We start from the raw sequence: 144,179 nt of genomic DNA on the forward strand, positions 1-144,179 counted from the left end.
GATGATGATACTCACCAAATATTCCAACTTTTCACTGACATTCTGAGCTGCACTGGGAAGTCATATGTCTATTTCTGGCCAATGGAATGTGGGCAGAAATGCCATGTGACATTAGCAGGTGAACATATTTATAAACTGGCAAAGGAACCTTCATTTCCTAGGTAATGAGCCTAGAAGGCAGCATAAATTCTTTTAGCCTTAACCTCTGAATGGGCACCTTTACTTCTACCAGACAAGCACTTTAGATGAAAATAAGGTTTTTTTGGTGGTTAAGAAACTGGGATCTATGAGTTAATTTTTAACTTTAGTGTGTCCAAGTTTATTTTGATAAATAAGAACACCATGAGTAACTTTCTCCAAAAAGGAAAGCATGTAAAATCATAACTTTACCTGAGAATGTAAAGACCCAAATAGTACATTTTAAAAAGCAAAGCAAAAAAGAGGTGTTGGAGAGCATTAAAAAGAAAATTTTAATCCAATAGGAGAATCAGCAAGTATTTCACATAGGAATTAGCATCTGAACTAAATTTAAAAGCATATTCCATTTGACACTTAAGATATCAGAAGCCCAGAATTGCCCCTAATTATTCACTCAATGGCAGCAGCGTAAAGGCCAATTCTTGGGTCTCTTTACAGACTGCCACTATTTAGCACTTTTTAAAAATTTTGTTAATAATCTATTCACTTAAATATTTTTGATTAAACAAACATCAAATGGACCCTTTACAAGTCTTGAAGATGTCAAGAAATGGGAGGAAATAGCTATTTGAAGAAATTCCTTAATGTGTGTAAAACACTGTCCTCATCTTGACTTCAGAAGATTATTCCCAGGATCTTTGAGTCAGATATTCTGACAGTACTTCTCAATTTCATCACTGAAGTATCAAAGAAAATAAATGAATATATATTTATATAACTTATAAATATATATATGAGAACTTTATCAGAAAATTTAGATAATCTACTTTTTAAAAAGCATTTCTCTCATTTATTATTTTCTTTTAGATATGGTCTAAAAAGCACAGCATAGAGACTCTATATTCAGCATCAATAAATGGGCTCTTAAAATTGGATTCAGTCCACCAAACAGCTCCAGTAATGACCTCTCTCCTATATAATTGTAATTTTTTTGTAATTGTCCTGTTAGAACTGTTATTTACTTTCCCAAAAAAAGAGACTATCCTGTGAATGAAAGAATTGGCAGAGGCTTTTGGTATTAACTCCCTGTGTCAGTAAAAAATTTCCCCAACAAACATTTCTGGAAATGTTTTATATGTATTTGTGATAATATTGTAAAATGATTATTAGTACATGGAATTTTTAAAAAGATTTAATTATATCATGAAATTTAACATGACATTAAATATACATTTTAATTCCTGGCTGGGTAGCTCAGTTGGTTAGAGCATCATCCCAATACACCAAGGTTGTGGGTTCAATCTCTGGTCAGGCACATAAAAGGAGGAATCGATGAATGCATAAATAAGTGGAACAACGAATTGATGTTTCTCTTTCTCTCTCTCTCACCCTCTCTCTATATAAAATGAATAAATAAAAAAATAAAAATTTATATATTTAAAATATTAGTATAAAAATGCCTTATAAGTACATATAAAAATGTATAACCTTCCAGACTAAATAGATTCTGACCTCATATTCCCAGGACAGGCTTGTGAAATTCCTAGAGTCCTGACAGACTTTGTGGACCCAATTGTATGTATGGAAGTCTGCATATGGGACCATGATGAAAGTTCTGTTTAGGTAGCACTAAACATCTCATTGAAGGCAAGAGTGCAGTCTGAAATGCAGCCCACTGTCAGTTCACCAAGCCTTCGGCCCCAGTTAAGCTATCCTCAGTGAGATGAAAGGGCAGTTAGTTCGGCACAACCATAGGCTGTCCTGCTGGGAGGGTAAACGTCCCCCGATTTGTATACCAACTTGATATAGTTAGCAGTGGCCTTTTCTGTACCTTTAGAGACTCTCCATGACAGTTTACAAGTGGTGGGGAATATCACACCCTATCAGCCCTTGACTTGGAATAAAATTTTTCAAACCAATCCAAGTCCTATCAACAAAGAAGACAAAGAGAGGAGGGGGAGAGGTAACAGACACACCTGACACAGTTAACCGAATTAGACATCAACGTAATTCTGATTTATATGCTAAAAAATATTTTACCAAGCTTAAAAACCATTTAAAATGAAATAAAATGGAAAGCCTGGAACTAATATATAAATATTAGTTAGTAACTAAAATTAGGATATTAACAAATGTGTTTAATAGCTGAAAGGTGGCACTAAAGGAGAGGATTTGTAAACAAGAAGAAAATTCAGTAAGAAATACTCAGAGTTAAAGCACAGAAGAAAAAAGAGAAAAAAATAAAAAAATACAGAATACGGCATAAAATGACGTAAAAGTCATGTTGAAAAATCTAACACACATGTTATTAGAGTCACAAATGGGAAGGAAAGAATGAGGTAAAAGTAATACAATACCCAGCGATACTAACAGAATTTTTAAAACTAGTGATAGACATCAAGTCACATATTCCCTTATACTCATAAACTCTAACCACAATAAATACCAGGAACAAACTAATAAATTTTTTAAAAGAAAAAAACATACACATGTAGCCACTTAAGAGTCAAACTGCAGAAAGCCAGTGACAGGAGTTGGTCTTACTTAAAAGTCATATTATCCTCAAAGAAGCAACAAGAAGACTGCAACTGTCCTCTCAAAAGAAGCAGAAAGCTAGGGAGCAATGCACGCAAAGAAAATAAAAAGGAGTGCTGACTAGAAGTCTATAATCAGCAAAACGTTTCTAAAAAATGAAAGTAAAATGGGACAATTTTCAGACAAGAGAAAAAGAATATAATTTTGGCAAAACCACTTTAAAGTGATATCTTCAGGCAGAAATAAAATTAACCCAAATGGGGGAAAATTAAGAATAAAAAGCTAAAAAACACCCTAGCTGGTTTGGCTCAGAGGATAGAGCGTCGACCTGCAGATTCAAGGGTCCTGGGTTCAATTCCAGTCAAGGGCACATGTCCAGGTTGTGGGCTCCATCCCCAGTGCAGGGCGTGCAGGAGGCAGCCAATCAATGATTCTCTTTCATCATTGATGTTTCTATCTCTCTCTCCCTCTCCTTCCCTCTCTGAAATCAATAAAAATATTTTTTTAAAAAGCTAAAAAACAAAAATATAAAAATTTTGGTAAATCTACATGGCAATCTTACCTAATAATAGAGAAACATGTAAATTGACCGTACCTCCGCTAGGCCCACAGCCAATCAGAGTGAGTTTGCAAATTAACCCAACAAAGATGGCGGATAATTTGCATACATACCTGGGTCCCGGGAAACCCTCGGCACCCAGGTCACTCCCAACCAGCCATCGGGCGGAGGCTTTAGGCTTGGGAAGGGGCTGAGCCTGTGATTGGAGGGTTGGGGGGTAACCCTTTCCCAAGCCTAAAGCCTGGGGAGGAGGCTTTAGGCTTGGGAAGGGGCGGAGCCCATGATCCGAGATGCCAGGGGGGAACCCCTTCCCAAGCCTTAAGCCTGGGGCGGAGCTTTAGGCTTGGGAAGGGGCTGAGCCTGCGATCTTAGGGAAGGGGATAAAATCAATGGAAACATATCCTCAGGTGAGGATAAAAAGAAAAATAAAGAAAGGTCTTATCCTATGAAAGACATATCTTGAAAATGCTTAAAGAAAGTTGTCATTTTTTCATGGTGAAGGGACTGGAGTCCATGTTGATTAAAATACCTTGGCAGCTGCGGTGACTGGCAGGAGCTGCAGCAGCTGGGTGATGGGGCTGGCACCTTCCCCTGATCAGCCAGGTCACCTCCCACAAAGGGAGGCCAGACTGCAGCTTAGGTCCGCTCCCAACGGGGAGCAGGACTAAGCCATCGTAGGACATCCCCTGAGTGCTCCCAGTATGTGAGAGGAGGCAGGCTGGGCTGAGGGACCCCTTCCCAGTGCACAAATTTTGTGCACCGGGCCCCTAGTTGACTATACAAAACAATAATAGCAATAACGCAGTCTTACAAAATGTAAATATACATAGATTTAATATTCATAAAAAATAATGGGAAGAGGGTAAATGAATGAAAAGATTTTTAAAATCTTGCTTTGGAATATGACAGAAATACTAATTTACATTTAACTGTATTAAATCAGAGAAGCAAGCTTAATGTATTGATATTGATATTCACTAAGTAATAGTAATCTCTCTCTCTATATATATAAAGAGGTAATATGCAAATTAGGCCGGGATGCCATAATGGGTCGACCCGACAAAAGGAGGTTGTGCGTGCAGCATCGGGGGTAGGGCGGCAGGGGCCTCCCCGGCCTGCGCTGAGGGAAGGCCTGATCAGCAGTGCCCGTGGCTGCTTCAAAGATGGGAGAGGGAGGCAGGGCCGGACCAGCAGGCTGCAGGGTCCAGGGATCGAGGCAGGGCAGGACCAGCAGGCTGTGGGGCCTGGGGAGCAAGGCAGGGCCAGAGCAGGGCCTGGAGAATGAGGCAGGGCCGGACTGGCAGCGGTGCAGGGGCTGCTGCGCTGAGGGCCCAGGTCAGGGCTCATGCAGGAGGCAACTAATCGATGTGTCCCTCTCACATTGATGTTTCTCTTTGTCATTCCCTCTCTCTTCCATGCTCTCTAAAAATCAATGGGAAAATATCCCGAGGCGACTTGAGGGTGGGCGGCACTGCGCGACTTCGAATCACGCTGCTGGACTTCTAGTGTATCTAACAAAAGGGGAAAGTTACATAATAATACCCCTTCACATATGAGAAAAAAATAACTAAATGGACAACTAAACACAAAATAAGGAAAAATAAGGAAAATGAAGTAAAATACAACTGTGGCATATACTTCTTAGCTCAGTGATAAATAATATTTTTAAATTAAAAACTATAATTACCTAATATGAGTCTGGTCACAAGAAATCTATGGAATTAAATATTTCACATTAGAAAGCTATTCAAGCATATCTAAAATGGAAACATTACAGCAGATGTGGTACATACATAAATGGAATACTACTCAGATATATGAAAAGATAAAATACTGCCATTTGTGACAACATGGGTGGAACTTCAAAATATCATGCTAAGCAAATAAAGCAGACAGGAAAAGTTAAGAACCATTTGATTTCATTCGAATGTGGGATATGAAACTAAAAGCAACAAATAAACAAACAAAGAAGAAACGGAAACAAACAAAACCTTGTAGGCACAGAAGTGTGGTGCTTACCAGAGGGAGGGGGCTGGAGGACTAGAAAAGGGTAAAGAGGTTCAAATATATGGGGATGGAAAATGATTTGACTTTGGGTGGTGGGCACACGATGCAATATGAAGATCATGTGTCACAGAAATGTACACTTGAAAATTATATAATCTTTTTTTGAAACATATATAATCTATTAACCAATGACAGCACAATAAATGTAATTTTAAAAAAGAAAAAATGGGAACATTAAGAAAATAGAGTATAAAAATAAAAAAATAACAATGATATAAAAATACAAATGTAAAAACCATGAGAAATAGCTAAAATGTTAAAAAAACACACATTGTCTCTGATATCAGTGTGAAGGCAGAAAGAACAAGGTAAGGGTGATTTCTCATTGTAAGACTGATTTCACTTTGGTTAAGTGAAAATATCAAATTAAAATAAAAAGAAATGTGGGAAAATTTTATCCTTGGATGAGTACTCAAAAGAACATAGACATTTAAGTAGCTCAGGCAATTAAAAACAGGAAAGGTTAATGAAATTCCGTATTAGGTTAGTATAAGAAATTAAATGGCTCCTTCATTGGGAATTGTTGACATGATTTCAACATATGATGAAGAAAAAGAACAATTATTGACTTGAAATTTAATTCTCTCTTTTAAGGCCAACATATGTTTCTTCAAACTAGAAATGTTAGAATATTTTTATTTGTATCTTATAAGAAAAGAAGAGACAGTTTAACTCCTCCAGAATCACTGAGAAAATCCATTCAGAGAAAAGTCATTGAACCTTGTAGGAGGCTAGATTACACGGCTCTCAAAGAGAAAAAACAAGTGTATTGTGAAAATTGTAGATTGTTTGATAGATTTCCCCAAAATCTTAGATAATTTGTGAATATTTTGAAAATATATGATCACAAATAAATAACATAGTTTTGTTAAGGACAACTGTGCACTGCTCAGGCAAAGGCGGGCAAAGCAGTGGAAGAGAGGTTTGTCCATGCTTTTTCAACAAGAGCAACTCTTTATAAAGTAGTTTTGGAGCTAGTTCCTAATATTTATGTGAAGGAAGATTTCAATGACTATGAAGAATTGAACATCATTGGGAAGAACATCATTGCCATTTACAACAACATGGCTGAAATGTCAAAACATTGTGCTAAGCAAAAAAAAGTAGACAGGAAAGTAAAGAACCATCAGAGGTCAGGAAACTACAGCTCATGGGTTCCATTTGGTTTGCTATACATTTTTGTAAACAAAGTTGTATTAAAACAGCCACACTCTGGTCAATGGTTGTTTTTCTCTATAGCAACAGAGCTAAATAGTTGCAATAGGCCATCTGTCTTGCAAAGTCTAAAGTATTTACTTATAGCTCTTTATAGAAAAAAAAAATTTGCTGACACCTGGGTTATATAAAACTCAATGCAATTAATATTTTATTGAACAACCATACTCCTTATTATTCAACAATTACATCCATGATTTGGATTAAGAAGGTGTCATTGAAAATATTTTTGACAGCAAATAATAGAGCTGAACTGACAATGACTTAATTAACTCTACAGGAAATTATCCTTTATGAATAAAATCAGGTCTAAATATAGTCATCTTGGGATGGCAGCTGTTTACAGATGTCAGCCAAGACCCAGCCTCCTTCTAACTTCTTGCTTTGACTTATTATTATTATTTTTTTAATCTTCATTTTCATGGTCGCGAGACGTTGTATCTTCAAGAATCACATCCTCATTCAGATAGGACAAAGGGCAAAAGGCTTTTTTCTGTGAGGTTTTTTTTTTTTTTGTTTGTTTGTTTTTTTTTTTCCTTTTCACTTGGGTGGCAAAGACATCCACAAAACTTTTGCCTATATTTCATTTGTCATAGTGGATTATTTATTTATCCAACAGTTATTTATTTTTTGTTTTTTTTTTTTTCAATTTTTTTTCAATTACAGTTTACATTTTTATTAGTTTCACATGTACAGCACACTTTACAAAGAGTTCCTCCAAATATTTCCAGTACCCACTGGCACCATGCATAGTTATCACAATATTATTGACTATATTCCTACTAGAGGCCCAGTGCACGAAATTTGTGCATGGGGGGGGGTGTCCCTCAGCTCAGCCTGCACCCTCTCCAATCTGGGATCCCTCTCACAATCCAGGATTGCTGGCTCCCAACTGCTCACCTGCCTGCCTTCCTGATTGCCCCTAACCACTTCTGCCTGCCAGCCTGATCACCCCCTAACCACTGCCCTGCCAGCCTGATTGATTTCTAACTGCTCCCCTGCCAGTCTGTTTGCCCCCAACTTCCCTCCTCTGCCAACCTGGTCGCCCCTAACTGCCCTCCCCTTCAGGCTTGATTACTCCCAACTGCCCTCCATTGCAGGCCATCTTGTGGTGGCCATCTTGTGTCCACATGGGGACAGGATCTTTGACCACATGGGGGCAGCTATCTTGACCTTGTGTATTGGAGTGATGGTCAACCTGCATATTACTCTTTTATTAGATAGGATAGAGGCCTGATGCATGGGTGGGGGCCAGCTGGTTTGCCCCAAAGGGTGTCCCGGATCAGGGTGGTGGTTCCCTTGGGGCATGGGGCGGCCTGCATGAGGGGCCTGTGGTGATTTGCAGGCTGGCCATGCCCCCCGGCGACCCAAGTGGAGGCCCTGGTATCTGGGATATATTTATCTTCTACAATTGAAACTTTGTAGCCTGGAGTGAAGCCAAGCCTTCTGCTCGCTCCGTGGCATGGCAGCAGCCATTTCTGTTGGAATTTATGTGTCTTCTATAATTGAAACTTTCTAGCCTGGAGTGGAGGTCTAGGCCAGCCAGGGCAGGTGGAAAGCTTGGCTTCTTCCATCGCCGGGGGCAACCCTAGTCTGCTCTCTCCAGCTCTGTGGCTGCCGCCATTTTTCTTGGGATTTATCTTCTATAATTGAAACTTTGTAGCCTTGAGTGGGGGCCTGGGCTGGCCAGGGTGTGTGTAAAGCTTGGCTTCCTCCATTGCAGGGGAAACCCAAGCCTCCCTCCTGCTCTCTGCGGTGGCAGCCATCTTGGTTGGGGTTAATTTGCATACTAAATCTGATGGGCCGGTGGGCGTGGCTGGTGGGTGTAGCAGAGTGATGGTTGATTTGCATATTACTCTTTTATTAGGTAGGATGCTGTGCTTTACTATTACTATTTTTTAACTACCCATCTGTACTCTTTAATCCCTTTTCTATTTTTTAACTACCTATCTGTATTCTTTAATCCCTTCACTCTCACCTAGTCCTCAAGCCCCTCCCCTCTGGCAACCATCAGTCTGTTCTCTATCTATGAGTCTGTTTCTGCTTTGTTTGTTTGTTTGTTTATATTGTTCTTTAGATTCCAAATACAAGTGAAATCATATGGTATTATTGACTGTCCATCAAACTAAGCATAATGCAAGGTACTAATGGGATAATAGTGAGTAAACATAAACAAGCTGAGCGATTAATGAGATCAAAACCTACAAATAAAGGCAGATGGTTAAATAAATAATTATAATGAAAAGTAACAGATTTTATTATATTGATGTATGCAGTAAGAAATAGTTCCCAGAGGAACTGAAGTCCAAATCAACTCTGAAGAATGAATAAGAACAAACTTGTACTGGACAAAGAAAAGTCATATGCTATGTCCCTGAGGTGAGATGAATATAACGTATCTGAAAAAAAATCCAAGAAATTTACTATTTCCAGAGTGTAAAATGGGCATAGGGTGGAGGTCCCTGGAGATGAGACATGAGAGGTCATTAGAGGCTCAGGGTGGATAAGACAACTCCAATTATGGAGGTTACCCACAGAGCACTTCCCTCCTTGCCTGAAGTTACCTAAAGGGCACTGGCAAGCTCCTGCAGTGGTGGGGGGATTTGATAGGAAGAGCACTTTAGAATGATCACTGGCCACAATGTGGAAAATGAATTGAAGGCTGATAGCACATGGCAGGGCAGATACCCAGAGGAGGTCATGGGAATAATTCAGACAAAAGGGTTGCCAAATGGGTGATGCAACAGAGGGATGAGAAGGAAGTAGACAGATTCAGGAGGTCCTTAGGAAGTGACTCCAAACTACTTGATGAGCCTTGGCTGGGTGGCTGAGTTGGTTGGAGTATCATCCTGTATACCAAAAAAGTTGCGGGTTCAATTCCCGGTCAGGGCAACATACCTGGGTTGCAAATTCCATGCCCCTATGGGAGGCAACGGATTGATAGTCTCTCTCTCTCTCTCTCTCTCTCTCTCTCTCTCTCTCTCTCTCTCTCTCAAAATCAATAAACATTTTCTTGAGATTTTTTTTTAAAAGTGCTTGATGACTGATTACTCTGGAATGAGATGCTGGTATCTGTCCTGGTATCTGGTGGCTGATCACTTGATAGAGAGCACAGAGGACACACACGCTGAGAGGGGACCATCATGAATTCAGTCTGGGCCACATGAAGTCTGAGAGCCCTGTAATCTGTATAGGTCTATATAACCAGGTTGGGAAATTAGTAGACACCTGGACATCAGCTTTGAAAACTGAGTAGTTAGAGAGTTTTGGGAATCTTCAGGTTCTAGCTAGAAGGCACAGTAGTAAGTGAAATCTTAAGGCACAGTAGTAAGTGAAGTCTCTCGGGGGGGCTTGTGGGATGAGGACAGGCCCAAGTCTATGTGCGTAGCTGGTAAATACTAACTGAGGCAGAGATTCTCAAAGGATTGGCAGACAAGATCAAATTGATGCTTTTTAAAACTACAAAAGGAGAATTTCTTATGGCTAAGCCATGTAATTTTTAATCATATTAAAGCTTAGGAACCAGTGATCTGAGGCTTTGCCAAAGGAAAAATGTCAAGAAGGAGGTTTTACAGGGAACAGTTGAAAAATTTAAGGAAATACAACAGAGGGTGAAATTGTTTCAAAGAAGAAATAGTGGTCAATAGTGACAAATGTGTTTAAAAGTTTGAGTAAATTGAATTGCCATTGTGTCCAACGCAGACATTTTGTTGGTATCCTTGAGAAATGCTATTTCAATGGGGTCAGGAAATCAGGAGATAGATTTCCCTAAGTAAAATGTGAGGCTGGTATAGGAGGGACGAAGGTGGTTAGAGGAAAATATACACATGTACACATAGTGGTTAGAAGACATATAGACACAAGAAGCATGACAGGGCAATGTGAACCAGGTACAGAGGGGAGAGCAAACAGGGAACCCTTTTCCAAGATGGAAGAGACTTGAGTATTAATAGGAAAAGGAGAGAAAGGAGTTAAATGAATTGGAGCTGTGACTGATGAAGTGATTGGTTTCAGAGATGAAGAGCAACAGCCTTTCTATTATGATGAGGGGAGGAAGGTGTGTTGGACCCTCTAGCATTCGAAAATTTCATGGCAAGATTTTCCATAGCTCTCTTCAATCAGATTCGTCTACAATTATTCTGCCATTTTTCTTCTCTCTCACTGATTTAGTGACTTTTTGGTATATGTGGTATTTAAGTTTCGGTATTCAAGATCTGAATTGGGTAGCTTCTCAAAAATCAATCCAGTAGTTTAAAAATATTTTTCCATTGCTTTAGAATAAATTATGTAGAATGAAAATTATCTTTTTGTTTGTTTGTTTTTTGTCCCTTTGTTTTTTAAGTTGACTACCAGACAGAATATTTTTGCATTGCTTTTTTTTTAATCAATTTTTAAAATATTTATGATAATCTACTTTGTTTTAAAAGAAAATGTCAATCTCTGGCAGAGAGCAGACGCTCAATAGACATTTTAAATTAGTAAAAAAAAAAACAAATAAACCTCATGCCTTTCAAATCTTCCACCAAATACAGCCCACCTTTTGTATTTACAGTTCAGATTCCACCCAGGGAGCTCAGGAGCCACATAAACAATTAGTATTAATTGAATTCCTTTTATTGGCCAGATACTCTACTAAGTCCTATATTTTTAAGAAAATTTTATATTGTTCCCAACTCACCTCTCACTCCTGATCTATTTCTAATACCTGTGGTTCTGATCCTACCCATACACCCCTGGATTCCTGTCTTTCCTGGCTGTCCTCTCCGGTGTTGCTTTAGTCCTCTGATGGTTTCTCACCTAGACACCTAAGAAGCCTCCCACCTGAGCCCCCTGCTGTCAGTCTCTCTCCACTCCTTCCACCTTTAACATTTCTATTAAAGTGATCCATCAAAAAGTCCAACTCAATCACATCACTGACCTGAATTTCTTAGCTGATCTATCCTTATTTTAACCTACACTTCCCTGTGTCTTTGCCTCTATTTAGAATGCCCTATCTACCTTCTTCTTCTCACAAATCACTGCCCATCCTGTAAAATCCAGATCAAATGTCATCTTTTTCATGGAACTGCTCTCATGTTTCCAAGCATTATTACATCGTATTTTTTGTAATGTCACTCATCATAGTGCATTCTTATTTGCCTGTATAATGAATCAAGTTGTTCCTCAAAGCAAGGAGACCTGCTCTACCCACACCCCACTCCACCTGGGTTTTTCCATAATCTAGAAAAGTGTCACATTCAATCTTGTGTTAATTTGCTATGCTACCATAACAAAGTATCACAAACTGGTGGCTTAAATAATGAACATTTATTGTCTCACTGTTCTGGAGGCTGGATGTCTGAGATCAAGATCTCAGCAAGTTGGCTTTGTCCCAGGCCTCTCCTTGGCTTGTAGATGGCCATCTTCTCCTTATGCCTCTTCACATCATCGTCCATCTGCATGTATCTTTCTGTCCAAATCCCCCTTTTATAAGGACACCAATTATATTGGAGTAAGGGCTCCCCTTATTCAGTATGACCTGACCTCAGCTGATTACATCTACAAGGGCCCGTTTCTGAGTAAGTTTATAATCTAAAGTACTGATGGGCTAGGACTTTAACATATGAATTTGGGGGTGACATGTTAATCCATAACAAATGTGCTAAATAAACATGTGTTGAATTACTGAAAAAATTAATGAAATGTTGTTACTTTGTTTTTGAAATATATCTCACATTTTTCTTTCCTTCCCTATCCCACCTACTATTTTCTTCACTCTTACTCAAATAAGTTGCCATTGATAACTGCCCTAATGCTCAATTCTCCAATCTACTCTTAATATTGCTGCTACTTTATTCTTTTTAAATGCTATTTACATCAACTCAAGGTTTTTGAGGTTCTATCAGGGCTTACTTTCCTATACTTTATCAAACACAAAATTACCTTCTTTTAAGAACTACCACAATCTCAATCTATCTTATTTATTATATCTTAGCAATGTATAAACTTGGCCTGTATGAATAACAACACTAGAATGGGGGAATCTTGAAAGAAACCAGCATCCAATATTTGACGCATATTTTTAGACAGCTAAAATCTAGACTTAAGCTTTGGGAGTTGCTGGGAACCAACAGGCAGAACAGCATGACCAAAAATTTTGAAAATAAATGAGCAGGCAAATGCAAACATAGCATCAGGAGGTCTAGAAAAAGTAGCAATGGGTTCCAACAGGTGGACAGCACCCAGCAAGAGGAAATCTAAGGACAGGTGATATTCTGACCTGGCAGTGGGCAGGTCACAGAGGAAAGTTCATCAGTGGATTGGAAAACATGAGCCACAGGGCAGAAGTTCAGGAAGAGGTTCCAGGTTTTCTGGCTTGAGCTCCTGCGTCCACGAAAATTAGCAAAACAGAACTAGTGCTGGGAGGATGGAGAACCAAGGAGCCAAGGTAAGAGTGACAGGGGCATCAGGATGAAATGAGTCGGCCCAGCCCATTCCAACTGGTAACAAGAATGCTACTGAAAGGCTACGCTTGGGTAATCAATCTCCCAACAAAAAAAGATAGCCCTAGCTGGTTTTCCTCAGTAGATAGAGCATAGGCCTGCTGACCAAAGGGTTCCAGGTTCAATTCCAATCAAGAGCATGTACCTTGGTTTCAAGCTCTTCCCTGGCCCGGGCCCTGATCAGGGCTCGTGCAGGAGGCAGCCAATCCATGTGTTTCTCTCACGTCGATGTTTTTCTCTGTCTTTCCCTCTCTCTTCCACTCTCTCTAAAAGATCAATTGAAAAATATCCTCGGGTGAGGATTAACAAAACAAACAAAACAAAAGACATACAAATAAAAATGTTATTGTTTATAGAGAAATTTGAAGAGGGCCACATGGGCTTTTGTTCTTAAACATTTGTGATAAAGGGTGAATGTTGCCTAAAATGTCAGTATTTTCCTCAATGAACCATCATTGCAGATTGAGAAGTAGCGTAGCAGACTAAGAGAAGCGGACACCGATTCTGAGACTCACTTCCAGTTGCTTATGTGCTATTTACCCTCTGAATGCCTTAGTGTCTCCTCCATAACAAAGGTGACGGTTCCTGAGCCTGTTTTACTCTTACCTTCTGGAGTCGTCTTAAGAACCAAATGAAACAGCATGTGAAAATGTCCATGTTGACTGGGTGCCTTTCAAAAGGGTGGCACCATGTCACCATCCCGGACAGTAGCATAGAAGTGGATAATGTGATACGATGGTAAAATACTAGTGGCATGAAGGCTAGGATTGCAAGGCTTTGCTGCTTACAGGAACACGTGGTCTGGCCAAGGTGAGCTTGTCTGCCATTCTTCACTGGCTGATGCAGATTTGGCCTTCATCCCAGTTGGCAGCAGCTTTAGACTGAGACTGAGGAGAACAAAGGGCGGGAGGTGCTGCAGAAGACAGTGCAAGCAGTGAGGACACTCTCCCTCCCCTGGCTGCCCCCATTCCCTCCCCCGCGGTGCCTCCCTGCCAGTATGACAGTGACAATATGAGATATCGCCTCTGACGGAGCACAGCCAAATATTTGATTTGGACGATTATGCCTCATCACAACTGTGGTGCCCAGATTACCAACTCCTTGCTCTTGGCTTCCGTACACTTTGCAGTGAGTACCAACTGCACAGAAGAGCTCATTACAACACTGATGGAAGGGATCCCAAATGGCTGATGTGCCGTGTCTTGTTTGGGGAAGAGTTCACTGATGAGGAACAAGCTGAGGAGGCAAGATGCTGTTGTTTTTCCTGTCAAGGCAAATGGTACGAAGAACATGGCAAGCGTGTTTTACATCTTTTTTTTTTTTTCCTTTCTATCTTGGTTTCAGAAATTCTTGGCAAAGAGAAAGCAATTGCTTTCCAGGGAGATTACAGAGGAAGAGTCCCAATGATGCTTACCCTCCTGTCTTTGGCATAATTGTCCCCATTTAGGTTAGCATCCATGATTAAATTACAGATCTGTAAAAAACCTGGCTGTAGCTGTTTCTTACCCCCTCCCCCAGTCTTAGCTATTTCTAATTCACAAAAATGTGCATGTTTCAATTTGACTGAAACATAAATTAAACCATTATGCCTAATTAACACAAAGGATATTATCTTTATATTCTATTCCACAAGTGATATATTTTGAACTTTATGCAGAAATCCTTAAAGATTCTAAAGAAGAAAGGAAACTAGAACTTCAGCTATCCCTACATTTGCTTGTGAAATGAAAGGCACACTGTGTTTTTATTTTAAATGTATAAAAGGTAATGCCTCATTCTAAAGTATTCAATGTTTCTGTCATTAAAATTCAGTGGCAATAGTAGTGATTACAAAGTCCAGGAAGTTCACTGAAATGCAAGATCAGTTGTGCCTTGATCATTCCACATGTGTACACACACACACACACATACATACATTGATTATATGACAACAGAAATAGATGTGTATGTATCGATGCATATGTATAATGAGGCCCATATTCTATACCTATGAATGTTTGTATTTTAATGTATTCACATACATATCCACATGTCTACAAACACAAATCACATGCCAACTTGTATACAGATTAAATCAAAGTCTTTAAAATGATCTAGGAAAAGGAATATTATACCGCAATAAAAAGAATGAAATCTTGCCATTTGTGGCAACATGGATGGACCTAGAAGGTATTATCTAGAAGGTATTATGCTGAGTGAAGTCAGACAAAGACAAATGCAACATGATCTCATTTGTATGTAGAATCTAAAAATAAAAACAAAACAAGTGAACAGAACTAAACAAAAATAGACTTGTAGAAACAGAGACCAAAGGGATGTTACCAGAAAGGAGGGAGTGGTGTGATGGGGAAAAAGGCGAATGTAGTCAATTGTATTATAAGTTTTTATGGTGACAGATAGTTCTAGAATTAGTGGGATGGGTAATCCCAGTGTAAGGTATAAAAATGTTGAATTACTATATTATACACCTGCAACTAATATAACTAGTATACCAACTATAGTTAAATAAAAAAACACATAAAGCTAAAAATGCTTATGTTATAATCTTAAGAGTAATAGGCACGATATGAAATTCTATAGTAAAAAAATGGAAAAAGAGCCCAGCTGGTGTGGCTTAGTGACTGAGTGTCGAACAGGAACCAAGAGGTCACTGGTTTGATTCCCAGTCAGGGCATATGCCCAGGTTGTGGACTCCATCCCCAGTAGGGAGTGTGCAGGAGGCAGCCAATCAATGATGTTTCTCTCACTGATGTTTCTATCTCTCTATCTTTCTCCCTTCCTCTATCTAAAAATCAATAAAAAAAAGATTAAAGTGATTAAATATGCATGTATTTTAATAGACTTCCATTTTCTGATTTTCATAGTCTGTCCTGAAAAACAAAACAAAACAAACAAACAAAACAACAACCATATGAGAGGAACCTGGATAACATGCTTATGCTATTGAATTAGTTTGTTAGCCCTGAGTAACATGACAGGTCACAGGTTCTGTCCCTAAGCAGGCCGCTTACATTTGCTGTGCTCCTACGCACCAGGCTGCACTTCCAACTCCACATCAGCATGAGATGAATGCACTGCAAAGGGGTGGGGTTCAGAATGGAGCTCTGCGATTAGACTCCTTGGATTTAAAGCCCAGCTATCCATTCCTAGAAACGTAATGTCAACAAGTCCCTCACCCTAAGCTTCTATGTCCTCTCTGTAAAGTTAGGATAACAGTTGTATTTATCTCATCAGACTGTCCTGGAAACTAAATGAGAATACATATAGCACAGGGTAAGTGCTTAATAAACAAGGATTGGTGTGGGTGGAGGCCTGGACAAGGTAGACATGGTGCTAACAGTCATAACTTAAATGAAGGGGAACTAAGAAGTTATGTTGAGTGGGTAATTCATATAAATTTCATCTAGCGATCAAAACCAGTACCATATTTGAAAACCAGTGTTTAGAATTTGAAGAATTTGTCTCTAGAAATTCAAAAGTAATGGAACAATAACTGGTTTATTACCCAACTTTCTAATCCCTGATTATTATTTGAGAGGTTCACAAAATGGATTCATAATTAGGCTTAAAGCTTAATTAAACCTTTTGTAAAAAAGTAAAAAAAATACATAATATTAATTTCAAAAAATATGTAGCCAACTTGTCAAAGAGAAATGTATGCACGGTAGAAAGTTCATTAACTGTGTTCTCTATGAACCCTCCTTAACTGCTTGTCACTGAGTGCTTCCCACTGGCATTGCTCTGGAACTGCTCTGAGGCCCACAGCAGAGCTCACAGTAGAAGACAGGGTCAGATTTAATTATCTCATCTAACACCCTCATTCATCAGAACTCTGTTTACACTAAACGTGAGAAACGATGTGGTCTGCCAAATGTGTTCCGTGTGGTAATTCACCTGACATCACTACAGGAGAGGCTAGGCTGATGTTTGCTTGGAAAGGTACTATGAGTCCCAGACTATCCTAATTTTTCTGTGTTCACAGTTGCCACAATTTATTCTCACGGTATTAGTTTGTATTGCTTCTTTAGATTAATTTTTCTATATTTCAACATATTATCCAGAGAAACCAAGGTCACATGTAAACAATACCTCAACTTGTTAAAAAGTAGGAAAAATTAAACTAATCATTTGTCACTCTTTTCCATTTTCATATTTGTTTCTCATAGACAGGTAATCATTAAAATAAATTCAACCTGTAATATGGAAATGGTCCATTTTATAATTTCTTGTAACATAATCTAAAACTTGCAAAATCATTTTATGGGAACTCTAAACTTTCTGGGCCATTTGGAAGAAATCCTCTTTAGCACCAGAATCCTCTCACAGAGACTATACAATTGTTGTGTGTCTCCATAAAACTCGATCCAATTTAAAATACATTCAGATTACTGATTCATCTTACCATCCTATCTAATACAAGAGTAATATGCAAATTAACCATCACTCCATGACAAAATGGCGGCGCCCATGTCCACAAGATGGCTGCGCCCAGTCCTCTCATCCCCGCCTGAGTCCCCCACTCTGCCCAGCCTTGGCAGCGCAGGTTGTCCAGCTCAAAGGTGACCGCGCCCTACACCACGATCCCCGACAAGCGGCGGCAGCCTGGGGTGTCAGACTGGGAGGCGCCCGCACCCCGACACCGTGATCCCCACCCAGCGGCGGCAGCCTGGCCTGGGGTCTCAGCCTGCGAGGGGTGCGCACCCCAACAGCGCAATCCCCCTCCCAGCAGCCTTAGCCTGGGCTGAGTCTAAGCCAGCGAGGGGCGTGCACCCCAACGGCCTTAGCCTGGGCTGGGGTCTCAGCGTGCGAGGGGCAGGCACCCCCACGGTGCGATCCCCCTCCCAGCGGCCATAGCCTGGGCTGAGTCTAAGTCTGCAAGGAGCGTGCACCCCAACAGCGCAATCCCCCTCCCAGCGGCCGCAGCCTGGGCTGAGTTTAAGCCTGTGAGAGGCACGCACCCCCATGGCACAATCCCCCTCCCAGCGGCCGCAGCCTGGGCTGGGGTCTCAGCCTGCAGAGGGTGTGATCCCCCTCCCAGCAGCCATAGCCTGGGCTGAGTCTAAACCGGTGAGGGGCGTGCACCCCAACAGCCTTAGCCTGGGCTGGGGTCTCAGCGTGCGAAGGGCATGCACCCCCACAGTGTGATCCCCCTCCCAGCAGCCGTACCCTGAGCTGAGTCTAAGTCTGCGAGGGGCGTGCACCCCCACAGCGCGATCCCCCTCCCAGCGGCCATACCCTGGGCTGAGTCTAAGTCTGTGAGGGGCATGCACCCCAACATCCTTAGCCTGGGCTGGGGTCTCAGCTTGCGAGGGGCACACACCCACAAGGCGCGATCCCCCTCCCAGCGGCCGCAGCCTGGGTTGGGGTCTCAGCCTGCGAAGGGCACGATCCCACTCCCAGCGGCTGTAGCCTGGGCTGAGTCTAAGCCTGCGAGGGGTGTGCACCCCCATGGCACGAGGCCCCTCCCAGTGGCGGCAACCTGTGGTCTCAACCACTGAGTCACACCAGCCAGGCAGATATGGAGAAGTCTTAAATGTTTCTTTTTTTTTGTTACATATATTTTATTGATTTTTTACAGAGAGGAAGGGGAAGGGATAGAGAGCTAGAAACTTCTATGAGAGAGAAACATTGATCAGCTGCCTCCTGCACACTCCCCACTGGGTATGCACTCCTAACCAAGGTACATGCCCTTGACCAGAATCGAACCTGGGACCCTTGAGTTTGCAGGCTGATGCTCCAGCCACTGAGCCAAACCAGTTAGGGCTGTCCAATATGTTAAAGAAAAAACCCTATCTAATAAAGAGGGAATATGGCCGAGACCGGTTTGGCTCAGTGGATAGAGCGTCGGCCTGCGGACTGAAGGGTCCCAGGTTCGATTCCGGTCAAGGGCATATACCTTGGTTGCGGGCACATCTGTGCAGGAGGCAGCTGATCGATGTTTCTCTCACATCGATGTTTCTGACTCTATCTCTCTCCCTTCCTCTCTGAAAAAAATCAATAAAATATATTAAAGAAAAAAAAAGAAAAAAAAAGAGGGAATATGCAGGGGTGGGCATTTGGGGGTAACCAGGTTGTCAGGGGAGGGCAGTTGGGGATGATCGGGCTGGCAGGGGAGCAGTTAGGCATTGATCAGGCTTGCAGGGGAGTGGTTAGCGGGTGATCAGGTTTGCAGGCAGAAGCGGTGAGGGGCAATTAGGCAGGCAGGCAAGCAGTTGGGAGCCAGCAGTTCTGGATTGTGAAAGGGATCCCAGATTAGAGAGGGTGCAGGTTGGGCTGAAGGACACCCCCTCCCCCCAGTGCATGAATTTTGTCTAGTCCTATCTAATAAAGGAGTAATATGCAAATTGACCATCACTCCAACACACAAGATAGCTGCCCCCATGTAAACACAAGATGGCCACCATAAGATGGCCGGCAGGGGAGGGCAGTTGGGGGGGTCCAGGCCTGCAAAGAAGGGCAGTTAGGAGTGACCAGGCCAGCAGGGGAGGGCAGTTGTGTGGGACCAGTCCAGCAGGGGAGGGCAGTTAGGGGTGACCAGGCTGGCAAGGGAAGGCAGTTAGGGGTTACCAAGCCAGCAGGAGAGGGCAGTTGGGGGCAACAAGGCCTGCAGGGGAGGGCAGTTAGGGGTGACCAGGCCAGCAGGGGAGGGCAGTTAGGGACAATCAGGCCAGCAGGGGAGCAGTTAGGTTTTGATCAGGCTGGCAGGGGAGTGGTTAGGGGGTTATCAGGCTGGCAGGCAGAAGCAGTTAGAGGCCTGCAGGGTTGATCAGGCTGGCAAGGGAGTGGTTAGGGGGAAATCAGTCAGGCAAGCAGGTGAGTGGTTGGGAGCCAGCAGTCCTGGATTGTGAGAGGGATGTCTGACTTCCCATATAGGCCTGATCCCCAGTGGGATTGTGCCTAAACAGCAGTCAGACATCCCTTGAGGGTTCCCAGATTGGAGAATGTGCAGGCTGGGCTGAGAGACACACCTCTCCCAACCCCCGTGCACGAATTTCATGAACCGGGCCTCTAGTCCTATATAATAAAAGAGAAACATGTAAATTGACCATACCTCCGCTACACTCACCAGCCAAACAGGAGTGAGTATGCAAATTAACCCGACAAAGATGGCGGGTTAACTTGCATACGCAGGCACTGAGCAGCCTGGGTCCCGGGAACATCCTCGGGACTGAGGCCACTCCTAGCCTGTAGGCCTGCATGTAGGCCCTGAGCAGCCGGGGTCCCAGAATGCCCCCAGCCACTCCAGGCCTATGGGCGCAGGTGCCAAGTGGATGTTCCCGCCCTGCAGCCACTTGCACGAGTGCTGGTGCTAAGCGGCGGCCCAGGTCCACGCCCCCCAGCCCGGTGCCCACAACGTGGGGCTGCCAGCCTGGGGGGAATGCCCCCTAGGCCGTGGGAACACACCTCTAGCCCAGTGGACACAACGCAGGGGGTCCTTTGCACATGAGCTGCAGAGGAAACACCTTTTATTTTCTTTTTTTAAAATATATTTTATTGATTTTTTACAGAGGAGAGGGGAGAGGGATAGACAGTTGGAAACATCAATGAGAGAGAAACATTGATCAGCTGCCTCCTGCACACTCCCTACTGGGGATCTGCCCCAAACCAAGGTACATGCCCTTAACAGGAATCAAACCTGGGACCCTTCAGTCTGCAGTCCGGCGCTCTATCCACTGAGCAAAACCAGTTTGAACATAAAGACCTTTTCTGACCACGCATTGGCTAAGCTCCCTGTATGCCACCACTTGCAGTGTTCTTGATAACTTGGGTTATAAGAATCCAAGAAGGTGATCTAGGGTTTTTCTACCACACTCCTGGAGGAAAAAACGAAGGTCCGCTCCTGGAGGGCTAAGAAATGTCATATCCTTCCCTAGCCGGTTTGACTCAGTGGATAGAGCCTTGGCCTGCCAACTGCAGGGTCCAGGTTTGATTCTGATCAAGGGCATGTACCTAAGTTGCAGGCTCCTCCCTGGCTGGGGCCCAGGTAAGGGCTCATGCAGGAGGCAACCAATCAAAGTGTCCCTCTCACATTGATGTTTCTCTCTGTCTCTCCCTCTCTCTTCCATACTCCCTAAAAATCAATGGAAACATATCCTCATGTGAGGATAAAAAAAAAGAAAGAAAGAAATGTCATATCCTATGAAAGACACATCTTGAAAATGCCTAAAGAAAGTTGTCATTTTTTTCATGGTGAAGGGACTGGAGTCCGTGTTGATGAAAACACCTGGCAGCTGTGGTGGCTGGCAGTGGCTGCAGCAGCAGGGTGATGGGGCTGGCGCCTTCCCCTGATCAGCCTGGTCGCCTCCCGCAGAGGGAGGCCAGACTGTGGCTTAGGCCCCCTCCCCATGGGGAGCGGGCCTAAGCCATCAGTAGGACATCCTCTGAAGGTTCCCAGTCTGTAAGAGGGGACAGGCTGGGCTGAGAGACCCCCCCACCCCCAGTGCACGAATTTCATGCACTGGGCCCCTAGTTTGTATCTAAATTTCTGTTTGTTTATTCTAACTCTTTCCTTCCTAGAGCAAAATAAAATTAGAATACTTAAAATTTTTAAATCAGAATTTTAAAAACTACTCACTCTATATTTATTGAATCCAAACAATATAGTTTTGCTTTAACCATTTCTTCACCTGGTACTGATATATTCACATCTTCAGATCAGGCTACAAACAGCATTTATGAAAGGTTAGCACTTACGCTGAATTCAGAATATTATCCCTTACACTGCTCATTGATATAACATAATTACCATTTTTCTGGGGCTGTATAAATGAGAAAAAATCCCAAATAGGTTCATCTGTATGTTTAATAGTAAAAAGGCATAAATAAAGCTACTATGAGATGTTTACTGAGATGCTGGTTATTCCTGTTGGGAGTTTCTCTGACAGTTTAATGAGGCCTCCTGAAAAGAGTGTCTGGCCCAGAGATTTACACTGACCCCACAGGAGAGCAAGAACAACATACCTCAGGGTGGGTAGGTAGGGCCAATGCTTCCCTATTTTCCCCATGGTACTCTGCTAAAGCTTCCTAGGCTGGCCTGTAGGCTGGCCAGCACCCAGCAGCTGTGCTCTGAGCACTAGAAAGGAATCTAAGCAGAGCCTTTTCCCTGAAGGGAGCCCACAAAGGATGCTGAGAATGTGAAGATGTCCTCTTGTATCCCAGAGGCCCCAGCAGGCCCTCCCTCCTGCCTTGTTTGGTTAAGGCACCATGATTTCAGTTTATTCTTCCCAGCTAGGCTCAGTCTGATCTGCCAGCTTTGACACATTTCAAGGTCAGAAATATACCAAAAGAATATTTTCAAAAAGAGCAATCTGATATTATTTTAGATAACTGAACAAGAAGGAATCCAGCACGAATCAGGATCCTTTTCAGTGGCACCTTTCAGTCATGGGCCAAGGTTATAAAACAGAAGTATTACTTGTAACAACCATAAAGTAGATTATTTTCTGGTTTCATAGATTAATTTTTTACCCATAAATGTTGCTCATGGCAAAAAGGAATAAATAAATAGTATTCAGTGATGAATAATAACCCAGGGAGAACATAAAGCTACAGAAAGGTGATAAAGCTTCTCATAAGACTTGATGAGTGCTGGAAGTGGATTCTAAATACACACAGAGAGAAGGTATTACAGGAGCAAGAGCTGCTGAGGAGATGTTTTCTGCATCATCCATGGCTGAAGTGGCTTTGTATGTCTTCCCTGCTATACAGTGCCTGCTATATTGTGATGCTCTATAAATATTAATGGAAGATAAAAAATGCATGAAGAGACAGACTGGAGCCTAGTGTCAGAAGGAAGGAGGTTGAGAACTCGAGAATGCTTTTACTCCCATTTTAATCTGAGTAAATATAAGGACTTGAAGGAGCACTAGGAAATCCTCAAAACTGGCAGGAAAGAAAAGGGGGAAGGAAAGTGAGAATGATTTTTAATTATCTAAACCTGCTTATTACCACTTCATATCTTGAAAAAAATTCATAATGACATTTCTTTTAACAAGAGGAGGAATAAGATACATACATAAAAGGGAAACAGAAGTTTAAAATTGTTGAACAACAAGAAGTTCAGCTTCGGGAACATGTAATTAAGAAAGGAAAAAAGGAGATACAAGATGGTGGCAGAGTAGATGGAAGTTACAATCACCTCCTCCCGGGACCAAACTGGAATTACAACTAGGTTATAGAACAATCAATCTGAATCACCACCTGAGGACTAGCTAAAGAGAAGTCTTATAACCAAGATTTTACAGAGAAGCCACATGGAGACTCGTAGGAATGGCAGGGCCTGAGGAAAACTAACAACTGACACCAACCAAATACAAAGACTTATAAGAAAATATTACAAACTAGTAGCCCGTTTGCACGAAGATTCGTGCAATAGACCTTCATTCACCTGGCTGCCTGCACCAGTTTTCTGCCGGCACCAGGGACCCAAGCCTTGGCTGTGGCCACTGCCTTCTACCTTCTTTCAGGGTCCCAGCTTGGCCCTGGGCGGTGGCCTTGGGCTCAGCTGCACCCAGCGTCCCTGCGACCCGATTGCAGGAGCAGACCCCCAGGTCGGCTCGCTCCTGCCATCGGAGCAGGCATCCGGCTGGCGCCCAAGGCTTTCCGGTCCATGGGCTCCGCCGCACCCCAGCTGGGTCCTTGCTCCGATCGCAGGCACCCGGCTGGCGCCCAAGGCCCGGAAAGCCCCGGGCGGCTTTCCGGTCCATGGGCTCCGCCGCACCGCACCCCAGCCGGGTCCCTGCTCCGATCCGGCTGGCACCCAAGGCCCGGAAAGCCCCGGGCGGCTTTCCGGTCCATGGGCTCCGCCGCACCGCACCCCAGCCGGGTCCCTGTGATCGGAGCAGGCACCCGGCTGGCGCCCAAGGCCCGGAAAGCCCCGGGCGGCTTTCCGGTCCATGGGCTCCGCCGCACCGCACCCCAGCCGGGTCCCTGCTCCGATCGCAGGCACCCGGCTGGCGCCCAAGGCCCGGAAAGCCCCGGGCGGCTTTCCGGTCCATGGGCTCCGCCGCACCGCACCCCAGCCGGGTCCCTGCTCCGATCCGGCTGGCGCCCAAGGCCTGGAAAGTCCCGGGCGGCTTTCCGGTCCTTGGGCTCCGCCGCACCGCACCCCAGCCGGGTCCCTGCTCCGATCGCAGGCACCCGGCTGGCGCCCAAGGCCCGGAAAGCCCCGGGCGGCTTTCCGGTCCTTGGGCTCCGCCGCACCGCACTCCAGCATCCCAGCCGGGTCCCTGCGATCGGAGCAGGCACCCGGCTGGCGCCCAAGGCCCGGAAAGCCCCGGGCGGCTTTCCGGTCCTTGGCCTCCGCCGCACCGCACCCAAGCCAGGTCCCTGGGATCGGAGCAGGCACCCGGCTGGCGCCCAAGGCCCGATAAGCCACGGGCCCCAGCAACCCTGCAACGGTTTCCTGGTGGGCGTGGTTGATGGGCGTGGCTTGGTTGGTGGGCGTGGCTTGGGCGTAGCGAAGGTGCGGTCAATTTGCATATTTGTCTATTATAAGGTAAGATAACTATATGCCAGCCAATTTGATAATCGAGAAGAAACATATAATCTTCCAAAACTAAATCAGGAAAACTGCAAAACTGAAGGGCCTGATTACAATTAATTATTTTATGAAGTGAGCATGATCCTAATTCCAAAACCAGATAAGAAAATTATAGGCTAATATCCCCGATGAACATAAATGCTAAAATCCTCAAAAATATTAGAATATCAAACCCAGCAATATATTAAAAAAATCATAAACTATGTCCATGTGGGATATATTCTGGGGATGCAATGTTGGTACAATAAATATAAATCAATAAATGTGATACACCATATATACAAAATCAAGGATAAAAATCACATAATCATATCAATAGATGCATAAAAAACATTTGATAAAATCTAGCACCCATTTATGATGCAAACTCTCAGCAAAGTGGGAATTGCAAGGAAATATCTCAATGTGATAAAGGCATATATAACAAACTTAAGCCAACATTATACTCAATGGGGAAAAACTAAAAGCTGTTTCCTTTAAGTAGGGAATCAAGAGAGAAATGTCCGCTTTCACCACTTTTATTCCACATAGCACTGGAAGTCCTAGCCACAGCAATTAGACAAGAAGAAGAAATAAAAGGCATCCAAGTTGGAAAAGAAGAAGTAAAACCATCATTAGTTGTAGATGACATGATACTATATGTAGAGAACCCTAAAGAATCCACCAAAAATACTAGAACTGATAAATTAATTCAGTAAAGTAGCAGGATACAAAATAAATATCCAGAAATGATGCACATTTACACAGCAATAGTGAACTCCCAGAAAGGGAAGCTAAGAAAACAACCCCATTTACAATCGCATAAAAAAATATCTAGGACTAAATTTAACTGAAGATATAAAAGACCTGTACTCAGAAAAGTATAAGACACTGAAGAAAGAAATTGAAGAAGATACAAATAAGTAGAAACATACACTGATTTCATGGATAAGAAGAATTAATATCATTAAAATGTTCATATTACCCAAAATAATCTATGGTTTCAGTGCACTTTCTATAAAGATACCAATGGTGTATTTCACAGAACTAGAATAAATATTCAAAAAATTTATATGAAACCACTAAAGACCCTAAATAGCCATTGCAATCTTGAGAAAGAATAATAGAGTAGAAGGAATCATGCTACCTGATATCAAACTATACTACAAGGCTATATTAACCAAAAGAGCATGGTACTGGAATTAAAACAGACATGCAGATTAATGGAACAGAAAACAGTGCCCAGAAATAAACTTACTCCTTGATCCTGTTCAACTACACTGACTGTGTGGTGTACAAGTCCTCCTCTGCTAGGAACTGGACCTTTACAGATGCTGGGGAATATGAACCATCATAGGCATATAGGAGAGTCTTTATTGTAGAACATGTAGCCATTGCTAACAAGGAGCCATTAGACAAAACAGTTATTCAAAATAGCTTTACAAAGTAGCTACATAAAGTAGCCCTTGCTAATACAGTAGTAAATACAGGAGCCATACCAAGCAGTCGCACACTGACTGGTCTACAACACATCTTTATACCAATTCAGACAAAAGAGGCTTCTTGCCAAATAGTGACATCAATATTTGGATTATAGAAAAGTATGTTTGTGCAGTGCATATAGTACAATCGCTGTGTCCTTGATTATGTACCTGTATATGGCAACTTGGCTTTATCAACTTGGCCTTGATCATCTGGTGTACTCTGGACAGGGCCCCCGCACTCAAATGATCTGGCATACTTTGAATAGGGTTCCCATAATGGTCAATTAATATTTGAAAAAGAGGGCAAGAACATACAATGGGGTAAACATAGTCTATTCAATAAATAGGGATGGGAATACTGGACAGATACATGCAAAAAATGAAACTTGACCACCTTCTTACATTACACACAAGAAAAACTCAAAATGGGTTAAAGTCTTAAATGCAAGACTTGAAACCATAAAAATCCTAGAAGAAAACATCGGTAGTAAAATCTCAGACATTTCTCATAGCAATATTTTTTCTAATTTATTTCCTCATGCAAGGGAAACAAAATTAAAAAGTCAACAAATAAACTACATAAAAATAAAAAGTTTTGGTGTCCCAACAAAATAAAAATACAATCCACTGAATGAGAGAACATTTACGAATGATGCATCTGATAAGGTTTTAATGTTCAAAATTTATAAAGAATTTATACAATTCAGGATAAAAAAAAAAAAAAAAAAAAAAACCACAAACAATCCAATTAAAAGTGGCAAAGGGCATCCTATATAATAAAATCCTAATATGCTATGTGTCTGGTTGTCCAGTTGTCCGTTCAGCCAATCAAAGTATAATATGTTAATGATATGATAAGGCCGCTCAACCTCTCATTATGACGTGCAGTGACCACCAGGGGGCAGATGCTCCAACCTGTAGGTTAGCTTGCTGCTGGGGTCTGGCCAATTGGGACTGAGCGAGATGGTCTGGATATGCCCTGGAGCCCTCCCGCAGTCCCTCCCCAGCTGGCCAACCTCCCATGTACCTCCCTGGCCCTGATTGTGCACCGGTAGGGTCCCTCCACCTGGCCTGTGCCCTCTTGCAATCCAAGACCCCTCGGGGGATGTTGAAGAGACAGTTTCAGCCTGATCCCACAGGTCAGGCCGAGGGACCCCACTGGTGCATGAATTCATGAACCGGGCCTCTAGTGAATAGATAATGCTCTAAAAAAAAAAAATACAGATGGGCAACAGATCTATGAAAAGATGCTCAAAATCACTAATCACCAGAGAAATGCAAATTAAAACCACAGTGAGATATTACCTCACACCTGTCAGAATAGCTATCATTAATAAATCAAATCCTTGTTGGTAAGGATGTGGAGAAAAGGGAAATCTTGTACATTGTTTGTGAGAATACACATTGGTACAGCCAATGTGGAAAGCAGTATGAAGTTACCTCAAAATATTAAAGATGGAACTGCCTTATGACCCATTAATTCTACTTCTGGGAAAACATCCAAAGAAACCCCAAACACTAAATTGAAAGAACATATGCACCCTTATATTTATTACCGTGTTATTTACAACTAGAGGCCCGGTGCACAAAATTTGTGCATGGGGCGGGGTGTCCTTCAGCCAGCCAGCACCCTCTCCAATCTGGGCCCCCACAGAGGACATCCCTCTCATAATCTTGGACTGCTAGCTCCTAACTGCTCCCCTGCTGGCCTGATCGCCCCCAACTGCCCTCTTCTGCCACAACCCTCCCCCTCTGCCAGGATCCACCTTCTCCACGTGAGGCAGCGGAGACACCGAGACCAGCCTCCTCTACACTGCGCAGAGCTGTGGGACCCCCAGGCCTCACTACGCAGAGCAGCAACAGGGCCCTGCCTCCACTGTGTGCATGACCATCTTGTGGTGGCCATCTTTGTGGCAGCCATCTTTGTGGCGGCCATCTTGTGGTGGCCATCTTGTGATGATGTCACACATGAGGACCACGTAGGCTTTTATTAGTATAAATAGCCAAGATTTGGAACAGTCCAAATGCCTATCAGTAGATGAGTAGGTAAAAAAAAAGCTATGGTACATTTATATAAGGGAATAGTACTCAGCCATTAAAAAGGAACTCTTACCTTTTGAGGCAGCATAAATGGACCTGGAGAGTATTATGCTAAGCCAGTCAGATAAAGGCAAATACTATATGATTTCACTTATACATGGAATTTAATGGACATAGATACGAGTATGTGGAACAGACTGACAGCTGTCAGATGGAAAGAGTGTTGGGGAGCTGGATAAAAAAGGTGAAGAGATTCAGCAAGAAAAAACACAACCTTACATACATACAACAGTATGGTGGTTACAGAGGGAAAAGGGGTAGGGGGGAGGTAGGAGAGGGTAAAATGGACATAAATGGTGATGGAAGGAGACTTGACAGGGTGGTGAACACACAGTACAATATACAAATGATGTATTATAGAATTTTACACCTGAAACCTATATAATTTTATTAATAAATTTAATATATGAATCAGGAAATAAAGAAAAGAGAAAAAGAAAATAAAGTGCATAAAATAGTTAGCATGATAAATAAGATTTAAGTTGCAAACACCAAATTAATGAAAGAGAATATGGAACAAAGAAAGAAGTTTGCTTTCAGTTTTTATTTTGATTTTTCAATTGGTATTAAAGGCCATCGTTAATGAGATTTTTTTGCTGGGACAAGAAAAGATGTTTACTGCCATTTCAAGTAATAGGATATTGTACATGGGATGATGTTTCTTTCAACCAATCACTGCATCATGTGTTGGCATTCTGAAGCTCAGGGGGTTCTGACACTCTGGCTGATGTTGAAGCCAATAGGAGAGCAGGTGCTTGAGGTGGTAAAGTATGTACATTAGGAATTCATGGATAAATGTTCTTTTCTTGAGAAGTTCTCTTTTCTTGGGTATGTTTATTTCTTTTTAATAGGATTTTTTTTAGCAAGGAAAAGTTACTACACATTGAATATAGGTAGAAAAAGGGAAGAAGAGTATAGAAAACACAGATAGTTTTGAATGGTTACAAAAGTAAAACAATAAATTCCTTATTTTTGTTGGACAATTGTTGGGATGATGATGATAATTATGATAATAAAATGCAAAAAATATTATTTATTGTTATAATTTGTAATGATCATTAGGCCTAGTATGTCCAACCACAACTACTTCCCCATCTTTTACTTGTCTTATGTGCAACAACCAGCACAGCGAGGGATCAGGATCTGAAGAAGGGGCCAACGCACAAATGAAAACACTAGACAAGAAATATGAATTATTAAAGGGTGGGGGCCAGGTGGTAACCTCCCTCTTGGAGAGGCACACTGAAACGTGTCCTTGTCCGCTTTTATTCAATTTTAGATACACATCTTGCCCTCAGTAAAGCACAGCAAACAGGTAGCAGACAGACCATCTCAAAGGTCAGTAAAGATCAGTGAGGTTTAGTAAACATTTACTTTGAGACTATTAGGTCAGGAAATTGCTTCGAGCCATCACTATCCTACCTAATAAAAGAGTAATATGCAAATTGACCCTAACTCCGCTACACTCACAAGCCATGCCCACAAGTCACGCTCACCAGCCAATCAGGAGCAAATATGCAAATAAACCCAACCAAGATGGCTATAGCCACAGAGTGTGGGAGGGAGGCTTGGGTTTCCCAGGCAACAGAGGAAGCCAAGCTTGCCAGCCTAAGCCTCCACTCAAGGCTACAAAGTTTCAATTATAGAAGGTAAACAAATCCAAACAGAAATGGCGGCACCTATGGAGCTGGCAAGAGTAGGAGGCAAGGGTTTCCCCCAGCAATGGAGGAAGCCAAGCTTTCCACCTGCCCTGGCCAGCCTAGGCCTCCGCTCCAGGCTACAAAGTTTCAATTATAGAAGGTACACAAACCCCAAAAGAAATGGCTGCCAGCCACAGAGCGAGCAGGAGTCTTGGCTCCACTCCAGGCTACAAAGTTTCAATTGTAGAAGGAAAATAAATTCCAGATACCAGGGCCTCCTCTTGGGTCGCCAGGGTGTGTGGCTGGCCTGCAAACCACCAAAGGCCCCTCGCTCAGGCCACCCCACGCCCCAAGGGAACCCTCACCCTGATCTGGGACACTCTTCAGGGAAAACCAGCTGGCCCCCACCCATGCACCAGGCCTCTCTCCTATCTAATAAAAGAGTAATATGCAGATTGACCATCACTCCAACACACAATATGGCTGCCCCCATGTGGTCAAAGATCCTGCCCCAATGTGGACACAAGATGGCCACCACAAGATGGCCAGCAGGGGAGGGCAGTTGGGAGGGACCAGGCCTGCAAGGGAGGGCAGTTGAGAGGGACCAGGCCTGCAAGGGAGGGAAGTTGGAGGCGATCAACCCTGCAGGGGAGGGCAGTTAGGGGTGACCAGGCCAGCAGAGGAGGGAAGTTGGGGGCAAACAGGCTGGCACGGAGCAGTTAGGCATCAATCAGACTGGCAGCAGAGTGGTTAGGGGGTGATCAGGCTGGCAGGCAGAAGCAGTTAGGGTCAATCAGGAAGGCAGGCAGACGAGTGGTTGGGAGCCAGCAGTCCTGGATTGTGAGAGGGATGTCAACTGCCCATTTAGGCCTGATCCCACCGGTGGAATCAGGCCTAAACTGGCAGTTGGACATCCCTCGAGGGGTCCCAGATTGGAGAGGGTGCAGGCTAGGCTGAGGGACACACCCCCTCCGTGCACGAATTTTGTGCACCGGGCCTCTAGTCTCCACATGACAATGGTGCATTGGCCCTGCCAAAGCTCAAGGTCCATTGGCCTTCCACATTCCTTGATGCACTCTTATGATAGTATCAACAGTGGATGGCTACCCACACTTATGATGTATTTAATAAAAGCTAATTTGGTTATTTGAGTTAATTAATTAATTAATTAATTGATGATGATAATTTATTTTTTAAATAATGCCAATGATGATTATTTTAATGCCTATATTAAAATTAAAAGGTCACAGAGTATGTGGTGGTTGCTGATGTGAAGAATAGGAAAATGTCAACAACAAAGATTCTCTAATATCAAAAATACTTACCAAGGAAGTTTTGTGAATAAAGAGAGTATCCTATATAATAAAAGGCTAATATGCAAATTTCTCCCTCCACCAGGAGTTCAACCATGGGGTGGGGCCAGTCGGCCAACTGCCTGCAGCCCCTCCCCTCGACTGGCCCCACCCCATTATTTCACTCTGATGGGGGTGGGTCTGACCTCACTGGTGCACAAATTCATGCAGTGGGCTTTTAGCATTTCCATAAAAGCATGGCTTCTCAAGACTCCAGACTCTCTCCAGTCTCACACAGCTGTAGGTCATGCCTCTGCGGGACAGGGCATTCACCTGGCATCAGAGGCTTCCTTTGGTAATCTTTCTGCTATCCTCAATTTTCCCTAGCCCTTGAATATTTTTTCTATTTTAACTAAGTCTACTTTCTAAGTACAAAATAAAATGTTGTCTAAAAAATTCCCAACACTCTCCTGAGTATTTCATCTGAGATTGAGTACAGGGGAGACCAGTTTAACAGATCCAGTTTTTAGACATATTTGAAATAGATTCCTTAAAATATAGGCATACTTTGCTTGATTTTTATAGAGATTTTAAAAGATAACAATTTGCCATATGACTAAATAAATCTAAGCATATTAATGAAATATTACATATAATCTTCAATATAGAGCTGACAGTACAAAAAAGAAGTGAGAATCCACTGACTCACAACACAGAGAAACTGAGAATCAGTGATAACTAGGTACTAATGCTTCAACATCATGATGGCATTGGCTTGTTCATGTAACCAAGTAGTGCCTGTTTCAATGGCTACAAAGTAAAGAAAACAAGGTGAAGAGATGAAGCTGAAATATTATCCTAAAACTTGGTCAGAGTCACCTTAGACATAAAGATAGTTTAGGAAAAACAATCCCTCATCTAACAAAACAAGAGGATGAATAAAACTTGTCATGGTCTAGGCTTTGCCTGGAAACAAATTATCTTCTGTGAATTTGTAACCATAGCACTACCTTCACTTAAGCTTGGAGTTTGAATTTACATGATTTGTAAGGTCCAGAAAACCTTAAATTGAGAAGTTAATATAATAATCCATCCCCAATTGTAACAGAATCAAGAAATATATAAACCCCCACTCAAGAAGTAAAGATAATGGAACAATCAGACATAAATTCTACAATAATTATGTTTAAAATAATAAAAGAAATAAGGTTCAGATAGGTTCAAAACTTGAGCAAGAAAAAGGAGACATATGTAATACTTTAAACAATAAAGAATTAAATTTTAAGAAGAAAACAGGGAAGCAAAGAAAGCATCTATTAATAAAAAGTATTTCATTAAATTTAAACACTTAATGACTGAGTTAAACAGCACATTAAACACAGATGAAGAGAAAATTGGTTTACCAACAGACAGATTTTTATGGAGGCACAATGTTCTAAGCAATTCAAAACCACTTGAAAGAAGAACAAGTTAGAGTGCCTACCCTACCAGATAACAAGCTCTTTTTACAAAGCAAGAGCAATTACAATAGAATGATATTGGTTCAGGTATAAACAGATAGTGTAATGGGGAAAATAATGCTCAAAGTCAGACTCACACAATATATGCAAACCAGACATATGAGATGGTAAATCGGCTGGATCAGGATGCATACTTCTGGAACAACTGGTTACACACATGGAGAAAAAAATGAAGTAGTTTCGCATACTCACAACTGTAAACCTACTTTTGCCCCACACTGTACATTCAGGTATTTTATCAAAAGGATGTGGAAGTTATATCCTTAATTTTATTCTTACTGCAAGTCGAAGTTCTAATGGACCTTCTTGCTCAAGACTGCCTCAGTTTTACCTTTCACTCACTGGGGGTAAACATCCCCTTTGATTCCTGGAAGGCCTTCCGTTTCTGGTATCTCTTCATTCCCTTTCACTCTGTTTCAAATTGACCAGTTCCTTTATGAATTCATCTCTCTCTTGTGCTAACCAATTAAAGCAGCTAATAGTTACCAACACATGGTACTAGCATCCTGTTTTCCAACTTCTTCTATGAGAGCTAAAATACATTTGGTCACATATCTCTCCCAAGAAAAGAGAGACAATGGGTTTTAACCAACAGTTTGTATGTCACCATCTTCCAGCCTTCACCACACTTAATCTGTGATAGAAATTGCACTAAACATTTTCCTTACATTATTCTATTGGACATTTGTCAATTTTATTATATGAAGTCTAGTGACCTGGTGCACCAAATTCATGCACATTAAAAGGGAATTAATTAGAGGAAATATTTTAATATTGCTATTTGCCCTTTTTCTATAATAGAAGTGTCAGAAATGAAAGAAAATTAGTAAAATGTATATGAAAATCTCCTCCTGTCAGAGTCTGGGGCGTGCCACAGGACCCAGAGTCAAGTCCCCCGACCACCTGCGCACACCTCAAAATCTTGCGAGACCCAGACCCGGCTGGCCCCATCTGATGTTGAGTAGGTTTGATATACTAAATGCATTTCTGACATGATATTTTCAACTTACAATAGGTTTATTGGTATATAACTTCCATTGTAAGCTGAGAAGCATTCGTATTCTGGAAAAAAAACACACCTTAATATAGGGTGGGGCAAAAGTAGATTTATAGTATTTCTATAGAAAATAATACTATCCTATATAATAAAAGCATAATATACAAATAGACCGAATGGTGGAATAACTGGTCAGCATGGGGTGGGGCTGGCGAGCAGGCAGCATCAGGCCAGCCAAGGCATGTGCCAGTGGGCAGAGGGAGGGGACAGCGATTGGGTAAGGGGTGGCCACCAGTGGTGGTAGAGGGACGATCAGGGAGGTAGGGCCAGCTGGCCGTCCCCTGATCAGTCTGCCCGGTTGCCTCCTGTAGCGGGAGACTACTGGTGATGAAGGTGTCAGTGGTGGGAGCAGGCCTAAGCCGTCAGTCAGACATCCCCTGAGGGCTCCTGGACTGCAAGAGGGTGCAGGCTGGGCTGAGGGACCCTACCCACCTATGTGCACAAATTTTTGTGCACCGGGCCTCTAATATATATATACTAGCGGCCCGGTGCACAAAATTCGTGCACGGAGGGGCATTGTCCCTCAGCCCAGCCTGTATCCTCTCCAATATGGGAGCCCTCAAGGGATGTCTGACTGCCCGTTTAGGCCCGTGGGATTGGGCCTAAATGGGCAGTCGGACATCCCTCTCACAATACAGGACTGCTGGCTCCCAACTGCTTGCCTACCTGCCTTCCTGATTGCCCCTAACCGCTTCTGCCTGCCAGCCTGATCACCCCTTAACCACTCTGCTGCCAGCCTGTTTGCCCCCAACTTCCCTCCTCTGCCGGCCTGGTCACCCTTAACTGCCCTCTCCTGCAGGGTTGATCACCTCCAACTGCCCTCCCTTGCAGGCCTGGTCCTTCTCAACTGCCCTCCCTTGCAGGCCTGGTCCCTCCCAACTGCCCTCTCCTGCTGGCCATCTTGTGGTGGCCATCTTGTGTCCACATGAGGGCAGGATCTTTGACCACATGGGGGCAGCTATATTGTGTGTTGCAGTGATGATCAATCTGCATATTACTCTTTTATTAGATAGGATAGAGGCCTGGTACAGGGGTAGGGGCCAGCTGGTTTGCCCTGAAGGGCATCCTGGATCAGGTGGGGGTTCCCTTGGGGTGTGGGGCAGCCTGAGCGAGAGGCCTGTGGTGATTTGCAGGCCGGCCACGCCCCCTGGCAACCCAAGAGGAGGTCCTGGTATCTGGAATTTATTTTCCTTCTACAATTGAAACTTTGTAGCCTGGAGCGGAGCCAAGCCTGGGGCTCCCTCCGAGGCCTGCAGCCATTTGTGTTGGGGTTATAATTGAAACTTTGTTGCCTTAAGCGGGTGGGCCCGGCCAGGGTATGCGGAAAGCTTTGCTTCCCCTGTTGCCGGCGGCAACCCTGGCCTGCTCTCTCAGGCTCCATTCTGCCGCCATTTGTTTGAATTTGTTTACCTTCTATAATTGAAACTTTGTAGCTTGAGTGGAGGCTTAGGCCTGGCAAGGGCAGGGGGAAAGCTTGGCTTCCTCTGTTACCTAGGAAACCTTGCTCTCTGTGGCTGTAGCCATCTTGGTTTGGGTTAATTTGCATACTCGCTCTGATTAGATGGTGGGCGTGGCTTGTGGGTGTGGCTTGTGGGTGTGTTGGAGGTATGGTCAATTTGCATATTCATCTATTATTAGATAGGATATATCTCCTATATAATAAGAGAATAATATGCAAATTGACCATCACTCCAACACACAAGATGGCCACCACCATGTGGTCAAAGATGGCTGTCCCCATGTAGACACAAGATGGCTGCCACAAGATGGCCTGCAGAGGAAGGCAGTTGTGGGCAATCAGGCCTGCAGGGGAGGACAGTTGTGGGGACCAGGCCTGCAGGGGAGGCCAGTAGGGGGGGACCAGGCCTGCAGGGGAGGGCAGTTGGCGGGGGCCAGGCCAGCAGGGGAGGGCAGTTATGGGTGACCGGGCCAGCAGAGGAGGTCAGTTGGGGGAGACCAGGCCAGCAGAGGAGGGCAGTTGGGAGGAACCAGGCCTGCAAGGGAGGGCAGTTGGGGGCAATAAGGCTGCAGGAGAGGACAGTTAGGGGTGACCAGGCCTGCAGGGGATGGCAGTTGGGGGCGACAATGCCTGAAGGGGAGGGCAGTTGTGGGCAACCAGGCCTGTAAGGGAGGACAGTTAAGGGTGACCAGGCTGGCAGGGGAGGGCAGTTATGGGTGACCAGACTGGCAGGAGAGGGCAGTTAGGGGCAATTGGGCTGGCAGGGGAGCAGTTAGGATTCGATCAGGCTGGCAGGCGAGCGGTTGGGAGCCAGCAGTCCACAATCGGAGCTAAATGGGCAGTCAGACATCCCTCGAGGGGTCCCAGATTAGAGAGAGTGCAGGCTGGGCTGAGGGACAACCATCCCCGCCCCCGTGCACAAATTTCATGCACTGGGCCTCTAGTATATATATAAAAGCATTATGACCGAATGACCAGAATGACCAGAACAACCAGTCGACCAGTCACTATGACATGCACTGACCAACACGGGGCAGACACTCAATAGAGAAATTGCCCCCTGGAGGTCAGTTTGCTCCCACAGTGGGAGTGCCGTTCAGCCAGAAGCCGGGCTCATGGCTGGCCAGGACAACTGCAGCAGCGGGAGCCTCTCCCACCTCCAGGGCAGCACTACCAGGTGTCAGTGGTGGCAGCAGTGGCAGCGGCAGCAGCAGAGCTGCTCCTGGCCCCAGTTGGGGCTCTTCCCTGGCCACCTGCTGCTTAGGCACTGCTACATCCCCTGAGGGGTCCTGGATTGCCAGAAGGTGCAGGCCAGGCTGAAGGAGGATTTCCATGCAGGAATCCATGCACTGGGCCTCTAGTAATTAATAAAGAATAATATAAAGGAGGGGAAGGTGGTGGAGGAGTAGGCAGACCTTTCTTGCATCTACTCCTAGGGCCAGACTGGAAATAAAACTAAGTTGGGGAACATCCACCCAGAATTATTATCTGAGGTCTAACTGAGGAGGAGACATAACAAGGAAGGGCAGAAAACACCTAGAAAACAGTAGGAAGGGCAAGGTCATGAGAGGGGCTGACCCAGCATCCATGGGAGGCAGGATGAGAGTGAGGAGGCCTGGACCACAAACTAGGCTCCTCAGTCTGGAGCACCAGAGCAAACAACAGCCCATGTAACATCCACCTGTAAAAGCCACTGGAGAGACTGGAGCCAGTCAGAGATAAAGCCAGGTTTTGTGTGTTTTTTAAAACCCAGAGCACAGGATTTTACTTTGCAGCTACTGGAGTTGCCTGAGGAGAGGCTGGGGTGGGGAGCATTGTGGGGAGACATGGAAACATGGCAGCTGGCAAACCTGCAATTGGCGGTACCCCCGCAAACCAAAGCAGCTATGTTTCTTGAGAGGCACAGGCCCTTCCCAGAAGCCACAGCTCAGGAAAAGGCAAATACTGCACCATAGGGGATACCTGCATCTTGACCCCTGCCAAAGAGGCAGCAGCAGAGGCCAAGCCTATGGGTTTGAACAGTCTCAGGGAGCATCAATGACTGGCTTGGGTTAGGGGTTATCCACCCCTCTGTTCTGGGAACCTGACTGGTGCTCCCTTGTGATCGAAGAGCTGATCTCCAGCAGATCCCACAGGACTGCAGATGAGTATCTCTACCCAGCTGAAGACAGGGAAATATTCTGGGACACTCTCAGAGGAGTAGCTCTGGAAGGGGAAACACACCCACCACTTTCCCTGCAATCTGAACAGCACCTCCTTTTCACAGGAGACCCAGAGAACTGATACCCTCCATTTTGCCAAAAGCCCTTTCAGAAACAGCCTTCACAGTGATTTAGACTGACAGCTGGCAGCAGGTGAAGGCAGGCAGAGGTGGAGCCTGGGGAACCTGGGGAAGTTTGCTGACCCAGCCCTGGGCCCTGTGCTGCTAACAAGCTGGACTTAGAATCCACAAACTGTGGATTGCTTGTTAGACACAAACTTCTAACAGGTTGCTGAAAGCCCAAGGAGGGCTATTTCTGACAGGCACTAGCACCGAAGTACCTTCTGCTAGGCCAAGAATCAGCAGACTACACAGGCAGCCTCAGTCAAAAGAAGCTCAGGATCCAAAGGTAGCTATCAGGAGGCACTAAACTCTACTGAGATGAATGCCACTTCACTTTTTTTGTCATTATCTTCTTTATTTTTCTTCTTTGTTGCTTTATAATTTTAGTCTCTCTTTTTTCTTGCATATTTCTAATTTTTCTTTTTTCTTTTCTTACTGTATTTCTCCTTTTTCCTTCTCAGAATTGTTTTCTTCCTCTTTTCTTTTATACCACTTTTCTTTCCCTATTCTTTATTCTGATTTTCTTTCTTTCCCTTCTGTCCTTTCATATTCCTTTTCCTCTCCCCCCCTTTTTTTTCCTTCTTGTATTTTTTTCTGTTATTCTTTTTTTAAGTATATATGTTTGTAATTTTAGATGGAAATAGACACAGAAAAATCAAAATAATTGTTTCAATGAGGTAGAAAAATGACAAAATTTGTTCATTCAAATTTAAACACTATATAGCAAATATATATAATTTTATTTTTAAGTTTTATTTTATTGTTTAAACTATTACAAATAGTAGTACATATGTCTCCTTTTTTCCATTGACCTTCCCCCGGCCTCCCCTACCCCCTGACACATGCCCTCACAACCCCTCCCACCAGTGTCTTATGTCCATTGGTTGTGCTTATATGCATGCATCAAGTCCTTTGGTTGATCTCTTACCTCCCCACCGCCAACCCTCCCCAGCCTTCCCACTGTAGTTTGACAGTCTGTTCAATGCTTCTCTGCCTCTGTATCTATTTTTGTTCATCAGTTTATAATGTTCTTTATTATCCATAAATGAGTGAGATCATCTAATATTTTTCTTTCACTGACTGGCTTATTTCACTTAGCATAATGCTCTCCAGTTCTATCCATGCTGTTGCAAATGGTAAGAATTCCTTCTTTTTTAATAGTGGTGTAGTATTCCATTGTGTAGATGTACCATAGTTTTCTAATCCACTCATCTGCTGATGGGCACTTAGGCTGTTTCCAAATCTTAGCTATTGTAAATTGTGCTGCATATATCCTTTCTAACTGGTGTTTCTGTTTTCTTGGGGTATATTCTTAGTCTGTTATTATTCTTGTTCTCTTTTGTGGTTGCTTTTGTTGTCATTGTAGGGGACTTTTGTATGTTTTTGTTTTGTCTTGCTGTATTTTGTTCTTTTAGCACCTGCACAATAGCTTGCGTGATGTCGTCAGGAGTGTGCTTCACAGTCACAGAGGAGATCCCACTCATGAATGGGACAACAATCGAGACCCAGTGATAAGAGAGGAGCCCAAATAACCCACACAAGAGGCATTTCTAGAGCATTCAGCTCAGGAGATCAAAGAGACTGTGCCACTGGGTCTCACAGAACACTTACTATATAAGGCCACCCCATGAAGACTGGAAAGCACAGTAGTTTAATCAAATACATTGAAACAAATATAAAAAGTACAGCACAAAGGGGGAGACAAGGAAACAATCCCTAAATGAAATAAAAGGAGGAAACTTCAGCAAAAGAGCTGAACAGAATAGAGGCTAAGCAAAATAGAGCAGCAAAAAAGAAAAATAAATAATTTTAAAAAGCAGGATAATAGTTTAAGGAAACTTTGGGACAACAATAAATGTAACAACATCCACATCATAGGGGTACCAAAAAGGTAAGACAATGAACAAGAATAGAAGATGTTTAAAGCGGTGATGGGCAACCTTTTGAGCTTGGTGTGTCAAACTTCGCCAAAAAACTGAGCATAACTCGGGCAGTGTGTCACTTTGAGGAAAAAACATTATTTCGCAAATGTTTCATCCTCAGGAGCAGCAAATGTTTCATCCTCGGCATGCGGCCGCCTCAGCGGCTGCGTGTCATCCGAAATGGCTACGCGTGTCAGTGCTGACACGCGTGTCATAGGTTCACCATCACTGGTTTAAAGAAACAATGAAAGAAATCTTCCTTAACTGGTTGAAGGAAAAAGTCATACAAATTCAGGAAGCACAGAGCATTCCAATCAAGATGAATTCAAAGAGACCCACTCTAAGACATATCATAATTAAAATGGCAAATGGCAATATTTTAAAGACAAAGAAAGAATCTTAGAGGCAGCAAGATAAAGACAGAAAGTTACCTATAAGAAAGTACCTATTAGAATGTCATCTGATTTCTTAATAGTAACACTTAAAGCTAGAAGGGATTGGCGTGAAGGTTTCAATATAATGAAAAGTAAGGGCATGGGCCCAAGACTACTCTATCCAACAAGGTTATCATTCAAAATAGATGGTGAAATAAAGAACTTCCCAGACCAAAAAGTAATGGCTAACAGAATACATCACCACCAAATCAGCATTGCAAGAAATGTTAAAGGGGGTGATTTAGAAGAAGAAAATGAGAGAGGAACATAGGTATAAAGAAAAACTGGCAATAAATAATTACCTATCAATAATAACCTTAAATGTAAATGGATTAAATGTTATAATCAAAAGACATAGGGTACCTGAATGGATAAGAAAATATGACCAATATGTATGCTATCTATAAGAGACCTACCTCAGAATAAAAGATTCACACAACTGAAAGTGAAGGGATGGGAAAAATATTCCATGCAAATGGAAATGAAAAAAATAGCTAAGGTAGCAATACTCATATCTGACAAAATAGAGTTAAAACAAAGGCCATACCAAGAGACAAGGAAATACACTATACATATAATACTAAAGGGATCATACAAACATGAAGATATAACCCTGGTAAACATATAGGTACCCAATAAAGGAGCAAGTATTTATAGTTTTAAAATCTTGGAAGACTTTAAAGGAGAGATCTATAGCAGTCACAGAAGGGGACTTCAATCACCCAGTGACATCACTGGATAGATATTACAAACAAAAACAAATCAATAAAGTAACAGCATCCTTAAACAACACACTAGATCAGGTGGATTTAAATTATATTCATAGAATATTTAATCCCAATGAAGCAAAATACACATTCTTTTCAAATGAACATGGCTCAATCTCAAAGGTAGACAATGTCAGGACAGAAAATGTCTTCACAAATATAAGAAGATTAAAATCATATCAATCATCTTCTTGGATCACAGTGGCATGAAACCAGAAATTGACTACAATAAAAAACCTCAAAAACATCCAAACACATGGAAACTAATAACTTGTCATTAGACAATGAATGGATTACCAATGAAATCAAGGCAGAAATAAAAATAAAAATAAAACTTCCTAGAAACAAATTAAAACACACAACAACCTAAAATCTATCAGACACAGTGAAAGCAGTCCTGGGAGGGAAATTCATAACATTACAGTCCTACCTCAAGAAACAAGAAAACTTTCTAATATAATATCTAAACCTACAACTAAAAGAACTAGAGAGAGAATAACAAGAAAGTCTTATAATAAGTAAAAGGAAGGAAATAATAAAGTTCAGAGCAGAAATAAATGACATGGAAACTAAAACAACAATACAAAAGATCAATGAAACCAAGAGCTGGTTCTTTGAAAAGAAAAACAAGATTGATTAAACTTTAGCCAGACCTATCAAGGAATAAAGAGAGAGGATCCAAATAAATTAAATCAGAAATGAATGAGGCGAAGTAACAACTGACAACACAGAAATACAAAGGATTGTAAGAAAATATGCCAACAAACTGGACAAACTGGGTGAGATGGAAAAAATTCCTAGAAACATACAATCTGCCAAAACTCAATCAGGAAGAATCAGAATACTTGAATAGGATTATAACAACCAATTTAATTGAATCAGTAATAAAAAAAAAAAAACTCCCAGCAAACGAAAGCCCTGGACCAGAGGGCTTCACAGGTGAGTTTTGCCAAATGTTCAAATAAGAATTAATACTTACTCACTACAAACTATTCCAAAAAATATAAGAGAAAGCAACATTTCTAAGCTCCTTTTATGATACCAGCATTATCTTTATTCTAAAACCACATAAAAACACCACAAAGAAAGAAAATTACAGGTCAATATCTCTGATGAACATAGGTGCTAAAATCCCCAACAAAATATTAGTAAATCAGATCCAGCAATACATTAAAAAGATCATACACCATAACCAAGTGAGATTTATTTGGGGGATACAAAGTGATTCAATATTCACAAATTAATAAATGTACTAATGAATAAATTTGGCCAAGTAGCAGCATACAAAATTAACACAGAGAAATTGATGGCATTTTATACACTAATAATAAACTCTCAGAAAGAGACACTAATAAAAACAATCCCATTTACCATTGCAATAACAACAACAACAAAATAAGATACCTCAAAAAACTTAACCAAGATGGTAAAAGACCTTTACTCATAAAACTATAGGACATCGAGAAAGGAAATAGAGAAAGATACAAACAAGTGGAAGCATATACCGTGTTCATGGATTGGAATAATTAACATAATTAAAATGTCCATACTACCCAAAGCAATGTACAGATTCAAAACAATCCCAATTAAAGTACGAAAGGCATGCTTCACATACCTAGAACAAATATTCCAAAAATGTATAGGGAACAAAAAAGACCCTGAATAGCCACAGCAATCTTGAGAAAGAAGAATGAAGTTCAAGGAATCACCGGATATCAAACTATACTACGAAGCCATTTTAATCACACCAGCTTGGTACTGGCACAAGAATAGGCAAATAGACTAATGGGAATGAAAAAAGGCCCCAGAAATGGACCCATTATGCTCAATTAATATTTGACAAAGGAGACAAGAGCATACAATGGAGTAAAGACAGTCTCTTCAATAAATGGTACTGGGAAAATTGGACAGATACACACAAAAATAGGAAACTAGACCACCAACTTAAACCATACATGAGAATAAACTCAAAATGGATAAAAGATTTAACTATAAGTTGTGAAACCATAAAAATTCTAGAAGAAAACATAGGCAGTAAAATCTCAGCCATCTCATGTAGCAGAATTTTCACCAATACATCACCTAGAGCAAGGGGAAAAAAGAAAAAAATTAACATATGCATTTAATTATTTTTGAAATATATATAAAGACTAGAGGCCCAGTGCACAAAATTCATGCATGGGGGGGGGTGTCCCTCAGCCAAGCCTTCACCCTCTCCAATCTGGGACCCCTCGAGGGATGTCTGACTGCCCATTTAGGTCTGATCCCACTGGCAGTTGGACATTCCTCTCACAATCCAGGACTGCTGGCTCTCAACCACTCACCTGTCTGCCAGCCTGATCACCCCCTAACCACTCTCCTGCCAGCCTGGTCAACCCTAAATGCCTTCCCCTGCCAGCCTGGTCACCCTAACTGCCCTCCTCTGCTGGCCCAGTTGCCACCAACTGCCCTCCCCTGCTGGCCCGGTCACCCCTAACTGCCCTCCCTTGCCAGTCTGTTTGCCCCTAACTGCCCTCCCCTGCAGGCCTGGTTACCCCAACTGCCCTCCTTTGCAGGCTTGGTTTCCCCCAACTGCCCTCCCCTGTAGACCTGATTTCCCCCAACTGCCCTCTCCTGCAGGCCTGGTCACCCCTAACTGCCCTCCCCTGCAAGCCAAATTGCCCCCAACTGCCCTCCCTTGCAGGCCTGGTCCCTCCCAATTGCCCTTCCCTGCTGGCCATCTTGTGGCGGCCATCTTGTGTCCACATGGGGACGGCCATCTTTGACTACGTGGGGGCAGCCATCTTTTGTGTTGGTGTGATGGTCAATTTGCATATTACTATTTTATTAGATAGGATATATAATGTATACATAGCAGTATTTTGCAAATGTGCACATATACCCCTTTTTAGGTATGTGTGTTCATGTTCATTCATACCCCTTTCTCTTCTTGGCATTTTTAACCTATCAACCTAACACTATACAAACATATACCTCATTCCTACAGTTACTTGCTACTTCACCATGTAGACTATATACTGTATTCCCTGCAATTTTGTTCTTCATTTTATGTCTTAATAAACCTTTCACACATATTAAATGAATTTCCATTGTCTATAAAGAAAAATTTAAAAAAACTTAAATGTCCACCAACAAAGAAAAAGGGAAACAGGATTTATTGATAGAAGAGAATGTAATGCAGCAGTGAGAATGAGTGAGCTTACTGATGTGTAACGTTAGACAATTTAAACTCTCTAAGCTGATTTCCTCAATGAGTAAGTAATCATCCTATATAATGAAGAGATAATATGCAAATAGTCATTATGCCCTCATGCCCTCGCACCCTTGCACCATTGCGCCCTTGCAGGGGCTGGGGGACCTGAGGCTGGGCCAAGGAACCTGAGGCCCTGCCCCGCCCCCATCCTGGCACTGGGGCTGGGGGACCTGAGGCTGCGCCCCCTGCCTGGCAGGGCTTGACTGGGGACCTGAGGCTGCACCTCCCGCCCTCCAGTGCTTAGCCTAGCCTACCTTAAATGTGCCCGGAACACTTACATTACCTACAGTTTGGTAAAAGCATCTCACTGCCACTTCCAGAATCAAAAGAGACTATTATAATGCATGTCACCAGCCCAGGAAAAGATCATTCAAAATTTGAAGTGCAGTTTTGACTGAATATTAATACTTTACAATAAAGTCAAAAATTGCAAGTCAGACCATCTTAAGTCAGGTATTTTCTGTATAGACACAATTATGATTTTGATACCTAGTAAATATGGTCTATTGGACAAATTTTTTCAGAGGAAAATGATTAAATTGTGGTTCTAAAGATTAAGTTCATAGGTGCCATAATTAAGTTGAGAATTAAAGTGTCATAAAAAGGAAATAAGAGAACAGAAAAGTCATTAAATATATTTCGAGAATTATGGTTGTAGCTCTTGACCTATGGAGGCAATTGAAATAAAGTATTATAAAGCAAGTATATTATTTTTAAAGAAGTTTAAGGCCAAAGAAATAATAACTGACCATAAAAATATTTGTAAATAGTCAAGACATAAAATGGCCCATGATCTCCAATTGTTCTATGGGCAGTTTAGCTCAAAGTAGAGCATATTTTCTAACAACCATTTCAGATATTGCCAAGGAATAAAACTGAGAAGGAAGAACCTCTCAGGGGGTGGACTGTGAGTTCCTAGACTAACTGAAGCTAGTTTTAGGTTGGCTGCCTTAGAGAAGAGGTGAGTGTTTTATGAATTTCTGGGTCCCATTGTTGTTGGGTGGGTCATGTGACTAGTGTTGACTGGGGTATTGTGAACAGAAGTGATAGTGCAAGGACTTTGGGACCAGAACATTTAAGCAAAGATAAAATACTCTGCTGAAGTCACTGCCAATTGAGATGGTGTCTGCTTCATCACCCAGTGTCCTAGAGTGAAGAGGCCTAGAAGGGAGTCCCCAATGATATTGTGTGGACATGTTCCACACCAAAAGTAAGCTCATTGTTTAAAGAAGATGTGCGGGTTGTTTTCACCACAGAATATCCTGGTCAACTTATCAGTAAAAACTCAGGGCTATAGGCCCTAACCAGGTAAGTTCAGTTGGTTAAAGCGGCATCCAATACCCTAAGGTTTCAGGTTAAATCCCCCGTCAGTGCACATAGAAGAATCAACCAATGAATGCATAAATAAGTGGAACAACAAATTGACCTCTCTCTCTCTCTCTTTCAAATAAATAAAAAATTATTTTTTTAAAAACCCTCAGCACTGTAAAGGAAAATTATAATAATGAAAATTTTAGTGAGTTATAGTGCTAATATATGACTCATTAATGGTAGCCTGTTATTTAAAAGTTTACACTGGAATAAATATTGGCCATATATGCTTATTTAGCAGGTTTCCTTTGTTGAATTGTGTCATTTTCTGCCTCTTAGCATCTCCCAAGGGTTGCTGTTCTTTCATTGAGCCTTATCTTCTCTCCTTCTACTTAAATATTTACAATAATTTAACTTGTTCTTCATTTTATTACATTAATCTTTATATTTCCTCCAGCAAAGGAAGAACTTTCCCCATTTTTGTATTCTTCCTTAAACAAGGGAGAGTCCACTTTAAAGGCACTGGACACCAACATACATCACAGGCAAATTCCCTCTGATCACTGCATGAGGACATATCTCAGATAGAGGCAGAGGTATTGTGCACCAGGTTCACCAAGATGCCAGATAGTAAACTTGAAAAACACCATAATTCAGAGGTGACCTTGTCTCCAATCCCCTTTCTGATTTTATGATAGTCTAGAGAAAATGGTCTAATTATATGAAAATCTCAACCAATACAGAAACTCCAAGTAGCCCTCCTCTCTCCTCTTTCCTCCCTCAGTGGAACTCCAGATTTCCTCCTAGTACCACTTTTTATCATTAGGCTCTCACAGTAGGGGGATCTGTCTTATTTAACACTTTGAAGACTGGAAGTAACAAAAAGGACATTGTTAGAGGTTAAATTGTGTTCCCCTGCAAGAGATATGTTGGAGTCTTAACCCCCAGTGCCTCAGAATAAGAACTAATTTGAAGATAGGGTACCTATAGAGGTAATAAATTTAAAATTAAGTCATTGAGTTGGTCCAAATGCAAAATGATTGGTGTCCTTATAAAAGGGAGAAATTTGACACAGACAGACAAGCATAGAGGATACACATGAAAAAACAAACAAACAAAAAAAAAACAAACAACAACAACAACAAAAAACAGCTACCTACAAGAGGCTTGGAACATATTCTTCCCTCAGAGCCCTGAAAGGAATCAAACAACCCTGCCAAATCCTTACTTCAGACTTGTAGCCTCTGAAATCGTAATACCACTCCACTGTGGTACTTTGCTGTGACAGCCTTAGCAAACTAATATCCACATGTTTAAAATGTTTACACTATTATTTAAACTAAGAATTAATTATATCAACTTTAAAAATACGATTCTTTAAACATAGACTTTAAATATAGTACGCTCCTGAGGAATCAGGACATGATGATGAGTTCCATGGTTACTCCAAAAATGTGGGTCATGGGCTTTCTTCCAGGACCTTTGCTCAACCTTCTGGTGAATTCTATTATTTATGGCAGGACCCCTGCCACCCTCAGAACTCTCAGGGTGACCATCACTCTCAGCCTATTTTAGCGAGTTCTTTTATTTAAGATAAAAATTACATCTAAATACATTTTATTTTTTACATTAAAAATGACAGCTTTCAAAAACCCACCCCAGGCACTACAGATTTTATTGAGGAATTTGAGAAGAAAAAAAAAAAAAAAGAGGAATTAGACATCTGTAAACCCTTGGTCTAAGGAAGCAGGGAAACTTAATCTGGAGAATAAATAGTTGAAGAGAAACTAGGCACAGTTCCTTGGGGACTGGCTATTTACCCTCTCTGATGAGAATAAAGTGAAGTAATTTTTAATGGAAAAACAACCTGGAAATAGGTTTTCCTCAAAAGATTGTCACCAAGCATGTTGTTCCCCAGTCTTAGCTCTGACACTGGTCACTCAGTCAAATCACAGAATTTCAAGAGGCCTCTCTTTCCTTAAATCCTAGCTAATAAAAGGGAAATATGCAAATTAACCATCACTCCATCACAAAAGTGGCAGTGCCCATAGCCACAAGATGGCAGTGCCCAGTCCCCTCAGCCCTGCCAGAGTCTCCCAGTCCTGGGGGTGCAGCCGCTGAGAGCAGGCAGCATGAGTGGCTTGGTGGAATTTTTGCTTCATCACCGTGGTGACAAGATAAGCATCCCACCCTGGCTGTGGAGGGCCTCTGGGCAGTGTGCGGGCACATGGAGCAGCCAGGGCAGGATGCTTGCATTGTTGCTGCAGGAACAAGGCAAGCATCCCACCCCAGCCACAGAGGTCCTCTGGGCCACGGAGAGCCTCTGGTCAGTGGGCCCAGAGCAGCCAGGCCCCACATAAATCTACTGGTGCACAGTTTCATGCGCAGGGCTACTAGTATAAAATAATAGTCATCAAGGACAATAAAGGAAGGTCTTAACATACAATTCTACAATTTAGATATGTAAACCATAGTTTAGAAAAATGTTTAAAAGGCACTTCAGAATTGACAAAATGTAGTATCAATGAATAAAATTTTATGATAAAGCAGAAGATTAAATCAGCAATTTTGAAGATGAAATAAAAATATACATACCCAATAAGAGCAGTAAAAAGAAAAAAAAATTTTTTTTAAATGAGGATAGTTTAAGGTATTGGGCCTACATGAAGTGTAACAACATATGCATCATAAGGGTGCCAGAGGAGAAAAAAGAGAATAAGAGATCAAGAACCTATTTGAAGAAATAATGACCAAAAAATTTTCTAACTTGATGAAAGAAACAAACACACAAGTCCAGGAAATGGTGAACCCAAAGAGGCCCACAACATGACACATCATAATGGAAATTACAAACAGAGAATACTGAAAGCAGTAAGAGAAAGACAATTACCTACAAGAGAGTTGTTATAAGACTGTCAAATGATTTCTTCATGGACACATTTTAGGCCAGAAGGTATTGGCATCAAATGTTCAAAATGATAAAAAGCAAGGACCTACAATCAAGACTACTTTACCCAGCAAGGCTATCATTTAAAATTAAATGTGATAGAAGCATGGAACAGACTGACGAATTTCAGCAGGAAGGCAGGGGTAGAAGGTTGGAAAGAGATTAACCAGGAAACTTATATGCATATATACATAGCCCATGGACACAGACAACAGTGTGGTGAAAGCCTGGGAGGAGTGGGTGTGGGAGGAGGGGGTCAATGGGGAAATAAAAAAAGGGGCATCTACAATGCTTTCAACAATAAAGATACATTTTTTTTAAAGTTCAAAAAAATTAAATTAACGGAGAAATAAAAAGCCAAGACAAAGCTAAAGGACTTTGTTATGACTGACCAGTAATACAATAAACATTAAAGGGCCTTCTTTCTTGCTTTATTTTTTCTTTTTTAAATTAAATTTATTGGGTTGGCATTGATCAACATAACATATAGGTTTCAGGTGTGAGTTTCTATGCTACCAGATCTGTATATTGCACCATGTGCCCACCACCCAAGTCAAATCTTCTCCTGTCACCTTATAAAGGGCCTTCTTGAAGAAGAAGAGAAAAAATGACTAAGAGAAAAAGAAGAAGAAAATGAAGAAAACAAGAACAAGAAGGAGGAGAAGGAGGAAGAAGAAGTGGAGGAGGAGGAGGAGGAGGAGGAGGAGGAGGAGGAGGAGGAGGAGAAGGAGGAGGAGAGAAGAAGAAGAAGAAGAAGAAGAAGAAGAAGAAGAAGAAGAAGAAGAAGAAGAAGCAGCCCAAACTGGTTTGGCTCAGTGGATAGAGCGTCCGCCTGCGCACTGAAAGGTCCCAGGTTCGATTCCGGTCAGGGGCATGTACCTTAGTTGCAGGCACATCCCCAGTAGGGGGCATGCAGGAGGCAGCTGATCAATGTTTCTCTCTCATCGATGTTTCTAACTCTCTCCCTTCCTCTCTGTAAAAAAATCAATAAAATATATTTTAAAAAAAGAAGAAGAAGAAGGCAGATGGACTTAGTTAAAAGAATAAAATGTCAATAAATACTTACCTATCAGTAATCACTTTAAATGTAAATGGCTTAACTATTGCAATCAAGAGACATGGGAAAGCTGAATGAATAAGAAAAAAAACACACCATATAATGCTGTCCATAAGACACCCATCTCAGAATGAAAGCTACACACAGACTAAAAATAAAGGGTAGAAAAAGATATTTGATGCAAATGGAAATGTTTTAAAAAGCTAAGGTAGCAATAGTTATAACAGACAAAACAGATTTTAAAACAAAGGCTATAGTAAGAGACAAAGAAAAACACTGCAAATTATATGATAAAGTTAACAATTCAACAAGAGGATATAACCCTTGTAAACTTTTATGTACCCATCATCGGAACACCTAAATATATAAAGCAAAATCTTGATGGACATAAAGGAAGACATTGACAGTAATACAGACTCAGTAGGGGATTTTAACACCCCATTGACATTAATGGATAGATCTTCTACACAGAAAATCAACAAGGAAATAGCAACTTTAAATGACATACTAGATCAGATGGATTTAATTGATATCTTCCAAGCATTACTCCCTCAAAGCAGAAGAATATTTTTTTCAAGTGTGCATGGAACATTTTCTAGAATAGACTATCTGTCAGAAAGAAAAAAAAAAAACAAACACACAAATCTTAATAAATTTAAAAAGATTGAAATAATATCAAGCATCTTCTCTGACCATCATGGTATGAAACCAGAAATCAATCACAAGAAAAAAACAAAAACTGAAAACACACAAAGAAATTGACACTAAGTAAAATTTTATTTTAAAAAATAGGTTAACAATGAGATCAAGGAAGATAAAAAAAAATCTTGTGCCCTGGTATGTGTGGCTTAGTGATAGAACACTGGCTGACGCACCAAAGTAGTATTGTGGGTTCAATTTCCAATCAAGGACATGTACCTGGCTTACAGGTTCATTCCTCAGCCCCAGTCAAAGTGCATGCAAGAGGAAACCAATTGATGTGTGTGTCTCTCTCACATCCTCACATCAATGGTTCTCTCTCTCTCTCTCTCTCTCTCTCTCTCTCTCTCTCTCTCTCCCTCTCTCTCTCTCCTCCCTCCCTGCCCCCTCACTCCCTTCTACTCTCTCTAAAAGTCAATTGAAAAATATATGCAGGTAAGGATTAACAACAACAACAAAAATATCTTGAAACAAATCCTATATAATAAAAGCCTAGGTGGCGTCATGACCTCACATGATGCCCTCACAAGATGGTCACCACAAGGTGGCTGCCACAAGATGGCCACACGTGCAACGGAGGTGGGGCCCAGTGGTTGCTCCATGCTGTGAGGCCTGGGGGTCCTGTGGCTCTGCATGGTGCAGAGGAAGCCAGTCCTGGTGTCTCCACCACCTGGCAGGGAGGAGGCAGGTCACGGCAGGGGAGGGCAGTTGGGGGTGATCAGGCCAGCAGGTGAGAAGTTAGGCATCAATCAGGTCGACAGGGAAGTGGTTAGGGGGTGATCAGGTTGGCAGGCAGAAACAGTTAGGGGCAATCAGGCAGGCAGGCAGGCAGGCAGGCGAGTGGTTAGGAGCCAGTGGTCCCAGATTGTGAGAGGGATGTCCAACTGCCGGTTTAGGGATATGGTCTAAACCAGCAGTCAGACATTCCCCTGAGTGGTCCCAGATTAGAGAGGGTTCAGGCCGGGTTGAGGGACACCAATGAAAGCAGTTCTAAGAGTGAAATTCATAGCAAGAAACAAGAAAAATTTTAAATAGACAATCTAACATTACACTTAAATATTCTTGAAAACAACAACAAACAAAGCACGAAGTGAGTAGAAGAAATGAACTAATAAAGATCAGAGCAGAAATAAATGAAATAGAGTATAAAACGTTACAAAAGATCAATGAAACCAAGATCTGGTTCTTTGAAAATATAAACAAGATTGACAAATCTTTAACTATTCTCATTGAGGAAAAAAAAAAAAAAAAAAAAAAAAAAAACCAAAAGAAAAACACAGAGAAAACCAAAATAAATAAGTCAGAAATGAAAGAGAAGTAACAACTGACACCAAAGAAATACTAAACATTGTAAGGAAATATTACAAACACAATATACCAAAGTGAAATGGATAAATTCCTAGAAACATAAAATCTTTCCAAACTAGATCAGGAAGAATGATAGAATTTGAATGACAGATTTCAACTAGTGAAAGTGACACAATAATAATAAAACTCCCAACAAACATCTAGTCCTGGACTAGATGGCTTCATAGGTGAATTTTACCAAATATTCAAAGAAATAACACCTATCTTTCTCAAACTATTTCTAAATATTCAAGAGGAGGAAGACTCCCAAGCTCATTTTGCAAGCCACCATTACCTTGATTCTAAAACCAATGACATTACAAAGAGTGAAAACTACTAGTAAAGGCCAATATCTCTGATGAGCACAGATGCTAAAATCCTCAACAAAATATTAGCAAACTGGATTCAGCAATACATTGAAAAGATTGTATACCAATACCATTTGGGATTTATTTTGAGGATGCAAGGTTGGTGCATTATCAGCAAATCAATAAATCTGATATACCAAATTAAAAATTATGGTTAAAAACTGCATGATCATATCAATAAATGAAGAAAAAGCATTTTATAAAATCCAGCACTCATTTATGGTAAAAGCTCTTAGCAAAGTGGGAATTGAGGAAATAATGTAGTAAAGGCCATAAATATGACAAACCCACAGCCACCATCAGACACAATGGGGAAAACTACAAATGTTTCCTCTTAGATTGGGAACAAGACAGGAATGTCCACATTCATCACTCTTATTCAACATAGTACTGTAAGTCTAGCCACAGCATGCAGACAAGAAGAAGAAATAAATGGCATTCAAATTGGAAAAGAAGAAGTAAAACTGACATTATTTGTGGATGACATGATACTGTATATAGAAAACCATAAATATCCTACCAAAAAACGACTAGAACTGAAACATAAACTCAGTAAAGTAGTGGGATACAAAATAAATATCCAGAAATCAGTTGCACTTTTATGCACCAACTAGAGGCCCGGTGCACGAAATTCATGCACTGAGGGGAGGAGGGGGTCCCTCAGCTCGGCCTGTGCCCTCTCGCAGTCCGGGACCCCTTGCTCCTTTGCTCCTTACCTGCCTGATCACTGCTCCTTACTGCTCAGCTTGCTGCTCCTTAGGGCTGCCGTGGAGGTGGGAGAGGTTCCCGCCACTGCTGCTGTGCTCGCCACCTGTGAGCCTGGCTTCTGGCTGAGCGGTGCTCCCCCTATGGGAGCGCACTGACCACCAAGGGGCAGCTCCTGCATTGAGCATCTACTCCCTGGTGGTCAGGACACATCATAAAGAGTGGTCATTCTGGTCATTCCGTTGTAAGGGTTGCTTAGGCTTTTCTTTTATAGATTATAAACTATCAGAAACAGAAACTAAGAAAACAATCCCATTTATAATTGCATAAAATAAATATCTAGGAATAAATTTAACCATGGATGAAGAAGACCTATATTTGGAAAATTATAAGACACTGAAAAAGAAATTATACAAGATACAAATAGCAGCTAAAAAATGGCAGTGAAATAAGTGGATGTTGCATGGACACACTTCCAGGACCAAACTGGAATTACAACTAAAATATAGAAAAACTCCCTGAATAATCAATTGAAGACTCACTGGAAAAAACCCTGATAACCAAGGACAGAAAGTGGAGACTACATAGAGACTTCTAGGAGGGGCAGAGGTTTTGAAAGGGAGGGCTGGGCTCCCACAGAGAGCAACTGAAGTTCCAGAGATATATCTCAGCTGTGGGGGCATGCCATTGAAAACTCTGGAGTCTAATCCCCAATCTGGGCCACCCAGCAGAGAGCACCAAAACTGAGAAGAGTACCCACATAATATCTGACTGTGAAAAGCAGTGGGGTTACTGTCTGCCAGTGAGAGAGGGCTTGAAATTCAGGCACCCTCTTAAAGGGCCAATGCAGTCACTCACCTTGTGCTCCAGCAGAGGGAGGGCAGAGTGGACTGGAGCTGTGCAAGCAGAAGCCAGGGTTGGGGGCTCTGAAGATAGATCTCAGAAAGCAGACACCCCCATTTCCTGGACTGATTCATTCCCTCATGCTGTGGAGGTCACCTGTCTCACTCAAACAATTGATATCTAGGTGGTTTTTGCCTGGGGAGAAGAGAGATGACCCACCCTATTGGAAAACACCTTGCCCCATGGTGTGGAGTTTCTTTTTTTTTTTTTTTTTTTTGGTGTGGAGTTTCTGAGGCCCATTAAGAAACTGAGAATAACAATTAGCCTCCAGTCAGAAACAATTGCCCCACCTGTTGGGAAAAACTTTTACCACACCTGTGGACAATTGCCCGAGGGCTATTCTAGATTCAATCCAATCATTCTGTAAGCAAGAGCAGTCTCTTGAATCTTTGCCATTCTAATTAGTCAGAAACAACATTTGACACTGTTCTGAACTAGAGATTGAGAGGCATTGCAGATCTAACTAATACATAGTCACAAACCCAAACAGGCACCCAAAATGAGGAGACAAAAAACAACCCCCAAATGAAAGAACAAGAGAATTCTCAAGAAGAAGAGATAAATGAAATGGAGATAAGAAATTTACCTTTTATAGAATAAGAGAAATGATGGTAAAGATGCTCAACAGCGTGAGAAAAGATATAGTAACTATGAAAACAGAAATCAAGCATGACATAGTACAAATAAAGAACGCATTGAAAGGAATACATGACATATTGGGGAAGACTGAGGATCAGATCAGTGAATTAGAAGACAGGGTAGAAAAATAATCACTCAATCAGAGAAGAAAAAAATTAAAAAAACAGGAGGACAGTTTAAGGGAGCTGTGAGACAACATGAAATGTAACAATATTTGCATAGTAGGTGTGCCAGAAGAGGCAGAAAGGGAAAAAGGGATACTGAATGTGTTTGAAGAAGTAATGGCAGAAAACTTCCCTAACCTGGTGAAGGAAAAAGTCACACAAGTTCAGGAGACACAGAGAGTCCTAAGCAAGAAGAACCCAAATAGCCCCATGCCCAGACACATCATAATCAAAATGCCAAAAATTAAAGACAAAGAGAGAATCTTAAAGGCAGCATGAGAAAAGCAAACTGTTACCTACAAAGAGGATCCCATAAGGCTGTCATATGCTTTGTCACCAGAAACTCTACAAGCCAGAAGGGAATGACATGAAGTACTCAAGATAATGGAAAGCAAGTATCTGAAACCAAGATTACTATATCCATCAAGGCTATCACTCAAAATAGGTGAAATGAAGGGCATCCAAGACAATAAAAATAAAATAAAAATAAAGGACTTTGTCACCACCAAGCTAGCATTACATTACAAGAAATGCTAAAGGGGAAAAAAAAAAGCTGGGGTAGCAATACTCATAACTCATATCTGCCAAATGAAGGCTATCACAAGAAATAGGTCTCTACATAATACGAAAAGGATCAATCCAACAAGAAGATATAACCCTGATAAAAATATATGCACCCAATATAGGAGTATATATATATATATCCTAGAGGACTTCAAGGGAGAGATCAACAACAACACAGTCATAGTAGGAGATGTTCAAACCCTGCTGACTTTACTGGCTAGATCTTCCAGGCCAAAAAAAAAAAAAAAAAAAAAAATCAAGGAAGCAGTGACTCTAAAGGACACACTGGATCAGATGGATTTAATTGACATTTATAGAACATTTCACTCCAAAGCAGCAGAATATACATTCTTCTGATCATTCTTACTGATCTTCATACATTCTTCATGGATCATTCACAAAGATAGACCACATGATAGGACACAAAACAAGTCTCTTCATGTTCAAGAAGATTGAAATCATACCAATCATCTTCTCAGATCACAATGGAATAAAATTAGAAATCAACTACAGTAAAATCACCCAAAGACATTCAAACACCTGGAGGCTAAATAGCATGTTATTAAACAACTAGAGGCCTGGTGCATGAAATTTGTGCACGGGTGTGTGTGTCCCTCAGCCCAGCCTGCGCCCTCTCCAATCTGGGACCCCTCGAGGGATGTCCGACTGCCCGGAAAAGCAAAATGGTGCTTCAATTTCATGAGGAGAGAAGGGTTGGCCATGAGAACATGAATAAGTTAGCTCAGAAAAAGCCACCAGTTTATGAGGATGATCTCACATATATGGAAGGTGACTGAGAAGACCGAAGTGATACAATAGAAGTTGAAGAAATTGTTATGTCTGGAACTAATGATGTTGAAGAAGAAAGCAGTGATGCAACAGAGGCTGGACAAAGTGATATCCTGCATGATATCATAGTACTGATATGTAAACATTACCTGTGGTAATTACTAAATAAAAATGTTTTATGTTTAAAATATTGATTTCTTAATTTTGGGTTGGAATAATAGGGGGGCATCTTATACATGGAAAAATACAGTATTTCATAGATATAGAACAAACTCTCCAAAAATTTATATAGGACCAAAAAAGACCTCAAACAGCCACAACAATCTTGAGAAAGAAGAACAAAGTTGGAGGAATCACAATACCAGATTTCAAGAGAAGCTGGTAACCTTGAAGACTTACAAAAGAAAGCCTCAAATTTAATTAATGAATTATCTTTACTCTGAAAAGTATAAGATTTTGATGAAAGACATTGAAGAAAACGCATATAAATGAAAAGATATCTTGCATTGGATCAAAAGTTTTAATTGTTAAAATGCTTCTACTACTCACTGCCCTCAATGCCACCTATGGAGTCAATGAAATCTCCACCAAAATTTTAATGGGACTTTTCACAGAAAGAGAAAAAACAATTTTAAAATTTGCATGAAGCCACAGAAAATCCCAATTAGCCAAAGGAATCTTGAGAAAGAACGGAGTTGGAGGCATCATACCTCCTATTTTCAAACTATACTATAAGGCTGCAGCAATCAAGAACATAGTGCAGGCATAAGAATAGACACACAGACCAATGGAAACGAATCTAGAGCCCAGAAATAAACCCAGAATATATGGTCTACTAATATTTGACAAGATAACCAAGAATACTCGATGTAGAAAGGGTAGTCTGTTCAATAAATGATGTTCAGAAAACTGGATATCCAAAAGCAAAATATTAAAATCAGATCCCTATTTTACACCACTCACAAATTAATTTGAAATGAGGTAAGGACTCAAACATAAGACATGAAACTATAAAAATTCCTGGGGAAAAAATCATAGGGAATAAACTTGGCATCAGTTTTGGCAATATTTTTTTGGATATGACAACAAAAGCCCAAATAGCAAGAACAACAAAAAAACCAAAAGTGAGACTACATTAAGCTAAAAAGCTTCTGCACAGCCCAAGAAACAATCATTAAATTGAATAAGGCAATCTACAGAATCAAAGAAAATATCTGTAAACCATATGTCTGATAAGCAATTAATGTCAAAAATATATAAGGAACTCATACAACTCAATAGCAAAAAGAAAAAAAAGTCAATTACATATGGCCAAAGGAACTGAATAGACATTTTTTCACAGAAGACATAAAAATATCCAACAAGTACATGAAAAGGTACTTTACATTACTAATCATCAGGGAAATGCAATTAAAACCACAATGAGATAATATTTCCCATCTGCCAGAATGGCCATTATCAAGAAAAAGAAATGTTGGTGAGAATGTGGAAAAACAAAAACCCCGGTGCACTATTGATGCGAATGCATATTGGTACAGCCACTATGGAAAACTACAGTATGATCCAGCAATCTAACCTCTCAGTATATATCTGAAGAAAAGTAAAATCACCATCTTGGAGAGATAGCTGCACCCTCATATTTACTACAGCATTATTCACAATAACCAAGACCTGGAAACAACCTAAATATGCATTGTGGATGAATGTATGAAGAAGAGGTGATGTATGGATGCATATATATATATATATATATATATATATATATATATATATATACACAATGAAATGCTATTCAGCCATAAAATAGAAGGAAATCCTGCCATTTGTGATAACATGGGTGGACCTTGAGGGCATTTTATTAAGTGAAATAGCTTGAGGGCATTTTATTAAGTGAAAAATCCCCAGAAAGAGAAAGAGAAAGACAGATACTGCATTACCTCTTCTATATATGGAATCTAAAAACATCAAACTCAGAAATAGGGAGTGGAATGATTGTTGCCAGAGGCTAAGGGGTAAGGGAAATGTAGAGCTGATGGTCAAAAGGTATAAATTTCCAGGTATAAGATAAGTAAATTCTGGGGATCTAAAGCACAGTTGCAATGAGAGTAGACTTTAAATACTCTCACCATTAAACAACAAAATCGTAATTACATGTGGCAAAGAATGTATTAACTAACCTTATTGTGATTAGCATTTGTTATATATGTATATCAAAACATCACATCATATACACTAAACGTACATGATGTTATATGCCAATTATCCTAATATATAAAATCACACGGTCCGTAACATCCAAAACGACCGAAGGCTCTACTGACCAGAAGTCAGTGTTGGGTTGCCGTGGTGATCCAGCACTGACTGCCAACACTGCCGGTGCCCTGACCCAGCACTGACTGCCGATGGGGCAGCAGATCAGGCCTGGAGAGAGAGAGAGAGAAGCAGGGTCTGATCCGTAACCACTGTGGCAGCTGTAGATCATCACTTGCCTCTTTCTTTCACTCTGGGCCTGGCCAGCAGCCATGACTCTCCTTCTTTATTTTTTTTTTAAATCTTTATTGTTCAGATTATTACAGTTATTCCTCTTTTTCCTCCCCATAGCTCCCCTCCACCCGGTTCCCACCCCACCCCATGCCCTTAGACCCCCCCCCCTTCACCCCGCCAATGTCCTCATCCATAGGTGTATGATTTTTATCCAGTCTCTTCCTGCACCCCCCACACACCTTTCCCACTGAGGATTGTCAGTCCACTCCCTTTCTATGCCCCTGATTCTATTATATTAACTAGATTATTCTGTTCATCAGATTTTTTATTCACTTGATTTTTAGATTCACTTATTGATAGATATGTATTTATTGTTCATTATTTTTATCTTTATCCTTTCCTTTTTCTTCCTCTTCTTAAAGAATACCTTTCAGCATTTCATATAATAATGGTTTGGTGGTGATGAACTCCTTTAGCTTTTTCTTATCTGTGAAGCTCTTTATCTGACCTTCAACTCTGAATAATAGCTTTGCTGGTTAGAGTAATCTTAGTTGTAGGTTCTTCCTATTCATCACTTTGAATATTTCTGGCCTGCATAGTCTGGCCATTCCCGTCTGGCCTGAATAGTTTCTGTTGAGAAATCAGCTGACAGTCGTATGGGTGCTCCCTTGTAGGTATCTAACTGTTTTTCTCTTGCTGCTTTTAATATTCTCTCTTTGTCTTTTGCTCTTGGCATTTTAATTATGATGTGTCTTGGTGTGGTCCTCTTTGGATTCCTTTTGTTTGGGGTTCTCTGCATTTCCTGGACTTGTAAGTCTATTTCTTTCACCAGGTGGGGGAAGTTTTCTGTCACTATTACTTCAAATAGGTTGTCAGTATCTTGCTCTCTCTCTTCTTCTGGCACCCCCATAATTCAGATGTTGGTATGCTTGAAGTTGTCCCAGAGGCTCCTTACACTATCTTCATATTTTTGGATTTTTTTTTTCTTTTTGCTTTTCTGGTTGGGTGTTTTTTGCTTCTTTGTATTTCAAATCTTTGATTTGATTCTCATGATCCTCTAGTCTGCCGTTGGGTCTCTGTATATTATTTTTTATTTCAGTCAGTGTATGCTTAATTTCTAGTTGGTCTTTTTCATATCCTCGAGGGTCTCACTAAATTTATCGGCCTTTTCTAGAAAATTCTTGAAAAACCTTATAACCATGGTTTTGAACTCTATATCCAGTAGTTTGCTTTCCTCCAATTCTTTCATTTGTGACCTGTTTCTCTGTCTCCACATTTTGGCTGCTTCCCTGAGTTGATAGAGTGGCTTTGTGTGCTAGTTGTCCTATAGGGCCCAGTGGCTCAGCCTCCCCAGTTACCTGAGGTGGACACTCTTGGTGCACCCCTTTGTGGGCTGTGTGTACAGTCTTGTTGTAGTTAAGCCTTGATTGTTGTTGGTATCACTGGGAGGAATTGACCTCCAGGCCAATTGGCTGTGAGGATCAGCTGTGTCTACGCTGGGAGAACTTCTGTGCTGGAGACACCCTTATGAGGCAAGACTTGCTTCAGTGGGGCTTTGGTGCTCACTGAGTCTACCCCCTAAGTGTGTCCCTTATGGGATCTGAGGAGTTGTAATCTGGATGGTCTTACTCTGACCCCTGGGTACACTGGCTCTTGGATCTCCAATGAGGTGCTAATTTAGCCTCTGTCTGAGGCCACCCAGCAGGAGCTACAGAGAGATCAGCAGATTCCTCTTCTTTGTTTGGGTTTTGGAGGTGCTTAGATGAGGCCCAGCTGTGAAGCAATGCAGGCTGCTGTGGGGCCGTGGGCCTTCTTTTGGATGTTCTGGGTCTCTCTGACTCAGCATCAGTTTGATAGGCAAGTTTAGATTTCAAAGGACCAGGCCATTCATATGTAAAAGCCTCTTTCGCACAGCTTGGATGGGGCGGAGTCTAAGGGCGGAGCAAACAGCCATGGCTTCCCGTCAGCCCTGCCCTAAGAAGCTCCCGGTTCTCAGTGTCCCTTGGTAATCACTGCAAGCACCTCTGTTCTCGAGTTCCGCCCGCTGCCAGACAATCCAGTTTCTCTCCGTATGAGTCTGGGTCCCCAGAGTCTCACCCAGAGCTGGAGTTCAGAGCAGTCGGGAGCTACCCTCGAGTTCCACCCGCTGCCAGACAATCCAGTTTCTCTCCGTATGAGTCTGGGTCCCCAGAGTCTCACCCAGAGCTGGAGTTCAGAGCAGTCGGGAGCTTGTGTCTCCCTGCTGATTGAAAAAGCCAGCCACATACTCAGTTGCCAGCCCTCTCCACGTGCGCCTCCATACCTCTGCATTTTACTCCCGCAGCTCCTCTGAGCCTCAGTGTGCTTTTCTCTTCCCTTCTAGTTGTAGAATTTCCACTTAGCCAGTCTTCCTGTGGTTCTGGATGATGTCTGTTTTGTCTTTCAGTTGTAGTTTTGAAGTGATTGTGCAAGGCAGCAAGTTCAGGTGTTTACCTATGCCGCCATCTTGGTTTCTCCCCTGGCCTCTCTTTCTCTCAGGCCTTTACTGGGGCTGCTGATCAGCCCTGCCTCTCTGATCAGGCCCGTTGATAGGCCCAGAGATGCTGACTGGCATAGAAACCAACCAATCAGAACCAAATCTCAGTGAAGTGCGAGGAGCCAATGGCTGCTAAGGAGGCAGAGCTTTTGACACTGACTGGCATAGAAGTCAACCAATAAGAACCTAATCTGGGTGTACTGCGAAGGCGGAACCTAAGGTGGGGGTTGAGGAGGGGTTTTAAGGGCAACAGCTGTTTGGTGTAAGGTGTAAGAAAGCATTTCAATTTTTTAATGATTGGTTTGGTAGTATAGTGCATATGGCTGACTTTCAGTTCAGATATAGGGATTATGTATTTTTGTCTGCCAAGAACATCTCCTCCTGATGAAAAAGGCTTCCCCCCACCATTTAAGCAATCCTATCCTATATAATCTATCTATACTACTAAAAGGTTAATATGCTAATTAGACCGGGTTGACCAGCCATCTTCTGGAGGTTCGACTTCCTTCCAGACAAAGCTATGGTGGTGGGGGCTGAGGCAGAGGCCATTAGGGGCAATCAGGCTGTCAGGGGAGGTCAGTTGGGGGCAATCAGGCCAGCAGGGGAGAGCAGTTAGGGGCTATCAGGCAGGCAGAGGCAGTTAGGGGCAATCAGGCCAATGGGGTAGGAGGTAGTCAGACATCCCCCAAGGAGTCCCAGGTTGGAGAGGGTGCAGGCTGGGCTGAGGGGACCCCCTCCAGTCCTTGAATTTCATGCACCAGGCCTCTAGTTTATACTAATAAAAGGGCAATATTATAATTAGGGTCTACATCTTCCTGACGTCCATCTGGACAAAGCCACAGTAGCTGTGAGGTCCAGGGCTCAGGCCTTGCAGCCAACACATCCAGCAGTGGCAGCAGCAGTGGGGTGATGGGGGTGGTGCCTTCCCCTGATCAGCCCAGTCATCTCCCTTAGAGGGAGGCCAGACTGCAACTTAGGACATTTCCTGAGGGCTCCCGGACTGTGAGAGGGGCAAGCCGGGCTGAGGGACCCTCACCCAGTGCACAAGTTTTCATGCACTGGGCGTCTAATAACTTAATAAAAAGAGGAATAAAGATATAAAAATGAGATTAAGCTGCCATTATTTGAAGGTAATATAAGTAACATAGGAAACCTAAAACAATTAACAGAAAAATGTTGGAAAAAATCAGATAGGTTTTGTTGTTGGATTCAACATCAGCTTTTGAAACCAACAGTGTTCTTCTCTGTCAGATATACCAATAAGAAAATATCATAGAAATTAATGTGATTATAAGTGCAAGTTTAAAAATCTGTACACCAGTTAGGCTCAAGCCAAACAAAAAATCTCTATGGCATTTAGGGGTAAAATTTGAAAACATTGTTAAGGGTGTAAAGAAAAATTGAAATTAATTGGGATGCATTGTATGTTCAGGATTTATTATTTAAATATAGCAATTATATCCAAGGAAATCAAACTTAATACAAAAAAAAAAAAAACACACACACACAAAAAAAACTATCTTCCTTTGGGGCAAAGTTCAGATAGGCCTTTGCCCATTTTAAAATGTTTGGTTGCGTAAGCTTGAGGTCCCTCTCTTATACAACACAACACACTGTGTGTGGGCACCCCTGCCCTCTTCACATTGGCCTCTGACCATTGGGGCTTATAGGACCTTCTGGCTACAGAACCTTATTGCTGCAACAAATAAAATATTCCTGGTCTATGACCCAGTGGTGACATATCTTCTGTCAGCATCTGTGTGGAAGAATGGAAACTAATTTGTTATCTTGCAAGCAGGCTAACCATAGGGGAGATAAGAAAATTGGACTCCTCCTGAAACTACACACCAAAATCAAGTGCAGGTTGATTAAAGGCTGAAATGCAAAAACCAAACAATAAAACTTGAAGGGCATTATAAAAATAATATTTATTACCTCAAACAATTCATTTCATGAAAAGTGTGAATTGTAATATTAAATTTAAATCCTTTAACATTGAAATTTTCTATTTCCAAAAAGGTTATAATGACTTTGAAAAGATAAACCATAAACTGGGAGATGATATAGCTAATATATATAATTAATAAATGATTAGTATTCAGTTAAGTAAAGAACTCCTAAAATTATCAATAAGATAAAAACAGACTAATCATTTTTTTAAAAAAGACAAATATGCCCAGCTGACAGCTCAGTGGATAAGCATCAACCTGTGAACCAGAAGGTCATGGTTTCATTCCTGGTCAGGGCCCATCCCAGGACTGCAGGCTCGATCCCCTGTTGGAGGATGTGCAGGAAGCAGCCAATCCATGATTATCTCTCACCATTGATGTTTCTATCTCTCCTTATCTCTCCCTTTCTCTCTAAAATCAATAAAAATATATTTGAAAAAAAGAGAAAAAAAGAGACAAATGCTATAAAAAAACATTTCACTCAAGATATATGAAAAGTCTTAACTATATGGAAAGATGTTTAATCTTATTTGAAGTCACAGAAATGAAAATTATAACTATAACTAGAGGCCCGGTGCATGAAATTCGTGCATGGAGGGGGGTTGTCCCTCAGCCCAGCCTGTACCCTCTCCAATCTGGGACCCCTCAAGGGATGTCCAGCCTGTTTGCCCCCAACTTCCCTCCTCTGCCAGCCTGGTCACCCCTAACTGCCCTCTCCTGCAGGGTTGATCACCTCCAACTGCCCTCCCTTGCAGGCTTGGTCCCTCTCAACTGCCCTCCCTTGCAGGCCAGGTGCCCCCAACTGCCCTCTCCTGCTGGCCATCTTGTGGTGGCCATCTTGTGTCCACATGGGGGCAGGATCTTTGACCACATGGGGGCAGCTATATTGTGTGTTGCAGTGATGATCAATCTGCATAGCACTCTTTTATTAGATAGGATAGAGGCCTGGTACAGGAGTGGGGGCCAGCTGGTTTGCCCTGAAGGGTGTCCCTGATCAGGGTGGGGTTCCCTTGGGGCGTGGGGTGGCCTGAGCGAGGGGCCTGTGGTGCTTTGCAGGCCGGCCACGCCCCCTGGCAACCCAAGCGCAGGCCCTGGTATCTGGAATTTATTTTCCTTCTACAATTAAAACTTTGTAGCCTGGAGCAGAGCCAAGCCTGGGGCTTCCACTGAGGCTGGCAACCATTTGTGTTGGGGTTATAATTGAAACTTTGTTGCCTTAAGTGGGTGGGCCCAGCCAGGGTGTGTGGAAAGCTTTGCTTCCCCTGTTGCCGGCGGCAACCCTGGCCTGCTCTCTCAAGCTCCATTCTGACGCCATTTCTGTTTGAATTTGTTTACCTTCTATAATTGAAACTTTGTAGCTTGAGTGGAGGCTTAGGCCTGCAACGGCTGGCAGAAAGCTTGGCTTCCTCTGTTACCTAGGAAACCTTGCTCTCTGTGGCTGTAGCCATCTCGGTTTGGGTTAATTTGCATACTCGCTCTGATTGGATGGTGGGCGTGGCTTGTGGGCGTGGCGTGTGGGTGTGTCGGAGGTATGGTCAATTTGCATATTTGTCTATTATTAGAGAGGATGAGATAACTTTTCCCACCCATTGAATTATCAAATATTTTCTTAAATATCAGTTTATATCAAATCTTCCTCTACTGCTGGTAAAGAGTAAACTGGTACAATATTTTTGGAAAACATTTGGCATTACCATTTAAAGCTGAACATGTGCATAGCTCTTAGTTTCTAAGTCCAATCCTATATATATTGCCTAACAAAATGGTTGCATGAGGAAACTGACAGGTGTTTGAAAGAATGTTCGTAGCAACATTACTTGCAATAGTAAATCCTGGAATAAGCACGAAGGCCACCCTGGTGGGTATCTGGACCATTGACCGGGCAACAGCACACTCCAAATGGCATGGGATTATGATGCCTCTGGAACACAGACAAGCACTTCCCCTGGATAGAGTTCAACTCTTGTCCCCACAGTAAAAGTCCTGCTCCATTATCTCTCTCATCATTTCTCTTTGACCTCAATCTATTGGTTCTTTTTATCATCCTTGCATTCACAGAAAATATAATACCAAAAAGTTAAAAGATTGTTAAAGTACCTATCAGACAAAGAAGTGAGGAAAAATCCACTGATTGCTCAAACAAATGAGAAATTTTGATTACTACTGCTCCAGGCCAGCAATATTTGTGGTGTTTCAGGCCCAAGGGTTCCAGGCCAAATGTGGAAAAGACAAAATTAATTAATGCTTTCTGAGATTAATTAGAAAATTAAATAGAAGTATAATGAAAACCAGCATGGCTGAGCTCACTAGATTTATCACTGTGTGCAACTAATTCCAGAGTTGTTCAAAATTTCTATGTACTATTTGAATAAAAATGTAGCGATATTTGCTATAATCATTTTTTAACTTTATCACCTAATTCCAAGCAGACCTACTAGGAACTTCACAGTATTATAAAGCATAGACCTATTTGACAGCCCTGGTCTTAATGTTCTTTAAATGACCTTTATGTGCTAGAAATTAAAATATTCCAGCTCTTTGGTGGAATTTTGGGAAAACAGGGCAATAAATGAGAAGCAGCATGCCTTCCAATTTGCTGCATGAAGTTTTGTGACAAATATTTTCACTTTCTCTAACCTTTTGGGTTTTGTTTTGTTTTTCTATAAAATGAAAGTTGTATTTTAAATGTTTTCATATGTATACATTGTGCTGTCCAGTAATTGAATTAAATAAGAATTAGCCAATTATATGACAATCCCATCAAAGGGGATCTTACCACTTTACTAGAAGCCCGGTGCATGGATTCGTACACCAGCAGAGTCCCTCTGCCTCGCCTGTGGACATCCCCCGAGGGGTCCCAGATTGCAAGATGGTGCAAGCCAGGCCGAGGGACCCCACTGGTGCATGATCAGGGCCAGGGAGGGATTGTGGGAGTGCTCCAGGGCGTGTCTGGCCTGTCTCACCTAGTCCCGATCAGCAGGATCCCAGCAGCAAGCTAACCAACCAATTGGAGTGTCTTCCCCCTGGTGGTCAAAGTGCATCATAGAGACTGGTTAAATGGTTGAACAGTCAGACACTTAGCATATTAGGTTTTTATTATATAGGACTAGAGGCCCGGTGCATGAAATTTGTGCACGGAGGGGGGTTGTCCCTAAGCCCAGCCTGTACCCTCTCCAATCGGGGACCCCTCGAGGGATGTCCGACTGCCCGTTTAGGCCCGATCCCTGGCCTAAACGGGCAGTCGGACATCCCTCTCACAATCCAGGACTGCTGGCTCCCAACTGCTTGCCTACCTGCCTTCCTGATTGCCCCTAACCACTTCTGCCTGCCAGCCTGATCACCCCCTAACCACTCTGCTGCCAGCCTGTTTGCCCCCAACTTCCCTCCTCTGCCAGCCTGGTCACTCCTAACTGTCCTCTCCTGCAGGGTTGATCACCTCCAACTGCCCTCCCTTGCAGGCCTGGTCCCTCTCAACTGCCCTCCCTTGTAGGCCTGGTCCCTCCCAACTGCCCTCTCCTGCTGGCCATCTTGTGGTGGCCATCTTGTGTCCACATGGGGGCAGGATCTTTGACCACATGGGGCCAGCTATATTGTGTGTTGCAGTGATGATCAATCTGCATATTACTCTTTTATTAGATAGAATAGAGGCCTGGTACAGGAGTGGGGGCCAGCTGGTTTGCCCTGAAGGGTGTCCTGGATCAGGTGGGGGTTCCCTTGGGGTGTGGGACGGCCTGAGCGAGGGGCCTGTGGTGATTTGCAGGCCGGCCACGCCCCCTGGCAACCCAAGAGGAAGCCCTGGTATCTGGAATTTATTTTCCTTCTACAATTGAAACTTTGTAGCCTGGAGCAGAGCCAAGCCTGGGGCTCCCTCCGAGGCCGGCAGCCATTTGTGTTGGGGTTATAATTGAAACTTTGTTGCCTTAAGCGGGTGGGCCCTGCCAGGGTGTGCGGAAAGCTCTGCTTCCCCTGTTGCCGGCGGCAACCCTGGCCTGCTCTCTCAGGCTCCATTCTGCCGCCATTTGTTTGAATTTGTTTACCTTCTATAATTGAAACTTTGTAGCTTGAGTGGAGGCTTAGGCCTGGCAAGGGTAGGCGGAAAGCTTGGCTTCCTCTGTTACCTAGGAAACCTTGCTCTCTGTGGCTGTAACCATCTTGGTTCGGGTTAATTTGCATACTCGCTCTGATTGGATGGTGGGCGTGGCTTGTGGGTGTGTCAGAGGTATGGTCAATTTGCATATTTGTCTATTATTAGATAGGATGGCTAAAATATAAAGGTATTCAATAACTGAATGTATAAAATAATAATTTTAAGTACATATAATTCTGAGTAAATGCAATTTTCTATCACTGGACTTGTACCTCTTATGACCAGCATAAAGAGTCTTATTTAAACCTTACTTCTGCCCATTTTTCAAATGCAGCTTCTCTGAGCTTGATTTTTGGCTATTCTCTCTCTCTCTCTCTCTCTCTCTCTCTCTCTCTCTCTCTCTCTCTCTCTTTCTCTCTCCCTCATTTGATTCTCTAGGTGCCATCTGATAGAATGTATATTGGAATAGAAAGAAAGTAACCAAACTCAATGCTTGATATCACTGGGCTAGCAATATCAGCTAGGCCAGCTAGGCAATCCATTTTCAACCGTTTTTACCTCATGGCACACATACACTAATTACTAAAATTCCGCAGTATGCCAAAAATATATATTTTTGGCCAATCTAAAAAATAAAAGTAGGTATAATTTTGATTGATTTACAATAATAATAATAATAATAATAATAATAATAATAATAATTACCCCTTATCTTTATGCTCCAAAGTGACTTTTATGCCTATCCTATCTAATAAAAAGGGAATATGCTAATTAACCATCATGCCCTCACAAAGATGGCTGCACCCACGGCCAATAAGGAGGGAATATGCTAATTTACTGCCATGCCCTCAAAGATGGCAGTGCCCATAGCCACAAGATGGCGGCACCCACAGCCACAAGATGGCAGCGCCCAGTCCCCTCAGCCCCGTCGGGGCAGCAGGTGTGCGGCCTGGCCATGCATCTGCCTCAGGAGTCCCCCAGTCCCCTCAGCCACCCAGCTGCCCAGGGCCAGCCCGAGGCACAGGCAAACCTCAGATGGCAACTGCCCAGCTGCCCAGGGCCGCCTGAGGCTCAGGTAACCAAGGCCGGCCGAGGCTTGTGCTGCCGGCAGTGGCAGCAGCAGAGGTGTGATGGGGGCATAGCCTTCCCCTGATCGCCTGGTCGCCTCCTGCCCCTGAAGGCTCCCGGACTGTGAGAGGGGGCAGGCTGGGCTGAGGGACCCCCCTCCGGTGCATGAATTTTCATGCACCGGGCCTCTAGTCTATATATACAAAAGCCTAGGTGACTGTTATGATTGGACAACCAGATGATTGGCCAGGAGCTATGAAATGCACTGACCACCAGCAGGCAAATGCTCAATGCAGGAGTTGCTCCCTGGTGGTCAGTGTGCTACCACAGCCAACCTCCGGCGGCCGGCCAACCTCCCACGGTCCCTCCCCCCGGCCAGCTGGCCCCCTTCAGCCCAGATTGGGACTGAGTGAGACGGCCCTGATTGGCCCCGATCGCTGGCCAGGCTGAGGGACCCCACCTGTGCACGAATTTGTGCACCGGACCTCTAGTACTTATATATGAGGATTTCTGGTAACAAAAATTAACTAATCTAAATGCAACCTTATTATGCAATGTAACCAATAACTTTTAACTCTATTACATGACCTGTATATTTATGGCTTAAGACAAAGCATTCACACTGGATGGCTATTGTTGTGTGGGCTATAGCCATTTTTTTATTTGATAATCTAACGAAAAGAGGTCAGTGCCCCTGACTAAATAGTCAGATATTGCATGTTTTAAAAATTCTTGCAGCACACCTGTTGAAAATTACTGAGCTAAGCAATCACTGGACCCAGCAAGATTATGGAATTTATTAGGTTTCAGAATCCTGTGATTAGCAACAGAGCAGAAAATGTCATCTAATTCCACACCTACTTTTTATTTCCTAATTTTTTGGGGGAATCTATATTTATAACAAGTCAGTGTCCATGACGACCAGGATGACCAAACGACCGGTCACCATGAGGTGCATTGAGCACCTCTCGGTCCCTCCCCAGTGGCCCACAGGTTCCGATTTCAGCAAGGCAGGCAGCAGGTGGGCGAGGCAACAAGCACTGTGAGCAGCGGTGGGCAGGTGAGCAAGGCAGCGAACACGGTGGGTGGGTGAGTGGGGCTGATAGCGTGGTGGGTGGGTGGGTGGGGCTGTGAGCACAGTGGGGTGGCGGATGGGTGGGCAGGGCTGCAGGCAGCGGCAAGCTATCGTGCTATTTCACACACTGGGCCTCTAGTAGCCTAATAATAGCCTAGTGGTTTTTAAAAAACACTAAAGCTCTGGTACAATGTCAACAGTGGTCATATAGAGAAATATTAAGTTTTGAGATGGTCAATATTATGCAATTTAAATAAAAATTCATCCTATAATTTTCTTGACATCATTTGTAAAGGTTGGTCTTTTTCATCTCTATTCAATTCCTTAGAATTTCTAATTTAAGACAGAGATTATAAATGGAAACTTGTTTCAGTTTTAAATAGAATAAAATGATATTTCATGATGTATTATTAACATTTTTTCAAAGAGTCCTTATTTGATAATATCTTGTTCGTTGAATAAAATGTCCTAAGATGAAATCATTTTGGGAGGTGCTGTCTTCTCTTGGGTTTATTCAGCTCATGAGAATCATAAGCCCTTGGTAATTATTGCAAGAAAAAAGCTGGTTTAAATTTTTGCAAACATATTTACATATATATACATTTTTAATTTAATAGCTATTTATATGTTGAGATACTGATTCAAATTTTATGTTTTCCAAGACATAAATTGGACTATTTTATAAGATTCCTACCAGAGCTCCATAGGCACATAATAAATAGTATTTGGTGATATTATGGTTCAATAAGTCAACTTAACTTTTTCCATGTCCCTCCATGCTGTCTCAAAGGGTAAAAGATCCTTTCTTTTTACAGCTGCATAGTATTCCATTGTGCAAATGTACCACAGCTTTTTTTATCCATTCATCTACTGATGGGCACTTGGGCTATTTCCAGATCTTAGCTATTATAAATAACCTTTGTTTTAAAGTCTATTTTGTCAGATATAATTATTGCTACCCCTAGTTTTTTTCATTTCCATTTGCATGAAATATCCTTTTTCCATCTGTTTACTTTCAGTATGTGTGTCTTTCATTCTGAGGTGGGTCTCTTATAGAGAGCATATATATGGGTCTTGTTTTCTTATTTATTCACAGATACCCCATGTCTTTTTTATTGGAGCATTTAATGCATTTAAATTTAAAGTGATTATTAATAGACTAGAGCCCCAATGCATGAAATTCATGCACAGGTAGGTTCTCTAGCTGCTGCTGGCTGCTGGCCGGGGCCTCCCTTCCCCAGATGCCGGCTGCCGGCTGGGGCCTTCCTTCATTTCGTGCCACCCCCTGGTGATCAGCACACATCATAGCGAGCAATCGAACTCCAGCTCTCCCAGTCAAACTCCCGAGGGGACACTTTGCATATTAGCCTTTTATATATATACTAGAGGTGCATGAAATTTGTGCACAGGGGGAGGGGAACCCCTCAGCCCAGCCTGCACCCTGTCCAATCCAGGACCCCTTGGGGAATGTCTTACCCCTTGGGGATGTCTGGGATCAGGCCAAAACTGGCAGTCAGACATCCCTCTCACAATCCAGGACGATTGTCTCCTAACTGCTCACCAGCCTGCCTGCCTGATTGCCCCTAACTACCCCCCCCTGCCAGCTTGATCACCCCTAACTACCTCTACCTGTCAGCCTGTTCGTCCCTAACTGTCCCCCCCTGCTGGCCTGGTTGCCCCTTAGTGCCCCACCTGCTGGCCTGGTTGCCCCCAACTGCTCCCCTCTACCAACCTGGTCACCCCTTCCTGCCCGCCCCCCACTGGCCTGGTCACCCACACACCCTGCTGGTCAGTCATTTGGACATCCCTGGCTAAACCCCCTGCCGGCCTGGTCAGCCCACACAGCCTGCTGGTCAGTTGTTTGGTCATCCCTTGCTAACCCCCTGCCAGCCTTGTTGCCCCACACAGCCTGCTGTTCAGTTGTTACTGTGAGGGCGTTGTGACCAATTTGCATATTACCCTTTTATTAGTATAGATAGATAGGCATTTACTGCCATTTTATTCTTTATAACTATTCTTAAATAAGTCCCTTTAACATTTCTTCTAATACTTGTTTGGTAGTAATGAATTTTATTAGCTTTTGCATGTCTGATGATATCCAACATTCCACATCATACATCCCATGATATAATACCAGAAAATATAATTTGAATTTTATTTAGTAATTTGCATGTTTTAGTCCCCCCCCCCACAAAAAATATCTAATGTTGATTAAATTTGGAATAATTGATTGTTGTTCTTATTGCACAGAGAAGCATGAAGTTGGCTTTGCAGGAGTTGGCATACTTTGGAGGTGTTACATCCCCTGGGGACTAAAACAGCCCCCTCATCCCCATGGTCCTTCCCTTCATGTCCTTCATTAGCGGATAGGCCAACAGCAATCAAGACTCAACTATAACAGGAGGGCTCACATATCCCACACAAGAGACATTCCTGGAGCACCCAGCTCAAGTGATCATGAAGATTGTGCTGTTGAGCCTCACAGTACACCTACTACATAGGTCAACCTACCAAGATTGGACACATAGCAGATCTACCTAATACCAGTACACAGAAACAAACACAGAGAGGCAATCAAATGGGGAGAAAAAGAAACACTCTGCAAATAAAAAACAGGAGAATCTCCAGGGGAAAAATTACATGGAGGCAAGCAATCTACCAGACATAGAAGTTCAAAGCAATGGTTATTGGGATGCTCAAGGAACTTATTGAGAACTTCAACAGCAAAAAAAAAAAAACACAAAAAACTTAGAAACCATGATAAAGAACAAGTCAAAAATGAAGTCAAATAGCTGGAAAATCTGGGGAAAAAATTAATTTCTAGAAATATACAAATCTTTCAAACTGAATTTAAAAAAAAAACAACACTAGAAAATTAGAACAGACCAATTACAACTAATGAAAGTGAAGAAGTAATATTAATAAAAAAAAAAAACTACCAATAAATAAAAGTCCTGGACCAGATGACTACACAGCTACATTTTACCAAACAGTCAAAGAAGAACTAACACCTTTACTTCTAAAACTATTCCAAAAAATTCAAGAGGGGGGAAGACTCCCAAGCTCATTTTATGGGACCAGCATTATGTTAATTTTAAAAACAGATAAAGACACTACAAAGAAAGAGAATTATAGGCCAATATCCCTGATAGATGCAAACAATCCTCAACAAAATATTAGAAAACCAAATGCAGCAATACAATAAAGAGATCATGCCCCATGATCAAGTGGAATTTATTTCTAAGATGCAAGGTTGGTATAATATTCACAAATCAATTATGGTGATACAGCACATAAGCAAAATAAAGGATGAAAATCATAATCATATGAATAGATGCAAAATAAGCATTTGAAAAAAAATAAAAGTATTTCTCTTAAGATCAGGAACAAGACGGGATGCCCATTTTTACCACTTTTGCTTAGCATAATACATAGGCTCTAGCTTCCAGCTTCAAAGCTGAAGTAGATTGCAGGGCGGAGGAGGAGGATGGTGACGGTGGAGGCAGGCACTGGCTGGTGGCAGTGCAAGAAGAGGGCTGGCCAGCCTTCCTGGTGTCTGGGAAGGGCCACAGGGAGTGACACTGAAACTTCAGATGGAAACAGCCTAAGTGCCCATCCTCAGATGAGTGGATTAGAAAACTGTGGTACATCTACACAATGGAATACTAAGTTGCTGTAAAAAAGAAGGAATTCTTACCATTTGCAACAGCATGGATGGACCTGGAGAGTATTACGCTAAGTGAAATAAGACAGTCAGAGAAAGATAAATACCACATGGTCTCACTCATTTGAGGAATATAATGATCAACATAAACTGATGAACAAAAACAGATCCAGAGACACAGAAGCATCGATCAGACCATCAAACCTCAGAGGGAAGGCAGGGAAGAGTGGGGGGGAGGGGGAGAGATCAACCAAAGGACTTGTATGCATGCTTATAAGCATAACCAATGGACACAGACAACAGGGGGGTGAGGGCATGAGCGGGGGTTAGTGGGGGGCAATGGAGGGATAAGGACACATACGTAATACCTTAATCAATAAAGAAAAAGGAAAAAAAAAAACTTCAGATGGAATAAAGGTGGGGCTTCAGAGTCATTTGTTGTCAGTGTCTCCTAAATCTAGTTTAGTTTAGCATTAATGTAAAATGTATTCCGTAATTCCCTTACACTTCCACTGCCCAAGGAGGAGAAACCTTTCAAATCTGCACTTCTCTTTCTAAGAGGCAAGCCCTCAGCTTCACTCGGTGACAGCCCCTTCCGCGCTGGTCTGGCTCTCGGGAAATGGAGCACCCTGGTCAGCACAAATCCTCCCCAACAGCAAGGCCGCCTTCACAGCTTTGCTAGGAAATGGCTGCTTTGATGAAACAGTCCCACGAGAGCATACACACAACATTTAAAAATTCCTGAAACCAGTTTTTCTTGTTTTAAAAGATATAACAAACACAAAAAGGGGTTTCCTACTGCTTTACAATCGCAACATGCTCTTGCCCTTGACATTACAGGTCATTTACACCAATCTGAGGGACTTGTCCGTTTTTCTTTCCCTGATCCTGGCTCCTTAGCGAGACCTTCCTGATTGTTCAGTAGCCCTCTGGACGAAGACCTCAGCAAAGACTGCCAGTGCCCAGACACTCTGATGGCCTTCCACTGCATCACCATACTCACCCTGGGTAACAGGAAGGTGTGCCATTGACCCTGGCACAGCGGCCCCCTTTTTCACAGGGAGATGGATTGTTCCTGTGGGTCTCCATGGACTCGAGTTATCTGAGCACAGAAAAGAGAGCAGAGTGAATTTTATTTTAACTCGTTTTACTTCTGAGTTTATTTCCCAGCAGCTAGGTGGTGGTGACTGCCCTCAGTCCAGTGGATTGTTAACTGTGGGACTTGATTATGTTTGGACTCAGTGGCTCATTTTGAGCAAGACCCAGTTAATGAGGAGAGAAATGAAAAGCACATTGAGTCACAGTGTGTTTGTGGTAATTTGCGGCACATTTACTCCACTCATTTCTTTGTTCCTTCCTCCCCACTCCGTGCAGGTTCTGTAGAAAAAGGAGCAGATAAGCAAATTCATTGGGACTCAGTTAAGGGTGTTGACGGCAATGAATCTCTCTCTCCATCTGCATTGCTGGCAGTAATTGGGACACCGTTCCTCTCTACAGTAAAATGCCAGGAAAGCTCATCTTAATGAAACATCTTTCCCCCCATTATTTCACAACGTATTTTTTATTGACACCGCTAGTTTTTATTTTCTGTCCTTTTTTTTGGTGGTGGTGGTGGTGCACTATTTGCCCCCTTTTCTAATAATGATCCATTAAACAGTTCACAGTGTGTGTTCTGTAGAAAAGTTTAAAAAAAATGATAGGAGGTTAGTAATTAAGGAGAGATTTTGTTTCCACTTATTGCACATCAGTGGTGGGTTACATGAATGCTGCATTCTGTGATGAGTTTAAGACAATAGAACAGCTGTGCTAAAAGCTAATTTCAAGGCATACAGGTAGGTCAGCTAAGCGTTGCCTTCTTTTAAAAACCTATGTGTCACAAGTACAAACTCTACTTGCACAACTGGGAAGACAGGCTAATGATTCACTCTGGGGATCCGAGTTTTAGAAGAAGCTGTTCTGGATCATTCTGGGATATGTTCACCTGCTTCTAGTTCTTATTGGTTTTACTGTGACATTTTTCGTCTGATTTTCAACAAAATTTCTAATTGAATGAGGTGTTTTATTTTTATGGTAATTTTGAATTGAGAAGGAGAAATATATCTTTGTGACTGAACCACAACTGTCTTTGATTATCTTTATCTATTACATGGTAGTATTTGCTTATTCCCCAGAAATATGATTCATCTTTATACAAGTCTGAGGCAATATAGCCTAGTTCTGCAGATGACAATCAGCATCCATTAAAGAGCATCCTAAACCCTGAGAGACACAAATACTGGGATTCATAGAAAATGTTTACATCTGCCACATCATTGTGGCCTGCAGTAGCTTTGTTTCAGACTGTAAGCATGCAACCTCTATTTATATGCATTTTCAGTAAGTTATTTTCCATAGCAGTGGTATTCCTTGTGCTATTTTTTACATATGCATACTAGAGGCCCCAGTTCATGAATTTGTGCACTAGTGGGGTCCCTCTGCCTGGCCTGCGGGATCAGGGTGAAACTGGCTCTCTGACATCCCCTGAGGGGTTCCGGATTGCGATAAGGCACAGGCCAGGCTGAGAGACCCCACTGGTGAACGATCGGGGCTGGGGAGGGACCGCTGGAGGGCTCCAGGGCATGTCCAGCCTGTCTCACTCAGTCCTGATCGACCGGACCCCAGCAGCAAGCTCACCTACTAGTCAGAGTGTCTTCTCCCTGGTGGTCAGTGCATGTCATAGTGAGCGGTTGAATGGCCTTATCATATCATTAGCATATTATGCTTTGATTGGTTGAACGGCTGACTGGACGATCAGACGCTTAGCATATTAGGCTTTTATTACACACACACACACACACACACACACACACACACACACACAATACACTTTTTACCTACAGTATTGCTTGCCTACAACATCATCAATGCAGTTATGGGTTTGCATAGTTAGATATTCTTACCGATTCAATTTTGCTATAATATGAATTTTGTCAAGCATATTTTCTGCTTTCGTTTGGGCATTAGAGGTTGGAGTTCTAACTGAATGAGACTGGTTATAAGCCTTATAAAGGAGGAGAATTGAAGATGACTTTCTGATTCCACATATGACTTGCTAGATGACTCAAGGACAGTGGCCCTGCGCTAGATTTAGTCATCTGCAAACCCTCAGTCAGGAAAGTGAGAGTTCCACAGAGCACAGTGTGAAATTGACTTCAACAGTATCACTTCCCTGGAGAAGATGCAAGGCTGGGTGCAAAGTCTGGGAATCAGGCTGTGAAAGAGAAAATTTCTTCCAACTTAGGACCAAGAGCTTGGAGGCCATGGTTGGTTATGGGACTCAGATTTTCAGGGGATCCCATAAAATGCATATTTGTTCTGAATAAAGAAAAATTATTTTGCAATTTTTTGCATTCTAGAGCAATATGATGAGATAGAAGTTAAATATGAAATAGACATAACTACATCTATTTTTAATTTATTTTTCCCCAAATCTATTTTGATGTTTTTCTTTACATCCCAGATATGTAAACTTTCATCTCAGTTACATCATCTATAAAATTGAGGTAATACTCTCCTTAAATCAGACTTCTTATGAGTGCTAAAAAGCATAGCTTATGGGGAAGCCCTTTGTAAAGTATACATCACTGCTGTTAAAGTAACTTTGCCAGTGTTTTGTGTTTTTTTTTTCCATTATTATTGATTTTAGGGAAACAGAAGGGAGAGGGAGATAGAGAGAGAAACATCTATTTCAGAGAGAAACATTGATGGGTTGCCTCCCCTATGCTCCCTGACCGAGGATCAGACCCTCAACCTAGGTATGTGCCTGGCCAGAAATTGAACTGCGACCGCTCAGTGCATGGGATGATGCTCCAACCAATTGAACCACACTGGCCAGGGCACTTTGTCAGATTTTTATGGCATTGTTATGGTAGAATTTGGCACTGATTATACATAGGGTAGTTAAAGCTGTTTTAACTGATTATTTTTCAACAAATATGTACTGAGAGCCCTTGCTGTGTGCCAGGCAAAATTTTTGGCTCTTGGGCTATAGTAAACAAGAAAAGCATATTCACTACTCTGTGTAATATATATATTCATGCACTTGGGGGGTCCTGCAGGGAGCAGGCCTAAGCCGCAGTCAGACATCTTTAGCGCTGCCGTGGAGGCGGAAGAGGCTCCCACCACCACCACTGCCCTCACCAGCTGTGAGCCCTGCTTCTGGCTGAGCGTCACTCCCCTTGTGGGAGCACACTGACCACCAGGGGGCAGCTCCTTCATTGAGTGTCTGCCCTCTGGTGGTCAGTGCACTTCATAGCGACCGTTCATTCTGTTGTTTAGTTAATTTGCATATTAGCCTTTTGTTATATTGGAGTCCCCTATCCCCCACCACCACCATTAACCCAATGTTCCTATGTTCATGGTCACCTTACTAATTTAAGAGGCCAAAAGTAAAGAGAATTACAGGTCAATATCCCTGATGAATATAGATGCTAAAATCCTCAACAAAATATTAGCAAATTGGATCCAGCAATAACATTTAAAAGATCATACACCATGACTAATTGGGATTTATTCCAGGGATGCAAGACTGATACAATATTTACAAATCAATAAATGTGATACATCACATAAACAAATTGAAAGACAAAAATCACATGATCATATCAATAGACGCAGAACAAGCATTCAACAAAACCCAACACCCACTTTTGATAAAAACTCTTAGCAAAGTGGGAACAGCGGGAACATATATCAAATATATCAACATAATAAAGGCCATATATTGCAAACCTACAGTTTGCAATGGGCCAAAACTAAAACCATTTCCCCTAACAACAGGAACAAGACAGGGATGTCCACTTTCACCACTCTTATTTAACATAGTAATGGAAGTGCTAGCAACAGTGATCAGACAAGAAGAAGAAATAAAAGGCATCTAAGAGGCCAAAAGTGGTGTGTGTGTGTGTGTGTGTGTGTGTGTGTGTGTGTGTGTGTGTGTGATACTTAAAAATGGAACGAGCACAGGGAAAGTCTTCCTTTATTAAACCCTAACTAAGATTTGAGTGAGTGCTAATAAGAGGAATAAATATGAAGTCATATCAGAAACTCTGAAGTCCAGAGTTAACGTCTCTTTATTCTATGTTCTTTTGAGGGGTCATCATAAATTGTAGATTCCTCAGGCATGCCCAAACTCCTCCCTGCAGTGCACCTGGGAGGGCTATGCTATCCTATGGACTGGAGTGGGAGAACCCAGCATCTCCCACCTGCAGCACAGAGACCTGAGTCCAGTTTATTGCAGATTGTGAACCAGAAATGCTAAGCATCTCTCCAGTGAGGGTTCAGGTCTGAGATGGAGTGAGGAAACAAGAGGATCCAGGGGCCCTGGAGTGGGGATGGTGTGCAGACAACAGAGATGTCAATCTAGTGGACCAGGCTTTAGCACTGGTTGACTGAGTATTGGGCCCAATAAGTGATTAATGATTTCCACAAGAGAGATGGGAATTGGCATATATGAGAACAGGAAAAGCAACAAATGTTAAATGGAAAAATCTAAAATTGACTATAAATTCTAATGTTTGCTATTTGAATCACTCGATCAGATTACTTAAAACTCTAACTCTCATTATGCAATCTTTACAGAAGAGTAGAACTCTCAAACTCCTAAGACAGCTGTTGTAGAGTCAATGTTTGTGCTCCCCTACCCCAAATTTTTGTTAGAATTCTAATCCTCAAAGTGATGGTATTTGGAGATGGGAGCTTTGGGATGAGATTAGGTCATGAGGGTGGAGCGCTCATTAATGAGGTTAGCGATCTTATAAAAGAGAACTTAAGCCCTGGACAGTTTGGCTCAGTGGATAGAGGGTCAGCCTAATGAGGACTGGAGGGTCTCGGGTTCAATTCTGGTCAAAGGCACATACTTCAATTGCAGGTTTGAATCCTGGTCCAGTTGGGGCATGTGCTGGAGGCAACCAATTGATGTTTCTCTCTCACATCAATGTTTCTCTCTCTCTGTCTCTCCCCTTCCCTTCCACTCTCTCTAAAAATCAATGGAAAAATATTTCGGGTGAGGATTAATAACAAAAGAGAGAGCGATCAATCCCGAGAACTCCCTTTCCCTTTCACCATGTGAATACTGAATCTGGTGTTTTCATTTTGGACTTCCCCACCTCCAGGATTGTGAAAAATAAGTTTCTGTTGTTTATAAGCTACATAGTTATAGCAAACTCAAAGGACCAAAACAATTGCAAAGAATAAAATGCACATGGGGCCATTTTATAAACTATAAAGCAGGTGTAAATTGTAGTTCATGCATGGTCTCTCTGGTATATGTTGTGATGACATTTGACACATAGCTATAAAATGGCAATCATTCATCACAGATTAGTTCCAGAGCTGCAGGTATGTGGGGGGAAGAAAAATCAACATTTACAAGAGTGCTTAAATGTGTTTGAATTCTTCTTTTTTTTCTAATAATGAGAAAGAATATTTTTCCTCCCCACCTTAACGATAGTTTCAAAGGCTTATTCCTATTCAATTGAAGATACATTTTTTCTAAAATAAACTCATTAGCTGTTTAATCATTGCACTAAAATGCTTTATTTTTCAAAGTGATGATAAAAGCATGACAAATACGTGGTTAGGGCCAATAAATATTTGTAAATGTTTATTTCAAATACCTAAGAAGATGATCGCTAAAGACCTTATACCATAATTTGTGCAGGTAGAATGTGTACAATACCTGTCTTGCTCTAATTACTCATGAAGCCATGTGAGCCCTGCTCACATTGGCCTATGGTATTGGCTTCTAATGGTTTGTTTATTTCTATGTTATGGCACAGCAGACTCTCAGAGGCATCAAGAAGCATAACTGAATGACACCTTGCCTTGCCCTTGAGGATCCCCAGACTATATGAGGGTTCTCGGGAGCAGGAACTGTCAAAGACAGGGCTTATACATCAGTTCTTGCACAGTTCTTAGCACACAATACTCTGTCGAATGAATGAGTTGGAAAACTAGACTAGTATTTTTTAAAAGTAATAGAAATTGATACGAATATTAAATAGTTACATTGAACTTTCAAATCTTTCTAAGACTCACATTTATTATCCTACCTAATATTAGACAAACATGCAAATTGACCATACCTCTGACACACCCACAAGCCACGCCCACAAGCCACGCCCATCATCCAATCAGAGCGAGTATGCAAATTAACCCAAACCAAGATGGCTACAGCCAAAGAGAGCAAGGTTTCCTAGGTAACAGAGGAAGCCAAGCTTTCCGCCTGCCCTTGCCAGGCCTAAGCCTCCACTCAAGCTACAAAGTTTCAATTATAGAAGGTAAACAAATTCAAACAGATGGCGGCAGAATGGAGCTTGAGAGAGCAGGCCAGGGTTGCCGCCTGCAACAGGGGAAGCAAAGCTTTCCGCACACCCTGGCCGGGCCCACCCGCTTAAGGCAACAAAGTTTCAATTATAACCCCAACACAAATGGCTGCCGGCCTCGGAGGGAGCCCCAGGCTTGGCTCCGCTCCAGGCTACAAAGTTTTAATTGTAGAAGGAAAATAAATTCCAGATACCAGGGCTTCCTCTTGGGTTGCCGGGGGGCATGGCTGGCCTACAAACCACCACAGGCCTCTCGCTCAGGCCGCCCCACACCCCAAGGGAACCCCCACCTGATCCAGGATGCCCTTCAGGGCAAACCAGCTGGCCCCCACCCCTGTACCAGGCCTCTATCTATCTAATAAAAGAGTAATATGCAGATTGATCATCACTGCAACACACAATATAGCTGCCCCCATGTGGTCAAAGATCCTGCCCCCATGTGGACACAAGATGGCCAGCAGGAGAGGGCAGTTGGGAGGCACCCGGCCTGCAAGGGAGGGCAGTTGGAGGTGATCAACCCTGCAGGAGAGGGCAGTTAAGGGTGACCAGGCCGGCAGAGGAGGGAAGTTGGGGGCAAACAGGCTGGCAGCAGAGTGGTTAGGGGGTGATCAGGCTGGCAGGCAGAAGCGGTTAGGGGCAATCAGGAAGGCAGGTAGGCAAGCAGTTGGGAGCCAGCAGTCCTGGATTGTGAGAGGGATCCCATATTGGAGAGGGTACAGGCTGGGCTGAGGGACAAACCCCCTCCGTGCACGAATTTCGTGCACCAGGCCTCTAGTCTATGTATAATATATTATATACGTGTGTATACATGTGTGTATATATGTGTATACATATGTATATATAACATATACATACATGTATATATACATGTATGTATATGCTATATCTTATTTTCAAAATTTGGGCTTAAGCTCAAACTGGGTCAAAGAATAGGTTCACTTGAGTAAGCATTGTGGCCAAGTGTGGAAGGTCAAATGACAGGGGTCAAAAGTCAACACTCAGTAAAAGGCTGCTGTCCCCCACAGGCTGACACTATGAGCTATAACAATAAATATGAAGTGAAGCTTTTCCCAAAAAAAAAGTACTTAACTATCATTGCAATTTGACTATGACAATGCTCATTGAATTTAAGTAGGCATTATAGTACAGGAACAAAAATTTCACAAAATATCAGCTTTTTCATTGCTCTTACAACCCCATGTATTTTAAACTGAGATTTGTTTTCTTTTCAGGATAGGGGGAGAATGAGATATTTTGGGTATGGCACACATTTCCCTAGTAATTTAATCTGTCCTTTACATTGAATACATGTTATATGTTCTTTATTATATTTGAATTAAACATATCTCATGAATGCTATTGTGCACGATTTTGGAGTATTTTCTTCAGTGAATGTTTCTTCTTTTAACTTTCAAGTGACAATATAAACATTCTATTTTTAATTCATTTCCACAAATTATTAAGAATTTCCACAATTTAAATTCATTGACCAATGGAATTAAATAACGAAAAATTAGAATCATAGTGAACATTTATCATTTATGGCAGTTATGTTCTATAGTCACTGCAAACATTGCACTCCTGGGGAAAATACAAGGTTAAGTTTCTGAAAGCCTCTGGGCACGTTTCCATCACCAGGTGAATACAGAATCTTTTACATGTGTATCTTTTAAAGACAGTTTATTTAAAGTATATTATTGATTTACCAGGGGCCCAGTGCACAAATTCGTGCACCTTGAATGGAACTGTGGGCTGCAAGGCTGCAGTAGGCACAGGGGCAATTTCGGCCCATCCTCCGTGCCCCCATCTGGCCCCTCCTGCTGCAGCCCCTGGCCCCCTGTCTGCTGGCAGCCCTGCTCCTGCTGCTCACACGCACTGACGGTGCTGGCCCCGGCCCTGCTTGCACTCTCTGACAGTACAGATCGATTGGAACCAACACCAGCAGCAGGTGTGAGTGGGGCCATCACCATCAGTGGGTACGAGCAGTGGCTGCTTCCCCGATCACCCCTTAGGAGCAGAGGGAGGTGGATAAGCCCTTAGGGGCGATTGGGGCCAGCAGCCACCACTTGCACTGATGGTGCCCAGCAATCAGGACTGGTGCTGGCTGGGGCTCTGATTGCCCCTCAGAAGCAGGGGTAGGTGGAGAAACCCTGAGGGGCGATCGGGGTGGCACCGGGCACCAACAGCGGGTGCAAGCGCCAGGCGGGACCATGGCACACAGGAGCAAAGAATTTTCAGTAACCACCAGAGGCTCGCCCTGATGACAGTGACCGGTGCCCACTTTGGTCTGGCGCCCCTGCTTACCTGCTCCAGCATCCCGCCACAGCTGACACCAGCCATGTTCCACGTGCGCCCCCTGGCGGTCAGCGCATGTCATAGTGACCGGTTGTTCGGTTGTTCCACCATTAGGTCTATTTGCATGTTAGCCTTTTATTATATAGGATCACGTATGCCTGAAAGAAGCTGTGAAATGCACATACATTTTCCGAAATGGAAAGCATGTCAGCACCACACTCAAAAACCACTTCCAACAGCAAGGTCACCAAGCAGTCACAAAACCCTAAGGTGAGGCGCTAGAGAAGCCTTGTTCACTGCGTGATCTGACGCAGCCTCCTTGTCCCACTGCAGGGGGACGAGTATGGGGGGCAGGGCTTCCCTGCTCCGGTCTGATGGACTGAAAGGGCTGGCTTGAGTACTGACTTCGGAGTTACAAGTACGTGTTAGCAAGTAGGCAAGTTTACAAATATAAAACCTCTATGAAATGACTGCAGTTTTAAATATTTTATTTGATGTTACAACTACTGATTGCAAAAAAAAATGTTATAAGAAAAGAAATCTAAAATGGGAGTGTAATAGTGTTTACATTTTTATGAGCATGTGTTTCCCAAAAAACAACATGTTATTTCTGAATTTAGCTAACTTATTTTTCTATCATTATTTTTCTATTAGCTTTAACTGCCAGTCTATTTCTTGTTTTAGCTGAGAGTTCCTAATAATAGGTTTATAAAATTAACAGCTTTAACGGTTGTCATGAATTAGTGCAGCATTTTCTCTTGCAATAATAGCCATACCTTTATACTTATGAAGAATTTTACTATCTGATACACATACAGAAAATTTTCTAATTTTTATATACTTTCCCACGAGAAGATGTAATAAATCTGAATAACATGTCTTGTTTATATTTCAAACATGATCCTAAGTAGACATGAAACCTATGACCATTATTGTATTGACTATAACATTTAGAGGAAGCTAAAATGATGGCCTTCCAATGGTCAAGGCCGAATTGGAGGGCTTAACCCAGTACTGAGAAGAAGCTAAATGTTCATGCATTCCTATCCAAACTTGGAGCCGCGTGGTTCTCATCCATCGCTCTTTCCTTAATATGCCCTCTACCCCAGCCTATCACTACCCTCTCACACAAAGAAACCCAGGAGTGTATTCTTTACTAGCCCAAATCCTGCAATTTAAATTTCATTCTTGCATGAGAAGTCCTTTTTAAATTAAACAGCTTCTCATCAACTATGGACTTTTTGGAGATGTCCTGGTCTGAAGCCTGGAGACCAGGCAAACTTCTGAATGCGTACCATGTTTGGGTTTGTCCCACTGGTTAGGGGCCCAGGCTGGAGTCAGGCTGCCTGCAGTTGTTTCCCAGGTCTGCTACTTGTTCTCTGTGCAGTACTGGGCAAGTTACCTCATCTCTTGGTGTTCCAGTTCCTTACTCACAAACAAGGCAGTCAGTGGAGGTTGAGATCCTTGGGCTGCTACGAGGAATGTAGGAGGCAATGCACTGGACAGAGTTCTAGGCATGTAATAAGCACCACTGAATCTCAGCCATCATCTGATCCATCACCATGCCCTCCTGGCTTGTTCTGTAACCTCCGTGATTGTCAGCATTGCGGGACTCAGTGGAGACTGGTATGATAATTAATCTTGGACTCCCAAATCCTGGCAGAACATTTTAGTTTTTTATTAGATCATGTTATGTGACAAAGGTTATAGGACAGTAGCTCCTGTGGTCAAGTTACATTCCATTACCCATCTTAGCCACCAAAGAAGATTCCCCGGCTGGCATTATAGAAGGTGCCATACTGTAAGAGCCACACAGATATGACATGAGGACAATTTCTATCAGCTGAGAAAGATCTCCAGGCAACAGATAACAGAAAAGCAGGAACCTCAGGTCTCCAACTGCAAGAAATCAAATTATTTGAATAACATGAATGAGTGTAGAAGAAGATATTGAGCTTCAGATGAGAACAAAGCTCTGCAGTCACTTGATTTCAGATGCCTGTGAGGCTGGTCAGAGACCAGCGATGCTGTGCTTGGGCTTCTGACCTACAGGAACTGTAAGGTAATAATCTGCGCTGCTTCACGCCACTAAGTTTGTGGTCACTTATTACACTGCATTGAAAACTAATACAATGGCCTGAGCAGTGGGAAGGGTTTTTGAATGCAACACTGGTGTTGCATTGAAAAGTCTCATTTCTCAGAGACAGTCAACATGCATAGAGCCCAGCTACACAGAGTACGGGGCGTGCTGATAGCATCTGTGTTCTTTTTCTTATTTGGAGACTTAACCCGGGGGTCCTATGGCCTACTCCTTGGTCTGAAAGACCACATCACTGTTTCTTTCAAGAGAAAGGAAAAACATATTTTTCTTGATGGCCATTCCAGCTTGCCAGATTAGATATTACCACTGGACAAGAGCTATAGACCACCGTTCTCAAAGATAATGTCCTGTTGGCAAGACAAATGTTCATGGAGAGATCACAGCCTTCCCCTCCCCCTGTCTCACTCAGAGAAGGAGAAAGGCTTCGCCCTGTATTGTCCGCAAATGCTTTCTGCACTTACTTGTCAAAACAGTCTGCTGCAGTTTTGAAATGTTTCCCAAATTAACATTTTCAGGGGTAATATTTTTTTTTGAATTGACAAAGTCTCCATCTGACAAATGCATGTACTCAAGAGATTATATCAATGGCTAATCCAATTAAAAATCATTGCTTTGTTTGGTTATCTCAGCTGTGAATTTGAAGAACACTGAAAGTTATACTTACTTTTCACTTAAATCTTTAGTAATCATTTTTGAATTTAACTTTAGAGAAATTATAATTAATTATTTTTCATTATCTTTAGAGTAAAAGAAGCAAATAAAAAATAATCCTACCCAATCTTCTTTGTTTAGATTACTTTTCCTTGGTTATCATCTTAAACTTAAACAAACTTATTTTACTAAGTCATTGGATAGAAACTAAAAGAAACACATAAGTGGGGCCAACCAAGTGTGTGCTCCTCCGTGTATTTGTGTGTTTGTTCTGATTAGAGATATTTGCCTCATAATAAAGCATCGATTTACTATGTTGACCCAATTTCCAATTAGAAACCTTGGCATTTTCTGGGCAGCACTAACAAGTATAGACCCTGTATGGTATAATTTAAGTCTTTCAGAAAAGTTTCAAGAAAGAAGCCAATAATTATTTTGGAATAAAAATACTGTAGCCCTTGCCATGTCGCTTGCTTGGTTGGAGTGTCATCCTATACAGCAAAATGTTGTGGGTCCCATTCCCAGTCAGGACACAGGTTGTGGTTTGGGGTGCTTACAGGAGGCAACTGATTGATGTATCTCTCTCACATCAGTGTTTCTTTCTCTCCCTTCCTCTCTCTAAACATATCTCAGGTGAGGATTAAAAATTTTTACAAGCACTAACCCTTTTAGAAATGAAGTCTTTAGGAGAGTATAGGCACCTCATGACGGCGAGGACTCTCCACTTACCCCTTCAGGCTGCAGGACTTTGCTTCCGATTGCAAGGTGCTCATGCTTGTGTGAAACTAAGGGAGGGACAAGGCCACGATTTATTTATTTTATCGTGTCATCTGATATTTCACATTATGTTTGGGTGAAGAATGCCAATCCACAGATATGTGACCTCACTTGCTTTTCTAAGAATTCTTTTTCTGATTTACAAGTTGTTTCCAACTATCTCCCAGATCTTCCCATTAAATATCAAAGTGAGTGTGTGAAGGCATCCTAAGAGCATGCACTGGAAGCCTTACCAATATCAGGCTATTTCCTAAAGGCCTGTGGGACAGTTGTGCATCTTGCCTGGGGGTCTCCAAGCTTGAGCACAGGATCCAGTCCACCAGCACATTTGGTCCAAGTGAAGGGACAGGCATTCCTCCAGAGGATGGTTCATGGCACCCTCCACTTCCTTCAAACCCTGCTTTCCTATTTTACATTTTCTCACCAGAAAACCCTCATTCCAGTGCAAACATTCTCCTCATTAAGTGCTTCCCTGGGAAGAGAGAATGGCTACTGTGAGAATTGCGTCTCCCACCACGTGGCTGGCAGGAACGTGGCCCTGCTCTCCTCTGCATCCCTAAGGCTTTGCATGTGTGATTATCATAACTCCCCTTTCTGTGGGATTATGTGTAATTAAGTTTTCAATCAGTCTCACTAATTAAATGGAAGCACTGTTTGTGGACCAAGTTGGGAGACTAGAAACCTGGGTTTCTGAGTATTACCACCAAGTCACCAGGTGGATAGCACAGGTTATTTAACCTCTCATTTTCCGATGAAGGAAGTATAAGGGAATTATTTAAAGTCAGGTCTACAAGTTCCCAACTTATCCCAAAACCCCCACTTCTATCTTTATCTCCTTGTGGTCTATTGATCCTCAAATTCAAATTCTGCCTCTTGTTGAAGGCAAGTTCAGAACCTCTCCAGGTCTCCTTGAAAATTCAGCCACGAGGAGATACCCTGAGGCCTGCAGAACCCTGGAAAGGGTGCCAAGTACCTGCACTGCCCTGGGCTCTATAGGTTTCACTGCTCACATGGTGGTAGAGAGCAGGAAAGACTACATTAAATTCACCAGTAAAGACTTTCATTTCTTCATTACGTATGAATTAAGTATAATGCTGAGAGAATAGCCTTTGCTATATCAAGGCTTCTAGTTTTGGAACAAATCCTCTATAATAAAAGCCTAATATGCAATTGTCCTCTCAACCAGGAGTTCTACCAGGAGTTCGACCAGGAGGCAGGCCAGCTGGCCAACTGCCCATGGCCCCTGCCCCTGGCTGCCCCGCCCCACCAGCAGTGGTGGCAGGTGGCTGGGGGAAGGGAGGCCTCCCCACCCCCCTCCCCTGGCCGGTGCTGGTGGTGGCAGTGGTCGGGGCTACTAGGGACCTTACCTGTGCACGAATTTCCTGCACTGGGCCTCTAGTATGAAATAATAAAAAATAGGTTTTGGAAAGTCTTAGGGACACTCTAGTCCAACCCCTTTATCTTCTATAAAAACTGAGGTTCCTGACGAATAAGGATTTGCTTCTCTCAGAAGAAACTCATGCTTCCTTCCCATTGCTCCTACCACTACCACATGTCAGGTGTGACTATGACTGATAGTCACAACTGCTGATGCCACTGAGCATGCTGCCACTGTGCTAAAATAAGCAAATATTTAGAACAAACATGATGTGGCTCAATGGCAGGACCTCTGGTCACCATCTAGCATCTCTTAGATGTCCAGAGCAACAAAAAGGTCACACACCAAGTGTGGCGGGTATGCCAATGACTGCACTGTTATGTTGGCACTGTTTTTCCCAGCGCACATCTTTTGCCACCCTATGGAGTAAATCAGAGTACAAGAAGAGCCCTCATGGAAGGCATGATGATTTCCAGAAAAACAAGCAAGAACCTAAAGCAGAAGGAAGAAGCACAGAAATACCTTAGTCCAATGTCAAGGAGCCTCCAGGATGAGATGGAGAAAGCTCACTCTTCCCTCCTGCTACTTCCCTCCACTGGGTCTTTCCTCAATAGCCCACGCCAGCCCCAAAATTGCAATCACCCCCTCGCTTCACTGTCCATCCTCAATGTACCCTCCCTTCATTCGGTCCAGAAGCACTAACCGGAGCTTCCTTCCTTGCTATCAGCCCAGGTCAAGTCACTCTTGACTTTAAATTCCCCAGCATTCATTTAAACTGTCTGCTCTGTATACCATTCATTATTAAAAAGTTGCCTTGGATGTGTTCTGTAATTATTTCCTGTGTTTCTAATATCACCCTGCAACACTCCATGTTCCTTGAGGGAGAGGTCCCAACTTCTTTGTTCTTTTAAAGAACTCACCACTAATAAGCATGCATGGAGTTTATATAAATCTCTACGGAGACTTGAGAAAAGGGTGAGTTTATTTTTTTTCAGCCAGCCTTTCAATATTTTTGTCACAGTTAAACAAGAAAGAAAAAATGATATGTTTTAACAGGCTCAGCATCCAAGTATGGATTCATTAAAAGCATTTGTAGTTTCAAAGGAAAAGCACACATTTTAAATGTTTAATTTTTAAAATTGTAGATTATGTATCTATATTTTGAAATTAAAACAAAGTTTCTAAATTAATATAGACAGATCACTAACTAATGGAATTTGTATATTGGTTTACAGTGATTCCAGAATCAATAGTTGTGATCTAGAAATATGATACATCTGTGTCCTAGAAATGAAACCATTTGGCTTTGCCCTGCTAAACCAATTCTTATTCTGTCATGCTTACTGCTCACAAATGTTTCAGGGAATAATATGTATTAAAACTATTAGTGACAGGTCTGCAATTTTAAATAGTAATAAGTTAAAGATAGCAAATCTTGTCACTTAATGAGTCAAAGATCAGATACTAATATTTTATTAAAATTAAGTGATGTGTACTCATTGTTAGCCATTCACTTTGCTTGCAAAATTCAGCAAATTTTTCAAAAGTTGCCCATACTTAGAGGATGGCAATGAAGCAAAATAAAGTTTGTTTAATTGAAATAAGGAATTGTTTGATTAAAATAAATTCATGTTTTCTATTTATTAAGATATGCACCCTCAGGATTCACTTTAGAACAAAAAAATCTAATATTTGCTTTGTGATTTTGGTGGTCTTTTTACATAACTTTATTTTCCAGAATAATACTGGCTAGTGGAGAAGGAGTAAACAGATATGTATTTATGTTTTTCTACATATTGAGCATATATCACTGTCTCAGCTAAAATTAACAACTTCAAAATATATGCATCAGAAATTATGATTAATCTAGAGATATAAATAAGACTGGAGAAAAAATGTGACTCAGGATTCTTGAAAGCTGTAAGTCTCTTAAAATTTACATTCAGCCCTGACTGATGTGGGTGTCATCCCATGCACCAAAGGGTTGCTGGTTTAATTCCCAGTCGGAGCACATGCCTGGGTTGTGGGCTCAATCCCAGATAGGGGAGTGTGGGAGGGAGCCAATACATGTTTCATTCTAGCATTGATGCTATTCTCTTTGCATCACCTTTCCTCTTTTTCTAAAAATTAATGAAAATATTTTTAAATTATATTCATATTTACTGAATGGTGATAGAGCAAGGCATTTCTAAGAAGGAAAATGGCACCTTAGATACTGCCTTTATATAGGAACATTTTGACCAGTAGATTAAAAAAATTCTTTATGAAAATATAATTGACCATTGGAGGAAAGAAACTGATTCTAGAATATAAAATATACACCACACTTGGTCAATACTATATTTTGAAGAGATCTACCTCTTGGATCCTGGTGAAAAACTATTGAATCATGTTGACTGACATCTCTCCCCATTAAACAGAATGATTTCCCAGAGAGCAACACTTTCATTGTAAAACTATGAGACTTTCCAGTTGACAGGAAAGCATGTTCCCTGACCTGACCATTGTTGATGGAACTCTGATGTGTTTTCCCAGGAGTGGATGGTCTAAAGCATAGCTTAATTAGTCTGTTTAATCTTTGTGCTTACTAAAACAGAGATCCTCCTTGATTTAAAGGCTGTCAAGCTGTCATCTCAAGAGGTTCATCTCTTGTCATCCCCTCTATCCACAATCAATGAAAAGGACTAGCTCTATTACAAAGAATTAGCATGAAGAAGAAAGCAATCTAGAAATAGAACTTGAAATTTTCAGCTAGGGACATCTGCATTTCTTTGTCTACCTACTTCATTTCCCACTATGATTTTGGGTCACTCAGGTAGATATTTTCCATCTTCAATATAACAATACCATTTTTAAATATCTCTGTTAAAAATCATAATATATTTAGTATTAAGTTGAGAATTACAGCTTTATGAGAAATCTAAATTCTGTAATCATGATGTTAGAGCTTAATATGTTAATTATCAAAACCCAGACACATTGCAAGGAAAGTTGAAAAAATTGATTTTGTTGATGGGAGGAAGATAGCAGTGGTCAATTCCGATAAGATTAACTGTTGATATGCCATAATTGACACATTTGACATATACAGTGTTGGATTGGGTAGGAATTTCCATTGGTCTAAGTTTTGCTCTGTAATTCCCATTTATCTTTCACCAATTCTTAACATGTCATTTGTTAAGAGTCCAAGGTAGAATCTACATGCCTAGTAACTGAATTAATGTTATAAATATATGTAATGTTTTTAATACCACGTTGATGACCACGTTTGGCATTGTAAATGGCAGATATCCCTTCCTACCCATAGCCACATTTAAATTTGCATGATTATCCTTAGTCACCACCCAGATTATACTGATTGATTCTGGTTAAGATTTGTTCTATTTCTCAGCTTCTAGGTTCCAATAGATTGAGTTTGCAGATGTGATTACCACTGCAGTTATTGGCACTATATTGAGAGGAGATGCTGAGATGCTGTAATAATGTTTTTGCAGCTATGAGTAGAATAAAGTTACTAAGATTAAGGGTTCATACACTTTTGTGACTGGTACATAGTTTCACAGTATGTTATCTAGAAAGGACACATTTCTTGATTAATTTCTCTCCACAGCTTCCTCAGCATAGTATTCATCAACATTCCATCCTTGGTGGTCCACACTCCATTCTCCCTTTTAATTAGCCTGGAACTTATTTGTGATTCCATCTTCAACCTGCTTCCACCCACATATAAAATCACCTCTGCTTACTATTTAGTCTGTCTTAAAAATATTCCCAGGATTAGCCTTCAACATTCTGCAAATTCAGTGTTCTCACCTAGACTGTTGAAATGGTCTCCTAACTAGATGACCTACCTTAAATTCTTCCCCTTTCAACTTTTTTAAAATATATTTTTATTGATTTTAGAGAGAATTGGAGAGGGAGAGAAAAATAGAAACATCAATGATGAGAGAGAATCATTGATTGGCTGCCTCCTGCACCCGCCACACTGGGGATTGAGCACACACCCCAGGCATGTGTCCTTGACCAGAATCAGTCTGCAGGCCAATGCTCTATTCACTGAGCCAAACCAGCTAGGGCTTAACTTTTTTTATATCTTCGTCAAATTAAACATCCCAACACACAATTATCATGGTTCTCTCCGCTTAAGATATTCTCTGTCTTCCTCTATACTTGTGCCACCAAGTGCACTCATCAGCTGCATTGCCTTAAATCTTGGATAAACTTGTCTTCATAACTGGATTTCTCTTCAGACTGTCACCAAAACTGGCAGTGTCCCAAGGCACACTTCCCTCGTCCTTGCCCTCCTTCACACCTCACTCTACTTGGAGCTCTTCCTCCATGTCTGCGAGTCCTAGTTATGTCCATTTTAAAGCCCAATAAAAACCCTTCTCCCCACTGCTTATATGAATCCATTAGCCAGAAAACTAATTTTTGTTTTCTTATTTTTCCCTAAACTCCCAAGTCATTCATTATTTACTGGAGCATCATTTAGAAATATCATCTATACCGTATATATTAGTTAATTTACACATTAACCATAAATGTCTTGCAATTGAAGCCCATGTCTTTTAGGTTTTCTCTAAAAATCAACAAACACACACATATACTATTTTAACAACACATTAATATGCTAACACAAGATTAATTACAAATATTTTTAAAATCTTTATTTTTATTATTCTCAGAAAGTCTAAATCTACCAAACAAACATTCTCTGTCATCATATATTTATGTACTTGACTCAACTTTGAAGAAATGAAGAGTAGGCCCTATTCTAGAAAAGCATGGTGATGATAGTTAACAATACTGTGTTATATATTTGAAAGTTATTAAGAGAGTAGGTATTAAAAGTTCTCAAGAAAATAATTTGTAACTGCTGGTATATGTGACAGATGTTAACTAGACTTATTGTGGTAATCATTTCACAATATATACAAACATCAAATCATTATGATGTACACCTGAAACTAATATGTTATGTGGCAATTATATCTAAACTAGAGGCCCGGTGTATAAAAATTCATGCACTGGAGGGGGGTCCCTCAGCCCAGCCTGCCCCCTCTCACAGTCTGGGAGCCCTCAGGGGTGGGAGGTGACCCAGTGATCAGGGGAAGGCGATGCCCCCATCACACCTCTGCTGCTGCCACAGCTGGCAGTGCAAGCCTCAGCCGGCCCTGGTTACCTGAGCCTCAGGTGGCCCTGGCCGGCTGAGGCTTGCCTGGACCTCAGGCCAGCCCTGGGCAGCTGGGGGGCGGAGGGGACTGGGTGCTGCCATCTTGTGGCTGTGGGCACTGCCATCTTTGAGGGCATGACAGTCAATTAGCATATTCTCTCCTTATTGGCTGTGGGCACTGTCATCTATGTGAGGGCATGATGGTCAATTAGCATATTCCCTCTTTATTAGATAGGATTTTTAAATGGCTAAACATTTTAAATAAGCATCTAATATTCTTGCTAAATAAAGTGATTTTGAAATTGTACCTACTTTAATATAAAGAAATAAGGTAAAAGTCATAATATCTCTATATGTAAATGGTTGCAGCAGTAATTAAAACTTAAATATGTTATCTTATTTCAGCAAATTAGCTATTAGAATGCAACATCAAGTATTTCCCCAATTATAAAATTTGGTTTCCTCTGTGATAACTGGACAAGAAATTTAAATGAATCTCATCCCAATTCCATCTTCTTATGCTCCTCTAATTTTACTAAAGAATCAATCATGACTGAGGGCTATATAAAAAAAGTATTTTAAAAAAAAGTATTTTTCTTTTTTAAAAAATTGTGCCGTTAAGTGATCTATGTCTGATTAAAAGAAAACTGACATGACATTATTTATGTGTTACATGTTATTGCTAAAAATGAGAGAAAAGGAGACTTCTGTAAGCACCAATGACAAATTAGCACTCACCTCCCTAGTCTTGCTGCTGCACCTGTTGTAGTTACTGGGCCCCAGCAGCGAGGCCTTCATATTAGCAGTCACTCGGGGCAGCAGCACATTCCCGCATCCCTCAGACTTAAAACATTCATGGAACACCAGGTTAATTAATTAACTGCCTTTTCTTCTATTTATGGAGAGCATCGTAAGCTATTAGAATCTAGTCTTGTTCGAATCTAGGTCACTGCAGAGTTCTACAATCATGCTCATCAACAAAACCTGGTGTCCCTGGATTTCACTTTCTCAGTGACCAGGTTTTTCAGCATCCGTGCTGACGCAGAGCAGGGAGGGGCGCTCTAGAATCAGCTCATCATTTCTGTCGCCTGCGGGACCTTGTTACCAAGATGCTTCCACTTTACACACAAAATGAACCTCACCTTTAAAATGCGCACCAGCATTAATTCTGGAGGCTGTGGGAAGACCTGACGCTAACTGTGTACATGTGATTACCGGCGGGTGCCTTGTTCTGGTGGCTGAAGGCAGAGAATGAACAGCCTAAAACTCTGATTGTCAGTTTCCCAGGGCCTGAGCGCTGTGATCTGACTCTGCAGCTACTCTTTCGTTTGAAGTTGGCAAGCTCCCAATAGCAAACAAAAGCATGAAAGAAAATAGCGATTTCTATCAGTTTAGACATTTAGAGTGACCTTATTCTGCCAAGCTTCAAATCTGCAAATATCCGCGTATCAATTTCCACAAACTCGTTGCCGCTCCGCGGATCACTCTCCCGCGCAAACCTGCGGCCTCCGTTGGAGGAGAAGCTCTGCGCTCGCGCTGCCTCGACCCTGCCCAGCGCCCTGCATGCCCAGCGCCCTGCATGCCCTGCGCGGGTTTACTGCAAGATTGTTTTCCAAACAAAACCCAAATGCAGACCGAGGCAAACTCTCCGGCGAAAGATTCCACCGAGAACCAAGTCGTTTTTAAAGATGTGTCCTCGTCGGTACGAATGGATTGTTCTAGCCAAATGCGCGCTGAAGCCCCTGGGGTTAGAGTCTGATGGCTGTGCTCCAACCCAGCGGTCCGGACACGGGATACCCAAGAAACGGCCTGTGACATCTGCACGATAACATAAACGGCGGTTTTGAATGTATTTCTGTGTTCTTCCCCTAGCAATGTGGCTGAGAACATTTGCTGAGGTAGGAACTCTCTCGAACTTTCATCTCCTATTCCAAAGAACCCTCTCTAGAACGAGGATTTCCCCCAAATTTCTGTCACACCTGCCAGTGCACAAACTGAGGACAGACTATAGTGACTCAAAGGGCTCTCCCCGGAGAGGCTGCTCATCGCAGGCAATCCCCACGGAGGACGGAGCTCACGGCCCGGGGAGCATACGCAAGCCCGGTGGTCCCAGGCCGGTGCCTGGAAGGCGGGGTTGGTTAGCAGGTGGACATCGGTTGAGCAGTGTAGACCCTAACCCTAAACGTCTCTTCAAGTCAGCCACACACCTACTAAACTTCCAGAACATTCACCAGGAAGGCAGTGACCCAGTGTGCGCTTGGCACTCTCAGCCTATGGACTCACTGTGGAGCATTTGAAGGCTCTGACATTCGTAAGGGCTGGCCATGACAAAGCCAATACCCCATGCTGGAGAATTCATCATCACCATCATTTCACTCATGTTGAACAAAAGAATATAGAGTTGTCAGACAGCGATAGATAGTATAAAAAATACAACCAAGTATTTAAAAAAAATAACTTCCTTCCCAAAGGGATAAAATTCAAAACTTTATTGATGTGAAAAAAGTAAACACACATTTATATGGATACTTTTCTGAGTTCTAGGTTTGATTATGTCTTGAGCAACCTGGCTGCCCACTGCCGATTATATATATATATATATATATATATATATATATATATATATATATATATGGCAAAGAAGAAATAATTATAATTTCCAAAACATATTCCAGTATGTAACACTGAACGAAGCTGCTTAGACAACCCAACAAATCACCCTCATTCTCAACCACGCTTGCATTCTGCATGGAACTATCTCTGCCAAATGGTCATTTTTCTCACATATATTACGTTAACAGGATAAATGCCAACATTTGTCAACATCTTGTAAATGATGAGTCTTAATGAGGCAAGCTACTGTTTCACTCCTAGGAGGAATTTCAGAGCAGAATAAGCAAAATATCAGGTTAAAGCAAGTGGGAGGGTATCCCAGAGAGAAGCCTTCTCCACGTGCCTGTACTCCTGGAGGCTCTGCTGAGCGTGTGTTCTAGGATCCAGGCCAACTTGGCCTAAACCTTTATACAACATTTTAATTATATTTTTAACAAATCCTGCAAAACGAGGTTCACATGTTGATTCAGCCAAAAAAAAAAAAAAGGGGGGGGGGCAGTATCTACAAGCTGAAGAGAATGCAGGAGAGAGGGGGTGATTTAGAGATGTTGCCAAAAACCCATGAAAGCAGTATTTTTATAACACCAGGCTGTGTTCCCCTCACCTTGGGACAGGTATAAAGACTGCAAGATATAATCTTGCTCTAGAATAAATGAACTGGTAAGTTTTTATTTAACATGTGTGCTAGACTCAGAAGTAGAAAATATTGCATTTACATAAAACACTGTTAACAACATGAGGATATAAAGCAAGACAAACGTTAAATAAGATAATGCCTAGGCTTGCAATGTGTTCTGTGACAAGACTAAAAGTACAGGATTAGTTAGCATCCCAGGTTTGGGGGTCACAAATATTAAGTCTCTATGCTTCAGTCTTGATTCCAGTAATACAAATTAAATATGCTTGGACAAATTACTTTATTTCCCTTAGTCTCAGTCTCCTTGTGTGTAGAATGGAGGTAATCATGCCTACTATATGAGTTTATTACTATAACTAAATGTGATAATATACACAAAACCATGCTTAATAAAAAGCAGTTATTTTCACCATAGTATCTGCTTATGAAATTGAAAATTGCTAATCCCCGGTATTAAAAGTAAATGTTGGGCGGCAGGCTACCAAGAGCTCGGTAAACTAACCTGTATCTCATTGTACTTAGGTTTGGGGGCAAAGGGCAAATGGGGGTTCTTGTGTGAAACCTAGAATCATTTAGAAAAGAATGAGAAAAATACAAAAGTCTTTATCCACTGTTCAACTCTGAAAAGGTTTCCTAACCAATGTTCCCAGGCTGCTGGTAAAGGAGGATTTGGCTGTGGGACCGGCAATGATGACTAGGCCTATACCATCACTGCAGCTATTTGAGGTCAAGGTGGCTGCTGCAGCTCCAAGCATTGCATCAGTATCCCAGGCAAGAATAAGTAGCATGGCAGCTATATCAGAAGAACAAAACTTTCACAGAAATCCTAAGCATATTTCCATGTGCCACTACTCCCAATTTGTATTTGTTTGTTTTATTTCACTTTGTTTCAAGTTGGACAACTATAAACAAATTCCGGGCTCTTTTATCAGGAAACTGTGACTTATTCTCTGAAAAACCAACAACAACAACATTACAAACTGACCCAAATGCAGTGAGTAAAGGGTGGAAAGAAGGCTATATAAACTTTAGGGGAGGGATGACTCAAGGGTGATTTATTCTTACTGCCTCTGAGGCCTTAAAGAGTTTTATTCAATGTCTCTGGGACAGTGTAAGAGATTGTAACAAATTTTCTGTAGGGAATTTGTTATAAAATGTAAAACCACTGATTGCAGATACGTTATGCAGATAATAAAATCCTGATTATTCTCATAGGCTGGAAAATGAATTCGGAGCTTAGTTTGATTTCCCATTTTTCCAGAAATATTAGTTCTATTTACATGCTATTAGAAGGGGTAGGAGGAAATTTGAAGATGAAAGCATGAACTAGGGAGCAAAGGAAGGGCAAGTGCTTGTTAAAAGAAGTAGAAGAGATTCATACGAAAGGAGATACAGAGGGATTAGCAAAAAAGGTGAGTCTGACAGCATTTGTGGATGAAGTGGCTGAGATAGGAGACTCTCTGACAAAGCCAACAGCACTGAGATTTAGTGCAGCCACTTTGGAGGGCATTTTGGCAAATCGGGTGTAACTGAAATGGTGCATGTCCGGAAATGCCACAGTTCCAGGAGGAATGTGCTGAGAAAGAGGAAACATGTCAATCACCAACCCCTCTATGCATGTCCTCCTAATGGGTGTTCGGGGCTCTATAAAATGGAGAATGCATCAGACCACGTTAGGTGCCTCCTGGATAGCAGCTACAGTCTTGATTTTAGAGAAAGACCGAGTTATTTTCTTGGTTTTGACATTTAGTTAATACTTATTTGTTCTTGGGAAAATTACCTAATTTTTATGTCTTATTTTCCACATCTATAAAATGCCAGCAATAGGAATATCCACCTCGTAGACTTGTTAAAAGGGTTATTTAAGACAATTTATGTAAAGCATTTAGGAAAAGTGTTTAGAACAAAGAAGGTATTCAATAAATACAGTTATATAGTTATAGCAATTATGACTAAAATTACACAGGCTTCTTCAGACAAACCACTTAAGCATGTTGCTGACGCATTTTTTTCAACAGCATGCGCTGATGCTCTGGAAGGCAGACCCCTGCATTTGGATTGCCCTTGGGATCAGGCATTTGCTGAGGGTGGCAGCAGAACACAGCATTCTCAGCCACACAGACAGGCAGCATGCCATGCCTTACCACAGGGGATACACTCCAAGACCCCAGTGTATGCCTGATACCGTGGACAGCACCAAACCTGAGAACTAACAATAAATAAAAGAATTATAACAGTATATTGCAATAAAATGTATGTAAATGTGGTCTCTCTTGCCCTGTCAGTGTGGCTCAGTTGGTTGAGCATTGTCCCATGCACTGGGAGGTCACCGGGTCAATTCCAGGTCAGGTCACATGCCTGGATTGCGGGCTCAATTCCCAGTATGAACCGTACAGGAGGCAGCCGACTGCTGTTTCTCTCTCATCCATGTTTCTCTCTCTGTCTCTCTCTGTCTCTCTCTCCCTTCCTCTCTCACTCTAAGATCAATAAAAACATATATGTGTTTTTAAATGTGGTCTCTCTTGCTTTCAAAACATCCCATTGCACTATACTCACCTTCCCAGTTCCAGAAAGCACTTTAGGCTTCTCTTGGCACGTCTGAATGATCAGCATCATGCTCTGTGCCTTGGGCCATCCTACCTTATAATAGAGAAACATGCAAATTGACCGCACCTCCACTATGCCCATGATTGGGCCTGCGAGAGGCTGGGGGCGGGACTCCGGGTGGCCTATCTGGCCATTGAGAAGACCAAGATGGCGGTGCCCAATCCTCTTAGTTCCGGGGGTCCCGGGGCGATCGCCAGCCTGGGGGGGGCATGGCTGGGCCCAGCCAGCCGCTCCTGGGGGTCCCGGGTGCGGGGGGGCTTGGCCAGGCCCAGCCAGCCGCTCCCCGGGGTCCCCGGGAAGATGGCCACCCTGGGGGGGGGCGTGGCAGGACTCTCCCAGCCCCTCCCAGGGTCCCTGGGAACATTGCAGGCATGTGGTTGCTGAGAACCAGACCAGGCCTCTGGCCACAGATTCATAGCTTTGCAGAGACCTAGGGCAGGGATCTGCCTCATCTGCAGAGAGACAGAGGTTCTGCAGTGCCCCCAAGTCGTGGGTGGGCCCAGCCAGGGATCAAGGGGCATGGAAGGACTCCTGGCAGAGGGGCAAGGACCCTCTCATCCCTGAGGCGGGGGTTGAGGGGTGGAGCCACCTCAGTGAAGGGGTGCTGCACTGCAGGGTACTGGACTGACTGACATGATTCAGAGAAGCTCCCAGTGCTAATGGGCCTCGCTCAGGCAGCCTTCACACTTCAGAGGCAGTGACTACTGCTCCTGCCTTCACCCAAAAGCAAGCTCGCTACACCCTGCCCCATAGCAGAGCATGCCTAGGCAGTGAGTGGGAAGCCTTCCACCTGCTTCGGAGAAGGGGGGGCAGTAAAGAATGGGAGGAGAGGAAAGAATATGGAGCATCCGCAATGAAGAGGTGCTTGAGAAAGAGGCTGGGAAGCCTGACTGGAAGGTTTGTTCTATTTGCTGGGCCGCTGCCCCTTAGGAAGCGCAAAGAGCATGGCTCTGAGGGCTTCCTGTGTGCTGAGTCAAGTTCCACAGCCAACTGGAATTGGCCTCAGTTTCCTGGTCTGTAAAATGGATGAAGCGTGTCCCAGTGCCTTCACTGAGCTTTAATGGCCAATTGAGATACTATATAAAGAAAATGAGGGAAGAAGTGAGAAAGAAAAGGAAGGACAAGAAACACAAAAGAAAGACTGAACCCATTGTCACTTAAATAGGGAATATACTCAGTAGTGTTGTAATGATGGTATGATGCCAGGTGGGTACTAGAAATATCGGGGAACACTTTGTAAAGTATATGATTGTCTAACCACTATTCTGTAACTAATATAAAACCTGAAACCAATACAAAATAATGTTGAATGTACAGAAATGAAAATTGGAGTGAAATTTTTATAAATTTCAAAGTTTAAATAAAAGCTGTAAAGGAAGGAAGGGGAGAATAAAAAGTGTTTTTCATTTTGCCACTTCATTAAAAAGACAGTTGTCTTTATATGGTGCTTTTATACTTTTCTAAGTCATTATCTCATTTTAATTTCTGGGCAACTTAAAGACAAGATAAGTATTCCCTCCACTATTCAAAGAAAGGAAATATTGGTGTCTGGTCCTAATGATTCAATTGTCAAGCCCTTATTGTAAAGCAGGGTTAGTAAAATTTTCTGTGCAGGGTCATATCTATACTAATAAAAGCCTTGGGGGTGATCAGGCCAGCAGGGGAGGGTATTTGGGGGCAATCAGGCCCGCAGAGGAGCAGTTAGGGGGCAATCAGGCCAGCAAGGAAGCAGTTAGGGGGCAATCAGGCAGGTAGGTGAGCAGTTAGGAGCCAGCAGTCCCGGATTGTGAGAGGGATGTCCATATTAGAGAGGGTGCAAGTTGGGCTGAGGGACACCCTCCCCAGTGCACGAATTTCGTGCACCGGGCCTCTAGTTATTAAGTAAAACTAAAGGCCGGTGCACAAATCCGTGCACAAGTGGAGTCCCTCAGCCTGGCCTGTGGGATCAGGCTGAAACTGGCTCTCCAACATCCCCCCAGGAGTCCCAGATTTCAAGAGGGTGCAGGCCAGGCTGAGGGACCCCACAGGTGCATGATTGGGGCCAGCGAGGGACACAGGAGGGCCCCAGGGTGCGTCTAGCCCATTTCACTCAGTCCTGATCAGCCAGACCCCAGCAGCAACCTAACCTACCAGTTGGAGCATCTGCCCCCTGGTGGTCAATGCACATTATAGTGAGTGGTTGAGCAGCCTTAGCATGTCATTAGCATATTACACTTTGATTGGTTGAACGGACAACTGGACGACCGGACACTTAGCATATTAGGCTTTTATTATATAGGATAAGGGTGACTTACACAAGCACTGTGGCACCAGACAGTGTGTCTGATAACTGAGCCAGCCCCCGGGTGACTAAGGGGCGAGGCGTGTGTACAGCAGGGACATGCTGGACCAAGGGGCAACTCATGTCCTGAGCAATGAAACAGATGGTGTCACATTTCCTCATACTACTCAGAATGGTTTACTGCTGGGATTTTTCCATTTAATATTGTGAGGCTGTGGTTGGCCATGGATATCTGAAACCCCAGAAAGTGATAAGGGGGCCTACTATACTCTTACTTGAAAGCTGGAAAGTTGCAGTGTCTACAAGGCTGGTGATTGTTGTGTGTTTAGACTTTAGCCCATTGTACACCCACAGGAAGAGAGAGGGTTAGAGTCTCTCCTCACCACTGTATAAGCTCCCCAAGGGAGACTCTAAAGTCAGCCAGTGGGAAAACGGAGATGGTGATGGTGATGGTGACAGACTGTACTCTGTGCGATGCTGTTCCCAATGCCTGGCTATAAACTCCCTCCTTGAATGCCCCCACTCTCTTGTGAGGTAGGCAATATAATGACCTCATTCCACAGATGGGTAGTGGAGGGACACCACAAAGTAATAACTCGCTCGCAGGACACCCTGGTAAATGGGAGCGCCAGTTTCTGCACGTAGGTGGACAGGCCCAGCCGCAGGTGTAAAATACAAGAACCCGAGTGGAGGCTGGTGTCATGGATCCTGTGTCAAAGCCACCTTCTTATTCTGCCAGATATATCTTGGAATCAGTACTGAGCTAATTGTGTTTGAGGGGGGCCATTTTTAAGTATTATATATTCTGCTTCCTTGTGCAAGCATGCAAATAAATGTTAGAGCAGTTTGAACTTAAGGCTTAACAGGAGACTTTACTATGAGCCTCCTGTTCTCTGGGAGGGAATACCGTTCTCTGTTCTGCTATAAACACCACACAGCGCTGGGAAGGGGGCACTGCAGGTCCCAGACGTTAGGAGGGAGTCTGGCCAAAGGCAGACCTTTGCACAATTGTGTGGTTACAAGGAAAAGAACGGCTTTCCATTCTCAATATGAGTCCCCCAACAATATACGTGGAAAATGCCTTGTTTTAAATAAAGAGGTTATTTGTGAAGCCGAAGCACTCAGTGTATCACTGTAATCATGTGACCTGGGGCACACTGTGTGTTCACATCCCGGGGCCATGTCCTGATTTGCCTCTATCTGTGTGGACAGCTCAGCGCCAGCACCTGCTGCTGAGGCCGAAGGAACAAGGAGGGAGCCCAGCACTGCAGCTCTCACTGGCACATTGTTCAACACCAGTGGGATGCGGGGCCTGCATTGGACCTAATGCTACTATTTAGGTCAGGTAAAGAGTGAACAATATGAGTGCTTCATGTACTTTCCACTCAAGGTATTAGTGACTTTTATTTATTTTTTATTTTTTTTAAATTTCTTTATTGATTAAGGTGTCACATATTTGTCCTCATCCCCCCATTCCCATCCCCCACCCATCCCCACGGATGCCCCCACCCCCCTGTTGTCCTTAACCATTGGTTAGGCTCGTATGCATGCACACAAGTATCCCCCCTACCCCCACCCTCTCCTACCCTCCCTTTTAGGCCCGACAGTCTGATCAATGCCTCCTTGTTTCTGGGTCTGTTCTTATTCATCAGTCTATGTTGTTCATCATTTCCCCTAGATGAGTGAGATCATGTGTTACTAGAAATATACTTATAAGAACCGAATGTGAGAAGAGCAATAGTAGTTATGCTGACAGGCAAATGAATCAGTGTGTAGTAAGTTTCTTTCTGGACCAACAGTTCTTTTGAGACCCAATTTCAATGTCCACCAGTTCCTTATGTGTACATGTCGGCACTGACTTTTCAGCTCTGGATGGTGGACAAATGGCGGTAATGCAGGTCCGACTCCCTCTGGTTCGGTCTCGCCTGGATGCAGGGGCACGGCTTCTCCCAGACTTAGGGGCGCGTGGCCTCACCCGGACCTGGAACCCAGCATCACCCAGGCCCCGGGGCGCGTGGCTTCACCCGGACCCAGGTGTGTGCGGCCTCACCCGGTCCCGGGATCCAGCTTCACCTGGACCCAGGGGCGCATGGCCTCACCCGGACCCAGGGGCGCGTGGCCTCTCCCGGACCCAGGGGCGCGGTCTCACCCGGACCCGGGACCCAGCCTCACCCAGATCCAGGGGTGCAAGGCCTCACCCAGACCCGGGATCCAGCTTCCCCTGGACCTGGAACCCAGCCTCACCCGGATCCAGGGGTGCAGGGCCTCACCTGGACCCAGGTGTGTGTGGCCTCACCCGGTCCCGGGATCCAGCCTCACCCTGACCCAGGGGCGCATGGCCTCTCTCGGACCCAGGGGCATGGCCTCACCTGGACCCAGGATCCAGCTTCCCCCGGACCCGGGACCCAGCCTCACCTGGATCCAGGGTTGCACGGCCTCACCTGGACCCGGGATCCAGCTTCACCCAGACCCAGGGGCGCATGGCCTCACCTGGACCCAGGTGTGTGCGGCCTCACCCGGTCCCGGGATCCAGCCTCACCTGGACCCAGGGGCGCGTGGCCTCTCCCGGACCCAGGGGCGCGGCCTCACCCAGACCTGGGACCCGGCCTCACCCGGATCCAGGGACACACGGCCTCACCCGGTCCCGGGATCCAGCCTCACTCTGACCCAGGGGCACATGGCCTCTCTCGGACCCAGGGGCATGGCCTCACCTGGACCCAGGATCCAGCTTCCTCCGGACCCGGGACCCAGCCTCACCTGGATCCAGGGTTGCACGGCCTCACCTGGACCCGGGATCCAGCTTCACCCAGACCCAGGGGCGCGTGGCCTCACCTGGACCCAGGTGTGTGCGTCCTCACCCGGTCCCGGGATCCAGCCTCACCTGGACCCAGGGGCGCGTGGCCTCTCCCGGACCCAGGGGCGCGGCCTCACCCAGACCTGGGACCCGGCCTCACCCGGATCCAGGGACACACGGCCACACCCGGACCCGGGATCCAGCTTCACCCGGACCCAGGGGCACGTGGCCTCACCCAGACCCAGGTGTGTGCAGCCTCACCCGGTCCCGGGATCCAGCCTCACCTGGACCCAGGTATTAGTGACTTTTAATTGATTTATCAGAAAATTAACCTTTACTTTTACCTGTGGCCCAATTTTTAATTTGTCATTTAAATTTGCCTCTGAAAGGTTTGGGTATAAAGAAATGTTTGATTTTTAATAAAATAAATCAATAATTCTCTATTTAATCCCTGTTTAGATGATTTAGGAGCCCCTTGTTGATTCTAAATAATCATATTTTTCTTTGTTGGTCCCAGCACTGGTGGTATTTGATGATGTGCTTTGTCTGAAATCCATCTGCAACCATGATTATTTAAAACTAAGATATTTAGATTACACTTTAAAATATACTGTGCAGTCCCATTAGGAAGAGTTCTCCAGGTTTGAACCATGACTGTCATCCCATCTCCAACCTGGGTGAAGTGCTTATTTTTTCACCATAATCTGTATCTCTAACTATTTTTTCTGGAGAGAGCCTTTGACCTTTCTAGACATTCTCTGAGAAAACCAATCTATTTTAAGCCCAAGAGAAATATCACAGAGCATTTAAAGATTACAGTTATTATGTAATGTATTATCACCAATATTTTTCACTAGTAAGTTAAGCTGTAAGTTAAAAAATAACAGTGCTAAAGGTTGGTCATATAAGTGCTTTTTTGTGAGCTACTATCTTCTCCTTTGATAGTGATAGTTCTTTACCTCTTGGCTGGAAGACTGTTGAATGCATTGCTTATTACCACTAACCACCGAAACAGCAGTTCTTGAATCAGAACAATCTGGTGGCAAGTTGCACACTCCCCACTGCCAGCTGCAATGTCACACACAGGCGTGAGCCCGGCCTTTGTCCTGGATGGGAACTGAATGAGCTGGAGGACAGGCCAAGACCAAGCAGGTGGGAGTCCCACTGGGCTCCCCGGGCTCTGAGGCAGAGGTCTTAGCCGCTCCTCACCTAAAACAACCTCTTTCTGCATGGTGGGGATAGGTGTTTCATTGCAAACACAAGTTTGAAGTATAGAAAAATCACCATTTTCCCTCAATAGTCCTAGTGGAGAATTTGTCTTCTGAGAACATGGCTCACTCCACTTGCACATGAAACTCTGAGCAAATGATGGGTGTAGCTCTTCTGCTGAGGGAAGTAGCTAGGCCCGCATTGTCTGGGATATCATGTTATGCCCAGAAAAAAAGATTTAAATCCATCTGAATAAAAGCAGTGAAATGTGAATGACCTGAGGCTGTCAGTCATATAACCCACAGAGAAGAATCAAAGGCTTATGTACAGGAATTTCACATACAGCATCCATGGGTTAGTCTACATTTGTATTCTCAAATTAATTACGTATTAAAATATATCTGGTTCTCTCTCACTAGTGTGGATTTATTCTATTCTCAGCAAATACTTTGGCTACCATAAGTCAATGGTGTTATTTTAAGCAACAGAAGAAGAAAATGTGGGTGAATATCACTGCAATATCAGGAGCAATTCTTAGGTAGCCTCTCTGGACTGGAAGATTCTTTCCTCCCCCTTGCTGTCTGCGGGCAAACCAGGCTGAGCTTTCCTGACACAGTACTCAGAGCTCCACCTAACACGCCCTGCAATGTTCATTGCTCCTGAGCGTGAAAACACGCTACATTTGTCTTCTCATTTATTGAAAACATGTGACTAGTGTGTGGATCCTTGTCACACACCATTACCTGTGCTTTAGTTGTGAGCGACTGCCAATACTGGAATTAAGTCATTTTGATCGGCTCTTTGAAGACATTCACTTTGTGAAAGAGGTGAATGGTTTGTTTGGTGGATGATGTGGCAATAGCACATAATATCACAGGAAGTTCAAGGATGGAATTCTTCTCACACGCATTAGCCACTGAATAGGACCATTTGTCTCTCTTGGCATTCGTGCTCAGAGGCGCACCAGCTGAGGAAATGATCGCAGACTGTTAAGAGCGGAAGGGAAACAGGATTCATTTCATATCTTTTCCATAGACTGGTTTCTCCCTGAAAGAGACTCGGCACTTCCCAGACAGATTTCAAGGGTATGGGCCAAGGTACACCTGCTTTGGAGAGTGGTCTTCCTGTGTGTGTATGGGGGGGGGGGGGTTGATTTGGAGAGCCTGTAGATATGGATAAAGAAATTCTCTTCAGATACATCAGCTAGAAGGCACTGGTCTGCTTTCCTTTTTAATGAAGTGTGATGAAGAGTTTCTCCTTGACCAAACTCTACTTAGGGTCTTCTGAATACCCTTTTGACTTTTGGGTTTCCATGGTCATCTGTGATTTGTCCAACTTCAGAAAAAATTCTGCTTGGTCAGTTTACCAGAATCTCCCCTCATTTCTATGTGATCCTCTTGATGTTTGATTAAGTTTCTCCTCCTCCATCTGATTTAGCCAGAATACCCCTTACTTACCTCTGAAGTTTTCCTCTCAGTAATTTTCCATGCACGGAATCCCTACCCAACACACACACACACACACACACACACACACACACACACACACACACCTCCATGGTTATGAATTCATTCCCATTTTCCCTTGTATTTGGAGTTAAGCCCTCTCTTACTCCCCTGCTGAAAATCCAGGTGCAGTGGTCCTCCATCTATTACGATGCCTCCCCTAGAAAAAAATGTTGCTGCTTGTTTACTACAAGAATCTTTATTTTAAGAGGAGAATGTATTTGACAGAATAAACCAAATTACTGTATACTCAGTCTCCCACTCACCATGATAAAGGACCTTCTGAAAGGTTTTGCAAAGATGCTGATCATCTGTGAGGACTCTGAACCTTGTAGGCAGGTATGAAAGTAGTTGGAAGGTGCCTAATGAGCTTATATTCTGGACCTTTGCCCATTAAATAAGCAAATATATATGGAAAGAGGGAGATGGAGAAAGAAAGAGATTCTGAACACATTAATCTTAACTCTTTCCAAGGAAGTGGAACAGTTTTTCCCAGCTTATTTTCTTTGCATAGTTAAGATCTGAAAGATACTCATGTCAACACCAATAAAGTATGGATTATCCTTTGCCTGTTCTTGCTGTCTGAGTACCAAGACTAGAATACTCTTCATAAGCTGCAGTGGATACATACCAGATTTGACAGCCAAATGTCACACAAGAGCAAAGGAGTTGAGAGGATGAGTTGTCATCAAGTAAAGGCAAGCACCTTGCTTACTTATTTGGAAAGTTCCAGAGAAGCTTTTGGATCGGTTAAAACAAGCAAATTGGTTTGCCAACATGTTCTTAAAGATCACAGATGATTTTGAGGGCTTGTGTTGAAGTGAATGATAATGTACTCTGTATTCAAAAGTGCATAAAACATTTGTTTTCAATTCATTTTCAAAAGTCACTACTCATCCAGTAAAGATTAATAAATGTAGGGTCATTTAGTGTTACCTGCTGCATATATAAGAATTTGCATAAGGAGGCACTTATACCAGATCACTCATGAGGAAGAATCAAATATTAAACAGCTAGAAGAAAAATGGTTGCAGGTGGACACTGATGTGTACAATGCAAAAAGTGAAAATTCAAAAGCCAAAGATACAGCTAAGAAGAAAGTCCACCCTAAGGTGTGGAGAAAGGTAGGGTGAGGTTGAGATGGGTTGTTTTCAGTTTGGGGCAATTTTGCACAAAGCTTATATAAATATCCATATGTAGATTTCTGTGTGAACATGAATTTTCATGTATCTGGGATCAATACACAGAGTACAATTGCTAGATCTATGGTAGTTGCAGTCTTACCTTTATAAGAAACTTTCCCACTGTGTTCCAGAGTGGCTGGAACATTTTGCATGGCCATCAGGGATGTGTGACTAGTACCATTTCTCTTCATCCTCATCAATGTTTGGAGTCACACTTCTTTATCTTAGCTATTCTGATAGGTGTGTAATGGTGTCCCATTGTAGTTTTAATCTTCATTTCCCTAGTGGCTAATGATGTGGAACATCTTTTAATGTGCATATTTATCATCTATATATCCTCTTCTGTTAAATGTCAGTTTGTGTATTTAGCTTGTTATTTAATTGCATTGTTTATTGTTTAGTGTTAAATTTTGAGTTCTTTATGTAGTCTAGATACTAGTCCATGGTCAAATATTGTCTCCCCTTCTATAGCTTTGCATGTTCATCCTCTTTTTGAGGGCATTTAGAGCAAAAGTTTGTTGCCGTTATTTGTTTATTTTTATGGTGAGGTCTAATTTAATTTTGTACCAAACAAATTTAATTCTGATAAGGTCAGATTTTCCTAGTTATGCTCTTAGTGTCAAGCCTAACACTTGGGTTTCCGAGCCCAGAGAGCAGATTTTCCAGATTTGCATTTTACATTTCAATCTGTCATCCTCTTTGAGGAGACTTTTGTATAAGGTGTGAGGTTAAGTGAGGGTTCATTTTTCATTAAGGATGCTCAGATCTGCAGTACCATTTGTTGATGAGGCTATCTGTATTAGTCTTCAGGGGCTGCTTTAACAAAATGCCATAGACTGAATGGTTTAAACAACACACACTTCATTCCCACAGTTCTTGACTTTGGGAAATCCAAGATAAAGATACAGGCCAATTCAGTTTCAGATGACAGCCTTCCTTTTGACATGAAGATGCTGCCTTCTCACTGTGTTCTCACATAGTGGAGAAAACAGATTTCTCCCTGGCTCTCTTCTCATAATGCCACTAATCCAATCATGGAATTCTACCTTTACCCTCATGACCTTATCTAACCCTAAATACTTTCCAAAGGCCCCGTCTCCAAATACCGTGAGTAGAGCATTAAGCCGTATGTTTGAGGGGCACAATTCCATCCATCGAACTATCCTAAACCCTGTTAAATTAATTGTACACGTTTGCAAATATTTTTTCACCATATTTTTATGGACGATTTTGAGTTATCTACTCTGTTTCATTGATCTATGAATCTATCCTGATAATACCACACTGCTTTGGCTACTTTGGCTACTATCCTAATATATAAAAAGTCAGGTGCCGTCACGACTGAAACAACAGGAAGGGTGATCGAACAGCAGGCTGCATGGGGCAACAAGGCTGGCAGGGGGGGGGTTAGTGAGGGAAGACCAAGCGACTGAACAGCAGGCTGCGTGGGGCAACCAGGCCAGCAGGGGGTGGCAGTTGGGGGTGACCAAGCCAGCAGGGGTGCAGTTAGGAGCAACCAGGCCAGCAGAGGGGGGCAGTAAGGGGCGAACAGGCTGGTGGGGGGCGGGCACAGTTAGGAATGATCAGGCCGGCAGGCAGGTGAGCAGTTAGGAGCCAGCAGTCTCGGATTGTGAGAGGGATGTCCGACTGCCGGTTTAGGCCCGATCCCTGGGATTGGGCCTAAACCGGCAGTCAGACATCCCCTGAGGGGTCCTGGATTGGAGAGGGTGCAGGCTGGGCTGAGGGGACCCCCCCACACACATGAATTTCATGCACAGGGCCTCTGGTACCTGTATAATAGCCCTTAATATCTACACAGTGATTCCTCCCTCTTAATTCTTGTTTTCAAGATTGTTTTAACTATCTTAAGGTATGTTTATTTCCATATACATGTTAGAATAAGCTTGTTTATGCCTGAAAAACCATGCTAGGATTTTTATAAGAATCGGGTTAAATGTGTAGGTCACCTTGGGAAGAATTGATATCTTTAGTACTTGAATCTTCCAATCTATGAACATAGTATGGCTCTTTATTTAGGTGTTCTTTGATTTATTTCTCCACATTTTGTAATTTTCAGCATATAGACCTCATACATGTCTTGTTAAAATTATACCTAGCATTTAATTTTCTTTGTAGTGCTTGTAAATGGTATTATGTTTTTAATTTTACTTTCTACATCTTCACTAATAGTATATAAAGTGTAATTGAATTTTTTGTGCTGACCTTGTATTCAGAGATGTCACTAAAATTAGTGATTATCCTAGAAGGATTTTTGCTTTTTCAGTTTGTATGTTGTTTCTTTTTGTTAGTTTCTCTTTTAGATTTTTGGGGGACTTTTTTAATGTAGACAATGATGTCAACTTCAAATAAGAACAGTTTTATGTCTTTTTTCTAATCTGCATGCCTTGTGTATCTTTTTCTTGCCCCATTGCAGTTGCTAGAACTTCCAGTAATATGTTGAATAAGAATAATTGAAGTCCTTGCCTGTTTCTCTATCTTAGGGGCTAAATCTTTTGCCATTAATTATAATGTTAGGAATAGAATTTATTGGCAGATGATTTTCATCAAGTTGAGGAACTTCCTTCTGTTTCTCTTTACTGAGAACTGTTTGTGTGTGTTTTAGGAATAGGAGCTAGACTTTGTTAAATGTTTTTGCACATCTGTTGACATAAGCATATACTGTTTCTTCTTTTTCCGTTTTTATTAAGGATTACATTGATTTTCAAATATTGAATAACCAGTCTTGATTCATTGATTGATTGCATACCTGTAATCAAGCTCACTTGGTCATATTTTATAAATCTTGTTATACATTGCTGGATTTGATATACTAAAATTTTGTTGAAGATTTTTGCATCTAAATTTATGAGAGATATTCACCTGTACTTTTCTCTTTTCTTTTTACTTTTTTTTTTATTACTGTCTTTGTTTGATTTTTAGTAGCAAGACAAGAGTAACCTTAAAAAAGTAACTTGAGAAATATCCCCACTTTTATTTTTTTTTAATTATGTTATGTTTGTGTTAATTTTTTAAATGTTTGGTAAAATTCTCTAATGAAATTATATGAGCATAGAAGTGTCTTTTTCAGAATATTTTCTACTAAAAACTTTTCTCATGTGAAACTTATAACAGTCTACTGGCATTACCAGTTTACCACTTTGAGTAAAGTGCAGAAAACTTAGAGGCATGTAAGTATCTTTATCCTCCCCACTTTTTTTTTTCAAGATATATTTTATTGATTTTTTTACAGAAAGGAAGGGAGAGGGATAGAGAGTCAGAAACATCGATGAGAGAGAAACATTGATCAGCTGCCTCCTGCACACCCCCCACTGGGGATGTGCCCATAACCAAGGTACATGCCCTTGACCGGAATCAAACCCAAGTCCCTTGAGTTCACAGGCCGACACTCTATCCACTGAGCCAAACTGGTTAGGGCAATCCTCCCCACTTTTAAAATATACTTTTCTTAAGTAGTTCCTCTGCATTATAGAACCATACAGATTATTTTACCTTGGTTGGGTTTGTAGTTTTCAAGGAGGTGGACCATATCTTCTATATATTTTGAATATAACTGATCCTTTTATCACATAATGCCCTCTTTGTCTCTAATAATTTTATTAGCTCTGGTGTCTACATTATTGATAATAATATAGCCACTCCTGTATTTTCTGGGTTAATATTTATGTGGTAAATCATTTTCCCTTCCTTCACCTTCAAAATACCTGTATCATTGAATGTCAGGAGAATTTTTTATAAAAAGCATATATTTGGGTCTATTTCCTTGTCCATTTTATTGCCTGTTCTTTGATTAGTGTAGTTAGACAATTTACAGTTGAAGTAATTATTAATACATTAAGCCTTATCTCTGGCATTTTATAATTTGATTTATGTTTGTTTCCACTGAATCTTCTTTTATTTTATTTGGGGAGCACTTATATTTCTCTGAGTTATTTGAACATTTTGTAGGCATCTCTTTTGCTTTATGTATAATTCTTTTTAAGTATATTGCATGTAAAATTTTTTCAATGGTTGTTCTGGATATTACAAGATACATGAATAACTTATCACAATCTACTGGCATTAACATTTTACCACTTAGAGTAAAGTGCAGAAAACTTATAAGCATGTAAGTATCTTTAACCTCCCCACTTTTAAAATATAGTTTTCTTCAGTAGTTCTTCTGCATACATTGAACACCACATCAGATGGTATTATAATTTTGGCTTCAACCACCAAATGATTTAAGAAACTCATGAGAAGTATGATAATCTATTTACTGCTAATTTCACTCATTTGGATATTCTTCTCTTTTTTTCTGAATTTCCACACTTTCTTCTGTTACCATATTCTTTCTGTGCAGAGAGCTTCTTTAGTAGCTCTCTGAGTAGTTTTGCTAGCAATACATTCTCTTAGTTTTAATTTGTTGGGAGATGTCTTCATTTCTGAAGGAGATTTTCATGGGGCACAGAATGCACAGTTGACAGTTTTCTGTTAGTATTTGAAAAATGTTTTGCCACCTTCTTCTGATCTCCATGGTTTCACATGAGAAATATGGTGTCATTCGAACTGGTGTTCCCCTGTAAATGTCTCACAAGCTGTTTACGATCTCTATTTTTATTTTTATTTTTTAAAAATATATTTTATTGATTTTTTTTTTACAGAGAGGAAGGGAGGGGGATAGAGAGTTAGAAACATCGATGAGAGAGAAACATCCATCAGCTGCCTCTTGCACACCCCCTACTGGGGATGTGCCCGCAACCAAGGTACATGCCCTTGTTAGGAATCGAACCTGGGACCCTTGAGTCCGCAGGCCGACGCTCTATCCACTGAGCCAAACCGGTTTCGGCCACAATCTCTATTTTTAGTTTCCAGAAGTTTAATTATACTGTGTTTTGGTATCAATTTCTGTGGATTTATCATCTGTAGGTACACTGAACTTCTTGAATCTGTAGGTTTACATCTCTTACCAAATTTGAGAAGTTGCCAGAAACTATTTCTTGGAATACCTTTTCAGGCCTATGCTTTCTCCTCTCCTTCTCCAATCTGTCTTCTTAATTGTTGACAAATTCCTAAGTCTCTGTCCATTTTTCTTCAATCTGTTCAGAGTGGACAAATTCTATTTACTTGTCCTCAAGTTCACTGATTTTATCCTCTGCCAACTTTAGTCTACCACTGAATCCCTCCTGTGAGTTGTTTGTGTTCGTTTGTTTGAGTTTTCAGTCATTACATTGTTTCAGTTATATTCTTTCCATTTGGTTCTTTTTTTAATAATTGTTGTTCATTTGGTGAAGAAGATAGGAGACTCTGGCTCCTATCTCATCAGCAGGCATTCCCACTGTGTATGTGTCTCAGGAAGATCAGGTTGACATGATCAGCTTCTTGATGGGCTTTGGCAACACCACTTGGATATACATGAGGAACTGATTCAACTTTTCTCATTACAGATATGTGAAGTGGAAGTTAGAGCCCCTGGCCCTTTTTCTTTCAATTTGGGGCACATCTTACATTACTTCTTTGAGTGGGGTGTGAGATCAGCTTCCTGCTGAGTGACAATACCATGAGGGAGGGGAGAAGCAGAGGGCTCTGACTCACATTTTTTTTTTTATTGTGTGGGCATAAGCTCGGCTCTTCTTCACTGTACCCCACTGACACCAGGGTCAAGGAGAAGGCAAAGCAGAGTAAAACTACCCTATTGCTTACCACCTCATTCTGCCTCCTTAGTCATGGGCAGGGGTGGAGCATCATCTCCCCACTGGGCTCTACTCGTACTGGTATGGGAGAAAAGGAATACTGACTAGCCATGCTTCTAACCACCTCACTAAGTCTCCTTGGTGCAAGGTGGTAATGACAATTCAGCTTTGTGCTAGATCCTGCTAACAGGATCCTGGCAGGGAATCCGAGCACACTTGATTCTGCAGAACGCAGGGTGAAAGATCAGCTCCCTGCTTGGCCCCACCAATACTACCAGGTAAATAAATAGGAACTTGCTCACTATTTCTAGAGGAGTGTAGTCGTTTTCATGGTATTTGGATAGTGAGTGTTGGGTGTGAGTGTTGCCAAAAATGTTTTCTGTTAATAGAGCATCCTTTCTCAGTCCTTTGGTTAGGGGGAACAGTCTTTTCTCAGAGCTATTGTTATTGGTCAGTGCCTGTTGGCTGTTCTGGATGGAGGCTCCTGCAGGATCCTATATGGGATATAAGAGAGTGAAAAGGAAACCCAGGAAACTCACCATTCTGTTGGTCGTATCCCAAGGACCCTAGATAGTCCATCTTCTCCTTTCCACCTTTAGAGTTTTCTATGCTTGTTCAGTGTGTTATGGCCAGTGTTTTGAGTTGTGAGAAAAAAGACCTGGGAATTATGGCTACTCTATTTTGTTGCAATAGGAAATCTTTGCCAGTTTCCTTTTAACAACATGACCTGGTCTCCTCTTGCCTTTCCAATGTAATTCCCTACTATGCTTCCTCTCACTCAACTCCACCAGGGCATAAGGGCCTCCTTATTATTCCTCCAACATGCAAAGAAAACACCCATCTCAGGGCTTTTGTAGTTACTGTTTCTTCTGACTGAAACAGCCTTCCTCTACATATCGATATGTCCTGACCTACGTTCAAATCATCCCTTCAAAGAAAGGTATCCCAAGGACCCTTCATATAATAGCAACCTTTGTCCCAGCATTTGGGGTCCCTATTACCCTGTTTATTTGGATCCATAGAAATCATCACTATTGGACATAGTATGGGCTTACTTACTTATTATCTGCATCCTGGATGAGGATAAGGACAAGGGCTTCTTTGTGTCTGTTAGTTCTTTCAATAATATTATTTCAATTAGTAAATAATAAAATAAAAATGATGTTACCCGTTTGCAAATTAAAAACTGAAGTAGGGGCTGAAGTGTAGAAAGAGTAATTGGCCTGCATATATTAGCTTCTTAGAGGAAAGCATTGCCCTGTGCCCACAGAGACCGGGTGGCTTCCCAGTTCTTGCTTCATGGCTCTCATTCAGGGGCCGGAACAATCCCGGGCTGAGCATGTTTGAAGTGTTTCTCTGGCCACTGTGCAAGCATGGGATGCCTAGTGTCCAGCACCACAGACGACAGTGCCTGTCTGCACTCCCACCTCCAGAAGCCATCCTGAGCAGCCAGAAGGAAGCATTTGCTGGGGGAAATGCACACCATGTCTCAGGCACGTGTTTGATGTTTCAATGTCAATACTCAAGGATCTAAGTGCTACATAATCTTCATTACTTTATAATTATATTTCAGTTTCAGAAGTGTTCCTTCTATTTGTTTTCAGGGAGTCTCTTTTGAAACTTGTCAAGTAGTTAGTTGATCAACTTACCTTTCAGCATCAAGTGGTATTTTATCTTAATCTAAGATGTCTTTAATAACAAGGTAGCAGTAATGTGATAATTTAATTCAGAAGCCTCCAGAGACTGACTTACATTATATTTGTCATACAAAAACAGAGACTTACTTAAGTGGAATGTGAATAACTGTGTTCAGTTAAATTTAACACTGTTAATAAATTAGGAATTGAAGACAAAACAAGTACTTTTAAACACATGTATAAAAATAAAATGTGTAATGTTTATTGAATATAACAATACATTATTTCAAAATATATTTCTTCTTTTGCCCTAGGTGTTGGAGACCTAGAGTCAAATTTAACTTTGAAGTATAGCAATCAGTTCATTGTGGGTGTCTGCAAGGACCATATCTACACACCTAACAATCAGCCTCCCAAGGGCACAGAATCAGAGTCAAAGCCACTGAGATGGTTAGCAGAGAGCGCTACATCACTGCTGTAGCCTCTTAAGTAACTGCTAGTCCTGCGTCCGTGTCTGGTCATTTCTTTATGTATGTTTGTGTATTCATTCAAAACATTCTCATTCCACTGCACTAAAGTAGCTTCTATAAGAAAATTTAAGATGTAATAGATTCTACCTCCACAGGCTTATGGCCAGTATTATAGAAAATTAGAACGATAGATAGGTAGATAGGTAGATAAACAGATTGATAGATAGATGTAAAGATATCATATCGAACAATATAGAGGCCAGAGCATCATCTGTCTACCTACCTAGCAGCACAATCTAAGACTGAGTGATTTCACTACTACTTGCCTACATCTTAGAAAGTCCTTAGCGAATTTTTTGAGTGATTGATCAGTTTTAACTTTCAATATTTTAAATTGTCTTTTATGTTTAGTCTTTTGCTTCTCCGTGGAAACAGTTTGCTAAGTCGCTCCTCTGCTCCTGACCAGCACTGTGGAACACTCCAGTACCTCCGTACCCTCACCGTTTAATTCATTCTGGGTTTCCTTGTAGAGGGCCTGTCGCCCACCTAAACGGCGCTCCCTTCCCAGGCTCACCCCTGCCCGGTTCTAGACTGCAAGCAGGAAGTGACTGTGGCGAAACCACAGCCACTCTAGGCCTTAGTGGCGATGCGTGGACTAGCTGAAGACACTTTGTTTATTGGGTGGGTGGGTGGGAGAGTGGGAAGGGCCCTGCCAGTAGCTATATTTGCTATCTGTACCTAATATTAAGTGAGAGAACATTGTCTTGCAGCTTTCTCGCAGTACAGAACTTTCCTTTGCCCTTATGTCCCTTTAATTCCCTTGCCTCTGAGGCGCCTGCCCTAGTTCTGCCCTAGTTGGTAGGGCACAGATAAAATCCAGCAGGCCAGCGAGGGCTTGGCACATGGCACAAGAAGGCAATGGGGTATTTTCTTTCTTTCTTCCTTTGTAACTCTTAATGATCTTTTCTTTGTATTCCCATCCCCAATTATGTTCTCAAAAGGCAAAGTCTATGCATATGTACACAACTGAGAGACTGTCTTCTCCTTGTTTTTCTTAGGATTGTGCCTATGAATAAAACCCTGAAATTATCAATTGGATAATAGAGCAATGCAGCGCTTCCAAATGGTTGGGTTAAATTGGCTGTGGTTTCAAGTAGTATTATCATTAATAATAATAATAGTAATAACCCTCCCACCAGCCGAATATTCATTCAAACATAATAGCATACTAGTCTCCTACTCTGCAAGTACCCAGCGGATGGCTCTCTGGACAGAATCCTCTAGATCACAAGAAAAGGAATGCTTGGGCGCCTGCCACCGAGGCTGCTATCCATGTTCCCACACCTCTGGTCTTCCTCAGCCAAGTTCCGGTTCTGCTTTTCCCTGGCAGCCCAAGCCCTAGTGATCCCGCCCTCCCTGACAGTATGTATTATCTTCAACACATTTATCACTTTACCATGTTGCTTGGATTGTTATTGATCTTTTGACGTGTTTTCTGTCCCTTGTACTTTTATCTTTCTGCCTCACCCCAGTTCCCAACTTCTGTTCCTACAAGATCCAGGTTTATAAGAGGTAGCTACTATCTCTCAAACTTCCTGTGTCTTAATTAACTCACATAGTTCCCTTTGTACCAGCTCCCCTTCCCCACTCCTCACCACAGTGAGGTAGGGTCTACACATCACAGAATATTTGACCCAGTTTGCCCTCTTGTGGGCACTACTACTCTTATGACCAACAGTGTGTTCTACACCCACACCCAGTGGTGTGCCGAGTCCTTTGAGAACTACTACCTGACTAACCCTCATTGTGTTATTGATCCTTGTTAATTTTATGAGATGGGAAATATGTCCCCAATATCACAAATGCTGTGACTAAAGTTCAAGATCATGCCCCTAGGACTCTTCAGAGCTGGTCCAAATTCAAGTCCATAGTTCTTAAGCCCCGTGCTATTCTGATGATAATGATGAAGGAGCGTATGGGGCACATTCTCTCCCTGATAGATGCTGTCATATGCAGCCTGTAATTCTATCCTGTGACCCTGAAGAGAAAACAGGGCACATTGTGAGGGATAAAAATGACCCCATATATAAAGGAGACAGAAATAATTGTCAGTTTCCTTAAGTATCAGGATACCCATTGCATTAAGGCCCGCATTAGAGCGAAGGCTGTTTGAAGAACTGTGGAAGAAAAGCAGCGACGCTCTTTCTGTGATGTTTAATTCAGTAGTGAAGGGACCTCCGTTCAGAATGTTGCCCTGGCCCTGGACTGTGCAGAGCTGGCTGAGGAGGGAACAGGACAGCTCTCCCTTCCCATGACACCTTCCTTCACTCCTCCTCTGAGGCTGGTACAGCCCCGCTGCTGAACTCGTCTCTGTAGTGACATGAACATTTCCTCCAGACCCAGTGAAATCTTCCAAGCCAAAGGATTTCATTAAACAATATGTATCTTTGTCTAATCATAGCACGACTGTCTTCCTATATGTTAAGCCTCATAGGCATATCATGCAATGTTTGGAAGCTTGTTAAACCATAATTGTCCTGTGCACTCCAGTTACACGATTGTGTGTCCTTTCTTGTACATTTTCCTGGTGTTTATCGCAGTGCTGTGTGAATATCATTCTTGATGCTTCCTTTGTGTTGTGTTACCTTCATCTGCGCTTCCTGTCCCTTGATTACACATATTGCATTTGTCTGAGACCTATTGTTTAATGACGAGGGAATTGATCCTTTAGCAATTGCCTAGTTATTGGGGCCAACCAAGGTCAAGGACATTGCTGGAATTTTTTTCAATGCTGGTAAAATCAAACCAATAAGAACTCCTTGTCTGTCATTTTTCCTTTGATATTAAGTGTTTGAAATTAAATAAAATATGATTGTGCCATTTTCATGATTGGCGAAGTCTTCCCCTAACTCCTCATTACCTCCCTTTGTTTTATTGGCATTGTGGTTTTACTACTTGTCATAGCATCCATTTTGCTAGGATTTGCCTTCCTTCTCCTCATCCGCAGTCCTGCCCCATCATGCACCAGGGAGACTGACGGGGCTCACCTTTCACATTTCCTCCCACCCCTCCTGATGGGGGATTTGTTGACATTTTCTGCAAACCCTGTTGCTATTATGAATCAGAAACTAGATTTCAAGCTCCAGCACACTCCGACTTAAGCTGCATTGAGAAGGCGAAAAAGAAATAAAATGGGAAAAACTTAAAGATTTAGAATAAGACACCATTAGTAACAATAAAACTATCCCAGCCCCCAAAACACAATCTTTTAGATGCATCATCTACCACAGTAATATCATGAGGTTTTTGTCCTTTCAAAACTTTCTAAAACTAGCCCATTTTGCTTCCTAATCTACTGATTGTGGTCTCAGCTAATAAATATATTACTATTATTATGATAATTATTATTGTCATTAACATGTAGTTAATTTTGCACGCACACACACACACCAAAAACAAACAAACAAAACAAAAAAACACCAAATTCTTACAGACAGGGAAATAGTCCTTCTAAATGTGAAAGACAATTTTGTGGTTTTGAAACAGAAGCAAAACCAGTTCCTTAGAATTCTTTTGTATCTGCCAATATCCAAGTTTCACAACTTTGGAAAATTAGATGCTCTTTAAAGTAGTATCTAAGTTATGGTCTGTTGTATTCTAATTTAATTCTTCAAAGAGCGATCTAGCCACATGTGACCTATACAAATACATGCAGTGTATATAGACAGCCACGTGAACACAGAGGCTAAATGGGACCTTTATCTTCATATGTGGGTGTGAACATAGATAGACTGTGATTCTATGTTCATGTAAACTAACACACAGACACACACATGCCCCTCATGATTGGTTTTGGCTGCTTTTTGGTTAAGGGTATTTTCAGACTAGTCCAAACGTCTGGCTTTTGTAATTATTATTGGGATTTCTTCATCTTGCTCGACATGGAAATAAAATTGTGATTCAGATAGTTTGGGCCCAGCGGTCCTGTCTGCGCTCAGAAAACGGTCCCGTGTCACTCCCTGCATCACAATATGGGAGCCACTGAGCCCGGCGCTAATCCTCTGAGCCCCTTAATAAGCTTAGGAGCACGTTCGCTGAAGGCTGGCGTGTTAGGCACAAACAGGGAGAAAACATGGACTGGGGGAAGCTGAATTGGTTTTAATCATCTGCTAATCACCAGTAATGAGACCTACTCTGGGGAAGAAAAGAAAAACAGATAGTCAGAGGGAGGTTTTGTTCACAGCAGAGTGAGGGAATGAGAGGGCAGCTGTTATTGGGAGAGAAAAGACGGGAAGAAAGAAGGGATTTGCTGGCGCAGATGAAGTCTCCGCAGCGATCCGTTTCTTAGCTGAGGGTTTCCTTCACTCCGTCTCGAAACTTCACATCTGGCAGGTCCCTGGCAGCCACCTCCACGACGTCACTTCTTGAGAAAGAACTTTTCTCTCCTGTTCCTGCTTTGCCTTTGTCCCCTCGCCCTCGACCAGAGCACGTAGGTGTCCCAGCTGGGGAGAGGAGAAAATGGCAGTGGGGCTTTGGATCGGTCCCCAAATAAAAAGGGTGTGTGCAGGAGGCTGGGGCCAGAGCTCCGAGACGTGTTGTCCGTGGGGCGGGCACCTGACAGAGCACAGAAAGGAAGGTCAGCGCACAGTGGCCAGTCCAGGCCACGCTGGGCAGGCGGTCTTTTTAAGCGCTGGGCTCTGTTTCAGGGAGCTCTAGTGCCGTTAGGACTCTGCTGCCGTTCAGCCCGGTCCTTCGCAGGCCCTCCCCCCCACATTACTCGTGCCGTGGGGAGCGGTGTAAGCAGGCTGAAGGCAGTGGGCTCGGAGCTGCTCTCGGCTGGACCGGCGTTCTCCACCAAAGCGGACAATATGCTTAGTGTATATTATTAACAATAATATGCATAGTGTTCCTAGAAAAACCAGTGTATGACCATTGCAATAGCTTTCCTGACCACACTGACTCCTCTTTCTGCAAACGCCTGTGCGCTGGGCCAGGACTGCCAGCCCAAAGCACAGCACTGTGCTCCCGTCCTCACCCCAGCTCACAGGTAACCGTCACTGAGAGAGGTGCCTTTGCCCCGGATCCAGGTTTATTAACACTCTGGTCTCCTTCTTCCCTTCCGTCCCGGGCCTCCCGGGCGTTGTGAGCGCCTGCGCGCCTGCACGCTTGCCCACCGGGGCTGCTTTTCATTTTCCCAGCATTTCACAGTGTGCGAGGCCGACCACTCCTCTAGTCTCAACAACCCCTTCCCTCGGGGCTCTCAGGGCCATTTGCTTCAAGTATCCTGCAGCACTAAGCTTATTCTTCTCTAGCAGAGAATCTGGTTAATATTTTTGAGTTTTCTAAGTGTACGTGTAAATAGCTGGGACCCGGGATGTAAGAAACAAGCCGAACTCGAACATTAGTATTTATTTTGTAGCCATTTATGTTCATGATTCCAACGACAGGGAATGGGTTGTGAGTGGAGAACGGCAGTCAAAGTGTGAAGAGGACGTGGAGGAACAATGGGAAGAGCCAAGCTGCGGAAGGCGCCCACGGAACACCCGAGTCACCATCTCAGGAGACTGTCCACGTGGTGCCCACGGGCGCCGAGGCCTTTCGGGCTGAGGGAAGGCACCGCCTTTGCCTCAGCGAAGACCACACTCTGCGAGGGAAGGGTGCACAGGAAACGGCAGCAGCCCGGGCGCTGTGGCCTGGCGTGGGCTGGCCCGGCACTGAGGGGCAAGTCTCCCTCTGCTGAGGGCTCCCTGTCAGGAGTCTGGTGTGAGTAGAGGAGGTTTGTGAGGATGTAATCAAGAATTCAAAGGAGATGTGGGACCCATCAAGTTCTACCCCTGGGCCTTGTCATGAGGCGGGGAAAGCTGCAGTGACCAGGGTGCCTTCTGTTCGCCTCGCTGCCCAGGGGCGCACTCCGAAGTCTGTGCTCCTGCGGGCGTCGGGCGTCATCCGTTGGAGGGCCGCCCAAGGCCCTGTTAAGTGCCCCACACAGGCCCTGGCCTGCAGCGAGCCTCAGTGCTTGATTAGCATCGTCATTATCTGTTTGCAATTCTAAGAAAAGTTTAAAGGCCAATTAATAAATTCCTTCATGTTAGAGGAGAAAATTGTGGTCCAAGAGAGGAGGGGACTAATCAAAGATCAATAGTTAAGGGAAGCTATGCCTTATATCAGCATACAACATTCCAAAAGGCTTTGCTAGCCCTGTCCTGCCGCAGGAGGCGGAGCCGGGTTTCCTCCCTGTGCGGATGATGTGCTTGATGCTGCTGACCCACAGAGGAGAGGTGACCTCAGGGCACCCAGCCCCCACACTCCTTAGTCTCTGTCTGCTTCCCGGGCAGCCACTGGAAGGTGAGTCCGAGGAACCCACCAGTCACGGCATCCCTAGTTGAAGGATGAAAGATGCTGTGGTTACTTATGAATCTGAGCTTTCAAAATGCTTACGAGGCGAGCAACATTCTAATGTTGTAAGAGTGGGCTGACCAGACTACGTTTTCTGGGGCTCAATTTAGTTTTGGTGGCGTATGGACATCCAAATCAACCAGTGTGGCCCCTTAATGCCTCAAGCCTCAGACTCCAAGTGCGACACAGCCATTAGAGTAGCACCTTCCCTGCCTTCTTTTTCTGGCTGTTGGGAGGCGGTGAGGTAGTCCTATAAAGGGTGTCCTAACCGTGAGTCCAGGGAAGCGGCAGATGGTGGGATTGCTGAGGTGACGCTGAGCTAAAGGCCTAAAATGTGGTTAGAAATGAGGAGGGAAGAGGGCTGTCCACACTAGAAGAGATGAACTTCCATGTCCAGGAGGCATGGTCCCCTCTGGGCCCCAACACGTTTCAGGCATGTATGACACAATGAGGTGAAGCCCGGAATGCAGGGTGCCACGCAATCAGGCACAGGGTGACGATGGTGGTGGTGATCGCGGTGTGGGTGACAGTGATCAGGAGCAGCTCGTCATCCAGCTAAGCATTCCAGGAAAGCGGGTTCTGGGAACACTTAAACACAGACAGTGACGGGAAATGCAAGAGTTGAGTCCCGCTGGGTCATGGACATAGGAGAGGAAGCGGGGCCGGACAACACTGCCTAGAAGATGGACAGAGGAAGTGCAGCTGCGCGTGAGGAAAGGGGGCAGTGATGTGAGACAAGAACGGATTAGGCCGTGAAAGGTGATCAACAGCGGTTTTCCAGCTCAAGTGCACCCTCCCTGAGGGCAAAGACTGTCCGGCCGTCTTTCTATTGCCAATTTCAGTACAAAGCCTGAGTTAGTGTAAGCGCTAAATAAAGCTTACTGAGTAAATAAACGTGAAGGCTATATGGTGTTTACTCTGGACCAGCTCCAATGGTCTTGGTCTAAGTAGATCTGTATCCGAAAAATAGAACTCTTAATTCACTGATTCTCAAAGCGCTCAGGGCTTTTGGCCCGAGGACTCATAGGACGCTTCATAGCGCCAAAGTGTGAGAGAGGGAGAAATAAAATAACACCAGTTGTTTAGATTAAAGACTAATTTCCTTACATATTTAACACAGTCCAACACAAAATAAAAAGTATTTGGGATACTGATGCCGTATTAGGAATATATAAAAATAGAGAAGCTTCAAGATAGTGTAAAGATTTATAAAAGCCCAGGAATAATAACGGGTGCGTGTGACAGCACCAGTCAAGAGGTGCGTAGGGGCTCTGCTAATGCCTTGTCCTTGGAACTCCAGAGGTCATGGGGCTCTTCGTCCAGTGCTCGGCTCTTCCTGCTCAGGCGGTGGGAATCCCGCTTCAAACTCTTCAGAGCCTGGAATTCTCTTCCAGAGGAACAGTGGGAGCACGGCCCTCTGGACTGCACACAGAGCCGGGACCCCAGGGCTCAGGAGAGTGTGAGGAGGATGTGTGCCCGTCCCCGGACTCCTAAGCCACCTGAATAGTCCCTAATTGGCCTTGGCAGGAAGGCGAGGTGATTTAAAGAAGAAAACATCGATTTTAGAGCCAAATACATAAAATTTCAGAAAAAACAACAACTGTATATCATTAGGCAAATTGTTGATTGTGTCTGAGCTTCATTTTCCTTCTTATTTTTATTTTATTTTTATTCATAGAGAAATAGAGGAGAGAGATAGAAACATCAATGACAAGAAAGAATCATTGATTGGCTGCCTCCTGCATGCCCCCTACTAGGGATCCAGCGGGCAACTGGGCATGTGCCCTGACTGGGAATCGAACCCATGACCTCCTGGTTCCTAGATCAACGCTTAACCTCTGAGCCATGCCAGCCAAGCTTCATTTCCCTTTTTAGTTAACAAGTGATGAAATATCCATGTTGAACCTCTAGTTTTCTGGAAATCCAGAGACGTGGCCGTGTAAAGCCCTGGGCACAGCATTTACACAGGAGGACATGTTGGTAATTTCCCTTTATTCTTCCTATGTGATCTGGAATAGTAATCAACGAAATGCTGGTCCATGATGCGAGAATGGACAAGATCTATGTAGTTCAATTTCTAGAAATGGTTACCCATATGACTCTATAGCCCCTAGTGAAAGAGCTGTTTTGCTGCAGCAACAACAGAACCCTGAAATCAATGGCTTACCACAACAGGGTGCATTTCTTGCCCCCAGCACAGGTTTCCTGTGTCAGTTTCTAAGGCACCGGGAGCCTGGAATCCCTCCCCGCAGCTGGCCCCTGAGCTCCAGGCCTTGCACCCGCCTCCGCAGGAGGGAACGCCGGAAGGCCACACACCAGCTCCTACATTCCCGGCCTCAGAAATGGCACAAGTCATTTCCACTCCCCGACCTCGGCCCACCTCACCACAGGAGCCAGGCAGAACAGGGGGTCCCTGGACTCTGGGGGCAGGAAATGTCTCTGCCAAGGTCACAGCCTGGCCTGAGGCGCGGGGCTGGCCGGCAGACACCGCACAGCTGAGCCTGAAATGTACCTCCCACCCCACCCGCAGCTTTGGAAACTGTACATTCATTTCCTGCTACTCAGGGTAAAGGATTTCTGGGACGTACACAGATGGGTTTGCTCACTTCGCTGGGCTTAGAATAAAAACGGTGACTTGCTTCTGGGCCGCCAGCTCTGAGCCTGTGGACCAACCCCGCCCGCCGCGCAGCGCCCTGCCTTCCCCGCCCCTCCCCCTCCTCCCTCCTCCCCACCAGGGCCGGCGCCCCCTCCCCCTCCTCCCTCCTCCCCACCAGGGCCGGCGCCCCCTCCCCCTCCTCCCTCCTCCCCACCAGGGCCGGCGCCCCCTCCCCCTCCTCCCTCCTCCCCACCAGGGCCGGCGCCCCCTCCCCCTCCTCCCTCCTCCCCACCAGGGCCGGCGCCCCCTCCCCCTCCTCCCTCCTCCCCACCAGGGCCGGCGCCCCTTCCTCCCGCAGCCGCCCCCGCTGATCAGCCAGCTTCTCTCCCAGAGTGAAGGCTAAGGTCAAACCAGCAAACCCCCAAGGAAACGCTGCTCGTTATTGGCAAATGTGTTGTTGTTTTAAATATTTTGCTCTTTAAAGAATTTAACAAGGAATAAAATTCAACCTTGTGTCCCAAGGGTTGGCTTAAGAGTGTAATTTAAAGCAAGTCCCTCTGCTTTCCTGCTCCGCGTGGCGAGGAGCAGGGAGCGGGCGGGGCAGGCTCAGGAGGCTTCCTTCCTGCAGGGGTGCAGGGGGCAGGCGGGCCGCGAAGCTGCAACCAAGCATCCCCAGGAGACCAGACTGCTGGCTGCCATAAGGTGCCCCCAGACATGGCATGAGCAGCTGGGAACCCCCGAGAGGCACCGCCTTTTCGTGGCGCGACCCCCGGCTGCTGCTCCTGGGTTTGAACCCCAGGCCCCTGCTCTGTGAGCTGGGAGGCACTGGGCTCATCTCATTCTGTATTGCCTGAGGCCTCAGGTCCCTGGTCTGTAAACTTGGGAACACATGCCTGTCCTCAGGCTGTCGTGGCGAATATGGGTCACAGAATTTGGAAAGGGGCCTGAAACAGAAGAATCGCTCACGTTCAGTACTTCCTTGTTGGTAATCTTCCCTTCACGTTACACAGAGCAATTGACCTTTGGATCTCAGAAGCAAAATTCATGTATCTGTAAATTTCCAAAATTAGTCCTCTGACAGGCAGGTGTACAGGTGAGTGTCAGGCCTCACCCACTGCAGGGCCCGGCCACGCGGCCCAGGACAGCGCTCAGGCAGCGGTGGCCGCGTGCCCTAGGCTGGCAGGGGGGAATGGCAGTGCTCCGCGGTGTTCACCCACTAGACTTTTCAAAAACCAATTTCGAGAATGATAATCGATCATGCTGCCCCTCCCAGGCCTTTGCAGCTGTGGTGTGAGCTGTGGCTTATGGCACCTGCCTGGGCTGGGGCTGCAGGGGCGTTCAGAGCAGGCTTGGGGTGGGGGAGGCCAGAGAGGGAGGAAAGAGGAAGGAGGGAAAGCACTAAACTCAAAAGCTAATTATTCAAAGCACTTTGAGAGACAAGAACAGGCTCGCCTCCAAGTAAGAGGCATCTAATAGCTCAAGAAAGTCTCCAGCGAAGTCCTTCACTACAGGTGAAAGGCCAAATTACCGGATCAAGTGGCTGCATTATCAGAAATTATTCTATTGACTTCAGCGAGGTGTGTTTTTCCTGAGATAATTGCCACCGTCTAAAGTCTCCTTTCCTGCTGATTTGGAGCAGGCGGCAGAGTCCCTGAGTTTCAAGTTGTTCAAGATGTGCAGGGAGTGTGGGAAGGGCAGGGCGGCCTGCTGGGAGTCTCGTTAGCACTGGCGGAGAGGCAGGCGCCCTCACTTTCCGGGCCAGGCCTTTGTCACCATCGACGGATTTGGTACCGTGAGTGCCATTTGCGCGGAGAACGTGCTGCCTTCTGGATTTTCTGAAACAGGGTCTGCAAGGGACCCTAATGGGGGGAAACTGCCCCTAGAGTCACCGGGGCCTCCCACCCGCTGGGGAGCAGGAAGGCAGCGCATTCGCTTCCTGCCTACGGGCCCCGCAGGAGGCTTTCGAGTCAAAACTTGAGTTTTGGAATAGAGGGAGTGAGGAACAGAGGTGCTTCTAACTTCATGTAGATGTCAACTGCTGTCTTTATTACTAAGAAATATTATAAGGAAAGAACATCTTTATTGAGATATAATTGACATATAACATTGTATTAGATTTAGGCATACAACATAGTGACTTGATATTTGTATATATTGTGAAATGATTACTGCAATAATCACTGTAGTTAACACCCAAAGGAATAAACAGTTACTCAAACAAGGGTCCATCTAAGTCAGTGGTTCTCAACCTTCCTAAGGCCGCGACCCTTTAACACAGTTCCTCAGGTTGTGGTGACCCCCAACCATAACATTATTTCCGTTGCTACTTCATAACTGTAATTTTGCTACTGTTATGAATCGTAATGTAAATATCTGTGTTTTCCGATGGTCTTAGGCGACCCTGCTAGCGGTTCTCAACCTGTGGGTCTCGAGCCTAAGACCATCAGAAAACACAGATATTTACATTACGATTCATTAACAGTAGCAAAATTAGTTATGAAGTAGCAACGAAAATCATGTTATGGTTGGGGGTCACCACAACATGAGGAACTGTATTAAAGGGTCGCGGCATTAGAAAGGTTGAGAACCACTGATCTAAGTGGAAGCTGGAAAGGAATCTGATAAGTGCATATACTTTTTAAGAGAATAAAATGTTCCCTCTGCAAGTTTGGATATAATGCTACTTTAATAATTTAGTTAGATTTTCCCCCCAAATTGATCACTTACAGCGATGGGTGGACAATTTCCACTGGCCAGTGGATGAAAAGTGGGATGAATTAGTGTGAGCCATCCCTCCTCAGAGCATCAACACTGGATCCCAATTTCCTGGCTACTGTTCATGGGTTCCTTGTTGGTTAATGTAAAACCAGGCCGGCAGCTTGGACTCAAGCCAGGAGCAAGTGTCTCTCTGGCTGTGGACTTGCACCAGCGTGGGTCCAGAGCGCTACTGTCCATGGATCACACCAGGGCTTCTCTTGGTGCCTTTGAACGTGAAGCCATGAATCCCTGCGTTTGCTCTCCATCTGATGCCTCCTACTCCCTGGGACTCCTCCGGCTGAGGCTGAACGTATTCAAATCTGCCCCTAAAAGGTTTAGTCTAGGTTTCTTCCTCAGTGCTGTTTGAACATTAAATATGCAAATAATCATCATTACACTTCCAACAATCACACATGTGTCAAGTGCTGGCAGCAGGGAAATCGCTTGTAAAGACAAATACCCCGTTCCAAAGGAGCGCATGCTGCTTCGAAGACTCCTCTTCGTGTTGGTGGCCTCACTGCCGTTTCTGGAAGTGTGCACATGGACACAGCACAGCAGTGCCGCCGTCGCTGCCGGGTCTTCCCTTCAGCGGAGCAGGTGCCAGTCACCCACCGCAGGCAGCCAGGGGCCAGCGACCACAGGCATCAGGTATGTCTGGGAGGATGGAGGCGGCCTGGCACTGGGCAGGCACGCCTTGATCCCTTCTCCCTCCCACAGCCCCTCCCCTTCCCCCCTCCCCTCAGAGGGGCCTGAGGCCTTCAGAATACATTAATTCCTGATTTCTGAATATATTAGCATGTGTCTGGAACAGATGAATTGTCATTTGTAGTTCGGAGAGGATGTGAAAAGCAGGCTGAAACCCCAGGCCTAAGGTCAAAGCAGGGGCATGCATCCTTGGCTTTGCATTGTTATCTCTCTTCCCTCTTCCATTATCTCTCCTCTTCCCTTTACTCTCTGCTTCCTCCCTCCTGCTTCTTCACATCCTTTTGGATAATTGTCATAGTTTGCATCCAAAGTGGCGCCTTAGAGGGGCCTGGACTGGAGTCTGGACTAATCTTGCCTTCTCCCAAAGTCGGAAAACCCCAAGTCTTGCAGCGCCCAATTGATAACCCTGGTGCTTCTTTTCAGTGAAAGACGGATGGCTCTGGCAAGCTTGGGAGACCGCAGATAATGGGATTGACTTGGTACTTAAATCTCAGTGAGCCAGGACAGCATAAGTAATTAGTGAATTGGATCCATCCTGGGGTGCTAATGATGGCTAAGTCTGCCCCCACGCCATTCTGAAAACGGCAAGAGGCACATCCATCTCACACAGATAAAAACCGAAGGGACACTCTCACAGACACCATTTATTCCTCCTTTAGTGCACCATTTATCCTAGAAGGGGAAATCTCATTTTCCTCAAGTGGTACCCAGAAGGCCAAGTGACCACGCTCCCACCAGAGTTCATTTTGATCACAATACTGCTGCTGTTTTTCATTAAGAAAGGCTAATTAAGAGAAACTCTACATCTATCTTCTTATCTACAGACTCTCTGACATTACCCAGATTTGTTTACAATTTGGTGACTGGCTTGCTATCAGTGAGCTAGTGATGCATCTTCATATACATTGAGGTTGGGGCATTACAAGGATTTTGAAAGTGTTAAAAGTTGAATAGCTGACCACAAGGATAACTTAGCATATTAGACCCTAGTTAACATATATAAGCATACATACATGCATGTGTTCATATATGCACACATACATTGTTTACATATATGTATAGAAACACTTGTTACATAATGTATCTTTATATTTTCCTCAATTAATTAAAGTGTAAGGCATACGTGTACAGACTGGCCTTCTCTTTCATTTGTCTCTGCCCACAGTGACGGCACTTGATGGGGATCATTTAAGTAGATGTCTTTTTGTGGCGTTCACTTATCCGTCCAGCAAACATGATCGGCAAAGAGCCGCAATAGATGGACAAGAGTGCGTTTTGATCAAACATGTTCTGCCAATGGAGGGGACTTCAAGGAGGCCACCTCTCTCTTCTTTTTTCCCCATCTGACTTGATCAGCAACTAAAATGTCCAGAGGACCAGAGACTCTCAGAATTAAAAGTGAAAACGTGAAGCAAATTACTTTCAACTTGAAAGTGCCAGCCTGGCCATTTTTATGTGGATGGGCCACCAAGAAAGGTGATGGCTGGACGCAGACCCCAGCCCTGCCGCAGGGGGCGCTCACGCCCAGGCCCAGCTCTGCCTCTGTGCGCGTTCATCTCTTGGGCCTTTCGGCAAACATCTCACCCGACTGAGGTTAGAGCAGGTAATGCCATGGGCCAGGCGGTTGGTTACTAAGAAGCTGTTCCAACTCACTTTCCTCCCTCCCACCCACCGGCGGCCCAGGCTGTCTGCTCCCCTGCGAGGCCTCGGCAGGACTCGGTCTCGGGGCTGCTCCTCTGGGGCTTGTGGGAAGGAACGCACACCCCGGCGTCGCGTACCCAGGCCGGCTTCCCGGACCCCGTGCGTCATGTGGGGAGACCGGCGGGGCACGCGCTCCGTGCTCAGCGGCCCCTGGAGAGGACGCCTCGGACCGGCCTGGGCCCGAGCGGACTGACACGGTTCTCTCCGCCGGACTGCCAGTGGGTTCTGATCTCAGTTGTTTCCGCCATCTGGGTTTTCCCCAGGGTCGCCTACCCAACAGGTGACCGTCTGTGCTGGTGTCCGTGGTTCTCCTCTGAGCTAAGAAGGCGGTGCTGCGGCTGATGCCCAGGACGTGTGGTGTCCCCGCGGTACTCTCGGGGCCGCCCGTCACCTGCTGGCTGCCGGGTCCTTTCTGCCGCACCAAGGAGGGTGCGCTCCTTCCGCACCGCCCACCCCTGCCCGGGCCACCCGCCCGCAAGCAAACAGCTCCCACTCACAGCGCCTTGTAAAACTGGACTGTTTTCAATGCCCGGGAAAGCTGGCCACACCCAACGTGTTGGGTTCAAATGTAAAAAATAGCACGTGCCGCGAGAGAACGCGCATTAAGGAAAACAGCCTGGCTGGCGGGGTTCCTCCGTTGGTTAGAGGGTCATCTGGGGCGCCAAAGGGTGGGGGGCGGCTCAACCCCCCCCTCTCATACACACACACACAAACCAGTGTTTACAAAATACACTTCTCTCCTGGGAACAGTGGCACTTGCATAGGGTATTTTTTAGTTAATGCATAAATCCAAACTAGCTAAGAAACCCGCTCTGGGAGAAAATGAGCCGGGAGGTTTGGAAGCACAGACAGGAGTGGGTGGGGAGGGGGTGTGGCGGGCCGCTGGGGAAGCCTCGCCCATCGCCCTCCAGCTGTGTCTGGGGCTGATCCCTCCTCTGAGCCTCAGTTCCCCCTCCGGCAGAGGGGCCCTGCCCCCCCCCCCCCCCGCCCCCTTCCTTCCTGTCTGTGCTTCCAATACCTCCCGGCTCATTTTCTCCTAGGGCGGGTTTCTTAGCTAGTTTGGATTTATGCATTATCCTAAAAAATACCCTATGCAAGTGCCCCAGGAGGCGGAGTCAGCTTAGCCGTGCACAGCGCGTCACCGGAACCGGGCACTCAGTACGCGGGAAAACGACCAGCTGTGTTCTAGAAAGTTGTGTGTTGATTTTTTCCACGCAGAAAGGATTTCATGTTTCTACCCAAAGCTCGGGTGCTTCTGAGGCGTCCGCGGGCTGAGGGAAGGCGGGCCCACCTTCAGCTGAGCTGGCGCAGGCTGCGCTGGCCCCGGTCCCGCCGGAGCCGGAGCCGGGCCGCAGGCGGCTCTGCAGGTCCCAGCTGAGCCCCGGCTGCCCCGCCCTGGAGCGGCCCCGGTCTTTCCGGGAGAATGGCCTCCCGCTCAGAATCAGAAAATAGCAAGCAGACGGGAGGCTGGCATTCCCGCCAGGAAATCGGCTTTGAAAATAAGCCCAGGCCTGAGATTACAGAGGGGCTTCCCGCACGCGCAGCCGCCGCGGTGAGTTCCCTGATGGACGGCCTGGCAGTGGGACTGCCTAAGAAAGGCTGTGTCAGTATCGCCTTGCAGCCGCTGGGAATTAATAGTGAGGTGGAAGGCAATGTCTTCCATGTGAACCCACATTTTTGTAATTTAGTTTTGTACTTTTGTTTTTCCCCTGGCCATTAAATACTCGCCACTGAAATGTGTTCCCTACTTTTCTTCAGGGATTAATTTTCATAGCAATACAACTTTTGAGTAGTTTGACATTTTAAGGGGGAAGATATTTAACAAAAATGTAAATCCTTTGGTGTGATGACCACTTTGCTGCCACAATTCATCATCTCTGAGCTCTGGCCTTGTCTTGGCGCAGATCCACGGTGTGGCCGCCGCCCGCCAGCTGAGGAGCAGGTTCCATGGGCAACTTAGATGAAATCTGTGAGGTCCTCTTCCTATGAAAGAGACTGAGAGAGTCGGGGAGGGAACAAAGTGGGAGTGAGTGATTAAATGAACTTCAGGAGCGTTTTCATCTGGGAGACAAGTGTGAAAGGAGGGACAATAAATGACTCGCTGCCTTTCCAGAAAAGGATCGGTACCCATTGTCTGCTCTGGGAGCCATCCGATAGCCTGCCACCTCCCAGCGCACAGAACAGTTTACACAAAGGAAAGGGGTCAGCTAACCGAGAGAAGAGGCTCAGCCAAAACAAACTGAAATGCTTCATTTCACTACGGTTTCACTAACGGGATACTAGACACCTAAGACCGTTAAGACAAGAGCTAACTAGCCTTTAGCAAACTGTGCTGTGAATCACACTTCACACATCAAGATGTGAGGTAATGAGATTCTCAAAAAGGACTACATTTAGAAACAACCCCTTAAACTTGAACACAAGGTTCCCAGCTCCTGCCAGTGGCTGGCTCGGTGCCACTGGTGAGGTTGGAAAGGAAGCCGTGCGTGTTGTTTTGCTTTTCAGGGGTAGATTTTTTTGTTTGTTTGTTCCTGACCACTGAGAGCATGAGCTCGCAGCTGCTGTGAGAATAAAGGACAATATGTGTGTATTGGCAGCAGACAATTTATAATATGGCATGATTAGTCTCTCGGAGTCTTAAACATCAGAACTTACGGCTTAAAAAATAATCATTCACATGAACAACTTTATAACTGCACACTGAGCGTTATTTGCTATTGTTATATGATGTGGGATTTTAAAAAATCCTCTCTCCCTTCCCCCAACCCCCAAGATTAGTGTGAATTCGTGACCAACATGATTTACAATTGATCAATCTTGAACATTTTAAATTTTGTTACGGATTTCACAGCCATCACAGGCCATTTTTAGCCAGCAACTGGGCTCTTGGTAAACCTACATCTCCACCTAGTGGTGCCAGGGAGCAGTTAATTACTTTCAATCACAAGGAAACCAAGATTTGGTCATAGTTTTTGGAGCAGCCAGCACCAAAAAGCCCTTGGCCGCTGTGTCGTTGAAGCACAATATTTAAAAATAACGTTTTAATCTCACCATGTTTTTACTTCTTTCCCATCCCCCGTATTTTTCTTCTCCTCAACCCTTAAAGCTAACATTATTAGATTGCAAAATATTCCTCCCACTCTATTTTTTATCCTTTCACTGTGCTCAAAGGCTTTGACCAAAAACTCATTTGGGCAGCAAAGGATCATCTCTCAGATTTCCCCCACCCCTCTCTGCTTTTTTATTCTTTGCCAGCTCACTACTTGGCAAGCGTCTCCACTGCTAGAGAGGCCAAACAGAAGTTGCTATATAGATGTCTCAAAGCTTAGTCTCAATCTGCTAGAAAAATCACTTATAAGGCTTCCTCAGCCTTCAGGTTAATGGAGGGGTCACCACTGTACACCCCACCCCGGGTCATTTCAAATGGAGAGGCTACATCCAAACCCGTTGCACCTAGCAGCTCCGCACACGGCTTTCCCGTCAAGTCCTGAAGCCCATGCTTAGAAAGACTGTAACCACACTAATATATCTCAGGTTTATATGATTTGAATAATCAATAAACAATTAAGAATGTTTTGTTTCCTTAATACCAAAAAGACACTTGAATCTGGTCACAGTTCAAAGGAAATAGTTTGTTTTACTTTTAATTTGATTTGCAAGATTACAGAGCACCTGCTCCTCAGAGATGTTATTTCAGCCAATTATATAGATTCTTTTATGGCTGCTCCTTCTCGCCACTGGGTTTATCACTGGTATCACCGCACTGTAGTGCAGTGTGAAGAGCCAGGGCTTTGGGGCTGGTATATGTCTAGAAATTCAAGCTAAGAGAGTGTCTGCATGCTAATCCCTGTAATTAAACACTACTTGTAGGAGGGCATATTACACTGATTGAAGCTATTGGACCCAAAAATCTTTAATAATCCTACCCTGCAATGTTGAATTCTTAGTACCTATTAATTAAACGCATTAACTGATATAGAAGGCAAAAAGAAAGAAATGTATTAATTGCCCATTTGTTTCTGCTCTAACCTATCTTTTTCTTAGCTTGGTGTTCTCACATTCAGTTTCCTACATTGCAGGAAAGCTCTATATGTAGAGAAATATATGGAAGAAAGTTTAGAACAATGGACTTCTTAGAGCATTTTTAACATTCTCCACGTTTAGAGAGAAACATACAGAATTCTTGTTCTCATCTGTTTAAAGGTGTATTACCATCATCTGTGTTACCATCATCCTCCCAGGCGGTGACACGGGCAGTGACTTTCCTCAGGGCTCCCCAGTCGTCGCTCAAGAGCGTGCATCCGCTGGAAGTTTTGCTTGGTTTGGTTGTTAACAAATCCTCAGTATTATGCTCTTTAAGAAAGAAAGAATTATAGTTTACCATCTTTTTGCCAGACTTGTCTGCAATTACATGGAAATAATCAACACAACTTCACTCCTTGAAAACCCTTTGAATTTTCTCATACTTTAAGCATAAGTAGAAAGTAGCCAGAACACGAAGCTTTAAACGAAGGCTGCTTTAAACTCTCACAAAGGACCGGCCCAGAACGGAGGGGCCAAGCACCACGCAGATTCTCAGACTATGATTCACCAAGGGAGGCTGGTTTCAGGTCTAATGCATAAGAAGTCTTCGGGCTTGGGTGGTTACACGGAATATAGGTTTTGGGGCTCACTGAGCCAGAACACCTACACTGTGGGCCATGAGCGTTTCCAACAGTGCCCGCAGCGGAACTCACACACACATGCACACACTTCGCCTGCTTCCGCCCATCAGCCTAATGTTCAATGACCCCCTGAATTAAAACGGTTAAGTAGTTAAGTAGGCGTTGGAAATGTCACTCTGTAGGTGATTCATAAGCTTGAACCAGGTGTGGGGTTGCTTCTGGAGTCACCCCACCTCGCCCAACAACAATTCCTCATACCAGCCCCGTTACCAACCCTGCTGCGAGCACGGAAAGCGATGGAAGCTGGCGAATAATTTCTTAGCTCTTTCCATAGCCAAAGTCTTTCTGGTTTGCCTGGGTTTGTCCTCCCCTCCAGGACCCCGCACAACCCAAGGGCTCGGACAAGCAGAGAAGTTTCCACCCTGTCCTCTTGCAGGAAGTGAGTCCTCCCGTGGACACAGCAGAAGGGACCCTGCCGTATGCAAAGGCGAGCACCCGCTCCAAGAGGACTGGCTGTTTAACAGCCAGACCTCACGTGCACCTTCAGGGCAACTATAGCAGTTACACTCTGCTCAGGTTCACTGCCCCTCCGCCTCCAGCCCACAGCACCCCTCCGCCCTCAGACTTAAGCAACAGCTCCAGGAAATTCGTTCTAGCATGAAAATAAGACCCCAACAGTGAGGCTCCCCCTGTCACATAACCGAAAGCTGGACTTCAACACAGTGAGTGGCCTCCCTGTTGAGGCCTTGGAGGCCCAGGACAGGGTGCAGGACCCTGGCCTGACACGACTCCACACCAATGAGCAAGTCCTGTTGGACACACAGGGACACTCAGGAGGAGCGCGCGCACACTGGCGGTGCTCTTCCTCACCCGCTGTGCAGTGCCGTCTGCTGTTAATTTCATTACTCTCTGCATGAGGCAATTTACAACCTCTCTAAAGGAGTGTCCAGGGGAAGCCAAAAGAATCAGCTCAGTAATAAACTGGCATTTTTTAAAAAAGAAAAGCAGGACTCGGTCGCCTGCTCCAGTATCCCCACGTGCCACCCAGGAGCCCAGGAGGCTGCGCAGGACAGATCCCCGAACAATGAGAGGCTGTGGGAATGCAAAGGCGGGGGCAGGGGCGGGGGGCGGCTGGGTTTATTCACAATACCGAGGCTGTCTAGGAAGCAAGAGAAATACTTGTCAGAAGTGTGCAAAGACTACCCACTTCACAAAATCGGGGATTTGTTCTGAAATCCCGCATTGATCTGAGCTCATCAGTGGCTGGGGGAGCCCAGTTTTGTCTGAAGTCAAGTGTCTTTCTGTAAGATGGGCCCTGAGAGAGGAGAGTTTTCCGTTCACTCCACAGGAAGCTACTAGAGCCAGTGGAGTGGCTTAGGAAAATTAAATAAGGCAGCCATTCCTTCCTCATCATCTCCTGAGTAGTCTTCAGCTCCCTACAGATTATAGAAACCTACACATTTGGAGTTACTGGATGGATAGAACACGAGAAGTCCGCCTTTTCTGATCACGATTTAAGGCACAGCGTACAGGCAAACAGCTGGCACGCATCCCAGCCACTGGCCCCCGCACCGGGAGTCTGCACAAGCACTTCCCCAGGGGTCCTCAGTCCCTGGCTCACGAGCTGGGTGTGACCAGGCCTGGGAACTCTGTCCCATCCCAGAGTCTACACGTGGGACAAGGGGAAAACCCAACACACACCTGTGCATTCAGCTACATTCTCCATCCTCAGCTCCTAGTCATCACAGAGAAAGTACGAACCACAGTGCCAGGGATCTGAGGCAGCCAATCAACCTTGTTAATAGCTTGTTCCTCATAATAAGCACCAACTCATGTTCTATTCATTCATCTGTTTTCTAGTCCACATCTTGGCTTAGTTAAGAGCAGCAATCACTGCTTGTCCCAGTTTCTCCCAAACAGTCACTGCAGTGTGTGCATGGGGTAGCTCAGCGAGTATATGTTGAATTATTTATCCTTAATGGAAATAAGAGCATAGTGGCAGTGGCTCCTATAAACTCTTGAAATGTGCTACTTGCTGTCATTCCGTGTGTGTGTGTGTGTGTGTGAGAGAGAGAGAGAGAGAGAGAATGTGTGTGAATTGAGTATTTTAAAACTCTTTTTTTGTTGACCTTCTAAGAATTTAACAGCATGATTTAATTGGAGCATTAACTGATGAAAGGTTAGAATAGATTATCCAAATCCAAGAATTATTCTGTCACTTCTCACATACAGTTATTTCAACAAGTCTAAAAGTATTTGAATCAATAGTGCTGGAATTACAAAAATCTGCTTAATATAGCACTAAGGCTTATACTAAAACTCCTTCATAACAACAACTCCAAGAGCATACCAACTTAAGGGATCATTGACGCTCTTCCAAGTTTTAACGTAAGTTAGTTCCTCATGGAGACAGAGAACCTCAGAATGTGCTAGCCCGCTGTGAATCATCCGAGTTCAAAAATCCATATATTCTTGCCCTCTCCCAAGTTGAAAATTATAACAACATTTAATGGCTTTGAATTGCCTTTTGTTATTTTGCTTACTTTTTTCATGTTACTTCCAGGTTCCCGTCTTCTCTCTCCAGCCCCCAATGCCTTCCATCTGATACTTCTTCCCTGCACGCTCACCGAGGCCGTTACAGACAGCAGTGCTGACGCACACGACCCTTCTCTCCAACACCTTCTTTTATACCCTTTACCCCCAGTTTTTCAAATCCAAATGAAGAAGTAGCTGTTATGTCGTGCATGAGCCTTTCTTTCTTCACCTTCTGATATAAGAACTAATCCAGCGGAGACGGAGGAGAACGGGCGCCTGGGATGCAGCGTGCGGGATGGAAGGTGCAGCACAGGCAGTGGGCCGGGTGGTCAGAGCACTTGGCAGGGCAGTGTGGCTCCTCAGGTCATTTCCAGACCCTGACTTTACCGTGGGGATGAACGTCGCACTCAGCTGCTGTGCGACTGGATGAAATGACGCATGTGCCGCACTAGCTCAGCCTCCATGAGCTGCCTTCGCTGGCCAAGGCCTCCGTGCTATGGTCGGGGTGACTTCAGAAAGCTCGGCTGCCACATGCTATTAGACCTCCCCCTCCCCCTCCTCTCTCTCTCTCTCTCTCTCTCTCTCTCTCTCTCTCTCTCTCTCCCTCTACCTCTCTTTTCTAATGGCAGTTCTTCCTCACATTTGTTGTCTCTCTCCTCTATCTCAACTTCTGATTCAGTTTGCTAAGGGCACATATAAAAGTACTATATGTTTACCTTCTCAATTAAGAAGCAACATGGCCATGTGTTAAATCACTGACCCAAATTGGCAGCGGCTTAAATTTACCCTTAACATTTCTCTGTGTAAATCTCTACATAGGAGCAGACAAAGGCCTCCAAATCACGGAGAAAAAGCACTCATTCATCACAGTTGCCTAGAAGGAATTGCTCCTTGCTAGAAAGCAGCACCGGCCTGACCGTGTTACAGCAGCATGCACATTGTTATGGCATGACCGGCGCTGTTCAGATTCGGGGTCATTTCCACACACAAGACCGAATTATGAGCCAACACCTCACTGGCCCCCTGGACTCCAAGCCCACACCTTCCATCACGTGCTTTGAAGAAAAAACTGAACATCTCAGGAAAGATGACTACATAATTTCCTAGACAAATGAGTATAGGTTTCCTTTCCTAAATCTACCAAAGATCTGATATGATGTGAATCTGACATCTGATGTTAAATTGGCGGCCCAGTTTTCACCCCCCAGTGACAGACTCCAACTGGCAAACCAGTGAGCAGCCTGCAGCTTGTCCTTGACCATGGGGACCAAAATCTGCTGGTGTTTGTGTTGCTCAGACAAGAACACTGTGGCCAGCCTGGTGGCTGGTTCCCCCTGAGCCTCGCCTCATGGTGGCTCTCCCTCCAGGACCCCTCAGCCCTGACCCCCTCCAGGACCCCTCAGCCCTGACCCCCTCCAGGACCCCTCAGCCCTGACCCCCTCCAGGACCCCTCAGCCCTGACTCCCTCCAGGACCCCTCAGCCCTGACTCCCTCCTGGAGCCCCTCAGCCCTGACTCCCTCCAGGACCCCTCAGCCCTGACTCCCTCCAGGACCCCTCAGCCCTGGTTCCCTCCAGGAGCCCCTCAGCCCTGACTCCCTCCAGGAGCCCCTCAGCCCTGACTCCCTCCAGGAGCCCCTCAGCCCTGGTTCCCTCCAGGAGCCCCTCAGCCCTGACCCCCTCCAGGACCCCCTCAGCCCTGGTTCCCTCCAGGAGCCCCTCAGCCCTGATGCTGTAGTCTTTCTCTCCTCCCTTGGTTGTGGCTTGGGAACAACTGTGAGCCACGCTGCAGGATGCGACTGCAACTCGTTAGCACCGGAAGGTGGTGGGCACATGTCCTCACCTCTCATCAGCAATTGGAATGTGGTTGCTCTCAGTGTTTAGTTTTCCGCAGTCTTTATGAAGTGAAAGGCAATATTAGTTTCTGAGGCTTTCCCAAGCAACCGTCTTCTAATAGGAAAGCTTGAACAGAAAAAGATGTGTCGCATGCCAAATAGTTAACCTCACTCTCATAAATATTTATATCGTAGGCAAAGTTGAAACATCATTTGTGAGATGGATGTGCTTCTTTGGATTTCCAACAAGAAAATGCCTCGCAAGCTGAACTGTGCCTGCAGCTCACAGGCGCAAAGCCCTGGGCTGGGCCGGGCTGGGACAAAGCAGAATCACCATGTGTTCCCGGGAGAGAGCGTCTCAGAACTTCTCCAATACCCTCCTCCTCCCACCGCAGCGGGAGATGCAGTGCACACTGGGACCGGGCTAGACAGGAGCTCCGGTCTGCGGTGTACCTGAGAGGTGGGAGACACGCTCTGTTTGGGCGAGCTCCCAGGGGCCTGGGGTGCACAGATGCTGAGGAGCACGGTGGGTTATGGCCCCAGCGTTAGGTAACTGGCTGACTGTTACCTCCCATGTTATACTCCACGTGCCCCTTGGCCCACCTAGCCTCTTTAAGCCTCATGTTTCCCATCTATGAAAAGGGGGTGATATTACTTACCTCATAAGGTTGTTGTAAGGATTCATTGAGGAAATCCACTTGTTTGTCACAGTGCCTGGCACAAAATAAGTATACAATGCAATATGTGTTATCTATTGTTATTTTAGCTAAATCAATACAGTTTAATTCAATAGTCTGGATATAAATAGACTGTAAATGCATGAAGGAAAATAAAGAGTAACATTTTTCAAACAACATATATACAAAAGTCAAAACAACTTTGATTAAACTTGATTAAAATAACTATGTGAAAAGCAAAATTTGCTCTCCTATCAGAGCATGATGATGGATTTGAGGAAGCATCCAACGTGACGGGCACCCCCTAGGATCCCTGTAAAGGCCCTGGCTCTCTTAGTTCCGGCCGTTGTTGCAGAGATCACTTCTGGACAGACATCTGTCCCCACCGGCTCCGTGAGTGCCGCACTCAGCACCGCCTTCCGCCTTGCTGGGCCCCAGACTTCGCATGCAAGGCCTGCGGCACGGGCACCCACCGTGGTGCCATTGGAACTACAGGAGCATCTGTGACCATGAAGCCACTGTGCTGCGGGGAGACAGGAGCCAGTGGTTAGCTCGGTCCTCCCTTCTCCCACCAGGTCTCCGTCCTCCCTTCCCCCACCAGGTCTCTGTCCTCCCTTCCCCCACCAGGTCTCCTCTGTCCTCCCTTCCCCCACCAGGTCTCCTCTGTCCTCCCTTCTCCCACCAGGTCTCCTCTGTCCTCCCTTCTCCCACCAGGTCTCCGTCCTCCCTTCTCCCACCAGGTCTCCGACCTCCCTTCTCCCACCAGGTCTCCGTCCTCCCTTCCCCCACCAGGTCTCTGTCCTCCCTTCCCCCACCAGGTCTCCTCTGTCCTCCCTTCCCCCACCAGGTCTCCTCTGTCCTCCCTTCTCCCACCAGGTCTCCGTCCTCCCTTCTCCCACCAGGTCTCCGACCTCCCTTCTCCCACCAGGTCTCCGTCCTCCCTTCTCCCACCAGGTCTCCGCCCTCCCTTCTCCCACCAGGTCTCCGTCCTCCCTTCTCCCACCAGGTCTCTGTCCTCCCTTCTCCCACCAGGTCTCCTCTGTCCTCCCTTCTCCCACCAGGTCTCCGTCCTCCCTTCTCCCACCAGGTCTCCGTCCTCCCTTCTCCCACCAGGTCTCCGTCCTCCCTTCTCCCACCAGGTCTCTGTCCTCCCTTCACCCACCAGATCTTGTGCCGCCCTTCACCCACCAGATGGACAATACTGAGATGCAGTTCAAAAGACCCTGGGAAAGATGGGGCACCAACTCAGGAAAAGATCATTGAATTAGATTGTTTCCTTCCGCTGCTCCAGGCCTCACCCCTCCTCTCCTCCTGCTCCCTAGGCTTACTTTCAAAATAAGCTATCTGCATCCAAAGTTGTGCCTTAGCCTTTGTTCAGGGCCTAGCCAAGAGAGCCAACTTCAACCGAAAAGAGTAACGACATGAAGTTGATTTGTTAAAGCTTGTTCAGTCATTTTAGATGTAGAACAAAGATATGTAAGCTGAGACCCATGTATGGGCTTCGGATGGTTCTGTAAAGCAACTGAAATTTCATCCAAATGTTATGCATGTGCATTTTTCTATGTAATATTTATGAAGCAGATATTCAAAGGGGTCTATGCCCAAATAAATTAAATGTTCTCTTTTAAACAGGTCACAGTACGAATTCTGTTATAATACATTTGAGTGACAAAATTTATTTGGCATATTCAGATTTCAAAATAGTAAAGCTTATTTGAAATGGATACAACATCAACATAGTTCTTGCTTTTCCTTTGTTAGTTTGATTGATTATTTCCCCAAATAGATTTGGCTCATTCTTTATGTTACACTAGAGGCCTGGTGCATGAATTCATGCACCAGTGGGGTCCCTCGGCCTGGCTTGCGGGATTGGGCTGAAACTGGTTCTCCTACATCCCCTGAGGAGTCCCCAATTGTAAGAGGGTGCAGGCCAGGCCGAGGAACCCCACCAGTACACGATCAGGGCTGGGGAGGGATGCCTGAGGTTGGCCAGCCAGGGAGGGACTGCAGGAAGGCTCCAGGGCATGTCTGGCCCATCTTGTTCAGTCCCAATCAACTGGACCCCAGCAGCAAGCTAACATACTGGTCAGAGCATCTTCCCCTGGGTGGTCAGTGCACGTCAGAGCAAACGGTTGAGCAGTCTTAGCATATTTTAGCATATTATGCTTTGATTGGTTGAATGGCTGACCAGATGACTGGACACTTATCATATTAGGCTTTTATTATATAGGATATTCATCCAAATCTCAGATCCTTATTTCAACCTACAGGGCCTTTGTCCCAGCTCTGGCCTCTGCTCCTCTAACCTCATGTCCTTCCACCCTTATTGATGCTTATGCTATTGCAGTAAATTACCAGACACTGTGCCTCAAAAAACCCAAATTTATTTTCTTACAGTTTTGGAGGTCAGAGTCTCACTGGGCTAAAGTTCGTGCTGACAGGGCCAGTTCCTGGGGGCTCTGAGGAGAGAACCTGGCTCTTTGCTTGTTGCCATTTTCACCTCTGAGCAACCACCTGCATTCCTTGGCTGGTGGCCCCTTCCTTACATCATTTTGGTCTTTTGCTTCTATCCTCTCTTCCTTGGCTATTAATTCTGACCCTTCTTCCTCCCTCTTATAAGGACCCTTGTAATTACATTGGACTGATTGGGACAATCTAGAATAATCTCCGTCTCCCAAGACCCTTAACTTAATCACATCTTCAAAGTTCCTCCTACCAGGTAACCTGACATAGTTACAGGTCCCAGGGATTAGAGCACTGACATCCTGGTGGGGCATAATCCCATTACCAGTGTTCTTTGAACACGTTCAGAACACTCCATCTCAGGAAATTGGAATTTGCTATTCTCTTACTGGCTTATCTTCACTTCAGTTATTTTCATGGCTAGCACCCCCTCTTCATTTAGGTGTCTGTGCTAAAGTCACCTCTGCACAGAAACCCCCCATGGTCACCCATATCACCGCACATGCCCAGGTTTTAGGCTCCATCCCCAGTAGGGTACGTGCAGGAGGGAGCCGATCAATGATTCTCTCATCATTGATGTTTCTATCTCTCTCTCCGTGTCCCTTCCTCACTTTTAAATAAAATATATATTTTAAATAAATAAATAAATGAATAAATAAATAAATAAATAAAGGAGAAAGGACACAGACAACAGCAGGGGGAGAGAGCAGATGTGGAGGTGAGTAGTCTGAGCTCTGGTATGAGACAAACCGGACATCGCATTTTGGCAGGTGGGAATCCCTGGGCAACAAACTTTGCAAATTTTGGTGTGCTGGTTTTTAAGACTGTTATTACAGGCCTGTGATCCCTTGGAACCAGATGTATTGTGGAATTTAGAATAATTCATAATTTACATGGGAAATATGATATGTATGCTGCACATTACATACCACCCTGGCAAGGCCTGGCGTAATAAAACACAGACATAATTGCATAGCAAAATATTCAAAGCAAGTGAAATAAAGACTATAAGTGGCCTCGTGTCAGTTCAGTCTGGGTATTTGTGCCAAATAAGTGTGAGTTATATTTGTGTGGGCTGGGGATCATGCCACATCTTGCTGTGAGGAAGATGAAAAGCCCAGCACATGCGCGTGCAGCCCAGCAGACAATCTCGGGTGGGAGACAGAGCAAACTCAAAGTCACCTCTCGATGCTTTCATCTGATCCTTCACAGGTCAACATGGCCTCACCTGTGCTGTTCTCATTTCATCTATACGAGGTAGTACTAGACCCTGGTCCAAGTAACCAGCTTTCCTCATGGTCAGCCCATAATAGTCCATTAATCAAGAGTGGCCACTCAGAGAAGCTGTGTCCACATAAGTGTTATCCAGACTAGAGCCTCGTCACACCCTGGCAGAGATCCTTTAATGAGGTCCCATTTCCCAAGCCAGTGGATGGAACTCTCTACTAGGTCTACAAGCTCAGACCTCCATCTGGCATTCCCACTCCTCCCAGTCATGTTGAGGATCCCAGTTGCCCTCCTGTTTTAAGGTTGCTCTGTGCTGCCCACACCTGGCCATGGTGTTGCTTACACTGCTAACACCCAGCATTGCTTTTCTTAGACTCTATCCAGGGTGGTAATTGTATATATTTCTGTGATCATGATCACACAATCCCCTATGAAATATGGTTTCCATGAAGTCAGGGGCTGTACCTGTTTCTCTCACTCTTGGATCGCAGGGCTCAGCACACCACTTAGCAGATAATACATACATTTATTAAATTGAAGAAACACTGAATGAACGTCTGAAGCACCTACTATTAGCCAAACACAAGTCTAGGTACTTTGCTCACACTCTTGTAATTCTTTGAATAAAGACTTTGAAAAAATCTCTTATAAGCCTAACTTTAACCCTGCCAGGTAGGTGCAACACCATTATTCTGTCACTGTAATAACCAAGTCTGAGAAAAGTCAGGCAACTTGTACAATGTCACAGGGCAAGAAAGGTGTGAATTCAGGGCCGGGACAGCAGTCTGGATCCCGGCCTGTGGCCTCGCCTCCACCACACTGCCAAGGAGCTGCTGCAGGGCAGGCGGAGGTCAGAAATGCACCCCGTGGACACCGTCAGGGATGAAACTGCAGCAGAACTTACTTTCAAATGGAAGTGAAGATCTGGTTCAAGACTCTTATGATCACCGTGCTCCACGTCCAGGTAACAGAGCTATAAACAAAAGTCTGTCTGGGCCCCTGTGCTCAGGGTCAGTGGCACCGTCTTCTCAGTGGATGTGTTAGAAAGAGCCACAGGGTAGGAGCGTGGAGCAGCCTCACTTTCTAGCAGAAGAGAAGATATGGTTATTTATGAAAGCACCTGTCATACCTTCTCCACTCATGCACAAGCCTTTCCTTACCCTGGTGGTGACCCTGGGCACAGTTCCATGGTGCGTTCCTCTTTTAACCCTAAAACAAGTTTTCAAAGTATATCATTCAGAGAGTTGCCTGCTCTGAATGAGGTGTTGTGTTCTTTTCTTACATGAGGTCAGTGAATATCTTGATTTCTTATTAAGGTAACAGTTGATGACAGTCATTTAATCTCTATCAGATACATCATTATGATTATCGATTTCTTTACCAGAATTGTAAATGCCCTACATTTTCTCATGTGCATAAATTATAGATCAAAAGTTAGAAATGTATATTAAACCAATAAATCAAAAACTTTTAGTAAACACTTGCTTCTGAATAATTCCTCTCAATGATCTGAGTCCTATTTGAAACTTAATATATATCATATCTTTTTTAAAAGTAACCAATGATATCTTTTGCTATGTCTGTATGTATAATCATTGACTGACACTCTACAATGTAGATACTTCAAGAAAACTATACACTAAGAATCTAGATGCTAGGATAAATATGGTTATCAGATGGTTATCATTTGTCCAAAGATGTGAACACAACAGAAGAGATGAAAATGGAGAAATGTCTCAGAAAGCAGTTTGGAAAAAGCAAGATGCATTTCATCTGTTTCTAATGGTAGCATTGGACTGGAAAGATAAGTTGGATTAACCCTGAAATGAAACCTTGAAATATTGAAATAATTAAAGAAAGATGGATCTGAATTTAGCACAAAAGTTTTGGAAGGAAATTTTGTTGATAATTTTAATGGTGAATATGCCATAGGCTTTACTCCTGAGCAATTTGTTGTTTGGGCCTTGACCCCACGATCAGCTAGCTCCCTCGTGTCTCAGCTGATAAATGAGGACAACCAGATCATTGTCAGAATTAAATGAGATAATGTACACATCCAGGGGCTGACAAAGTGGTGGAACTGCTACAGAATTTTCTGTAACTTTATTTATTAGACTAGAGGCCCGGTACATGAAATTTGTGCATGGTGGGGGGTG

Source organism: Eptesicus fuscus, chromosome 16 (genome assembly GCF_027574615.1).
Source record: "Eptesicus fuscus isolate TK198812 chromosome 16, DD_ASM_mEF_20220401, whole genome shotgun sequence".
Classification (NCBI taxonomy): Eukaryota; Metazoa; Chordata; class Mammalia; order Chiroptera; family Vespertilionidae; genus Eptesicus; species Eptesicus fuscus.